Here is a 144,179-nt window from a genome sequence, read left to right as displayed (position 1 = left end):
TCTCTGACTCCTAGTCTCTCCCTGGGTCTCTGTTTTTTGTCTCTGTCTCTGTCTCTCTATGTCTCTGTCTCTGTCTCACCCTCTCGCTATCTTTCTTTTGTCTCTTACTTTTACACCACCTTAAGTTACAAAGCAAAAGCAGTTTCTGTAATGTCAAAATGCAAAGAGAATTTGTTAGCCAAGAGGTCACCAGGGAAGAGTGAATTCTACAGCGTTCCTTCCGTTTACATGAATCTAAAATACTTTTGTTCCATTTCAACAAGTCGATGGTTTGGGGGAAGATGCATGATGCTGTAGAGAACACAGTCATATAGTTAAGACACTCCAACTTTCTTGTTATTTTAGTGAACAATAGGCTGACCTTGACAGTATGTTATTGAGGGGGAAAAAACAGCTGCAATAGATTCTGAAAAAGAAAATAATGTAATAAAATCTCAGTTAGTTAGAAAATGTACATTTTTTTTCAGATAACACTACAAAATCCAAAAACCCACATTTTTAATCATTAAAAAATGCACTTAAGAATAGGCAAGTGTTTCTAAGCCATGATAGTCCCTAATTAAGGCACCAATTACAACAATTTTAAATCGTGGTGGCTTTCACTTTTTAACGCTTTCTATGAAAGCTGAAGGACTTATTTGAGCCTTTTATTTAATGCTATTGCTTTTTTATACTCCAAAGAAATTTAAAGTGCAATCAAGTTCCTTATTCAATTCAAGCTATTGTAGGGACCACAGAAGTTCAATTAAAACCTCAGCTTTCTATTAATAAGTTGTCTGGTAATTACCACACCTTGTCTATTGTATCCTGCTCACTCCCATAACTTTCTCTCAATAGACTCAAGCACTTGGAAGTGGCCGGTCTGACAGAGAGAGCCTGATGTGCTTTGCAGGAGGCAGTGTGCTGATGAAGTATGACTGTTGTAAGAGCAAAGCTTTGAAGGAAGGACTTGGCTAATTAATGATGAATTCTGGAAGAAATCCTGTTCCTGGTGAAGTTCCTGTGACATCCACATTAATACTAAATGAGCCCATCAGAGTTAATGTCCTTACAATAAGTACCAAAGGAGTCGAGGTGATGAGGTTATTACTGTAAAGTGTTATTCATACAGACAGAGAGACCGAGGCTTGAAAGACAACCGCCATGATTTGTTTCTGAGGTTGGACCTGGTGAAACCCCTACTTACTAATTATAAGGAAGATGTAGAAATATATAGAATATTTTATACATAACGCAATTCATTTACAAACATGGACATGAATGAAAATAGAAATGTCCAAATTCCATGGAGATATCTACACTAGCCTACCTCTGATAGCAACTCTTACCCCTTATTTATTTAGGTGTCTATCTGTGTGTTTATTTGCTTGTTTGACACGGGGTTTCCCGAGGCTGAAATTGAAATCAGAGAGATCCTCTTGCCTCTGCCTTCCATGTGCTGGGATCAAAGGTCTGCACCACAACCTCGTAGGTATGCCTTACTTATTACATAGGATATATGAGAAGACTGAGACACTTCAGGGAATCCTTAAAGCTATGCCTCCAGAACTTCCAATTTATGATTGAATATCAATTTAAAAAATAAATGTTCAATGACTCCCCAATTCATGACAATATCAATTTTAAAAAGAAGGTTCCAATGTCTCCCCAGTGCACTATTGCTATGCTTCTCAGTGTGCTCCACAAATGTAAGAGCTTATGGTGTTTCCCAAACTAGACAAAACAGGGGAAGTCAAAATAAGACAGAAAGCAACCAACGAGACAGAAACGGAGAACCAAAGTAATGACAAAAACAGTCCTTGTTGGAAGAGAGGACAGAGCACTGCCCAGAGGAACAGGTCCCTTCTCTCTTTCTTTGATTCCCGCTTGAAGCTCAGACCTTCCACTGAAAACCACTTGCTTAGGGTTCTCAATGAAGGTCACCTAGTTTTCTATCCAAAAGATTCGCTTTTCAGAGTTGTGAATGCATCCGTGTGTCTCTTTGAAGGTTATGTTCATCTGAGAACAATGCCGAAGGAGGCAGAGTGTCAGATCCCTTGGAGCTTGGGTTATTGGTAGATAGGTAGTTGGGAGCCAACTCACAATGGGTTCAAGGAACTAAATTAATTCCACCTCAGAGCTATGTCACCAGCCTTGGATGACTTTTTAAGGGAAAGAAAATGCCCTTGAAAATAAATATTTGAATAAATTTTAGTATCATGCTTTTAATCAAAGGTTCTGTAGCAAATTATTTCATTTTTATGCAAAAGCCATGAACTGTTAATAAGATAAACACACAAAAAGCTTCCGAACATTTTCAAGCTTGTAAGAGTCCTTGACTCTTTATTTCAGCACAAACCATTGCCTGTGTCCCTGTTTGTGGTCTTTTGTTTTTTTTTAATTAGATATTTTTTATTTACATTTAAGATGTTATTCCCTTTCCCGGTTTCCTGTCCATAACCCTGTTATCCCATCTCCCCTCCCCTTCCTCTATGAGGGTGTTCCCCCTCCACGACCACCATCCCTTCCCACTTCTCCGCCCTGATATTCCCCTACTTTGGCAGAACCAAGGGTTTCTCCTCCCTTTGGTGACCAACAAGGCCATCCTCTGCTATATATGCAGTTGGAGCTATGGGTCTGTCCTTGTGTACTCTTTGGATGGTGGTTTATTCCCTGGGAGCTCTGGTTCGTTGGTATTGTTCTTATGGTGTTGTAAGTCCCTTCAACTCCTTCAAACTTTTCTTTAACTCCTCCAGTAGGGACCACATTCTCAGTTCAATGGTTTGCTGCTAGCATTCACCTGTGTATTTGACATGCTCTGGCTGTGCCTCTCAGGAGACAGCTGTAGCAGACTCCTGTCAGCATGTACTTCTTGGCTTCATCAAATTGTCTACGTTTAGTGACTGTATATATATATGGGCTGGATCCCCATGTGGGACAGGCTCTGAATGGCCATTTTTTCAGTCTCTGCTCCAAACTTTATCTCTATATCTCCTCCTTTGAATATCTTTATTCCCCCTTTAAGAAGGACTGAAGCATCTGCACTTGGCCTTCCTTCTTCTTGAGCTTCATGTGGTCTGTGGATTCTATCTTGGGTAATTTGAGCTTTGGGGCTAATATCCACTTATCAGTGATTTCATACCATGTGTGGCTTTTTATTTTTTGTGATCAGGTTACCTCACTCAGGATGACATTTTCTACCTCCATCCATGTGCCTATGAATTTCATAAAGTCATTTTTTTTGATAGCTGAGTAGTACTCCACTGTGTAGATGTACCACATTTTCTGTATCCATTCCTCTGTTGAAGGGCATCTGGGTTCTTTCAGCTTCTGGCTATCATAAATAAAGCTGCTATGAACATAGTGGAGCATGTGTCCTTGTTATATGTTGAATCATCTTTTTGGAATATGCCTAGGAGTGGTATAGCTGGATCCTCAGGTAGTACTGTATCCAATTTTCTGAGGAATCTCCAAACTGATTTCCAGAGTGGTTATTTGTGTTCCAACAATTATTCTAGTGAACTTTTAAAAGTTGAGTCTGATGAGATCACCATGTGGCCTTTAATATTTTAATCTATAACATTCCATGGATATAAGACAAAACTCAAACACCTAAATGGAGCTTTGATAGTTTATCATGGCTCACACTTAAAGGTTCCATTTTATAAGATCAAATTCTTGAACTCACAGTTTTACATGCATGCCTTACATACTGGGCTCCAAATTGGCACCTGAGACTTGCTAGCCTTCAATTCTTAAGGTAGTACTTTGTATTAATGTTAATTCTTACGGTAGTACTTTGTGTTAATATTAATGTTTGGGGATTGTAAGTTCCTGGGAGAATCATATGTTGAACATTCCACCTCCAGCTGGTGGTGATGTTCAGGAGGCTGTAGTGGTTTTAATAAGAACAATCCAAATGTGTGTATGTGTGTGTGTGTGTGTGTGTGTGTGTGTGTGTGTGTGTGTGTGTGTGTGTGATGATTGAATGTATTGAATGTGTGGTTCTCAGTTTGTGGACTACTTAGAGAAGATTAGAAAATCTAACCCCGTTAGAGTAATTGTGTCCTTTATTGAAGTATGCCATAGACAATGGGATTTTAAGTTTCAAAAGTCCATGCTAGGCCCTGTCTCTTGCTCAGTTTTCCTTGGTCTCTGTCTCTGTATGTCTCTGCATCTCTCTGTCTCTCCCTATCTGCCTCCTCTTTGTTGATCAGAATGTAAATTCTCAGCTACTTGTCCAGCACCATATTGTTCTGCCACCCTGCTCCCTACCATGATGAACACACCTTCTTTCTAAAAATCTGCAAGCAAATCTCCAATTAAGTGCTTTTTTCTGTAGGTTGCTTTGGTCACGGTCTCTTTTCATATTGAGAGAACGCTAACTGAGACAGAGGTTGAGAAAACATTAGGCCAAGTTCCTTCCTAGAGGAAGCTACTCACTGGACAGGTTTTCAGGGTGGCAGACTGGCCATAGCATCGGCCTGAGCTTCTGTATATGATCTCTGCATTTCTGAGAGATTTACCTCATACTTCTGCCCTTACAGCTCTGCCTGTTCCATCCCGATAATTGTCCCATGTTTTCTAAACCCGTCAGCCATGTGACTTCCTCCTCTCTTCACTTGTTTCTACCACATATCCTTTTACAGTGGTGAGAAAAGTGACCATGACAATAAGTAAATAGCCTCGGTCAAGATTACAAGTGCCCCAGCAGCATAGGTCAAACCTTCACAGTAAGACTAGTGTTTGCAACATCACTCTGCTTATTATCTTTAAGTATCTAGAATACAATGAGTATTTGATTAGGAATATGTGTTAACTGAATTAACAGAAATAACCTCTAAAATTGGCCAGGGTGTATTGACCCCTGTCATATGTTGTTATTGTGAGGATAGAAAGTTTCATATGAAGAGCTCTGTTAATCCTAACTAACATATTCTATAGGAAATGCTAAGTATCCCACTACTGGACAATTATTGCCTCATTAAGAATTCACTACAACTTTGGGGCTGGGGATTTAGCTCAGTGGTAGAGCGCTTACCTAGGAAGCACAAGGCCCTGGGTTCGGTCCCCAGCTCCGAAAAAAAGAACCCAAAAAAAAAAAAAAAAGAATTCACTACAACTTCAAACTTAGAGATTATTTTATTCTGCTGGTTAGGCCGCCTTTGGTGATGGTTCAAATTTGTTTCAAATATAAGCCAATGACTTCATTTCTCTTTCTCATTAAAAATAGTTTATTCCTAACTGTAAAACCATTCTATATTAAACTTAATTTTATGAATTAAAGTGGGTTTGTATCTTTTATTTACATCTTATGAAACTTTACCAGTAGAATATCTTGTGCCTAATGAATGAGACTTTCTGTATTATTCAGAGACAAAGAGTTTCATAAAACTCTGTCTGACAAAACAGGACAAAGAAATGATTTGCTCTTAGACTGGGGAATATTTCACAGCAGTATTTTCTTCTCCTTGCTCATTTCCAATTTAAACCACATCTTGAACACATTATCAATTATTAACTATCATTTATCTAACTTCTAAACCTAGTACGCACATTCTTGTATTATCCTTAATGTGATGAGTTAATGAAAACCCTATTAAGATATTTTTACTATCACAGTAAATTCCCTTGACTAAAAGTAAACTAAATAATTTACTTGAAAAAAATAACTCTGACTCTATTATATTTTATTTCCTTTTGAAAATTTAAAAACTAAAATTTTGAGAATGTTAGAAATGATAGCTATATTTATAAAATCTCAACCTGGATTTCCTTCTGCCTTCTCCCATGCCCCACCCCCATTCCCAACCCCAGTCCCAGTCCCTTTCATTTCTTTAGTTCCATTTCCACTATCACAGGGGCACCACTCATTGTCTGAGTACTTTCTTGCACCCAGTCTTTCTCCATATAAACTTCTCATGCAGTAGACTGCCAATCTGAGTTTCTGAAATGTGGGCCCATTAATGCCCCTGGTGATTACAACTTGTTCTGACTTTCCAAGACCAACTTCACTATGAGATTTCCAAAACAGACCCATGTGATTATTCTAGGTTTTGTCTGCAAGAACCAGTGATAGCTTGTATGCATAAGTTGTCCATCCGTTGTTCTTGCCCTTTGAAGTCAGTACAATCCACCTTCCTTTCAGACACTTAGTGTAAGTTCCTTAAACTGCAGTTCTCCTAGTCTTCCCTTGCTTTGATGCTGTCTTTGTATCTACTTAAGTGAGCATACCAATAGATGAGGAATGTTGTGCTCTCTGCCAAATGTAGACATTTTATTGAGCACATTGCAAGACTTAGCTCTTTGAAAAAAATACCTTGTTTGAGGAAAACAAAAACAAAACAAAAACAAAAAAGCAAAAGAAAACAAACCAATGATACTTGAGTTTAATAGCTTACACCTCCCTAAAAAGTTCTATAATTATAATATGGAATTAAGAATCTCCTAGCAATATAAAAAGCAGCTGATTCAAAACAAAAACATGAAAAGCTTTAGCTCATAAGTTGATGATAGTAATAAAAGGAATTATATTATTACTATAGTTTTAAAAACCCTTTATTGTACCCTGTCCCCCAAAGAATGAAGAAGTACATAAACAAAAAAGAGAAAAAATTAGAAAGATGGTAATTTACCTTTCAAAATTAATGATGATAATGATGTAAATTTCCTAGACATTCCCCGACCCTACCTGGGTAACAGCACCCTGCATAGTCTCAGAAAGCCAGTACTGAGCACAGACATTGATATGATGCCCCTCGTGCTTTACTTATCAAGGGGAGTTTACAGAACATAGGTTAGACTCAGTGGGATTAAAGCACAGAGTGGGCAGCAGGAGAGACCTGTTCAGTGTATGGATTAAGAAGAGAGCTTCTCTCATACAATATTAGGTTTCTCTGTATCCCTCTATTTTTTGCATTCATTCATTCAGTCATTCATTCATTCATTCACTTTACATCCCAATCGCAGCCTCACACAGCCCCTTGCACATTAAGTGACTGCAGGATTAAAGGCATTCTCTCCCACTGAGGGCAGACAAGCAGCCCAGTTAGAAAAGACGATCTACAGACAGGTAACAGATATAGTAACAGCCCCCACTCCAGTTATTGAGGGACCTGCATGAAGACCAAGCTGCACATCTGCTATATATGTGCAGGTGAGAGATGTGTAGGTGCCGCCCTTTTATGCTCTTTTGTTGGTAATTCAGGCTCTGAGAGCCTCCAAGTATCCAGATTAGTGGACTCAGTTGGTCTTCCTATGAAGTTCCTATTCCCTCTGGTATGTTAATTCTCCCCCAACCCTCAACTCTTCCATAAGACTTCCTGCACTCCATCTAATGTTTGGCTGTGATTCTTTGACTCTGTTTCCGTTGGCTATTGGGTGGAGCCTCTCAGGGGACTGTTATGCTAGGCTCCTGTCTGCAAGCTTAACAGAGTATTATTAATTGTGTCATGGATTGGTTCTTATACACAGGATGGGTCTCGAGTTGGGCAAGTCATTGGTTGGCTATTCCCTCAGTCTCTACTCCAATTTTGTAGGCAGGACAAAATTTAGGTCAAAGTTTTTGTGGATGGGTTGGTGTCCTTATCCCTTCACTGGGTGTCCTGTCAGGCGGTAGGAGGTGGACATTTCAGACTTCATTATCCTCTACTGCTGGGAGTCCCCATCTGTGTAACTGCTCATGGTTCCCTTAATGGCATTCATGTCTTAAAGCCCATAATATGTATCCCTGTGTAAAAGAAAGAATTTGTTTGACTGGTTGAGAACTTTGGAGAATACATCTTATAAAATTTGTTCGTGCCTAATGTAATAGCAAGAGCCCATATGGGAGTAACAAGAAGACTCAGTTAACGCCAGGTGACAAGAACGAAAGAGATCAGAGAGATGAAGAATGTGGCCAGGAGCCCAGGAATGCAAATAATCTCTAGAGACTAAAAAATAGCAAATGGCCGGGTGACCCCTGGGGACCATGGGGAAGTAAATAACTCCGCTGATACTTTGGCTCACAGCCGGCAACTCTACCTTTGGTTTTGACTCCTTGAAGTACAAAATGAATGTTCACTATTTTTAGTCCCTAAGCCCATAGTGGATCTTTTACCACGGCAATAGAAAACAAATACACTCTCAAATGTTGATATTTCGCCAGCACAGATATTAAGGGTTCAGAGACAAACAAGATCCAGCACCTACTTGCCATAAAGACACAGTTTAACATTTCCTCTTCAGCTATAACATCCTGAAGAGTTGTATCAAAAATTTGTTTGAAAATGTAATCAAAAAGAATGTACTCAATATAAAATAGCATATAAAGAGATGGTTGGATTGACATAAGAGGGAAAACTACATAGAAATACATTGTCTGGATATTAGTTTCATTCTTCTGTTGTTTGAGACATAATAGGTTGTGTCAGTTGATCACAAATTAATTCAGGGAAGAGGGCTTTTTCTAAAGTCTACCATGTAATGGTGTTATTCCTGCTGTTTCCTATCACTACAACTAGGCACTCAGAATTCTGAAAGTGTGCCACCCTCTCTATTGTTACTCAGTGTGGCATTTGGAGAGCTAGTTACCTAGGCAACTGTATCTACTTTAATCATTGCTGTGACAAAATACTTGACAGAAATGACTAAGGAGAGGAAAGGTTCACTTTGTTTCAGAACAGGGAAGACAGGGTTGAGCTTCCCCATGAGAGTCTGTGGTGGTTTCAGTAAGAATGGCCCCCACAGGCTCATATATTTGAATACTTTGTGATCACGGTATAAAACTCTTTGAAAAAGATTAAAAGATCATAAGGATTAAGGGAGTGGCATTATTTGAAGGAAGTATGTCACTGGAGGTGGGTTTTGAGGTTTTAAAATCTGGTGCTAGGCCCATTTTCTCTCTCTCTCTCTCTCTCTCTCTCTCTCTCTCTCTGTCTTTCTCTGTCTCTCTGTCTCTTCCCACTGCCCCCATGGATCAGGATAAAAGTCTTAGCTATTGCACCAGTGACTGCCTTTATGCCCTCATAATCTCTGACATGATGATAATGAATTATATATCTGAAACTATAAGATAGCCCCAGGTTAAGTGCTTTGTTTGATAAGAGTTGCCTTGGTCATGGTGTCCCTTTACAGCAATGGAACATTTACTAAGACAGGAGTTTACAGAAAACAGTAAGCAGAGCATAAGTGTATGAGTGCAGACAGAGATAATGGAGTCTGGTCAAGGAAGAAGCTGTACCATGTCAGGATTAGATGATTTACACACCTGCAGCATATACCAGAGAAGATACATAGCAAATAAATGAGGTGCAATAAACTGTGGTTTACTGAGTTATGCTATGTATGCGTGAGAGACAGAGACAGAGAGAGAGAGACAAGGCAGAAAGACAAAGAGACAGCGAGACAGACGGGCAGACACAGACTTGCAGAGACAGAGATACAGAGACATAGAGAGACAGATACAGAGAGACAGAGAGACAGTGAGACAGAGAGACAAACAGCACACACATATAAGAAGAGGTAGGGAAAGGAAGAAGAAAGGAAGACAAAGGGAGAAACAGTCATGAATTGTGTAGACAGTATGGGCTTTTAATATGACTCTTTTTAACTTTCTATCACTTCTTTTTGGGGGTTCTTGTGACATTGTGATTCTTGTGAATTTCCCTGCTTGTTTGAATTTGGTTAGTACCCTTATGAGAGCTCAGTGGACCCAAGAGACCCTATTTCTGCAAAGCGATGTGGGCAGAGCTTCCTAAGAGGCTTTTGGTCTCCATCCGATTAGATTTTTTTTATGAGAAACAGGAGTCCATTAAAGATAGCCAAACAACATCTGCTTGTCTGTGCTGTGAGTGGGCATAGTGAGATTACCTTAATGCGTGGAGGTTTGGAGCTTTGGTACTCCTGTAGACCATAAGGGATCTTTTTGTTCTGTAGAAGTCCCCTTCAAAGAAATGTCTAAATTCCTAAAGAACTCCAGGAAACGCTACCATCTTTTATATACTTGTACTCTTTGCCTAGCAGCAGTTTGCTGGAGGTTCTTTTGTACATGTGTGATAGTAAAAGAAATAATTTATTTGTTCAGTTGCAAGCAAACTGTGACTCCAAATAACAGAAAACTACTCAAGACCAATTCGTGTAGTTTATCAAGTAAGAGGCAATTTCGAATTTGTAACTTCTTTGAGAAAATCCAAAGAGGAATTGATAATCATACTGTAAAGTATTTTCAATTCCAGTTTCAAAGACCTCTCCCTGTCTCTATGCTTCTTCTTGTTTCCTAGTCTACATTTGCTTGAATGTTCCTGATCTCTTTTCTCATTGTTTCCCAGTTGTCCTTTTCCAAGAGACACTCATAGATTTTGATTTCTTCTGCTTCTAATTTTCATTAACTTTGGTCACCGTAATCACCCTCAAGAGAAACATGGCTGAACAAACCTATAAGATGATGATGTTAGAGAAGATGAGGTTGAGGTGGGTGAAGAAGATACAGTGGTCATTTATACATTAATATTGTAGATGGTCTAAAATAGAATGTTATTGGATTTTCTTAATTAGGTTAAAATGTGATTGGTATAAAAGTATCAAGAGACGTCAGGATGTGAGGATTCCTGGAATGTCTAATGTCATTCCTGGAAATGACAGTTAGAGAAACAAGTAGAGAAGAGGAAATAAAGCCAAGACTCCAGCCAAGAGGGGGAAGTGATGAGCTGCTCTTTAATCAGTATAATATTCAATGGTGCATAGTGGAAATACTCTGGAGACCTGTAACAGGGGTTGTCCTTGGGGTCATAGTACCATATCGCACACTTAAAATTTGCTAAGATGAAGATCATTTGTGCATCTATTTTCTCATTTTACAATAAAAAATACTACAGCATAAAACATAGTGAGATCACCAAGTAGACCTGACCTTTACAGATATCATTTAAAATCAGTGAAAATTAAAATTAAAAGAGATGACCCTTTTAAAAGAAGATATTAATATGAAGAAAATAAGGAGAGTTAATTTCTCTGTCTACAATTGTAGACATGTAAATGTTGACATGTAGAGGAAGCAAACCCTGAGCCATTGCAGAGGATAAGACTTTGTTTCTTCATTGTTTGCTTTGTGTGGTGATCCACACTTCAGTAAGAGCGCATGTTCAGAGAGCCGTTGGTCTAAAGGACCGCATTTTGAATGTTCCACAACTGGTAAGTTCCAGAGTTGTTTACCCATTTAACTTTTATTACGTGTTATACTTCATGCTTTGCTAAATCTTAGCATCACCATGACCAATAGCGAATACCTGATATTTCAAGTGAGGTCCACAAACAATTTAACATATATGGTCAAGATATTATACCACCAACACTGTGTTGAGAGATATCTGAAGAAATTGTGTCTAACAGCCCACTCATACTTGAACAGTTCCAGCAACATCACAAATAGAGTTATGAACACATACTTATGCTGTTAAAACTATAAATTTTCCCAAATATTATTTTCAAATTATTATTCATTGTTTTTCTTTTAAAAACTGAATTGCAAGTGAACTAAATCCTTCTCAACATAAACATAACTAATAAAGAGTGAATGAAAAATCTCCAGAATAAAAATGAGAGTAAAAACGTTTCCTATTACACTGACATTTTCATGGGCCATTATAAAACACTGGAAAAAATTTAAAGCACTAAACTCATAAATAGACCAAGATTTTTTTTTTGCGTGTGTGAGCTTAACAAACCAACAGAAGTCCGAGTGAAGAGTCCTTCAGTGATTGGATAAAGCTAAGCTATTGTCAGATGTGAGGAAAAAGAAACCAGAACAGACTGAAAAACGCAATATCCAATATTGCATAAATGAAGAAATGTATTTGGAAATGACATCACCAACCTTACTCGTGGCATGATTCCACAGTAAGCTCCCGCAGTGTCCACACTTAGCAGTTGTGAAGATGTTTTGGCTTTTAGCCTGGGGAACATGGGAAATACAGGCACTCAGACCTCTGTGGCTTGCCCTTAAGGGAAGAATGTTGTGATTCACATGCTACTGATGAACGATCGGCAAGTAAGTCCACAGTCAGGAGTGCTCTGGTGGCATAGTCAGGTTGTATCAGTCAAATGTCAGCATCTCAGAGCATGGAGGCTAAACCATCCATCCATCACTGACATTTGTTTTGTGCCTATATAGAATGCTATTAAGCTCATCTATGTCTGCCTGTTAATAAGTGACTTATGATAAAAATTGGAATCAAAAACATAATTGAAAATAAAATTTTTATTTTAAGAATATAGATCAAAACATAAAGACTACATAAGTAAAGGGTAATGGGTCTGTTCTATACTTGTATTACAACCATCTAATTGGTAGTTACTGTATATATTAGCATTATAATCAATTTATATATTTTAAAAAACTAGAGTAATTATCAAATCTCATAGTTCTTTTCCAAAACAATTGTTGAATCTTCTAGTATTTAGCAACAACCATAGAGATAGTATAAAGCCATATTTTTCTCTGACACTTTTCTTTTGCAGGGGGAATTATCTGTTCATTTTTCTAGAGTATATTTTTGGAGGGAAATTGCAGACATCATTTTCCTGTCCAGGCTTGCAAACAACATGATGGGAGATGCACTTAGGCTCTTATAACTTTACTTTCTCCTAATAGAATAAAATTGTAACAGTCTCCCCCCTCCCCCCTTCCCCCTCTCTATTATATAGGCATGAACTTGAGAAGAAAGGTGACAATAGTGAACATGGAGTGCTGTCCCAGTGAGAAGTTGGTCACTATTAAGACGTTCATCATAGTACAGTGTCTTATTCCTTCATCTATTCTTCACTAAAAAAAGAAAAACTATCAGAGAAATTTCCTTAGTTAAATGGCCCATTTTAGAAAAGAAAAGATACAAAATATTCCCAGGAAAAGACAATGTGTATACGACCCAGTACAGGAAACATTGTGAAGCCTATGGGAATTCTGAAATGGGTTTGGGATGGTGCTATTTTCACATTGGTTTGCCATGTTATAAAAAGCTATAGGTTTGGCAATTTTACAGGAGTGCCTAAAATTCTTAATAGAAATTCTAAAAGAGTACAAACTTATCATCATCCTAGGTAGAGTCAGGATCAAGAAAAAAGTAAATTTTAGAACAAGATTTTTCATGTCTGAAATTGAGATCCCAAGTTAACTCTTGTTAGTGAAATGTTTAAATAGAACCGTAGGAGAAATTATTATTATAAATCCTTGTCTGATTGTCTATATTCTTTAATTATTTTCCTTACAGATGAACATTTTTCTATCTCTCTAAATATATAATCAATGTTTTAATATTTTGAAAACATAATTTTAATTCATGTTTCCATGCCCCCATCTCTCTCTCTCTCTCTCTCTCTCTCTCTCTCTCTCTCTCTCTCTCTCTCTCTCTCTCTCTCTCTCTGTCTCTGTCTGTGTGTGTGTGTGTGTTTCCTGAAGGTGATGACCTGTAACAGTCATGGCATCTTTGGTAACAAAGACTTGTTTAAATTGCAGATAGTCACTTCCTTTTAGAATCTAGACCTCCTTGACTGAGTCAAGGACAATTGGCTTAAACTCCCTCTACTAAACACCTCTAATTTTTAGTTTATTGTTCCCAAAAAATAAGGAAAAATGGTCCTGTATGATTCTTTGAATATGTCTCTAGGATTGAGCAGGAATGAAGTCAAAATTTATTTAGTTCAAGTTTGCCTGAACTCTTTCCTGATGGTGCATGCATTGTTATTGTGAAGGTAAATCATAGCTGTTAACAGGAATGGACTTGAAATCACCTAAGAGACTCAACCTGGGGTGGATCTGTGAGGTCGTTTCCAAAGAAGCAAGAGATGAGGGAAGAACCACCACCACCCACCCCCAACATCAGCAGTTGTGTCTCATCAATGAGGAAAGCAGACGGAATGAGGAGAAAGCCAGCCAGGCTTCAGGTACACAGCTGCAAGAGACTGGTCCACTACTCTGTCTGTGAAGCATCGTCCCAAACCACCTATATCGAGATGTTTCTTCTTTACTGTCTTTACGGCCCTACTACTCACTAGGCACTTACATTTTATATTTGGTGGGCCATTAATTAAAATTGATTACATGTGTTGTCCTAATCTCTCACAGGAAATGAGGTCATAGAAAAGACACCCTTTTCTTTTACATATTGAAGTTTCACAGAGACCTTTCAAAGGCAGATAAATAACCCCGCACAGCTCTCAAAAGAGTACAGGGAAGGATAACAACAGGAAGCGTGGGAACAGATAAGATTTAGCTCTGTCCTCAATCTCCTGGGATGAATCCTCACATGGATCTTTGAACTCGCTGCTGAGGACTGTCACCCAGCTAATGTTTGGATCTAATTTCTGGTAGTCAATGGTCAAATCTCCTCAAATAAAAGTTATTTCTTCCAGACAATTCCAATACCCTGTATGTGCCACATACTTGCCTAGTTTCCTTTCCTCTCCACAGATCTACTATTAAATCCCGAATGTTCTCAGGACAACTTGGCACAGTGTTCTCTTGAGAGTTTCAATCTGAAGAGAGAAACTCATTATAGTCACTCTCTGGAGAATGTAAAAACTGACAACTAAAACTCTAGAGCAAAGGAGAGTGTTCACAGAACGGCAGAGGATGATGGGAATCTAAAGAGAAGCCTTAGAAACATTTAAACCTGTTCCGTGCTAAGAGCCTCATGCAAGTAATACATTTTACTTTCTTGAAAAGTAAATTGTTCTGAGGGGTAGGCATTGTGATCCACACTTGCAATCATAGTCATTTGTAACTGAAGACAGCTGATAGAAGAAACACACAAACTAGTCAGTCTCTACTACTGTGAGCACAAACATATCAAAATGGATGGTCCCAGGGGAATGGCACCAAGGTTGTCATTTTGTAATAATAACTCTGCTGTGAAATATTTAAATCCTGTTAATAACAAAAATATTTACAAATTTTGTTTATATATCCCCCAATACTCTGGAAACCTATGTTTCATGTAAATTCTTTCATACCCAGATCATATTATACTATGCCTAGAGGTAAAGAGGGAGGTTCTACCTCACACCAGTCAGAATGGATAAGGTAAAAAGCTCAGGTGATAGCAGATGCTGGCAAGGATGTGGAGAAATAGGAACACTCTGCATTGTTAGTGGGATTGCAAGCTGGGACAACCACCTCCAGACCTCTGGAAATCAGTCTGGCAGTTCTTCAGAAAATTGGACCTGAGGACCCAGCTATACCACTCCTGGGCATATACCCAAATAATGCCCCAACATATAACAAGGGTACATGCTCCACTATGTTCATAGCAGCCTTATTTATAATAGCCAGAAGCTGGAAAGAACCCAGATGCCCTTCAACAGAGGAATGGATACAGAAAATGTGGTACATCTACACAATGGAGTACTACCCAGCTATCAAAAAAAAATGACTTCATGAAATTCACAGGCAAATGGATGGAACTAAAAAATGTTATCCTGAGTGAGGTAACCCAATCACACACACACACACACACACACACACACACACACACACACACACACACACAAAACCCACACATATGGTATGTACTCGTGGACAAGTGGATATTAGCCCAAAATGTCGAATTACCCAAGATACAGTCCACAGTCCACATGAACCTAAAGAAGAAGGATGACCAAAGTCCTTCTTAAAAAAGGGAACAAAAATATTCATAGGAGGGGATATGGAGACAAAGTTTGGAACAGAGACTGAAGGAAAGGTCATCCAGAGCCTGCACCACCTGGAGATCCAGCCCATGTACACACAGCCACTAAACCTAGACAATACTGCGGATGCCAAGAAATGCATGGAGCCTGATATAGTTGTCTCCTAGGAGACTCTGCCAGAGCATGATAAATACAGAGGCGAATGATTGCAGCCAATGAATGAGCTGAGAATGGGGTCCCATTGGAGGAGTTAGAGAAAGGATTGAAGGAGCTGAAGTGGTTTGCAACCCCATAAGAACAACAATACCAACAACCAGAGCTCCTAGGTACTAAACCGCCATCCAAAGAGTACACATGGACAGACCCATGGCTCCAGCTGCATATGTAACAGAGGATGGCCTTGTTGGGTACCAATAGGAGGAGAAGCCCTTGTTCCTGAAAAGGCTGGACCCCCCCCAGTGTAGGGGAATGTCAGGGCAGGGAGGCAGGGAGAGGTGAGTGGTTTGGTGGGAGAAAGGGGATAACATTTGAAATATAAATAAAAAATAATCAATAAAAAATTTCCACATAGTTAAGTGACTAGTAATATTAAAGATGGACCGCACATGGATTAATTCACAAACATTTTGAAAATATGTTTCCAATTTCCATCTACCTGTCTATTCCTAACTTTAAAATTAGCAAGTTCATGCATAGTTCATAAAAAAAATTGACAAAACCTCAAGTTCATCATTGATAGATGATGCGATTCTTTGGTTCTTTCTCTCGGTTCCCATGTACATAAACTTTTTGTATTTATTTGACTATTGGCATTCTTCATGATATATATATATCCCAAAATGTCATAAGCTTCAAGAGAAAATGAGGTAATTGTAGAGTTCTGTAGCTAATTTTCCATGTGAACAATTTTGCACTCTACCTATACTAAAGGCATTTAAAACATTCAACAATAGATTTCATTGTGGCTTTCATTAACCAAGTTGTACTTTATTGTTTCTCTGCTAGTGTTAAGGGTTGAACAATTTGAATGGGAATTTGAAGGTTCATGGTTTCCAAACCAGCAGGAGTTATGGCTTAATTGCTTAGAAATAGTTTTTCAAGGTTGATACCAGAAACAGAAAAAAAAGTGCCATGTCAAGAGCCACTCTCCTGACCAGTTAACTACAACATGTGCCACCCTACACTCAGGGACAATACAACTGTAGGCAGCTTGAAGCTATTATAAATGTGTGGCTGGGGGTGGGGCTTTCTGATAGATTTCTCACTGGTGTGCTTCTTGGCTGTAAGTAAATGAATAGAGAGATTTTGTACTTAACTGCTGTCAGCAAAGTACATTCACCCAATTTGACCTTCAAAACACATTATTTCCAATGCTCTCCATTAAGGTAACACTTTAAAGTTACTCAATTGCTAGTATGTGTTCTGTGTCAACTTGGAGGCCGCCCATTAGAACTCCTTACACCCTAGAGACAGAGGTTTGGTTCCAAGCTCCTGAGATCAGGTCAAGAATTGTAATAACAATTAGCAATTAGCAGTTAGTTCTCAATTTACCACATTAGAAAGTCACTTTTCTGAAACATTCAGTCTCATGAGAGAGGAAATGAATTCAGTAGATGGAGTTTGAAATCAAGAAAAGATGATGAAATCTAAGATGCTCTTTCAAATCATTAGATTATAAATCCCTCAAGGTCTCACTCTGCAAAATTAAGTATTTCATTCAGAGCTTTGCATTTAATTTTAGGCTTTGAATTAACACATATTGTGTGTAGAAAATAATACTCTTCTTCAGTAACAGAAAACTAGTATTATTTTTAAAATGGTGATCTCCATGAGCCCAGAAATAAATAAAATATGCATATTACAAGTACTTCCAACTCCCCTCTCTAACATATTATTAAGTACTATTTGGAAAATCTAAATAGTAAAATATTTGTTTGAATATACTCACAATATTAGGAGGAGCATGAATAGATTCTGAAAATATCTAAAAGTCTCAATTCATAAAAAACGGTATGTAGAAAATGTACTTCCCGTGCTTTTGAAAATATTTTCTAAATCCATTTTACACACGAATGGGAGTAAAATTAATCTTAGCTATACTTTAAATTTAAACTTAATCTTCAACTTTGCAATATGTACAAAATTCCTACGTGTACAAGAAGAAGATCAACTGGGTGGTACAATCATATGTCACTTGGGCACTCAACAGTGACAAGTTGACTAGAGACACTTCTTAGCCTGCACAGTGTGTGCTGTCTTATCTGGGAGACTTATTGGCTTCTCATCATTTTTATATACTAAGATTATTAAAATAAATTCTATTTTAATAGAATTTTTATTGCATTTCATGTCAGACCATATGCCATATGCCTTCTAACTCTTAAAAATTCAAAGAATGAAAAGGAAAAAATAAAGATAGAAGAATTGAGCATAAAATTATATGTCAAAATATTATCTAGCCATAATTACAAGGTTGATATATAGAAAATTTTAAAACCAAGCTCATACAGAATGTTTCAAAGACTGCTCTGTGAATAGAATCCTGTTTGAAATAATATGGATTAGTTTTAATACCATCTAAGAACTAGGAATTTATTAGTGTAAGTTTAGGTATTACTAATGATATAAAAGTGGTTTTAATGGTAAAGTCCTTTCAAATATGTCTAATTTTATGCAAAAAGCTAAGTATTAGCTAAAAGGATATGGATATCTTACAGTAATTACAATAAGTTTTGCTAAGCAGCTAGTATAAGAATCTTATTTAGGAGGCCTCAGTAAATGGAGTTTAATTGAAGAGTTGTAGAATTTCTGTATGATGAGGGATATGAAGGCTTGTCTTGATGTAAAGCTAACCTCATGATTCCCTATTTACCTTCCATGAGTTACATGTTGCTCTTACTTGTGTTTTGTGTTCCTTGGCTGTATTCGGAGCAAAGAAATAAGGTTGACAACAATAGAAGAAAGTTGGTAACAAAACATTTTAATTTTTTTGACATCAAAGTGGCATCAAAGTAATAGCAAGGTGATATTTAGGTGAAAATGGTACAAAATGTAAATAAAACCTAGAGCACAGATAATGAACAATAAAATAAGCCATTCAATCACAAAATGGGACACTCACACACTGTGTCTCTCCAAGGACATTACTAATAAAAAGTATAGAAGTACTTTTAAAAGATAGTTATAGCGTCCACATAAATATCTCAGTCCAGAAATATGCATTTGAAAAGTCTAGAGGCATGGCAGAAATTTTCCTACAGGCTCCACTCCAGACAGATCAATAGACTTGTAATCTAAGCTATTAAACCTCCAGTTCCCTTCCTCTGAAAGAGTTGTGTGGTAAAAGCTGTAATCTGAGAGCACGGGAATTTGCAGTGAGCTAGGCTTGCACTTCCCAAGGTTAGGTATAGGTTTGCTCAGACAGAGGCAGCACGGAACGAGTGATGGCATTGTGGTATAGCAATGTTTCAATGCAGTCAATCGCAACATAATACATGGACAACTATTACACCTATGTGAACTAGAAAGCCAGATTCTCAAGCAATTAAATAACATCTCCCCCAAGTTTAGAAATCACGAACCATCAGCTTTTTATTTTATTAAATCAACCTCTATTTGTGGTCCAGGAAGCTATGACTGGAGACTAGGAAAACTTGGTACAGAAAATATGTAGAAAGTAGACTAGAGTAGTGGCCACACTTCAGGCCTGACCAGAAGTTTTTATCAAGAAGCAATTTAGTATATTTCCTAAACTGGGGGTATAGTCAATTCCTTTGTAATGAATGAATCTCTGGGAAAAGGAAGCACAAACCATTTAAGAAATTAGTTGAATTGAACTACCTGAGGATCCAGCTATACCTCTCTTGGGCATATACCCACAAGGTGCCCCAACATATAAAAAAGACACGTGCTCCACTATGTTCATTGCAGCCTTATTTATAATAGCCAGAAGCTGGAAAGAACCCAGATGCCCTTCAACAGAGGAATGGATACAGAAAATGTGGTACATCTACACAATGGAATATTACTCAGCTATCAAAAACAATGCCTTTATGAAATTCATAGGCAAATGGTTGGAACTGGAAAATATCATCCTGAGTGAGGTAACCCAATCACAGAAAAACACACATGGTATGCACTCATTGATAAGTGGCTATTAGCCCAAATGCTTGAATTACCCTAGATGCATAGAACACATGAAACTCAAGACAGATGATCAAAATGTGAATGCTTCACTCCTTCTTTAAAAGGGGAACAAGAATACACTTGGCAGGGAATAGAGGGGCAAAGATTAAAACAGAGACAGAAGGAACACCCATTCAGAGCCTGCCCCACATGTGGCCCATACATATACAGCCACCCAATTAGACAAGATGGATGAAGCAAAGAAGTGCACGCTGACAGGAGCCGGATGTAGATCTCTCCTGAGAGACACAGCCAGAATACAGCAAATGCAGAGGCGCATGCCAGCAGCAAACCACTGAACTGAGACTAGGACCCCCGTTGAAGGAATCAGAGAAAGAACTCGAAGAGCTTGAAGGGGCTTGAGACCCCATATGTACAACAATGTCAAGCAACCAGAGCTTCCAGGGACTAAGCCACTACCTAAAGACTATACATGGACTGACCCTGGACTCTGACCTCATAGGTAGCAATGAATATCCTAGTAAGAGCACCAGTGGAAGGGGAAGCCCTGGGTCCTGCTAAGACTGAACCCCCAGTGAACGTGATTGTTGGGGGGAGGGCAGCAATGGGGGGAGGGTGGGGAAGGGAACACCCAGAAAGAAGGGGATGGGGAGGGGTTAGGGGGATGTTTGCCCGGAAACCGGGAAAGGGAATAACATTCGAAATGTAAATAAGAAATACTCAAGTTAATAAAAAAAATAAAAAAAAGAAATTAGTTGAATCAGATAACAATCTATCAATCTTAATATAGGTTTATCATTTATCAATTTATTTAAAATACAAACGAAAACAGGCAGAACATAAAACTAATAAAATTTAATTGTAGTAAACAAATTCTTGTATTGAAGAGTCTAGAAGTATAAAATTAATATATAATTTTGGATCAACATGTATATCAGTGTGCATATCGCAGAGGTATATATAATTTTTCATGTATGTTCAATTAACACCCTGAGATTTCAACTCCACCAACAATATTCCATCATACTCATTTGCAGTATTTCCAAGATTGTGATTTTATATGTTATATCTACCCTTAACCAATATTTAATAGATTATTGTAATAGAAATTTTAAAAAAAGTTAAAAAGCAAGTCATTCAGTTATCTTCCAATACAATCACACCAATCTTCATGGCATTTTCTATCACCTATACTTTCTATCGCTGGTGGTATCTCAAAAATAGTTGTCAGACAGTCCGTATCATGTAGCTTTCTCAGCAACACTGTCTTACTATTCTGAATATTCTGCTCATTGTACATTTAAACATTTTTCAGGGAGTAGTTAATGAAACACTGCTTTGTCAATTACATGTTTTAAATCATCTCTCAGATTTCACCCTAGACTTGTGGATTTTTTAGATGCCAGCTATTTTCCCACATGTTTAGAAGACAGAGTAGATATTTATCTTTTACTATATATATACAGTTCTCGTACTTAGAAATTATATGATTCAAACCATACAAGGGATATAAAAGGTAGAGAGCAAAGGAAAGAATGGCTTTGTTCTTTAAAGCAAAAGAGCACAGAACCAAATCTGATGCTGGGCCATTTCTGTTTTACACACACACACACACACACACACACACACACACACACACACACAAGAAAGGAAAGAAGGAAAGAAGGAAAAAAGGAAGGAAGGAAGAAAGAGAGAAAGAAAGAAAGAAAGAAAGAAAGAAAGAAAGAAAGAAAGAAAGAAAGAAAGGAGGAAGGAAGGAAAGAAGGAAAGAAAGAAAACCTAGATGCATCAACAAGTACATACCTCAAATGTCAGTAATGAATAGAAAGAAAAACAGCAAGAAATGTATGCCAAAGTGACTAGAAAGTGGGCCACTTATAAGATAAAACTTAAATGATTATACCCGGGTCAAAGGCAATGGAATAAATATTCATTCCCAGCAGCAAAAGACAGGCGATGGGCTGAGATGCCTTATATCTTCGGGTAGCAAGTGTACCCACAGGCACCCAAGTATGACGTCACAAGAAAGTGTGATGTCATAAGAAAGTGTGATGTCATAAGAGTCCTCAGTTATTAGGAATAAAATTTTACATAAAAGATTTACATAACAAAAGGTGGGAACATATCCACAACTGTTTTGGCAGTAGTCTCAAAGAAAGTCTGGTGAAATGGTGGAGACAGAGCAGCAAGTAGGAGATTTTGGTGCTCTGTCTTTGAGGGAGTGCTCTACTGTAGACAGGGCCCAATGCTTTCAATATTCATACATGCTCGTGCTAGGCTAATATGTGTTCAATAATGACTGTTTGCTATAAAGAAACGATAGCACACATGGTGAAAACAGTTCATTGGACAGAAGTGCATGCGTCAAAGTGAAGGAGGAAACCATATACAAGCGTTGTTGTCCAAAGCAATTTAGGTGACCATGAAGCACTGCAGGTCCTATTAAAAAGTGGTAACAGGCATTTCACATGGAAAAGATTTCCTTATGCCCTTGGCTTTTATAGAGTGTTTATTTGGAGTGCTTGTACAATATAAGAAAATCACCTCCTTTAAGAATGCAGAATAATTGAGCAATTAATGTTTGATGCTATTTACTGAAATGTCCTGACTTCTAATTAGTTAAGCCTTGTTCCAATGCATCTAGAATTCGGCCTTTGTCACAGAATTTCTTTGGAAAAAAGATTCATGCCAATCAAAGCTGATTATTGCTGTGAGTGAGCGCAAACACCGAGCATGTTACTATTTAGAACTAAAAGGAATGATGACTTAATTTTTCTCAAATTAGTTTGGGTCCTTCTAGGATTTCAGTCACGGAGATTTACCACCCAATGTGGTCAATATACAGTGAAACTATCACATAGACTGTAGGTATGACGTTAACTAATGCTATCAAGATTGCATAGTATTTTTCTAGTAATTAAACTATTGCTTTTGCTGTGGCTTTTCAACCATGATAGTTAGTGGTTCCTGGTAGCCTGGACCACATATCTGGCTAAGGTCTTTCATCCCGCATCCATGCCCAGTAGACACATTGGACATTATGTCTCTTGCTAGAGAATGTTAATGTCTTAGTTTAATCTATCTAATAAAACAGGTAACAACCATGTGCTTTAACCAAACAAAGATTTTTTATTAATGAATAACAACTAAGGATGGAACCTTGGTCATACTCAAGTATCAAAATGAAAAAAAAATGATGCAAGTCAAGAAAAAGATGACAAAAGATGACATCTGGAAAGGCACATCAGACCAAAGAACATTTCCCATATCTGCCGTCTGGTATATCTTTCTTCAGTCATAATTTAAAAAAAAACCAACAAAACCTCATTTTGACAGAATTATGTGTTCACAGCATGTAAAAAGACACCTCTTATAATAACCTTGAAAGCTAGGAGGTCTGTTTATTTTGGGTGGAAAATTCATTTGTAATGTTGATCCCGTGAATGTTACTATCAAGGAGATAAAGTTATGAATGCCGTTAATTTCTGTGATCTTGCAGAAAGGGATGGTTTTAACGTAATAAATATGACTGAACACTAATATGTAATTCCATTTTAGAAGTTTTGTGAGCAGCATGTATTAGAAGGATAATTAAATGTAAAACCGAGAGGCTATTAATGTGGTTTTGTGGTCTTACATGAGGTTAGTGCATAACTGTGCTTCTTCTGGGGCATAGGAAGAAACGTATTTTGGTGTAGATATTGGGACGCTCTTGTGCATTGACAAGTGCTATTATAGAGAATGCAGTCTCACTACAAGTTTAATAAATCACAGATGAAGCCTAGAGCCCTATTATTTCCACTACTAAGCCTTAAAGGTTTGCCTTTTGTATTAGCTCATTGCAGAATGACAGTCTTATCAATTCCCATGATAGAGTGGTTTATCCCTGTGTCAGTGCACATTCGGACTGGACAAAGCCTTAGAACTTTATCCTGCTCACAGATAGCTTGTGCCCATGCGATCTTATTATGACCCAGTAGGAGAAATCTCAGGTTTGTCTTCTATTCTTCAGTGTTTCCTCTGATTCCTTCAGAGCAAAGTCTTTCTTCTGCAGAGCAATCCGACTGATCGCCATACCGGTGGCAACTTTTAAACATGAGGGCAGGCTCTCTACTCCTTTTTCCTGTCTTGAGATACAACCCCCCCAGCTGGATCATGGGTGGCCCCTTTTCATAGATTTCTCTGGCCAGTCCTTTGCCATTCTCCTATTTATGTCTTCCCAAATTCACTTCATATTGGAATCTGAGGCAAATGGCAAAACCTCATGTCCTTCCAATTATGGTCTTGTGAGACATTTCCCTACGTGATTACACTGTTGTCAGTGTCTCAGTGTAACAACACTGTGTACTTGATCATTTACTATACTTTGGCTGTAAATGTTCTTTTTTATGCCCAGTAGGTAAGGGCTAGCATTACTCTTATTATTCCATAATGATGTAGTGTATCCAGTATTTAAGGAATATCTGTGGACTTGATTAACTCTAGTAGCTAAGTAAGTGCACATATGCACATTTCAGGCATTCAAGTGAAAGCAAAAGTTGTTACTGAGAAATACACAGTGCTAGGTTCATGTTTAAATAGAACCGAATTCAGCAATGGACCGGTAACTCCCAGATGAACAAGAATAGGAAAAAAAACACCAAGCCTTAAACCTTTTAGATTTATAAATCTCAATCCTGGGACACATTCTAAGGCATTTGATTCCTCTGAGGAGTGTGCTATTAGCAGACACGTAGCATGCTGCTTGAGTGAAGACGAAAACCTGTTAATGCATGGAGACGTTACCATGGATCTAATTGATTTTTGCCATGAGAAAATGTGAGTTGCTATGACCGAACAACAGGTTATTCAAGAGAAAATTAAAGCTCAGTTCCAAGTGAAAACTTATGTGAAAAATTAGCAGATCATACCAAACAATTTAAAATTTAATGAATTCGCAGAATCAATTGACAGTTTCTGCCTTCTGTTCTAAGACTTTTATAAAACAGTGACTTAAATGAGGGAAACAAGTAAAATTAATTGTGGTTCTTTAAGGGTGATGAGAAATGCTACAGATGCTTTTGAAATTCACATTTTGAATATCATGTGTATGAGGAGGGGTGCTGGAAGGATAACTCTGTACTTTTATGATGTTTCATGCTCTTCCAGTGAATACAAATTCTCTTCCCAGAACCCACATTGAGCATCTCACAGTTGCCTGGAACTCTATCTTTTGGAGATCCAATGGCTCTTCTGCCTTCCACCAACACCAGCAATAATACATACACGCCCATGCATGTGCGCGTGCGCGCACACACACACATACTCACACACACACACACACACTCACACTCACACACAAATAAACACACATATACATACACACACTCAAGCATACACTCGCATTCACAGAGAGAGAGAGATTCAGAAAGAGACAGAGACATAGAGACAGAGATAGGAGGAAGGAGAAAGATTTAAAATAAGATGAATAACTTTAATAAATATATTTGAAGATTATAGAGGACTTGAACTAATTTGGATATTGATTTTGACATATATTGTAAGCCACGATGAAAATGAACTTTCTTCCCATAAATTATTGGTTTTAGAGTTTAAAGTGTTAGCCAATTATAAGGGCTATTGGTAATCATCCACATCTCCACGTAGGAACTTGGTTTTCATTTGTCTGGATGGCTTTCATCACCCCCTTTGAAAAAGAAGATGTTCTGAGTTTATCTAAGGTCATTCACGCATCAGGAAGTGAAACAAAGTTCTTGTGGTTCAGAAAGTTTGTGCCTTAGCTATTGTCTTAGTCAGGATTTCTATTCCTGCACAAACAGCATGGCCAAGAAGCAAATTGGGGAGGAAAGGGTTTAACCAGCCTACACTTCCACATTGCTGTTCATCACCAAGGGAAGTCAGGACTGGAACTCACGCAGGACAGGAAGCAGGAGCTGATGCACAGGCCGTGGAGGATGTTCCTTACTGGCTTGCTTCCCCTGGCTTGCTCAGCTTGCTCTCTTATAGAACCCAAGACTCCAGCCCAGGGACGGCACCACCCACAATGGGATGGCTCCTCCCACCTTGACCACTAGTTGAGAAAATGCCTTACAGCTGGGTCTCATGAAGGCATTTCCACAACTGAGGCTCCTTTTCTGTGATAACTCCAGCTGTGTCAAGTTGACACACAGAACCAGCCATATAGCTAGCTACCCACTCCCTACAGCTCAATTATTTAGACTTGGATTCAGGAGTGGATAGGGATGAGGTTAGCTAACATCAGTGCTCATGAGAGTCCATCCTTTCTGTGCATGTGCTGATGGCATCCCAAGATTGGTGACTGTCACTAGACACTGGCCGCTCAACAAAACAGTTACAAGATCTACCCAAAAGTATGCGAGACCTGAGTTGATGTCTCTGAAATATCCCTCTGACAGATGCCAACGACAGATTGGATGACTTTGAACTGAGCCATTTATAAGACTGAAAAAAGCAAAATCTGTAGAAAGGCCAACCGGAAAGTCTGCACGCAGAGAAGAGAAAGACACCAACTTTGGTGATGCATATGGAATGCAGAGCATTGACTTGGCCGTCAGTCTAATGTGCAAAATTGGAAAACATGGGCCATTGATTAAAATGAAATTCTTCTCTTAGCATCTTCCAGAGTAGAACGGAAAGAATAATTAGAAGGGTGTATGGTAAGGGGTGGTATTTTTATGTCAATAGAACTAGATCAAATAAAATATAATATGCAGTTTGGTTGCAAGTAGTAAAAATTCTGGTTGTATTTATGCTACTTGAAGGAAAATCATAGTTATCAATTTTCAGTGTAATTTTATTTTCTCAGAAAAAAAACCCTCATTCATCTGGCATTTTTTTTTTTACTAATCTTTAAATTGAAGTTTCTTGAACTGCTAAACTTTGTCTTTTGTTCTTCTGACAAAACATTGACAAGCTGCGAAAAACACACACTAAGTGGTTTTGATCAGCAAATATGTATCATGCTGAGTCGCATCCGTAACCTATGAGCGAATCTGGGCCATTTTGATTCGAGCTGTCAGATAAATTTCTCTGGGGTATCTTGCCGATTGCTGTGCATCTGAGCAAAATAATATTTTATTGTTGGTCCTAATTAATAATTCATTGAAATATACCAAATGAATGCACTCAAAATATGAATATAAATCTGATTAGATAGATCTCCAGGTTTCACAGCCCAGCCACAGTGTGATGCTGGCATTATGGATTGCCAATGTAACGATATATTAGCGTGTTCACTATCAGAACAAGTTGAGAACTAAAATATAGAAACATTGACGAATTACTTTCTGCCTATAAATGAGAAAACAGATTTGTAAAATGTGAAATGAGCCATTCTGGCAAAGTAGAATTTGAGCTTCGAGTGTAAACACTTGAGTTAATGGCTGGGGAATCTCAATCTCGGAGGCCCTGGTGCAAAGGGAGGGTGAAGCAGAGGTTATGGCGCTCTTCAGCGGTTCACTTAGAGCATCCTTATTGGATTTAATTAGGCAGATTACCTGTTATGCATGGTGTAGTGTGCTGAACACTTTTAAACTGGTATGTCCTCGAGGCAAATGGAAGGCACAGTCAGGAGGAATTACAGTCTACACAAATAACTCAGCCTGTTTTATGAGTAGGCCTTGTGGACATGAAATCTTCCTAGCCAATGCACCATTTAATGCTTAACTCAATTGAATGCCTAAGAGTTTTTAACTGTCGAGTGGACGTAGAAGTTTATGGACTCAAGTGGATCACGCCATCAGTGCCTTTATCCCTAGTAATGGCAATTGGAACTTTGAAAGAAAAAATAAAAAGCATACAGTTTTAACACATTGTTCCTTGTTTTGATTAACCAGATAATGATGCCAGTATAATTATTTACAGGAGGAGCAAATCAGCTTCTGAGGAGGCAAAAACTGTTTTACAATTATAACTTCAAAAAGTCAAATTGTTCAGAGCACGTATATGGACCCTGTCATGTGCTAATCATCCCACAATGTACATGTTAACTGGGTACATGCATGTTAAATTCCTGAAAGCCCTGACTCACTTTATTCAACTGACCTCCTACAGGGAGGGGTCAGCATGTCAAGCAATCCTGAGTGGTGTTTTGTGTGAATTTGGAAGAAAGCTTTTAAAGACCAGAAGTGTAGAACATAAACCAGATGTGCTCCTGTGGAAAGTCTGCTTAGTTTGGGGGATAGAAAGGTCAGAGTCTCAGAGCTTCTCAAAACCTTTCTGCCTAACACATTTGGTAGACGCTAAGCATCTTACTGTTCTGAGAGCTGCTGCCCTGGGTTTTTAAATAAAAGGTTTTCTCTGATCACTGGTATCCATGTTATTTTCTGCTTTGGGAATCTAATATGATATTTTAAGATTTTTTAATCATTTAAAGTGCTTTAAAACAAGAGAGATTCTTTAAACTTTTAATCCATAGACATGATGGTAAAGTACTGACCTAAGTGCAAATTCTCAGCTGTTTGATAAGCATAAACCAAGATCACCAATAGGTTATTAGCAAACATAATGTTATAAAGATGCATTTATACAAAGACGATTATCTTTCCTCTAAAATTGGTTATATACACCGTGCATGAGACTCACTTCTACTGTAATCAATTTGATTTAAAATACATTTATTAAAATTCATGTTTCAATAATTCCATGGAGTATAAATGGGATTGAAATTTTGCTATTTTTTGTGTGTATGTTTTGAGACTATCTGTATGAAAATAAATATTTCTTAATGGAAATAGTACTTATTTCCATTGTGTTAGCTCTTTAAAGCAAGTCATTCCAGTGTTTATTCTGTTCCACGTCCCATCTACTCCTCTGTTTTGCCTCCATGTTGCTGGACCTTGAGATAATTCTTGTCTAATTTCTGGACTGTCTTCACTGGAAGCTTAAAACTATTGGGCCACAGCTTTCTCAAATATGAAAACAGGTTCCTTTACTTAGGTCAGTATAGATGAGAGAAGCCTGTACTATTCCCATATGAGTTAGTTTTAAGCATTTAACCCAATTCACAGTGTGTCGAGAACTCTAAAAAACACTTGTAACATTCAAAGAGTACTGGACTTAGCTTCTTTCAATTATAGGATGCTATAAATTTTGTCTAGTATCACAAGTTTTTAAATCCTTAAAGTAAAACAAGCTTTTAGGTGCCTACATATCAATATTTTGAGTACTGTTAAAATGCAACAATATATAAAAATTACCTACGTAGTATCAATTGAATGGTAAGCCCTCAGTCTATAAAGCTTTATCAATTTTACTTCAGTCTATTGGTTAGATGTTTCTTGAATTTAAACTGAGACTATCCTTGTTTCTGCCCACATCTTTTCCTTAGACATTGTGGTAGAGCTTACAAGCAACTTACATATTCCTTTTCCCCAATATAACTCCTAAGTTTTAGCCGGCTACCTGGACGTTTGGAGTAAGTGTTACAACTCCTATCCTTGATGTCATGTTTCCTTGTTGACAAAGCAATTTTCAGTCTCTGTTATAGAATCGTATCAATGCTGACTTACTGGATGTCGAGCTTGGTTTACCTTAGACCTTTTGATAATATGCTGAGAAGTAGCTTACCTACCTTGAATAGAAGCATATTCTATGTATAGGTCTTTTTTATTTTTAGAGAACACACTGTGGTCTCTTGGGTGTGTGTGCTACTCTATGGTATCCACACAACTATCTCTGTACAATGAGACAGTAATGTTTTTCATTGATACAACTCATGACCTATTTTATAAAATACTGCTTCCAATCCTGGAATTCCTTTTTATTAATTAATTAATTTATCCACATTACATTCCTATTTGTTGTTCCCCTCCCACACCCACCCTTACCCGGTCCCTCTCCTCATCCCCATCTTTTCCTCTGCGAGGGTGGTGGCATCCCCAGTACGCCCTGACCCTGGCACATCGAGTTTGTGGAAGGCTAGGTGCATCCTCTCCTACTGAGGCTGGACAAGGCAGCCCAGTTAGAGGAGTATGTTCCACAGAAAGGCAACAGCTTCAGGAATAGCTGGGCTCCAGTTGTTGGTGGATCCACATGAAGACCAAGATGCACATCTGTTATATGTGGGGCTGTGGGGCGAGGTCCAGACCATGTATGTTCTTTGGTTCGCAGTTCCATCTCTGAGAAGTCCCAAAGGTCCTAAATACATGACTGTGATCTTCCTGTGGAGTCCTGTGGAGTCCCTATCCCCTTCAAGACCTTCAATCCTCCCTACAACCTTCCTCTTCCACAAGTCCCCCCTCCTCCCTCTGCCCAGCTTCATTCAATGTTTGACTGTGGGTCTTTGTGTCTGTCTGAATCGCTGGCTGGGTGGAGACTCTCAGAGGCAGCCTTGTTGGGCGCTTGTCTACAAGCATAAAGAGAATCATTAATAGTGTCAGGGATTGGTGCTTATATGTGAGATGGGTCTCAAGTTGGGCTAGTTATCAGGTGGCCATTTCTTCAGTCTGTGTTCCCTCCCCCATCCCTGTATTTCTTGGCACAGGACAAATTTTGGGTTGAAAGTTTTGTGGATTAGTGGGTGTCTTTATCAATCCAGTGGGGTTCCTGCCTGGCTAAAAAGAGGTGGCCTTTTCAGTTCCCATATCCCCACTGCTCTGAGTCTCAATTAAAGTCACCCCTAATGATTCCTAAGAAACCTCTTCCATCTCATGTTTTTGGCACATCCTGGAGATGCCCTTCTTCCCTCCCACCCCCACCCCCGTCCGCCCAACACACGCATAGACTCACCAGCCAGCTATAGATTTCCATCCATTCTCCTGGGCCTTTGGCCCTTTCTCCTTCTCTTCCCAGACCTAATTCTGGCCACCCCCATTCCTCTCCCCATCCCCTCTCCCACCCAGTTCCCTCTCTCCATCTGCCTCCTATGACTATTTTATTTCTCCTTCTGACTGGATACAAACACTACTCCACCCACTCAAAGAAGATAAACAAGAAGGAAGGTCAATCCTGGAAATCTTGTTCCCTGCTTTAGGACTGTGATTCTCAAGTAATACATTCTTCCCCTAAGAAACACTGACGTATCTATTGGGCTAAAAGCTGGTAACACAATGTTTCTCATGACCCTAAGTCAGAAAGAGCAAACAGTGTGTGTAAGGAAGCATGATTAGTCTTCATAATTAAAGGAGAATTGGGTAAATAGTGAACATTGGAGACACTGAAAATACATGGACCCTCTGAGTACACCCTTGCAAGGTGTATTTGACTGAACTGCCATACTTTTGATAAAAATTTAATGGAGAAGCTACATAACTCCAACATTAAAGGACCTCTGAGAGTTCATACTTGTTAGACAAGAATTTTAAAATGCCCAGGTAAGGAAAGTAGCCTGTGGAGCCTTGGGTAAGAAGCAAATAAATATGAATCCTGAGGGAGCTAGAAGGACTCTTCAAACTCCAAAGATGCCCTCTCCACCAGTAATAAAGGAGATCGTCATCAGCTAACTTCACGTTCTTCTTAGTCTGATTGTGTCTGTGTTTACACCATAATAACTTTCCTCTTACCTAGTTCTCTATCCTGTTATGTAGCATTTGGTGTGGACTATACTGTACTTATTATCTTGCCTTGTAGGAATAGCATCAAGAAAAGGGTATGCTTACTTTACAGAAGAGGCAGTCAGCCAGGGGAGGAATGTGCCTGCGAGGTCATCTTCACGGGTAGAATGTTCTCATTTAGGAGTTCTGGTTCCGGACACGGGCACATGTAAGTGGGGTCTTTCCAGGGTAGATCTGAAGATGCAGTGGCCTACGTGACCTCCACCTAAAACCCTCTAAAGTGAAATCTTTTATTGCCGAGGCTAGAAAATGAAAACTGTATTTCCCAGTCTTCTCATATCTTGAGTTTTCTCATAATTCGGTTTTCTGTCAAATGCATTTTGTGAGTTTTAGATTCAGAACTGCGTTATGTGGCAAGAGACACAAAACATGATATGACCATTTTGATGATCAAGTTTATAGCAGAAGCTTCCAGGATCCTAATTAGATGACTCTGTGCAATGGTGCAGGGAGAATTCCCCACTGGGGAAAAGACAGCGAGACACTGAGTTCTGTAGTTTCCATATTAGGTGGTTTCAAACAGCACAGAGGCAGATTTCCTGTGGCTATCACAGAAGCTAGGGCCTGGGGAATGCCAAGGGCAGCAGATCTCTCCTCCTACCCTTTATGATAATTCTATTGGGTCAGTCTGCACTTTAACTAATCTCATTGTAACAACTTACCTGCATCCACCTCCTGAAAAGCTCTATAATAATGCAAACATAAAGATGATAGAAGCCCTTTGTTTGAGGAGTGTGGAGAGAGCACTATGATCTAAGTGAGACTTTAATGCATTGGAACTAAAACTTAAATGATATAAGGATATTTTATTCTTCTTAACATTAGGTGAGATTTCATAAACTAAGGGTCTAAAATAAACAATAAAATTTTAGGAACATATTTAGAGTGGTAAGGGCAGAATTTGTCTACATTTCAGGCTAAGGTATTAAAGCTCATTGCTTGAATAAAGGAATGTTCAGACATATTCATGCAGATGCTAATTTGCATACAATTTGGAAGTAGGAGTGTATAAGGGGACTTAGGGCCCTGTTTTTGAATATTATTTTTCCTTTCCAAATGTATATGGGAAGTTGGCCCCCAACGTAACTAAAATAAAAGGCGATGGCAGTCCTATGGGGTTATGATGCCATAACGAGAAAGCAGTTTAATTCTCCCAGCAAGTAGGTCAGTCACCAGGAGAATGTGTTATTAGAAAACAGGCTGCCCATGTCCCTTTCATGGTCACCACTTCTGTTTCCACTTTTCTGCCATGTTATGATGTAGTATCGGGGCTTTAGCAAATGACTCTAACAAGCTGTTGAATCCCATCCGCAAAACCATGAGCTAATAGTCTTCCCTTTACAAATTACCCAGACCTGGTTTTTCTGACATAGTGACATAAGGCTGGTAAAGCCGTGAGAAGTTATCTCTAACACTGTGGGCTGGGATCAGTTAGCGGTGAAAGGAAAATGAAGTGGAAACGTGTGTGTTGTGTTGAGTGGGTGGAATACTTATTTGATTTGTCAGGAAAATAATTGCAGGTTTCAATTGCAGGTAGGACATAGTAGTGATGGCATGTAGAATAAATTAGCTAAGAGAAAGAGAACAACGTTAATGACAGACATTAGGAAGGTGCCACAGGTATTCCCATGACAATACTTTGAGAGAAAAGCATAGAGGACAGAACTCATATATATATATATCTCAAACATCAGTAGAGTCTGGCATTATTAAAATGTGAAAGTTAATAGAAAATTCTGGAAGAGCAAGTAACTTCAACCTTTTAAAATGTAATGAATAGAAGTTGGTGAGGGCAAGAACTGTTCTAGGTAGCATGGAGATTGACAAGAAATGTATGAGGGTCTTAGCTACAGTACCAGATTTTGTATGTAAGCTCTAGCTGGAGAAGTCATATAGAACTTTCCCTCTAGAGGTCAAAATTGAAGCTAAGCTTGAAGATGGAGACTATAGACTGATATTTAGAAATTATAGAAAATATCTGCCAAGCTGTTTAGCAATGTGACTCACCTCTCCTTGTTGAAGTAGATCCCCATGTTGCAACAGTTTCTGTGACATTTAAGAACCAAACTCAAGTAGATTTAGAGTAGTAAAAAGGAACAGAGGAGGACAGGTTAAGAATATCAAACGGCATGTTCTATAGATGGTGGGGGGATTCCAGAGTGTATCAATACCATTTTATATTGGGAGGGAATTAGAATCCTTGGAGCCTTTCTACAAATCATCTATTGCCTGATACATGGGGAGAATAGAAACTCTTCCTTGGGCAGTAAGTAAATTTATTTGAAAACCAGAGGGATAGATTTATCTCTTCAGTGTATTTCCCATCCAAAGTAATCTAACTGCCTTAAGTAGACTTCTAGAACTCCATAGTATTTTCTATGGATGAGATATCCTTGCTGATATATTTTTAAGTTCTTCTGAGGCCTGTGCACTGACAAACATAGTTTGTTATAACCTGTCCTTTAGAGTAATTTTCACTCTTCTCTCTCTTCCTGTGATAAAATTCATGAGATTGGTTCATTGGATGCTTCTGAAACACTAAAAGAGAGAGTAAAAATAATCCAAATCTTGTATGTAATGATGTGAGATGTTATACTTACATTTCAGTCATCAAAAGATATTGAGCTGTCTTTTAAAAGTGATTTTTACTTATGTAGTTTTCTATGAGGATGACTTTCCAATGTAGATTTAATAGATTTTGTGTACATTTCAGTATAGAATGTTACACACGCACACACACACACACACACACACACAATTTCAATCAATGGACTATACAGTGAAAGGATAATAATTGCAAGCACTACTTCCAGAACAAACTGTTAGTATATAAATTATGTTTATGTATATATTCTTAGTTACTTTTAAATTGCAAGAGCTACAAGATAGCAAAGTATTTTGTTCTCAGGTTATAGTATCAGAGAACTGTCCATATAATATTTAGGAGCAAAACTTGGTAAAACTGGTACTCCTCTTTGAAGATCCCAAACTCACCTCCTTTATTCAACCACAATGAAATTTAAGATGACAAACACGATGGGATTGGCCATGGTTTTACAGCTAGTGTTGAGAGATGGGAGGGATAAAAGAGGGTAAAGTATTTCAGTGAAGTCTTATAATATCAACTGCAGGATTGTTAGCCTTTTGTAAAATTGAGAAAGGTAATTTGTAATATATTTCACCAATAAATAAATTTATAACAGCACCAAAATGTGATAACAGCACTGTGTGGTTTTTTTTCAGTAATTATTGAATGTGTATGTACAGAAATGTCACTTCCTAAGCAATTCCTGCCACTGTGGGAGAAGGAAGCTGTCACATACATGATGTGCCTTCAAGGCCAGAATATAAAATACAGCCCCATGGTCTCCAGTTGTGGTGGTGTGATGCCCTTGGGTAATACTAGAAACTCAAGAACTCCTGTGAGATACTTTAAGTCTGAAGCACTCCTCTACTCATTATCTGTAGGACAGGAGGCAAATCCTAGTGTGAGCTCATTCAAATTACAACATCGGAACTTGTTACACTGTCTACAGAGGTGTCTAATCTTTGAAAAGTATTTAAAGATCACTGTGCAAAAAAGTGGGATCACTTTCAACCTCTTATAAGTTTCTCTCCTGTGTCTTATCTATCAGAAGAGCCCATCTTAGGAGATTTTTCTGGATGATATAGGAAGAATAGTTGGAATAAAATGCTTAATTTTATGCCAGAAATCTAGAAAAATTTAAAAAATGCTATTAGTTCTCATTGTTAGATTTAACAGTGAACGATTTGTAAAGGAAAATGATAATGTACATTATTAACAAATTCTTTTACTCTACTTATTTTTATTTACTTTAACTTAATCCAAGCCGTGTAAAGGATATCAAATCATGACAACATTGCTAGCATTAAGAGAACATTACAATAAGAGTTAATATAATATTCTCTAATGTGCATAAAGTCTAAGCTAGAAATGGCTAAAGAATTCTCTCACTCATAGGTCCTGCTCCATGTCATCACTGGCAAATATCTCCATGATACATCTACCCCTTCTTAGAACATTCCAGACCAGGCAGCTATCTACAAATACAGTTGCTGTGACATCAGCTTTTTAAATGAACTTATATTGTGTTTTTCACTATTTAATGGTTTAAATAATCATAACATTCATTTTTCTAAAAGAATGAATTCTACTTTGCTAATTGTGTCATCTTCTGCAGAAAGTAATTCATAATAAAAGTTTCTAAAGATAACAGTAGAGTTCCTATACAATGTTGCTTTAATACGTTAAGGTTTTTGGAGATCAACCGATCTTTGAAAAAGAAAAGGGATGATTTCCTTTTCACAGATTTTTAATTTTAATCCCAAAGAAGTGGTTGCTCTTGAAACCTTGTAAGTGAAGTAAAATGGTAAATTTACAACCAGTTTTTAATCATTATTTCTTAATGTTAATTTATTACCTGGGAGGTTGTAAACTTTCATTCATTTCAAAATGTCTGACAAGTCTTGCAAATGATCAGTTCATCTTTCAGTAGATTTCAGTGTATGTTAAAACATTTAAACATTAGCCCATATTTATTTTGAGAGAATTTATTTTCTAATAATGATTATCACATTTTTAGTGTGAATCAAATATTATTTTATATCTTGTTTTTGAAGAGTTCTAGTAAAGATGAAACAGGGATCAGAGACACATGCCATAGCACAAAACAAGCAGAAAAATGTTATTTCCTTCTAGTTTAGCATCTGTTTGTCAATGTTTTCCTATTCATATGTCATAACTTTGTCATGATGAATTGGTTTGTATAATTTTCGAAGTTGGGACCCAGATCTTTCATGTGTCCCAAAGGAGTGAAGTCCCACTGAGTAAATTCTGTAGTTCTGGCTCAAAGGTACTGTTCCAGAAATTTCTATTTTATGAGATGATCTGTTTTTACTACTCATATTTTCCTGGCATCCGATGAGACATACCCCCAGCTAGAAATCTGCTTGATCAAAGTCTGTGTTCCTATTATCCAGAACCACCTTCAAGTACACAGATAAAACTACCTGTCATATCACATATTATAGATGACAGAGCTTAGGTCCAAAGAGCTTCCTAAATCATTTCAAAATGTGTTGTTATATAGACAATAAAGAGAAGTGTCAACAGTGGCACATCCACCGAGAATCCAGAGATGATGTCCTAAATTCTACACAACAGACCTACAGCAGAAAGTACAAAGAAATGCATGTAATGTGAAACCCCAAAAAGGAGAAGAAAGCCTTGCAGGAGACAGGATACATGAAGAATATGCATAGTTGGTGTTATATTTGATAACATCCAGGAAGGAGTGGGAAGAAATGAAAAGTGAATGCTAATTTAGAATGAACTAACATTTTTCTGTTAACATATATATCATTTCTACACCTTTTCAGTTAAAAAATGACTATCAAATATTTTTAGATAGTAAGCTGTCCAGTCCTTTACATGAATTAGCACAATGAAGACTTAATTGGACAGTTGCTGTGGCTGGATTTGTCCTGATGGTTCGATGCAATTCTAAGAGTTAGGATATATGTAATTTTAAAGATTATTGTAATCCCGTATTGGCTAGAGATGTGCTCTATCAGTGGAAGATGTTAAAAAATGTGAATTTGATATAGACCTTCTTGAAATGAATGGAATGGAACTGTCAGGAAATTCTGTAAATTTGCACAAGAGCAAATCTTCTGAGAGGAACTTGGCCAGAGTGTCTAAATGCAACCACTAGTGATAGAGAACCACCGGAAACCTGTAACATAAAGAAGAAATGGAAATCATAAGAAAGAAAGAGAGAGTCTCATGTAAATTGGATGTGTGGTCAAAGGGAACAAAGTGGAGTACATACAGGTAGGAACACAGTACATACATTAAGTGTGTAGAGGTTAACTAAATGAGAGGGGGGAGGGAGGAGACAAAGGCAGAGACACAGAGAGACACAGAAAGACACAGAGAGACAGAAAGACAGAGAGAGACTAGTCCTATATCTACAACAAAGTAGATATTGCTGTCTTAAGGTCTATGTACCAGGACATATCTGTGATCATGTTGCTCTGTCAGCTGCAAATGCTTAAGCATGACCCTCATATTTTGTCACAGTGCATTTTGGTTCATCAGTCTCATGTACAGCAGCAATGCAAGATTTTAAACCTTGTGTCCGTATAGCAGAGGTCTACTCAAGAAAAATTATTTTCTGAATGGTTTTAATTGGCACTCCTCAATCAATTACATACAGATATGTTATAAGAGAGCAGCTACATCATTTGATATGTGAACAACGAAAGTCCTAACTGAAAGTACCATGGAAAATGCCAGATTTGTGTGTGTGTGTGCCTGCATGTGTGTGTGCATGTACATTTATTCTGTGTACTTATGTGCATACATGTATGTATGTGACCAAGATGTTCATTCTAAGCAATACTGCATGCTTTGCAGATTCAGCAAACTTTAACTATTTCTTTATCAATTTAGTCCCAGAATGCATCTTTTCTTAGATATTTAAGTAGGATGTTGAAAAAAAAAGTTACTGTAACACCATTCAATTATAAATAATTAATTGCATAATAAAGAGTGCTACTTGACTATATAGCCATTGAATAAATAATAACAGGGAAAATTAGCAAGGACACAATTTGATTTTAATAACGTGAGAGCTAGTTTTATAGTTTGATCAATGGTTTTATGAAAATGCTTCCTGCAATTTTTTTTTTGTTGGCCACTTTATTTAATTGTTATGGTGAAGAAGATGATAAAAGTGGCAAAGCCATAGAAAATCATCCATGAACTAATGTGAGCTTAATTGAAAATCCAGTTTTATAAACTTCAGATAAGTTAGTCACACAGATAAGATAGGCCCACAGGTAATTATTTAGAGTATTTAGGGTCTAAGAAGATGGCTCAGTGGTAAAGAGCATTTACTGCCTTCCAGAGGATGTCAGATCAATTTCCCACACCCACAAGTAACTGTAGCTCCAGGGGACTCAATAATGTTGTTTGGCCTCTGTCAGTATCTGCACATATCACACACACACACACACACACACACACACACACACACACACACACAAAATATATAAATAAATAACATTTTTCAAGGTTCTTCAAGGTCAATGCCATTATATTTTTCTTACCTTTTCTGTGGTTATGCTTCCCCTGACAGGGTATGATTGATCAGCTTTTTCTTTTCTTTTTCTCTTTTCTTTTTTTTTAATGGGATATTTTTTATTTACATTTCAAATGTTTTCCCCTTTCCCCACCCAATCACCCACGCCTTCCTGCTTCCCTGCTCTGACATTCCCCTACGTTGGGGAGTCCAGCCTTGGCAGATCCAAGGGCTTCTCCTCCTTTTAGTGCCCAACAAGGCCTTCCTCTCCTACATCTGCAGCTAGAGTCATGGATCAGTCCATGTGTACTTGCTGGATGGTGTTTTAGACCCTGGGATCTGTGGGTGGTTGGTATTGTAGTTCTGATGGAGTCACAAACCACTTCATCTCCTTCAATCCTTTCACTAACTTCTCCAATGGGGATCCTATTCTCAGTTCGATGGTTGGCTGCAAACATTCGCCTCTGTATTTGTCATTCTCTGGCAAAACCTCCAAGGAGACAGCTATATCAGGCTCCTGTCAGCATGCACTTCTTGGCATCAGCAAATTATCTGGGTTTGGTGGCTGTATGTATATAGGTTGGATCCTTTAGTCTCTGCTCCAAACTTTGTCTTCCTACCTCCTCCTATAAATATTTCTGTTCCTGCTTCTAAGAAGGACTGAAGCATCTGCACTTTGGTCTTGCTTCTTCTTGAGCTTCATGTGGTCTGTGGATTGTATCTTGGGTAATCCAAGGTATTGAGTTAATATCCACTTATTAGTGATTGCTACCTCACTCAGGATGATATCTTCTAGTTCCATTCATTTGCCTATGAATTTCATAAAGTCATTGTTTTTTATAGCTGAGTAATATTCCATTGCGTAGATATAACAAATTTTCTGAATCCATTCCTCTTTTGAAGGACATCTGGGTTATTTCCAGATTCTATCATAAAAAAGGGTGCTACAGACAAATTGTAGCATGTGTCCTTGTTATATGTTGGAGCATCTTTTGGGTACATGCCCAGGAGTAGTGTAGCTGGGTCCTCAAATAGTACTATGTCTAATTTTCTGAGGAAACTTCAGACTGATTTCCAGAGTGGTTGTCCCAGTTTGCAATCCCACTGACAATAGAGGAGTGTTCCTCTTTCTCCACATCCTCATCCAGCATCTGCTGTCACCTGAGGTTTTGATCTTAGCCATTCTGATTGGTGTGAGGTGGAATCTCAAGGTTGTTTTGATTTCCATTTCCCTGATGACTAAGGATGTTGAGCATTTCTTTAGGTGTTTCTCAGACATTTAATATTCCTCAGCTGAGAATTCTTTGTTTAGCTCTGTACCCCATTTTTAATAGGGTTATTTAATTCTCTGGAGTCTAACTTCTTGAGTTTTTTATATATATTGGATATTGTCCTCTATCAGATGTAGGATTGGTAAAGATCTTTTCCCAATCTGTTGGTTGCCGTTTTGGCCTAATGACAGTGTTCTTTGCCTTATGTAAGCTATGCAGTTTTATGAGGTCCCATTTGTCAATTCTTGATCTTAGAGGATAAGCCAATGGTGCTCTGTTCAGGAAATTCTCCCCTGTGCCCATGTGTTCAAGGCTTTTCCCCACTTTTTCTTCTATTAGTTTGAGTGTATCTGGTTATATGTAGAGATCCTTGATCCACTTGGACTTGAGCTTTGTTCAAAGAGATAAGAATGGATTAATTTGCATTCTTCTACATGCTGACCTCCAGTTCAACCAAAACTATTTGTTGAAAATGCTATCTTTTTTCCACTGGATGGTTTTAGCTCCTTTGTCAAAGATCAAGTGATCTTTGGTGCATGGGTTCATTTCTGGGTCTTCATTTCTATTCCACTAATCTACTTGTCTGTCTCTGTACCAGTATCATACAGTTTTTATCACCATGGCTCTGTAATACTGCTTGAGGTCAGGGATTGTGATTTCCCCAGAAGTTCTTTTATTGTTGAGTATAGTTCTTGCTATCCTGGTGTTTTTGTTGTTGTTGTTGTTGTTGTTGTTTTATTTCAAATAAATTTGCAAATTGCTCTTTCTAACTCTATGAATAATTCAAATATTTATAATATAAAATTATGTGTTGGAGCTCCTGTAAATACATTCCTTCTTTATTTCTTTAATTTTATTTTTCTTGGATATTTTATGTATTTGCATTTCAAATGTTATCCCCTTTCTCCCCTCTCCTATACCCTTTTCTTCCTGCTTCTGTGAGGATGCTCCCACTCCCACCCACCAAATTCAATCTCAATGCCCTGAAATTCCCCTACATTGTGGAAACAAGCCTTGACAGAACCAGGGGCTTTTCATCCTATTGATGTTGGACAATGCCTTTCTCTGCTACATATGTGGTTGGAGTCATAGGTCCCTCCATATATACTTATTGGTTAGTGGTTTAGTACCTGGGAGCTCTGGTGGGGTTTGGTTGGTTAATATTATTGTTCTTCCTGTGGGGTTGCAAACCCCTTCAGCTCCTTCAGTCTTTTCTCTAACTGCTCCATCAGTGTCCCCTTGTTCAGTCCAATTGTAAGCTGCAAGCATCCTCATCTGTATCAGTAGGGCTCTGGTAGAGCCTCTGAAGAGACACCCATATCTGGCTCCTGTCAGCAAGCACTTCTTGGCATCAGCAATAGTGACTGGGATTGATGGCAGGTGGGGCAGTCTCTGGATAACCTTTTTTTCGGTCTCTGCTCCACAATTTTGTCCTTGTATTTAACTGTAATTTTATCTTCCTGAAATTGCATTATAATTTAGTTTAATAATTGAGCAGAGTTTGGGTCATCTGTATTCAGAGAATGATATCTAAAATACATAAACCCAAGTGAAATTGAGACGTTCTCTCAGGTAGAAAGTCCCAGAGGAGAATTCTTGATGCTCTGGCATTCCATTTTGGCTAAACTGGTGATCTACAAGTATCCCTCCACAGAGTGCTATAAATATTCAAAAACTGGTGCCTTTTATGTGTGCTTGTCTTAATGGCATCTACCTGTCTTTCCTTCCTGAGTATTAAAACAGATACTGAAAAAATATCTATACGTTTGTATATTGTGTACAGCAAATGTCCAGCAATGCTCACTTTCATCTGATTTTTGCTCATTATGTGGGAAGCGACACTTCTTTGCTCCTGTCACTCTTCTTACTATTTTTTTTACAAAGCGTTGTTTGTGGTGACAGCTGATTCCACATCTTCTGCCAGTTCTGTTAATTGTCCTATCATGAGCCATCAACAGCTGAAATGATGAAAACAATAAATAAAAGCCGCATTCACAACATGGAAACCAACAGAACCCAAATCCTGTTGAAAACATGTCTTAGCAGCCCGAAGACGGTCTTGGAGATTAAATGAATAAATGCAGGTTCAACAAGCAAAAACATGACTTCCCTTTGAAATATGTAAACTGAGAAACCATATTGCTGATCATTCCTAAGAAAGAGTTTAAATGTATATGGTAGAAAGGAACAAAAACCCTGAGTATCTTCAATACTGTATCGTCTGAAAACACTTTAGGAAGTTGGAACTGAACACTTATATAAAACAATGCAATGTGATAAATCAGCTCGCTGTTGCTGGAACTAATATCTCAATATGAAATCAACTTAAAATGAATGAGGGACTGATTACAGCTGACAGTTCTTCGGGTTAAGGGCTGTTGAATTCTTCGTGCTCAGGCCTGGAGTGAAGAGTCTACAGTGCGGAGATTGGGTGGCAGAATGTATTTGCCTGGTTTAGTGAGAAATAGTTGAATGAGGAAGAGAGTAGACTCTTCAGTAGTACACTTTGTAGTACACCACGACTGACCTTCTACTAGACTCCTGAAAGACAATGATTCTGCACCATCCGGGAGCAGAGAAGAGACTTCTAGGTTTACATCACAAAGATTTCTTTCACCAACCCATAGCAATAAACATCCTGCACAGACTCCAGAGACCCTTTTGATGCAACACTGAGTACAATCTGCAACTATGATGATCTAAAATGACACAGAATTTCTGCTGTGAGCTACAGTTTTCTTACCGATTGGAATCTAAATGCATGTTTTATTAAGTCCCGGGAAATTATAGGTCTGCCATGATAGACATGTAAGTTTCCAGTGAAATTTACTTTGTAATTCTCCCTGGAGAGTATGTGGACATTGTGTATCTTCATGTGGATCCCAATTACAGATGCTCTGTGCTAAAATATATCCCCATTTATAAGATGGTACAGCACTTGTGATTATTTGAAAGGTGATAAACAGTCTTTATTGTCCGTTTCTAAGTCTACAATAATTTTGTAGCCATGTCTTTAAAAGGGACTCACTCCATTGCCCAGATGCAATGGCTCATCCCCAGTCCCTCTCTGGAGGTCATGAAGAACAGTTGTTAATCAACCAAATCATTTCCACTCACCAGTTCCTCGTTCTTGAAAAGCTTTCCCTAATATCGTATCAGAGTCCACAAACTATGTGCAAGCCCAGAACGTTCTGACATTACACGGTGAGCTTATCATGCTTTAATACTCAGTCCTAGATGCTTTAATAACTTTATGGGACCATAGCATTAAATTACCACATGAATTCCTCCAGGCTTAGCTCTGTGAGTACGTTACAGAGACACTGTGCTCCACTCAGTATTCCCCTTCTTCCATGTCCAAATTCCAGATGTGAGCAAGCAACTTAAAAAAAAATACTTCAGAGGTTTCAGAAGATATTGAGCAGAAAGACAAACACATACTAAAATGCTGTGGAACAAGTGGGTAAGGAATAAAATTTGGTGTTGCACGATATCTGAATACACTGTGAACCTCAAGATTGTGAACTGGAAAGACCTCGTTGTGGTGCGGCTCAGCCCTAGCACACGTGTGTAATCCAAGAATGTTCTGTAAATAAGAGGTGAATAAACTCAACACTAGGGGGTAAACATAAGAAAACCAAGGAGAGAGAAAGGAGGGACTTTTGAGTTGAAGAGTTTTTAAGACAGAGAGGAAAGGAGAAAAATTTTTTTCATTCTGGAGTTTCGGAGGAGAGAAAAGATCAGCTGGGTGATTTCCCCGCCTCTCTGAGCTGGCAGGCTTTCAGCCCAGAATCTGGCCTTGAGTCTTCAATGGTAAAATTGAATGGCTGGAATTTTTGTCTTCAAAAGAACAATTTGGACATTGTTTTTCCTTTTATCAAAAAATACATTTATAGGACCATTGAGATAGTTCACCCTCTAAAGGTGCTTGTCACAAAAGCTGGGTGACCTGGAGTCAGTCCTCAGAACCCAAGGAAACATGAGAGGAGAGAACCAACTTCACAACATTTTCTTCTGATCTTCACACACTATTGTGAAATTCACACACACATGCGCGCGCACACACACACACACACACACACACACACAAACACATACACACACAAATTATAAAATGCTTAATTTTTTAAAAAGTTTTTAAAAGATTTATAGGTATATATCCTAATCAGGTAGATTTTTATCATACATTTAGCTGATTTATGTATTCTGAAATAAAATGCCTTGGCTAAACCTATTTAAAGTCCATCTATAATTGTAAAATAGATTCATGGGATTGGGGATTTAGCTCAATGGTAGAGCACTTGCCTAGCAAGCGCAAGGCCCTGGGTTCAGTCCTCAGCTCTGGGGAAAAAAAAAAGAAATGTATTTAAAAAAATAGATTCATAAGGCACAACCAAAACAATACACTCCAACCAAATTGCAGAACCAAATGTGTTTATATTTTCCTGCTTTATCTTAGACTGTTTTATATCTCAGGAATCAGAAATGAAGCTGGTCAATTGTTCTCTATATCTATTGTTCACCAACATATGTCAAGGCTACTTGAGTGGTAAGCATGAAGAAAGCTTGTTTTATGTTTACCTTTCTGGAAATTTCAGAAGCCTGAAAAATATAGACTAGTGTTTCTCACTACGGTAACTTTCTGATATTGAATGTGGAAAGTGAATGTTCCAGCACCGGAAACTTTCTGTGTCACAGAGCTGTGGTAACTTGTTAAACTTGCACAGTGAACATCTACAGGGAGTGTGGATGCTGCTAAATTCTTCATTAGCATTCATAAATACGTGCACAGTCACTAATAGCCTCAAAGGTGTTAATGACCCAAGCATCCTCCATAAACTACAACCTAAAACCCGGCCAGTAATTTTTCCAGCAAAATTACAACTGTGGAATAAGCCTCCACAAGGGCCAGCGCAGGGAGAGCTCATTGCCATTTCAGAGTTACGTGTGTGCAATTGAGCAGGAAGTGTCTGCTCACACAAAAAAGGCTTCCTACACATGCCCTGATTTGCAGTAAATTACATTCATTCAATCCATCTACATAGTATCACTGGGGATTCTGTTTTCGGATGTTAGGGTATGTGAACTGATGCCTATACATTGATTTATTTAGGCATTTTTACTATAATGCTAACACAGATGTGAAGTTATATTTATTTTTCTCACATGGTTTCCCTTTTACAATGTTGTCCTCCAATCTCTTCCATCAGCCTTCTGATTAAAACAATAGACTTCACTTACCAAAGCATAGTCAAGGGAAAGATAGATTAATATGTCAACTGAAATTGACAGCTGGATGTCTAATGCCAGTAGTATTGTGGTCTATGGAGCTTGGGAATTTTTAAACAAATTCCTTCAATGAGGAGAAAAAAAACTTCAGTAGAGAATTTTTTTGAGGTATCCTTTTGGTTTCAATTTATCATTTTTAATCAATTAAGTTATATATTTACTTTATATCTGATTATATCTTCCCTTCCTTCCTCTCTTTCCAATCCCCCCTTCTCTCCTCCTCCTCAAAACAGGGAAGGCCTCCTGTGGATATCAACCAGCCTGGGCAGATCAAGTTACAATAAATCTAGGCACATCTTCTACTATTGAGGCTAGATAAGGCAGCCCAGTTTGTGGAGAAAGATCCAAGGCAGGCAATGTAGTCAGAGATAACCCTTCTTCCTTCTGTAGGGGTCCCACATAAGATCCAACCTCACATATGTTACGTCTTCTTCAGCGTTGTTCCCATCTTCACCCCCTACACAAACACCCAGTTCCCTCCCTCTATCTACTCCCCAATATGTAATCTATTTTCCTTTTGCAATGAGATTCAAGCATTCTCCTTTGGGTTCTCCTTGGTACTTTGCCTCTTTGAACCTGTTGTTTGTAACATGGTTGTTCTGTGCTTTGTAACTAGTACATGCTTATAAGTGAGTACATAGGATAATTGTTTTGGGGGTCTGTGTTTCCTCACTCAGGATGATCTTTTTCAAGTTCTATCCATTTGTCTGCCAATTTCATGAATTCGTTGTTTTAAATGACTGGGTAATACTCTGCTGTAAAGCGTACCACATTTTCTTTTATGGCAGCCACCAAACTGCAAAGTATTTTCACCAACTCCAGATTGGACCAAAGGCTTTCATCTAAACTATATAAGGAACTCAAGAAACTAGGCATCAACAAACCAAATAACCCAACTAAAAACTGACATGCTCAGTTTCACAGTCAGGGAAAGAGCAATTCTCAATCTCATATGAAAAAACAAAAAACAAAAAACCAAGTATAGCTAAAAGAATTCTTAACAATAAAAGAATTTTGTATGGAATCGCCATCCCTGTCCTCAAGCTGTACTACACAGCAATGGGAATAAAAACTGCATGGTATCGGTACAGAGACAGACAGGTCAACCAGTGGAATACAATTGAAGACCTAGAACTAAATCCACACACTTGTGAACACTTGATCTTTTACCAAGAAGCCAAAAATATACAATGGAAAAAAAAGCATCTTTAATAAATGGTGCTGGTTTAATGCTGCTGCTCTGTATGTAGAAAAAAGAAAATAGATCCAAATTTGTGAGTTTGCACAAAGCTCAAGTCCAAGTGGATTAAGGGCCTCAACATAAAACCAGATACCCTGAGTCTAATAGAAGAGAAAGTAGGAAAGAAGCACAAGCTCATTGGCAAGAGGACATTTTTGCTAAAGAGAAGGCTAATGACTCAGGCTCTAAGGTCAAGAATTGATAAATGGGACATCATGAAACTGAAAAGCTTCTGTAAGGCAAAAGACACAGTAGATAGGACAAATTGGCAACCTATAGATTGGGAAAAATCTTCACTAACCCCACATGTGATAAAGGGCTAATATCCAAAATATATAAAGAACTCAAGAAGCTAACCTGAAGGCCAAACAACCCAGTCCAAACCTGGGGTATAGCGCTAAACAGAATTGATAACAGAGGAATCTCAAACGGCCTACACTTAAAGAAATGGGCAAAGTTCTTAGTTATCAGGGAAATACAAATCAAAACACCCCGAGATTCTACCTTATGCCACTCAGAATGGCTAAGATCAAAAACTCAGGTAATAGCACATGTTGGTGAGGATGTGAAGAAAGAGGAACACTCCTCCATTGCTGGTGGGATTGCAAACTGGTAAAACCGCTCTGGAAAAATCAATCTGGAGAATTGGATTGGGATCTACCAATCTGGGAAATCTCAGAGAATTGGAAATAGATTTACCTGAAGACCCAGCTATACCACTCTTAGACATGTATCCATAACATGCCCCACTATGCCACAGGGACACGTGCTCCACTATGTTCATAGCAGCCTTATTTATAATAACCAGAAGCTGCAAACAACCTCAATGTCCCACAAATGAGGAATGGATACAGAAAATGTGGTTCCTTTATACAATGGAGAACTACTCAACTATTAAGAAGAACATCCTGAGTTTTGAAGCCAAACAGACGGAACTAGAAAATACCATCCAAAGTGAGGTAACGCAGACCCCAAAGAACATTCATGAACTGTACTCACTAATAAGTGAATATTAGCTAAAAAAAAAAAGAAACAAGAACAAAAAAAAAATCCAAAACAGAATATCCGGGACACAATTCATAGGACTCAAGAAGGTTAACAAGCAAAAGGGCCGAAGTGAGGACACTTCAGTTCCACAAAGAAGAGAGAAGAAAACAATCATGGGATTCAGAGGTAGGGAGGGATCTAGTGGGGGAGGGGAGGTGTCGGGGGAAGGGGAACATGATCAAGTATGGGGCTGTGGAGACAGGATAGAAGCCCTGAGGGCTTTCAGAATGAATAGAAATATGGAATCTCCAGGGGTGGGAGGTGGGGTACCTTCTAGAAAGTACCAGGAACCAGGGATGTAAGAGATTCACAGGACTAGAAATGGGGATCTTAGATGAAATGCCCAACACTGGGGAAAGGAAACTCAAAGTGTCCACCTCCAGCAGAAAGACAGGGCATCAAGTGAACAGATGGAGTTGCCATGCCACAGTTTAAAACTCTGACCCAGAATTGTTCCTGTCCTAAAGAACTGCAGGGACAAAACTGGAGAAGATACTGAGGGGAAGGTAGTCCAGTGACTGGCCCAACTTGGGATCCACTTCAAGGGGAGGCTTCGAGCCTGACACTATTACTGATACTATGGTGTACTTACAGATAGGACCCCAGCATGGCTGCCCTCTGAGAGTTCCAATAGACAGAAGCAGATACTTACACCCAACCATTAGACTGAAGTCGAGGACCCCTGTGGTTAAATTAGGGAAACATTCGAAGAAGCTGAGGGGAAGGGCCACCCCTTAGGAAGACTAGAGGTCTCAACTAACCCTGACCCCTGAGATCTCTCTGACACTGAGCCACCAACCAGACATACAGCAGTTGGTCCGAGGCTCCCAACACATGTAGAGCAGAGGACTGCCTGGTCTGGCCTCAGTGGGAGAAGGCATGTCTAACCCTCAGGAAGCTTGAGGCCCCAGGGAATAAGGAGGTCTGGTGGGGAGAGGCATACATCTTGGAATCAGGGGGTAGGAGGAATGGGATGAGAAACTGTGGGAGGGGGACCAGGAGAAGGACAACAGCTGGTCTGTAAAAAATAAAAGTAATTTTTAAAAATGAGGTATAGGTCTAAACAGATAATTCTTGACAGAAGGATTTCAAATGGTTGAGAAGTACTTTAAGAAATGTTCAACATCCTTAGTCATCAAGGAATTGCAAGTCAAAACAACTCTGAGAGTCCTTGCACCTATCAGAATTGGTCAGATAAATCTCAACTGACAGCTCATGTTGGAGAGGATGTGGAGCAAGGGGAATTGTCCTCCATTGTTGATGGGAGTACAAACTGGTACAACAACTTTAGAAATCAACTTGGTGGTTTCTCAGAAAATTGGGAATAGTCCTACCACAAGATGCAACTATATCTCTCTTGGGCATATAGGGAAAGGAACCTCCACCGGTCTAATTGCAAAGCAACCAAAGTGATGAATCAGAGGTTTGACAGAATGAGTCAGAGACAGGGAAAGCCCAACTCTGAAGATAACAGATTCAAGAGATGTTATGTGAGAGCAGCCAGGGCAAAGCTCAGCAGTGGCCTTCAGTTCAATGCAGTTGAGTGTAGTAGAGTTCAGTCCAGAAGCAGAGCACTTCAGTTTGGGCTATAGCAGGAAATAATAAAAAAGGATGCACCATCCCACGCTACCTCTGGCCACTCTCTGGCCCCATCAGAGGTCTCGCAGTCTCCAGTGACACCATCATGTGTTTCTCTGTTTCAAGGTTCCCTCCCAACACCACCTTTTTCTCACTTAGAAAATAAAACTCTAACTCTCAGGCTGACAATCTTAAGTTTCTAGTAGATTTTTCCCTGACACATTGGATCACCACCTATAGTGGGAAATAATCAAAAAGGAATTTTCCATCCCATGCAAGAACTGGCTAATTTCTGGCCCCATTAGTCTCACTGCCTCCATAGCTTTGCCCATGTAGAGATCATCAAACTCACAGCTCTCTTGCTGTGGACTCTGCTCACATTCCCAGCCGGACTTGGCAGACTCTCTGGCCCAGAGCTCCCAAAATGTCTTTACCCAACTCTCTAAGTTCCCTTGGCTAAGTTCCCTTGGTGAATTGTTACCACACCAGCCCCATGCACACCAATTCCATGTGCCCTGTATCTTTCTCTTGAATTCAGTTGAGTCGCCACATGAAGGAAAACACCACATAAAGTTAGTTTAAAATCAACAGATGCCTCAATTGCTGGTCAAAACTACTAACATCTCAATTATTAAGCCGTACAAAATTGAATCTTCTGGTATCAGATCCTAGTGGATCTGCCATCTAATCAGGGGCCTCTAGTTCTTTACATCTTCCACCCAAGCTCTCTCCAAAAAACCTCAAGTCCCCTTTCTCCTCCTCTTTCCCCCTACAATCCTGGAGCTCTATCTATTCCTCACCCTGTGACTGGTCCCCTGAAATCTTTACTCATTAGAGGAAGTCCTTGCCAAAGGGAGCAGTTCAGTTTGTGAAGTTCAGAGACAGTCTTTCGAAGTAGAGAAATTCAGTCAAAATCCAAGAGAAGTCTATTTGAATCAGTCACCTTGGAGAGAAGTTTGAGCAAGAATAGCTGAGTTGAACTAGCCAGCCAGAGTTCAGAAAAAGCTAGAAAGGGTGAGTTTATTCTCCAGCAATTCTCAGAAGCTGAAACATTCTAGGCCTAGGTTAGCAGATGGAGGCTGGAAGCCGGGGCCTTGAGGTCCTGGATTGCAGAAGATTAGACTGAGTGGAGGCTAGAAGCTTTCAGACCTAAGACAGGCCTGAGGATAGTTAGAGAAAAAGATTCTGGACCCAACTCAAGCCATGTATTTATAAAGCTTGAGGATGGTTCTCATTTTGTTCCTTCATCTGAGGATATAAAAGTGATATTTATATTTATATAGTACATACATCACACTCATGGACATCAAGTGATAGTTATAATAGAATATGAAAATCTGTATGCTGGAAGTCTTATCAGCAAGTACAGAGCTGACTTTATCTAGCTTACAATAAACAGAGAAAGGAAAGGAGCACACACACACACACACACACACACACACACACACACACACACACATATATATATATATTTATATATATTTATATTTATATATATGTATATGATAAGGCTTAGTTAATAAAGCCATTGTCATATGACCTGAGTTCTCATCCTAGGACCCACTGAGAAACCTAGTTGTGTATGTATGTTTCTTAATGGGGAAGCAAGGGCAATATGATAGGAATTTGAAGGGGAAAACTGGAATCAGAATAGATTATATGGAGAAATTTGTTTTCATGTATTTCATCTCTGTCTCTCTATATAAACTTTTTCATCTATATATGTTCAATATGTATTCAATATATGTATATGTACATATATATGCTGAAAATAATTCTTGTTTTCATGTGTTTTCACCTCTTCCTTTCTATATCTAAAATATAAATATTACATTTAAAATATCTTATATATAAAAAGAAATTTCTTAATACAATGTATTCTCTTTCTCTCTCTCCCACTCTCTACTTTTCCCTCTCTCTCAAATCACACACACACACACACACACACACACATACACACACACACACACACGTACACATATGACAAACCAAAAGATTAATTAAAAAATAAAGAAGGAGCGAGATATAATGAATATCTATAACCTCAGGACTGGAGAGGCAGAGACTGAAGGCTTCTTATGGTGTGTTAGCCATGTAGTGTAGCCTGCAGGTTCAGTGAGAGATTCTACTGCAATAAAATAAGGTGGAGAACAATTAAAGAAGACGCCCAAACGTACCTTTTCTTTTGCACATATTATACAAGCTCACACCTGTGTCTGACCCAACCAACACATGCATGCATAACCACAGGTACAAGCAAAATAAGTAAATAAAAATGAAAGTAATTAATAACCTTACTGAATTTTAATTAATTAATTACTTAATCATGAGTGAAATTTCAAATGTAATCTTCCTAAGCGATGTGGATTACAGGTTTAATTACACTGCTACAGTTTACTTAGGAAAAATCTAAAATATATTTTAATAAAATATAAAATAAAAATATATTTTCCCCTCAAATTCACATGGGGAAAAAATATCAGGGAAACTATGATGCCTGGTTTCTATGGCCACTTAAGATAGACAAAGGTACATTTGGTTTCTGAGGGAAGAACATTGTATATATTTTAATTAAATAATTACCAGTCTACTTTATTACCAGTGTGTCAATAAGCACATTAGTAGAAGCTGCAGAGAGTGATGACAGCATCACTGCTACTGAGAACTATAAGGATTTTCAGGATAGTGGCTGTGATGCCAGCACAAGCACCAATCGAGGATCCTCACGGTCTCTGGCTGGCGTCTCCGAGAAGGTCTCAGCCTCCTATGGCCTCCATGTTCCTGGAGGAGAAGAGGCACACTTGGAGGAGTTGAAAATGTAGGTTGCCCAGCTTTTCTGCCTTCTCCTTTATCCTCTATGATAAATGCCATAACCACAAGGCACAATCCTAAGGATGACAAAGAAATTATTCCCCAAACTGAACCATGGCCAGACTTTCTTCCAAACATACTAGTTACTCCAAATATTAATTTTCCAATTGATTTTCTATTATTCACATGCTTTTCCTTATTTCAGAATTAAAACATGGTGTTTACGAAAACAAATTAAAAACTGATCCTTGATTTATCATTATTTTGTGTCCAGACATTTTCCCATAATTTTCATCTTTTCATTATTTTTTAAACACCCGCAGTCAGACTGGACTGGTGTCCATTTCTTGGTATAGAAGGTTAAATTTTTTTCTACAAAACAAAATTTTTGAGTCATGTCTGTCTTTACCTCAAGAAAGTGTATATTTTAATTAAGTCTACCTGATCTATGTATCCTTTGCATAAAATTATGTCTTCAATAAGTAACAACTTCAGTCCTTAATTTATATGTAACTCATTTCATCAATGAGGAGTGGAGCAATTAAGGCGGGCTTCATTATTCTACTGAGAACACAAGAACAACTCTGAATTCTTCCTACCTTCACCTCATAGTCCTACACAGGAGGGGGAAAAGGTATACATAAGACACAATATCACTGTATCACTCCACCACAGGACAGAATAAAACCTGCAACTGGTAGGAGGAGGATCTTAAATAGTCAACGGTTGCTGGGGCCGGCTTTGCTGGTAGTATGGTTTTCCAGGAGGACAGGCTTAATGAAGTATTCAGACACTAGGAATTGTTCTTTCTTCTCATAAAGAGTCCTGCTCTCTCTGCCTGAGGAGGAGCAAACAGTAGCATGAAAAGAAATGATAAGTAGCTGTCTGCTCACAGAAAGATCTGCTCAGAGACTGAAAGACACTCCAAAGGAAGCTGAATGCCTCAGAGCCCTGCGGATAGCAACAGCCTTCACTCTGACAGAAAAGCCTCCTGTTACGGAGTGTAAGGGAAAGTAACCACCACGGGTCATACAGAGGCGGGGAAGTCTGCCTTTGACTCCAGAGAAACAGAGAAGCGGGAACTGAAGTAAACAAAGAAATTAGGGAAAAGAATGGGACGGGCAGAAATGAGTGTAACTAGGAGCGAAGAGGATGGAAATAGGGAGAGCTGGAAGACGGATCAAGGAGCAGAGAACTCCATTTAGACAGTGGGCTCCCAAGTGCCTCATGGCGGCTTCTGCGGTTTTAACGTCAGAGACCTGGGAGGATTCTTGGTTGCTACGAAAAAAAAAATATCAGGTCTATGTTTCGTACAATACATTTGATAAGTCTCCTATTACCTTAGGATGCAGTCATTTCCCTCCACTAGTGACTAATTATTTGCATTGATAAAGGTGGACCTTTATTTATGGTGTTCCAAATGCAGACAATACCTGTTTAAGAGAAAACACACACACACACACACACACACACACACACACACACACACACACACACACACACACGGCATATATGTGATGTAGAAGAGTCCACTTTCCTTAAGGTGTGGCTTGTGGTGAGTCAACCGTGCTCCAGTGGCTGGGCCCACACTCACACTGTGAGCTGGTGAACAGCATAAAGTAGATAAATAGTAAAAAGCAAACCAGAGGACGTGACGTGGGTAGGTGGAAGGAAGGGATTGAGGGGGTATAGGAAGAAGGAGGGGAGAAATGGAGGTTCATAAGATCAAAGTGCATCATAGGTGTAGGGAGAGAGAATAACCAGTTCAACACTAGAATAAGCTACAAATAAAACCTTGAATAGAAAAAGCAAATAATAAAAAATGAAATGACAAAATAAAACGTATTAGTGAGAATATGAAGGAAAGAATGAATGCTTGCTGATATCGAAAGAACGCAAAATAGCAGAAACAGTATGACAGCCCCTTAAAGCAAAACAATTAAAAAACCCTAAAGATAGTATTAACATATAATCTAATTACTCTATTACTTGGTATGTATTCAAAGTAAGTGACATCATTGTCTCCAATCACTGGTCACAGTAGCCAAAGTATGTAACCACTGGGTTGTCTGGTAAGAGTTGAGCATATGGAGGTAATGGCCTTCATACAACATGAATGTTATTTTGTCACACAAAGAACAAAATCCTGTCATTTCTGAAAACATGAACAGAACTTGAGAATGCATTAGTAAATGAAATAAGGTGGCTACCGAATGTTCTTAGTCATTTTGTGTAAGTTTTAAGAGATGATATCACAAAATCAGGGAGAATAATGGTGACCAGTAAACAGGATATGTGTGTGTGTGCGTGTGTGTGTTTTCTAGTGATTCACAACAGAGGATAACAAACTCTAAAATAACTATAAAAATATTTAGTGTTTTAAAGGAATGAAAGGCAAGCAAAAAGAAATTACAACCATGATAACCATCCTGATTTTAGCATTTCAGGTTCTCTGTATCTATCAAATTATCACAGGGTATACTACAGTACACAAAGTATCATGCATGAAACAGATGTGTTTACGTCTCTGCAAACATGTACATTCAGTGTTTAAAATATGTATCATTGATTAGTGGAACTCAGGTAATTGAATATGATTCCTTTTTCTCTACATGTATTTCGCAAATTATTATACTATGTATCTGTAGTGTTTAGCTCCGTCCCACAAAAACATACTTCTTAAATTAAAGGCTGTTTACTGCTGAGGATCCAGAATGATCTGAACAGGCCGGACCCATACCTTCAAAGTTGTGTAGATTTTACAGCTTCTCTTTCTTTGCTGTAGTTCCACAATCAGTACGGAAAGGGTAAGGCCAGTATGGGAGCACGCATCCCAGGAGCCTACTTGGAAATTAACTGAGATGATCGGGATAGAGTATTAAAGGGCCGAAGAGTCTGAGAATGCTTGAAAAATGGATTCCAGGTTTAGATCTACTTTACCATGAAGAGAAGTTTAGCAAACATATTTCGGGCTGATTAACTACAACTAGAAAAAGCCCTGGGGTGTGAAAAGTCATGACGTAGGCAGAGAACGGCGAACAATGCGACTATTAATAGCTGCCTCGAAGCCCGGTGAAAGCCAAGACAGGAAAACCGCATGAGAGTCCGACTGCAAATGCGGGAACAGTCCCAGGTGCCCTGTGACAGATCGTGAAGGCTTTCAAACCACGCAGGCTCAAACCACATTTCTGTTTTTGAAGGTTATGCTATTGGCAAGCATGAGGAAGAAGCGCACAAGAGAACTTTCCTAGATGTTAAAGCGCTTTCCTTGCGAGAAGAGGAGGCCTTTTTGGAGGAGATGCTCAGTAAAGGGTTGATGCAATATGTCCCATGCTTTGAGGGAAATATTGTTAAACATATGTTTCTTCATTAATATCAAAGAGCATATGCACACTCCCTATATGCAGCGTGGTCCTGGCTCCTCACCAAAAATTATTTATTAAGCACCCACATGCATGTGAAATTTTAGCAGAGCTAAATCCCCTCCAAATGTCAAAAGTATATTTTAATTTGAATGTTGCAAGATAAGCTTAAGGCCTGGTACCTTCTTTTCAACCCCCGCCAATGCTGTCTTAAATTTCATGAAAATAACTTGCATCCGACCCCACTGTGCATTCAAAGGAAGACTTTAGTTTTTAGCATTTGCTATGGAGTTTGATTCAGTCAGAGTAGATGCCGTGGAGGCAAGGGTGAGAAGGTGTGCGGAAAACAGACAATGCGTTTCATCATGCTGAAAAGGAAGAGGTTGTGAGGGGGAATCTTACGCAATTTAAATGGCAGCCTCTCAAGGCTACACATCAGCTCGAATGTGATCATGAAGACCACACAGTAAAACACAAAGTATTCTGGCCCCAAGAAAGATCACAGTGAGCTGGTTAGTGTGAGATCAAGGCGAGTTTCAGGGATTTCACTGTTAAAATGTAACTAAAAGTGCCAACAATTGAAAAGAAAAAACAGAAAATGAAGAACATTCTTTCAATTCCTATTCGGATTTGCGCAGCAATGTGACCTTGAAGAGTTAATAAGCTTTAGCATTGGTTACTTGTGTAATTCAGTAACAACAAAAGAAATTTTAGAATTTTTTGAAGCTTAGCTTAAATGCAATATTATTGGGCTTAAAAGGCAGCAGAACTCGAAGTGAACTCCAGTTGCATTTCTATTCCTCACGATGCCTTAACATTTCATAAACCTTCTTTTCTGACCATCATGGCAAAGCAAGAGCTAGGCTGGTGGTGGACACAACAGGAAACAGTGGGCGCCAACCTTCTCTCAAACTGAACCACAGGACAACTTGTCATCAGGACTCGGCTTTCCCCAACTTTACCGGGTACTTCTCACTTTGTTGACCTAGTATTTATGATTAATGTATAGTTTCATGCATATGTTTAAGAAGTACACTATTATGGTCCCAAAATACACCTGTGCCTACAAGGTTCCTGCAGGTTAATGTCTTCTGCAAGGGAAAATGGCCTCATTTGCATTGACTTTCAATGAGTTCCTGCAGGCAAACACCTGCAGCGTATCATCTGCAGATACCTGCCTGCAGGCAGGGGCGTGCTCTCCCGGAGCCTGCAGACTCCACTACAGCCTAGACTCTTATATGCTGCGCAGAACACAGAAAGGGTTCCACTGAGCCAAGAGAGCGTGTTTCTAAGTCCTTATGAACCTTATGAACCTTATGGACAGGGTGGAATTGCTTGATGGTTGGCAACACAAACCAGAGTGGACACAGAGGGGAAGCCTTGTCTCTAAGGAAAGTAACAACGGAATATGAAGATGTTCTAATACAGACTAGGTGAGATGCACACAAAATGAAATACAGTTGAGCTAGAAATAGTAGAACACTTAAAAAAGTACAGCATTATATGTCAGATATTATTGTTTTGTAATATTTAAGATTTTACCTAAATGCATTTTAAAAATTGTCCTCATTAAGTTACAAAACTGTTTTCAAGTAGAAATGTATGTCTATTCCAACACAGCTATCAGTGTTTTCTGTGTGGTACACCTGCAGAGGGCGTTTCTGACAGAGAGTGAAATGGAAACCTATGAGGTAAATATGCAGCATAGAAAATAATAGAACAATTGGCTTGCCACTGTAAGAGATGAATTATTATATTTTTGGCAGATATAATTAAAATTACTTCCATGTCAACTTCTTCTCTTGCATATTTCTATATGGTAGGACTCAAGGGTTCAGCCCCTGAACCATCCTTCTTCTCTTTCCCAGTGAGAATTCAAGGATTTGATCAAACCCTTACCTTCTCAGTAACAATTATCTACTGTTTATCAAATTGTAAATGTGTTTATCTAGCTATCAAATCACTTTCTCACCAGAATGCCTAGTAAGGCAATCTTTCATAGATAAATTGAGAGAGAGAGAGAGAGAGAGAGAGAGAGAGAGAGAGAGAGAGAGAGAGAGAGAGAACTGCTCCCTCCTGAGGTGTGTGTACAGTGGATGACTCACTTAAGTTTTCCCTTGCAGATCTCCTTCCCCTCTCCCTCCCTCTCCCCTCCCTCCCAGCCTCCCTCTCCCTCTACTATGCTACAAGGAGTGCAAAGGCTCTGGCATTCCGATTAACTTTGACTTTGATGAGGTCCATACTATTCATCTCCCTCAGTTCAGTCTCTCATTCTATCATATTTCTATTTCGATTCCTTCCAGATGGTTCCCCAGTTCCAGGGCCTCACAATAAGTAATCTTCCCCTTTTAAGAGTTGCATTGGCTTCTAGTCATGCACATTTTACCTCATACCAGAGCTTCCCAGGTCCCTAGTCCAGCTGTCTCCGCCTCACTGCTTATGCCTTAGGCCATCTCTCCTAGTTTCTGCCTCACTTTGTCTTTCTGTGTTAACTTGTGTTAGTCTTGCATCATTCTCTTCTCACAAAGCTTCATGACTTTCCCATGTGTTTCATTCAAGAATATTTTTTAAGCATTGTTTCTACAGAGATAACCCCCTTGCCTGTGTTTTGAAACAATTCACATCCTTCCTTTGCATGGCTTGCCTCATGTAACAAGTCTTTTATGCTTACTTCACACTCCTCTGATCTCTTACAAATACACTAAACTTCACCAGGAAAGAACCTTTGCTTTGTTTCTATTATTTTATCATTATCATTGCCATTACAATTATTGTTTTCATGTTTTTCCCTTGAGTCTAGAAAGGTACAGGGTACATACAAACACGAGACACATATTTTTAGGAACTTGCAAATGAAAGTGGAGTTGTAACTTGGCTGTGATCATGAAGGGTGAATAAAGAATCAGATATCAGATGGCTGACATTTGAGAGATGGACTGTAGGTAAGGGATGGAGGGGAAAATCAGCGTGGCAGATACAGATAGATAGTTTGATTACTCTCTGTGGACATAGCATTCAGGGAGTCAACACATAGCTCACGTGTGCTATGCAACTCCCAATCACACGCAGACATTGTACCAAATAAAATGAAACAAATGATTATAATTAAACCTGACAGTGACTTTTCTGGTGGTCCCACTTTATTTCTCCAACCCGCTCAATGTTGGTAATTTAAGGGATGGGGAAAATCATTCTAGCACATTCTAACAGGTTTCTCAATACCATCAACATCATGATACATATAAGATGGGGCTGAAAATCCTTATTCCTTGTGTCAAGACATAGAAACCCATCTGATAACCATATTTGAGACTCGTCACATCTGGTGGCTCAGCCTCTGCATCTTCCAGGCTGCAAGGAACATTGCTACAAACAGAGCCCCCCAATGTCATCTAGTTCCATGACAGCTGAGTTTGCCTGCTGCTCTCATTTGTGAGACTAATTTCTCTATATCACTTGGGACAGCAGCTCCCCCTCCACAATGAGTGTACATTCTGCCATCAACCAACACTCAGTGATGTCATAAATACTATGCAGAAGACAGAGTTGCCACTTGGCCACAACGTAGAAGCCATTTTATTTCAGTCTCATGTACAGCTTCTTCATGAATCTGAAGTAGCAGCTTAGAAGTGGAGAATGATGTGCTCTATAAAAATTAGGACATCATGATATCCATGATGTTCTGTTTTGTGTTATATTTAAAGGAATTAGTAGACTAATATGTCCAGAGGCCCAACCTCAAGACGAGTATCAAAGAGTATCAATATGTAAACTGAATTCTAAGTAACAAGTAACAGTGCTTTAGAGAATGTTAAACAGTAACAACAGGAATGTATTCTCTTATGCCTTGTCTTATACCTAGCTCCTAGGCAGTCTAAATGAAGGTGTTAAATACTTAGTTAATTGACAAGTTCATATTGACTGCATTTTTCGGTGATCAATCTACAGAGGATAGTGTCTTGGTCTAAAAACCAGTTCAGACCACTCGGCACTGTTTCACAGAAACTGTGTTTTTGTAGCTTCTATGTCAGTTCACACCAGTGTCATCAGGTCTGTGTGGCAACTGAAAATAGGAACAAAGTAACAGAGAACCTTAAGACCTAATTTAAAAGGTTATATTTGTGGGACTGAGGAGATGGGCAGTTGATAAAGTGCCTATCCTATGACCATGAGGATCTGAGCTTGGCAGGCAGCAGTAGGTACAGAAGTTGGGCTTGGTCATACCTATGATTCCCATAGGTATGAACTCTACTGCATGCTCACACACATGTAAACACACACACACACACACACACACACACACACACACGCACGCACACACAAACACACATTGGTATTTTATTATTTACATATCCACATATGGATAGGAAGGCCTAAATTGAAGGATGCAGATATCAAATTTGGAGGGAGGCAATCTATAATCTTTTATCTGCACTGTGAGGTACATATGTTTTAATTGGTAAGCCATTTCATTCACTTGAAACACATGAACCATACAAAGCACCTTCATGACTCTCTAATTTGCTCTCCCTATTTATGAGCAAGATGTCTAGAAAAACTATTAATTTTCCCAAAGGTTTTCCTTGAATTTCCTGTTAACAGTGTTATTCCTTGGTGTCCACAAGAACCTACTGAAAAGAAATCATAAATTTTTAAGGTAGTACAAAATAAAGTCATTAATAAAACCATTAAACTGTCGGGACTCCTAAGTTATCAAGCACCGAACAAAGCAACATATGCCTAATATCTTCCATTTTTTATTGTATATGTGAAGAGGTGGCAAAGAAAATTGTCTATAATTTTCCTTCATGACAAAAAAGGGAATTCTCACAGACCCATGAATAGCAATGTGTTCCCATTTTCTTCCATTAATTCATTCATCGGAAGAAAAGAATGAAACAAAGGTTGTTTTTAAATATGCTCAACTTCTCTCTATTCTGTGGCCAAAGACAGAGTGTTTATTAAGTTGCTGAAGACTTTCTCACAGCGCCCACTGCAGCTGTACAAGTGGCCCTTACCCCCTTCCCATTGACAAGTTCATTTTAAACAAAAGTTATGAACTCTCTCCCCTGAGCTCTCTCTGCACTTTGCTATAAAAATCCCCACTTACCTCCCATTTTCACCCTGGGTCACAAAGAGTTTTTATTAGATAACAAAGTACAACAAAAAAGTGCCCATGAACCTTGTGGAATGCCATTTTACACAGAATATCCATCAAAGAAGCCAGCTCTCCCTGGGGAGCTTCCTGTGGTTCTGCAGCTGCCTGACACAAGACTTTTCACATGCATGGGTGCAGAAAAGAAGGAGCTGTGGAAACAGAAGATGGGGAGCACTCATAATGCCTTCATTATCTGCACCTCTCAGTCAGTATGTATTAGAACCGTGCGTGGATTTTTGATCACTACTCTAAATGTGAGATGTCTCCATTATCCTTTTAATATTGTATTTTTTAAAAAAAGCAGGACAGATTTTCTTCAACTAAAGTATTTTAACTTTTTAATTCCACATTTTTTTCAGTAGCAGAGATCACCGTGGATATCTAAGCCATGATATCTGAGACCATTGAACAAAGCATCCTTCCACATTTCATTCCGGTTTTTTTTTTTTTTTGTGCTAGCTGACATATATGATTCCTACAAATAACTCATTGTGTGTATGCGACACCAGGCTCTCTCACTGGCTCAATGAAATATTCTTGAGGTCGGGACCATCTCTAATTTACTATTGGTTTACTCTTGCTTAGGAAGAAGGACATATAAGAGTTAATAAGTTCTCAGTTGACTTAAGGAAGAGTTCAAAGTTAACCCATCACATGCTTCTGTCCTTTCCTTTCTAGTTTGCTTTTCTTTGTTTTTTTCCTACTTCTGATAGCATGTCATTATTTTCCAGCCATCTAGGCTAGCAATCTCTAAGCCATCTCTGATAAGATAGCTTCCTTCAACCATTTTGCCAAATAGATGTCAATTTCTGTGCACTTGGAACAGAAGTGAGTCATTTCGGTCTTTATCCTCACATCGTAAACTCACTGCCAACATCCTAATGTAGACCTTCATCAATGACTGAGTTTGATGGAAGAAGATAACTGTCTTAAATGCTGGACTACTAAAGCAGGGTACCTGAAAGGGCTGTTTCACTTGGTTCTGTCATCTAGGAATAACAACCTACCCAGTTTTGATGTCCAAGGCAAGTGTATTAGGGACTTACCCTATAAGGTTGCATGAACTCATAAGAGTAGAGTCTCATTAGGCTTTGAGGAATGTGCCTACGACTTCATCCATGTTCTCCTATACATAACACATAAATATCTCATTAACACATGGTTAGGTGGCCTTGCCTAAAAGCCAGGAAGATTTGCCTCAAAAGAAGCCAAGCATGGCTAGTTCCCTGGCCTTGGATTTCAAGTATGAAGCAAAAGCAAGGAGAGCTCATCTATGTTGACTATGGTAGCTTGGTTGTTAAGACCAGTACATTTGCCTGAAATTACTCATGTAGGAAAAAATTGGACCTCTTTATTTCAACCTGTTAAGAATATACAGTTACTTTTAACTATATGTTGTCAAGATATTCAACCCTAGCAGAATCATGCAATTAGCATGCTAAATGACAAAATTGTTTCAAGGTTTTTCAAACAAAAGTTATTAGAAGAATACAATCTAAGTGCTCCTAGATGTTATAAATATAGTAAAACATCACTGAAGAGAACACATATAACACACACTCCAGGTCCCTAATATGTCCCTTAAGTTGCATCTATATAAAATGAGGAGTTACAGAAATGAACTGTAAGCCAGAAACTTTTCTTTATGACTCATTTCTCTGAAAAATTACTTCACATTACCAGCAATCTTCTAGAACCAAGACTTTATGTTCCATGGTGTTCTATACCACAATTATTGTTAAATGGGACAAGGAAAATGACATTGATGAAAGTGTCAAAATAAAGATATGATTTCTTCCAGGAACGCTTAAGACCAATTCTCCAGTGAATTCCTTTGGTGGTTAATTAAAACTAGTACTATTAAAACCACACAAGACAGAAATAAGCACCTTGCCATTTAGATCAGTTCCACGTTCCAGGACTATCCAAGCATTTGATATTGTGACATGATCTTGACATGTTCAAATATGTTAGATTCATTCATAGTCATTGCCCACAGATCATAAGTTGGATATTCTGCTGTGTGTTTAGAGAACTGACTGGGCTTTATACAGTGAGTTGCAGTGTGGTTGTTTGGAAAACCATAAACAGTGTTGACTTTAGAATACTGTATCCTTAATATCAGGATATTCTTCATGGCATGACTTTAAGGAAACATTTCTGATAGATAAAAATGTCTCTGTTCCCACTAACGCATACATTAAGTATAGCTATTTGGAGGGATACAGATATTTCAAATATTCAAATTTTCTAAAAGTTTTAGGTAGAACACAACTTCAACAGATTTTGAAAATCACAAATAAGGAATCTTTAATTTTATGTTTGAAAGAACAGTATAGGCTACCCAAGCCCTTGTCCCTTAGAGCAGAAAATCCCTTCTATTGTCTTCCATTGTGCCTAGAACTACATGAATCTTATGATCAATTCAATAAGCCTGAAATTGAGCCCAGAACTTTATAAATATTTTAAATAAGGATTTTAATATTAATAAATAAAACTGATGATGTAATTAAGAAAAAAGAGAGATTAAGTGCCACCATTTAGTTGGCCATTACCATTATTGTAAGTACATTGCAATGCCTAAGAAGTCCAGTATAAAATAACAATAGTATTGTAATAAAGGATGGTTTTTGTCACATCCAGATACTCTTTTCACCATCACTGGGGCAGGAAAAGAAGACAGAGGGAAGGCTCACGTGCTGCGCGCTGTAGTCAAATCACGTGACTCTTCATAGTCTCTCCCTTGTTCTTGTTATCTTTGCAACAGCCGAAATAAAACCCAGATATTCAAGTCCAGGTCTTGACGATTACATTAGATCTGTATTGTCCACGTTGTCGTCTGCCACTCCTGCATCATTAAGGCAACGGGCATCATTCAGGACTCTATAAGCAAAGTCTGGGGCAGCTCCTAAAAGATCAGCAATTTTCATATAATATTCAAATTCCGGTGGAACAAGATTCATCATCTTAAATTGACACCAATGTTTCCTTGTTTAGATATTTCTCAGAGTAACAAGTGTTACAAGAGCAACAAAATTGCCGCTTCTTATTGAATGCTTAACACTTGTCAAGAAGCGACAGATATTAGAAATCATTTCAGGTATTATCACATTTAGTTCACAAGTTAATTGTGTTACTACTAAATTTCTCTTGCTGTATATCGCCAGAAATTCACTGACTTAAAATGATAATTGTTTACTTTACTAGCAATCTGGAGGGGAAATGTCTAACCTGGCTCCATGCGGCTTTTTAAATTAGGGTCCTGGGAGGCTAAAAATCAAGTGTCTGATGAGGTAACATCCTATCTGCAGTTTTGTGGACTCACATATATAAGTCCGTCATCGTTTGATCAACTTCAAGTCTTCTTAGTGTGGTGCTGAGCTTTCCCTTTTACTTCTGGCTGTTGACAGAAGTCATTCTTACCCCCCCCATGTTGCTTATTGTGACCTCCCACTTGTTTGTTGTGACCTCCTCTAGCCCTAATGCCAGCAATGGCAGAACAGATCTCTCTCTTACTCAGATTCTCTTGCCTCTAATAGTGGGAGAAAACTTTCTCCACATAGGTTTCATAAATGGATTCCTTACATCTTCCATTTGGGAAACATGTCTAAAATACTTGGACTGCTGTCTCCTTGTCTCCCTGGACTTCACCCACTTGCAAAAATAGAGATGCAAAGGTTGCCAAGGACATGCGAAGATGAGAGTCACAGAGCTCATCTTCAAACATCATCAACATAGGAGAAGTCTGTTGTCATTTTTCCTCCAACGAGGCAAAAAACACAATTAGAATATAAATATTTTCTGCACTATTTGCTGTTCTTTCATTTACATTGTGAGTAAATTTCTCCTTCAACCTTGCTTATATGCACATGAGGTTATATTTCTGTACATACACAGCCATTTAGAAAGTTTCTGGAATGTATGTAAAAGTGTTTCCTGGGTTAAATATATTCTTTTCCTCTATAATATATTTTATACCAAAGGGTGGTATAATGTTTTCTTAGGAAAAGACATTTATGGATCCCTTCTTTTCCACTCCAGAGTCTCCTAACTATGTTGGAAATGTATAGGTCTTATTTCTTTCTGTCTCTGACTCCCTATAGCTGCTTTGCACTGGATTTATTTGGTGTAAAATGAAGAGTTCCTTTCCATCTATGTTTTGGGTTATCTTGTGAGAAACTTTTATTTCCTGCATATTTAAACATAGGAAAAAGAAAAATTCAAAGTAAACTTGGAATTAGTGGAAGTAACTAAATATTTCAGATAATGCCATTTTAGGTACCAAGAATTCAGTTTTGTCAATAACTCTTCAAATTTTTTAAATGTTCCACTTATTTAAAAAATTCGAGTTCAATAAAATTTTATTTGTGGTAGAATGCAAAGTAGAAAAATGGCTGTCACCATAACAATAAGAGACATATATCACCAAGTGATCATACTTGTGCTTATTTTTGAAATAGGATTGAGGCACAATAATTTTAAATCTTTAAATATTTAGGTTTAAGATTTAGCCAGTAGGACAATTCAAAAGTCCAAACACCATTCTATTATTGGACTGAAAGCAAGGAAGCTAGGCTATGGTAAACATGTCTTTGAAAGAAAAAGTTGGACCCAGGTAATTCGCTTTTTCTCTTTCAATTTTTCTGATATCATCAGGTTTTACCATAGTGTCCCACTCTGAAGTTCTGGCTTGCCACAGTCCTACAGTGAAATGACGAAGCCATCATAGATGAAAACCTTGGAAACTGTAAGATCCAATCAATCGATCCTCTCCCACCATTGATATATCACGGGTTTTGTTACACTGATGGAGAGTCTGTGCAATACATTCACAGTAATGGTCACAGTTATGTGCTTTGAGTTGATAAATATGATAAATTACAGGCAGAGAGCTGAAATAAAAAGAGCTGAGCACTTGCATGTTGACTCTGCAGGAGCCTGCATTTCAATTAAATCATTAGACAACGTAAACAAGGCGAAATAAACGACATTCCTTCAAGAGAATACAGAGTAAGAAATTCCCAGTTGTTCATTTTCTTTTCCTGTCAAATATGGGAAAAGTGACCTCCATATAAATAAAACATTAAAATTATGTGATAATCTGGCCCAAACTTGTCTGCTAGGTTGATTTTACTTGAGCGCCTATATCTGATTTGATTTCTTTCAGTTCAATTTCTTTGAGGTTGGCCATGAGTTTTCTAAGCCTTCCCTTCCTCATCTGCACTTCTTATTTACAAAATGAATTTAGCCCTACCATCCTGGGATGCGTGAGAAAACTGATGGAATTTCAGGAACAGATTAGGAAGTCTACATTTCTTGATGATAGGAAAACTGAATTACTCTTTAAAGAAAGTCATAGATTGTTTACTCTATAGCATCTCACGTAAGAATGGACTCTAAACTTAATGATTTCCAGGAGAAATTATTAAATTAGCGCAATAAAGCCATCAGCTTAAGAGTTCTATAGTAGACAGCATAGTCTGCCTTTATATAAACTCCAAAACTGTTGTGTGCACCATTTTAAAAAACCTGTTTCACCGAAGCAATAAACCAGGCACTGATTATGGGGGATGCTAACACAGAGTCGCACAGCTCCCTATCAATTTGAGAAGGCTTTTCTGAAACAGAAGCATCCAGTTAACTGCAACAGTGGTATTAAGAACCAACATGATCTTTGATGTTATAAAATGAGATATGAATTTATATTCCATTTATTCGGTTTCACGAAATGTTCTTCAAAGTGCTTCTACTGTATCACTGCTTTGCTTTGAAGTGGTTTGTGACCCACATGAAGTAATTATTACCATGGCAGGTTTCCAGATCACTAGATATTGGAAACTAAAACCCCACATATGAGGCGAGCAGTCCCTGAACACCTTTATTATTCACGTTGGAATCAATGATATATTATTTAGTTACCATAGCTTATAAAACCATCTGGTTTGTTCTGGTTTGAACAAAGAAACTCATTTTTTCCCTCTTCCTCGGCTCTCCCTGGCTATAAGAGAGTTTTTGTTAAGATCATGTCAACACATCTTTTATAAATTCAATATAGAAACAGATAGAGCGTCAGCTAAAGACTCAGAGGGGGGTACTTTGAATGGACAGGGATTTACAGGTGGTTAGGAGGGAAGAAGGGCAGATCCATAAAGTGTCAGCAAAGATCACAGATGATTCCTTTGGCTATGAGGGAATGGGACCCATTGGGGTCTTTGCTCAGATCCTGGGAGTTTTATTTACAGTGCTAGAGAGTTTTATTTGAAACTCCAAAGATGAATTACACAGAAAAGTAGCACAAAGTGGTTTGAGTTGACATTATTTCTTTAGATTCATTACAACTCTGAGTTTACAAACCTATATATAATAAGAAAAATTTCTATAAGCAATATGTTGGAAACACATTTCAGACCACAGTGCAGAGAAAGTAAATATATGAATTGACTTGGCATGTTCTTGATCAAATATATTGTTTTGAAAACAATATAAAAGAAAAGAAAAAAGTAGTAACAGTATTTTTACTTCTGGACAATATACACAGTGCTGAGCAGAGTCTTGATTCTCCTGACACAACATTTACCAATGTGAATGTGGTAAAAGTCACATCAGGAAAACTAAACCTATGGCTGTATGGATCTGCTTCTCTCATATACAGTGAAAAATTGTCCTCAAGTGATGTTTATGACAATGGCCAGGTTTAAAAGAACTTTAAATATTTTAATAGTATGTAGAAAAAAATGACATATTATTTTCTACAAAGTATGCTTAAAACGTATAATTCCCACAGATGTATTTTTATCTTAAATTAATAACTTTTATATATAATACTATATTTTGATAACATTTTTACCCTTCAGAATTTTAACAAATGTATTTTTTAATGATTTTACTTTTAATTGATGTATTTCTACAGTCAACACTAATTCCCACCTAATCTTTATCTTATACAATTTTTAAGCCATTTTAGCCTGCTTAATAACGGGTGTTGATTGTAAGACGTTATACTTAAAAAAAACCTACAGTTTGAAGATAGACAACACAATCTTTATGGAATGCTTATAATAAAATATAGTTGTAAATTTAAATGTTTAAAATGCAAATATATGTAAAACAGGAATGGAAGTTAATTTAGATTTCTACCCCAAACCTTCATCACTAAAAGTAGACCTATGCTTTATTGATTCTTTACATAGATTATAAACTCAAAGTATATGATTGAATTTGCTTTCCTTAAATTACAATTTATGGAATGCAATGTGGTAACTCAATACATATAGGTGGCAGATACTAAACCATATTAGCAGCTTACATTTTGAGGCTCTGTCTTGGGCTCTCTCTTATTTATTTTTTGTCATGTTTACTTGTAAGGATATCAGCTACAGAAGAGCACTTATGACAAAGAACTTATATCTTTTTCCTACAAGCAGTGAGGACATGCACCTGGCAGCTTACAGATGAGGAAACTCAGTGCTAGCTTAACATAGAGAGGAATGTTCTTCTGGACAGCAGTTCACAAATACCCACTTAGATTAATGGAGATCTTCTCTCCTCTAATACATACCGACCAGTGTGTCTCTCCTTCCACTCCTACAGCTCCCCCCAATGACTTCCCTTTTCCACCAAACCAACTTCCCTTCATTTCCTCTTCAGAAAAGAGAAGATCCAGAGAAGATAGCAAAACAGGACAAAACTTGAAACAAGAAGACAAGAAGTCTATGGAGGCTGGATAAGGCAACCAAAGAAGAGAGATAGAGTCTAAAGTTCGGGCAAAAGAGTCAGTGATGCAGCTGTTCCCACTGTTAGGAATCAATTACCTTTTACAAAATTGTGACACTCAGAGTGTTGGACCATTGGCAGGGTACAGAGCCGATCACCTGGAAAATGTGCTGCAGGGATTGAAAGGAATCAAGACTTTTCTTCCCTTTATCTGAGTAGATTTCAGGATCTCTATGTCTCGGTATCTGCACTGTGCCTGGCTTGAGAAGATGAATGTCTGTAGAGGTTCACTTATACTTACTTCATCAACGAACTTTAAATACATGTGGAGAGATGAGGACAGATATGAGGCCATAAGTTTCATCGTCTTCAGCTCAAGCAAACAAACTGTATTTTAATAGCTGGGGTTAGGAGCCTCATCTCCAAAACCTGCTTGAAGTAGTGAAATGTTGGATCTGCACTCTGTGTAAGGTGAGGTTAGGCTGTAGGAAGCTTTGCGAATGAATCAACTATGCATGTGCACGGGTCATGAATCTATACGAAAGAGTAATAGTATTGACTCAATATAGTAAAACCAGGTCCCAAATCTTACACTCTTACATTAGACTCGTTGACCAGTTCCTACAGAAAAAAACATGGCGTAAGAAACTATGAATTTTGACATTGTTTACAAAAGAGTTCAACTCTTGCCTTAGTGTTCTTCCCCCTTCTTTGTTAGACCTACCCTGAAACAGGCCTACTCTGTTGCAAAAAGCCCTATGAAGAAGAAAATTTATATGAAACTCTGTTCAATACTCATTGGCAATATGAAGACTGTGCATGTATGCATTTACAGTGGACAATCCTCGAGTGATCTCTTAAAACACAATTCTACATGATATCTTGGCTACAAACTTACTAACGGCCATGAGACACAAGGACTTAAACTATCCATTAAGTCTTCCCTGGACCAAAGAAGTTTTTAATTCATTATAAGAAAAAGAAACTCAAAAACACATGAAAAGAAGACCATCCTATACAAAGCTAATGACTGCTGCCAGATTCCTGGGCTCCTTATTGCATAGGGTGTCCATAAAAAAGGATGTTGTGGCTCTTTTCATAGGCACCAGGAGAATGAAAAGACTGTAAGAAGTGACATAGAGCCGAAAGAGGATGGTTTATTTAAAGCTCTAAAGGCCATGGGTAGGAATTTGACACTTCATAGTGTTTGGTGGATGTCATTGATAAATAAGGAGCAGAAGAGGAATTTGTCTGAAATGTCTAGTTTTTTTTTTCTGTTTTAGAGGATGGAAGGAAACACATAGAAAAGGACAGTTGATATAGTGACCCTTTGAAGGAATGTGTTGTATTAGTCTTATGGAGACTGATGAAATGGTATTGGCAGAGATACAGAAAGACTCAAACTTTATTTTATGGTCATGCCAAAGGGATTCACTGACAGAATGGATGGACAGAATGATCACAAAAATCGTTGACTATAGCTGTTACATAGAAAGCTCATTTTATGTTTATTTTTGAGAATATTTTAATTAAGCACTTATCCCTCTCCAATTCTAACTCCAAACCTTCCCAGACACTCATTCCTTCTTTAAACTCATGGTCTCTTTCTATCAGTTGTTATTACATGCATATATGTATTTGTATATACATATTTATTTCCCAATAAACATTGATCCCATATAATGTTAATTCATTTAACTTAAATTACACAGACATAGACCTAACTACATCAAAGATTTTATATTATATTTTTAAGTTTACCCAATTCTTAACTTATAAAGTTTGCTTTCATATATGATAATACTTGTTTATATATTAAATGTCATTTATTCTGATACCTGAGGGTTTTGGCCATACCTTTCCTGAACTTATAGAAAATTTCTCCTGAAAAAGGAAAGCAGTAATTAAAAATAAAAAATATTAATAAACACTTTCTGTAACTTAAAGAATCCAAACGTAATTAGGAATATATAAAGAAAATAAGATAGCTAAAGAAAATGTTTTTTGTTGACACACTGGCCTCCTCGATGAGAATTTGGTTATCACCATTTCTTTACATACTACAAGTTTTCTCAACATTGTCGACTGGCTCTATGCTATTAGAATTCAGTCTTCAGAAACTAAAGCCAGGTGTTAGCAATAACCTTTGATAAAAATAAAATTAATAAGCACCCTTAAAACTATTGACTCTGACTTAATAATCTCCATACAGAGTAATTTCTTCTACCTTTTTCACATTGAATGCTTTCAGCCAGACATAGACTATGTAGTTTATATTCTTTAGAAAATTTCACTTGAATCCATATGTGACATTTGTCCACATTCCTAATTAGCATGAGGGTTTCAACATGGATGATGGGAGAGCCAAACATCTGCTACTGGGCTGTCTGAGCACTTAATCATGAGCTTTCAAAGACTCCAACTCAATTTACATATGCCACTGCTTGGCAGTGGGACCTGAGTACTTTCAGATGTCCCCACCTCATTTGGTGTCAAATCCCCCAAGTCTGTATCACTCAGATGCTCACCATCAGGACTTAAAGTGCAATCAAGAGAGATGATTCAGCTGATTCCTGCCCTTGCAACTTCAATTTTTGACAAAACTAGGAACAAAATTCCTGTGTTTTGTTTCTTCTTTGAAAAAGTCCTCCAGGATTCTAACCTTGTGTGAAGAGTATTCTTCACAACTGCCATGCTTTCCGGTGGATGAGCAATGACCAATGGCCGATGGTTTAGAAAACAAATTAGGATATCAGCCAAAGAAGATTTCCTTCTGTTTTTTTATTGAATCCTACAGGCTAACTAGTTTCTCAGTGGTGCAATGTGTTTCTTTACAGGAGCTCCATGTTTGTTTCAAAATGTCATTCAGCTTCTTTTCATTCACTAAATCCATTCATCCTACCAAGAGTTGTGGAACCAAATATTTGGGATTGGTTTTTCATACACAAAATACTTACAAACGTTGAAGCACTATGCAAAAGAGAAATATTAGCTATAAAATTTAATTAAAGGTAATTAAATTACTTCTGTATAGTGTTGCTTGAAGGTAAAGCTGATATTTTTACAATGATACCTTTTAATAGTGAGTCTTCTTTAAGTGTATCATTCACAAAAGAAGAAAGGAGATTCCGATGAGTTTTTGAAACTTCTGAAAAAACATTTCAACTATTAAATCTAGGTTGTTCTAACTAATTAGTTTCTATATTTTGCAAATATTTTTGTATTTCTATGAAAGTCACTGAATGTTTGCAATAGAATAAATAACATGAATATGGATAAATTGTAAACAATATGAATTGCAAGTGATAAAAGCATATAAACCATGGATCTTGAAAATGTTAAATTGCCAATAATTGAACTGCATGAGAAAATTAAGTATAAAATTTAATTAAAGGTAATTAAATTGCTTCTGTATTGTGATGCTTGAAGGTAAAGCTGATATATTTACAATGATACTTTTTTAATAGTGAATCTTCATTAAGTGTATTATTCACAAAAGAGATTATATATTAACTATTTTCTTTAGTGTATGGTAATTTCTTCATTAGTAATATACAAGTAGGTTACCAATAATAAATTATGTATATAATTATCAATGAAATACAATGCACTTGGTGTATTTAATTATTCTAAAAGACCTATCTAAATATATAATGCCAAACTTATTTTGCATATATATTAGAATATGTTGGTTTCTTAACTGAATCCCAGTAAGTTGTTATATTTGTGTGATGCAGAAAAGTACTTATATTGTCTCAGGCTAGAAAACATAAAATAAAAAGAATCTATTATTACTTTTATTCTTTGTCATAATATTTACACTCTGGTCCACTGAAAATTTTCACTACTGTATAGATTCCTTTAAATTGCATCAAATTTGTATTTTCTAAATGAGATTGGCAAAAATCCTCACATATAGACTCTTTAATATAAAAATTCTACAAGTCTCATTTTTATATATGTATATATGCATGTATATACAGATATATTGATATACATATGCTTTAGTATCTAAGTTTCTCCCTTTATATATAAACATATACACACATGCTTTGTTTAAAATATCAGAATAAAGTACCAATACACTACTAATTGCCATCTAAATATATTTCATGGAAGTAAAGTTCGTACTACTGTTTTTATCATCTAAACCCTCGAGCATTTCTAACCTTACTCCTTTTCAGTACTGGTGATGGCTATGTCAATGGCCACTTACCATAATTCAAGAGGGATGAAATCTACGAGGGGCTCCACACTGGTTCTTCTGTCTACAAAGTCAACTCTGCCTTACCCCTTGTTCTCACAGCTTATTTTCAGGTATTTCACCCATGAGTGCTTTGCCACCAACATCTCTGTCTTTATAAAAGTAAAAACTTCAAACCAAAAGCTTTGACTTTCTTCTAATGTGTGTGTGTGTGTATGTGTGTGTATATATATATACATATATATATATGAAAATTCTCTCTCACCCTAAATATACAAAACCACCTCCTTTTTTAAAAAACTTACCTTTAGGGCTGGAGAGATGACTCAGAGTTAAAGAGCACTGGTTGCCCTTCCAGAGGTCCTGAGTTCAATTCCCAGCAACCACATGGTGGCTCACAACCATCTATAGTGGGTTCTGATGCCCTCTTCTGGTGTGTCTGAAGACAGCTACAGTGTACTCATATACATAAAATAAATAAGCAATTCTTAAAAAAAATTTACTTTTACATAAAGCTTTATTTTTTATTATTCTTTAAGCTTTTAAAAATGGTACTACAGTTACTGGATTCCTAGTGTTCAATTTGTTGAATTTTATGAGCGGGCAAGAAACACACTAGAGGTTATCTGTGATACATAACGTGTCAGTTTCATGCAATTATCCCACACTGCATTCACAGTGTGGGTTTTTCTAAATAAAATGTTTGAAACTGTCAATCTTCATTTGTTAATCTATTATAACAACTTGATTTACATTGTATACACCAAATAAACTATAGAATGTGAAGTTTTCCTTCAACTGAATGACCTTTCTATACTCATAATCCATTAAAATCATGAGAATTTACTCAAATCCTTTTAGATCAAATAATGTGATCAAATAATGAAGAGAAAAGTGTCTGCATTTTTGTCTTGAATTATATTCATAATAAGAATTGAATCATTGACTAAAATATTTATGTATTAGAACCATGGTTCACTGTTCGGAAACACTTAATCTTTGCAGCAACATTAACTTCTTAACTGTGCTTTCTTTGGAAGAATTCCTAAGGAGTCTGAAAAGTGAGGTCCGTGGGCTCAGTGCCAGGCACATGCTTCAATCTGCACAGTTCTCCTGGAAGACCGATAGTCTTTGGAAAGTTAACCATTGAAGAACCTGGAGTAAATAAATGGACTTTGCTTTGTTATTTTCGTTCCCAGGACTAATGAGAAATGCTGCACTGTTAGGATAATGGACACAGAGGTTTGCAACACTTCATTCAATGCTTACCTGCTACCCAAATTAAAGGCAGATAACTTTGAGAACAAGGACTTTAGATTGCACGATGTGTTTGACGGATTACATGTAGTCGCAGATACTTTATAATGGCCTGTGATGGGAAGGTCGGTGCTACATCATGAATGCATTTGAAGAGCAAACCTCTAAAGTGGTTAGGGAAACCACATTAGAGATTTAAGTTAGGATAGTAATCCTTTCAAGGCTGGCAAGTTCTCAGTCATTTGTTCCCAAGTTTTATGAGTAGCCTATGCCACAAATCTTTCCACTTGGCTGTGAGAAGAATGACAATTTTTTTCAAGAGGCCATGTGTCTTCGTCTAATTCTGAAAGGACTATTTTCCAGGATACACAAAATTAAAAGTTTTACAGAATTCAGGAGCCAAAGATTCGGTAACAGAACTGGGTGCAGCGGGAAGTTGAGAAGCATCTTACATAGGAAGAGTACCTACTAGCGCTAAATGCTATAGTTTGTTCCTCAAGAACCCTGCGTCAGATTGTCGTTACTGGGCTTTGATAAGGGAGGGATGAACACTTCCATTTGCGCTGATATTGATAAAATGTCACAGCATGTTTGCTCCTTGCCCTCTGAAACATGGCCTTTATTTGTAGCACATGTTTCAGATTAATAATCTTATTTTGAGGTGCTATTATATGTATTACGTGAATTAGCACCAGTTAGCCTGTAGAGTTATGAAGTTGGAAAGGGAAGTAACATGGTTATCTTAAGCAAATTGTATCCATGTGTCAGGAAACTCTTACGTCTACATCCACACCACTCGCATCTGTGTGTCATAGAGAACCAGCCACTGTGGCAAAAGCCCCTCTACTTTTCTTGCCAAAAAGATCAATTTGAGCTCTCTATTCCTCTATAATATATAGGTTAGGGAGTCCTCTGAGGTATCTCTTCACACCTACTACCTTTTCTAACTGGGTCTCCAACCATTTATCTGTTAGTAATATAATTTCCTTCTAAAAATGAGTTGATCTACACTAATTTTATCATTACCAGTGACATTTTTAAGTTTTTCAAAATGCTATCGTGTCCATTGTAAGTCAATGTCATCATTTTAGAACTGCACTTCTACGTCATAACAGAGTGCTAACACTCAGAGCAGATCAATTATTCCTTCCCCACTTCATATACTACACTGTATATTGTTAATTTACTGTGCATTTTATGCTTAACATCAGATAACAAAAGTTTTCTTTCTGGTATAACCTGAATCCTGAACTGGAAAGTGAACATCCTATTTGGCCTGCACATCATCAGAGAAGAACTAGTAATGAATTAACATATCCACCTAAGCGTGGTCACAGGTTTCAGTAAAGCTCACCACATTTTAATTGAGTGACAATAATGGGTCATTTACGTTCTGTCAATCCCAGTCCTCTCATTTGTAAAAGGAAGCTATGGCTTGACAGTTATATGTGGCATCTGGCACGAAGGAAGATTTAAAGGGCAGTGTGAACCCTTGGTGCTTAGTAAACTCAGAAAATATTGCGTGACATGGTGTTCAGGAGAATTAATGGCCATCTTTCTGTAAGTAATAAAATTTAAAGTAATCACATTAAAAAGGACCTAAAGTTTTACTTTAGCTTGTTTCAGACCTGGGTCATAATTACAGCAGGACCATGTACATTTTCGATGGGGTCTGCTTAAATTACACGAGGTTCTATGTTTCCTTCAAAGAAACAGAAACAGTAGGAAGAGTCAAGATGTCAGTCTAAGACTTGAAACTGATTTCCTTAGCACATATATTGTTTTGAATGTTAAAAGGTAAATTTAAAATATTTAGATGATATTTTCTAGTTCTATCCATTTGCCTGCAAAACTCATGCTGTCCTTGTTCTTAATAGTTGCGTAGCATTTCATTGTCTAAATGGACCACATTTTCTGCATCCATTCTTCCATTGTAGGGCATCTGGGCTGTTTCCAGCTTCTGGATATCACAAATAAGGCTGCTGTGAAAGTCGTGGAACATGCACTCGTGTGGCGTGATGGGGCGTCTCTTGGGTATATGCCCAAGGTATCTTCCTGAGTGAGGTAACTCAGATCCAAAAGGACGTGCATGGTATGTACTCACTAAAAGGTGGATATTAGACAAAAAGTACAGAATATCCAGGACACACTCCACAGGACTCAAGAAGGGTAACAAACCGAAGGAAGGAAGTAAGGATGCTTCAGTCTCACTTGGGAGCAAGAAGAAAGCAATCATGGGAAGTAGAGGGAAGGAGGGACCTGGGTAGGGAGGGGCAGGGAGAAACATGATCAGGTAGTTGAGGAGGGCAGGACTGAAGCCCTGAGGACTAGCAGAAAGAATGGAAGCAGGCAGCCTAGAGAGTTAGGAGATAGGAGGACCCTCTGGAACGAACCGGAGACCAGGGAGGTGAGAGACTCTCAGAACTCAAAGTAAGGGACCTTGGATGTATTGCTCTATAGCGGGTGGAACTTCTAGAGTCTGCTTTAATAGAGGGACAGGACATCAAGTGGAGGGATGGAGTTGCCATCCCTCAGTCAAAATCTCTGACCCAGAATTATTCTTGTCTGAAGGAACTGTAGGGAGGAAATTAGAGAAGAGCACGGGAGAACGGAAATCCCGTGACAGGACCAAATTGGGATCCAGCTCCAGGGGAGGCCTGGGGCCCTGACACTGTTACTGATGCTGCGGTAAGCTTCCAGACAGGAGCCTAGTATGGCTGCTCTCAGCAAGGCACAAGCAACCGAAGGAGTCAGATGCAGATAGTAACACCCAACTAATAGACAGAAGCCGGGGACCCCAGTGGATAAATTGGAGAAAATCTGGAAGAAGTTGAGGAGTGGAGTGGCGGAAGTCCAGCAGTCTCAACTGACCTGGACCCACGAGATCCCTCAGACGCTGAGTTACCAACCAGGAAGCATACGACAGCTGATAGGAGGCCTGACACATATACAGGAGAGGACTGCCTGGTCTGGTCTCAAAGAGAGAAAATGCGCCTAACCCTTGAGAAACTTGAGGCCCCATGGAGTAAGAAGGCCTAATGAGGTGAGGGTCATGGGGTGGGGACATCCTCTTGGAAACTGGGGGTGGGAGGTATGAGTTGGGGAGCGGTCAGGGGTCAGACAGGGAGGGGGATAAAGTCTGGACTTCAATTTTTTTAAAAAATTAAAAAGTTATTATTAAAATAAATAAAATATTTAGATGAAAAGAATGGAGAAGCAAGGAGATGTCAGTGAACTCCAAAGGCTCACCATCCAAAGTTCCTTCCTGTCACTTCTGGTGTGTGCTTCAGACATTCATGGCTAACTTGGGAACTATGTCTTTCCCATGGAAATTCCTTTTACACTACAAATATGATGCCATGCATCTCTTTCTCCATTGTGCTAAAACTGAAGGGAGGGAGACATGTGGATGAGTGCACTGGGTTTCAGGATTTTAGAAACATAATTTTTGTCATTAAATCAACAAATCTATTTCAAAATACCATTTAAGCCTAACCAGTTGACTATCTAGTGGGACGAAAGTCACCAGTATGCATTGATACATGACTGGAAGTCTTCACAGGTTTGTAAATTCTCCTACTTTTAGTAATTCAGTCTTCCAAATATAACCCTTGTTCTCTTAAGCAGTATTTGCTCATTTCAACAAATCGTAAAATCAAGAACATTTGAGCAGTTCTATGAAATTTACCAAAATCCTAGCAAATTCTCAGTTACCCATAGAAAGTTAGTACAACAATTCCTAAGGATACAGTTTGGTATAACTAAAATTAAAGAAGCACATTCTTTTGCAAACTTGGGTGCCGATCTGTTTGGTGCATGGTTGTTAAGAATTGAAATGTCCTTTTGGTGAATTTTTACTTTGGTGAGCATGTTCTATCCTTCTTTATGTTTTTGATTTATTTTACTTTGAAGTCTTATTTGTGAAATAGCAAAATGACTACACAAGCTTTTTTCTTAGGTCCATTTGCTTGGAGAATATTTTCCCACTCTTTACCATGGGGTAATATTTATCCTTGAGGTTGAGGTCTGTTTCTTGGATGCAGTGGAAAGGAAGACTATAGTTTGATTGGGGAATTGAGACCATTAATAATGAAAGATGTCAATGACCAATGATTATTGATTCCTGTTATTTTGTTATTGCTGATAGTAATAGTAGTAGTAGTAGTAGTAGTAGTAGTAGTAGTAGTAGTAGTAGTAGTAAAAGGAGGAGGAGGAAGAGAAGGAAGAGGAAGAGAAAGAGGAGGAGGAGAAACAATAGTATGTAGGTGTTTATGTGTATTGTATGTGTGTGTGTGTCTGTCTCTATGTGTGTCTCTATTTATGTGAGTTTCCTATTTTGATTTTGTTATTGTAATATTTTTAGTCCCTGTGTCTTCATGTATATAGTTAACTCCTTAGGTAGAGATTCTTTTTCTAGAACCCAAAATGGCTATATTTGTAGATAGACATTGTTCAAATTTGACTTTATTATGGAATATTTAATTTTCTCTGTCTATACTATACAGAAATAGTCTTCTGCACTAGAAACTGTGATTTCTGAGAGCCTGTAACACATCTAGGCGGGCCCCTTCTACCTTTTAGAGTTTCCATTGAGAAGTCAGGTATATTTCTAAATGGTCTGTGTTTACATGTTACTTGGTATTTTTCCTAGGAAACTTTTTATAGTCTTTCTTTGTTCGGTATGTTTAGTGTTTGAATTATTATGTGGCAAAGGGACTTTCTTTTCTGGTCCAATCTATTTAGTTTTCAATATAATTTTTGAACCTTTATTGGCTTGTCCTTCTTTAGGTTAGAAAAAAATTACTTATAAAATTTTGAGAAGATAATTTCTGAACCTTTGAGCTGAGTACTTTTCTCTTTTCTCTTTGCCTGTTATTTTACTGTTTATTCTTTTCATATTGCTTCAGATTTCCTGGATATTTTATGCAAGGAGTGTTAATTTGTAAAAAAAAATACTACTATAGCTTAAATCACATACTGACTTTCCTATACTGAGTGAGAGACTTTAGTGCCACACCCTCACCAACGGACAGGTTATCCAGACAAAAACTTAACAGAAAAATTACTGGAGGTAACAGATAATCTAAAACAAAGGGACCTAAGAAGTTATCTCCAAAAGATTTCACCCAAATGAACAAAAGAGTATACCTTCTACTCTGTATCTTATAAAACCTTCTACTCTGTATCTTATAAAACCTTCTACTCTGTACCTTATAAAACCTTCTACTCTGTACCTTACAAAACTCTCTCCACACACCTGGATACAAAGCAAAGCTCAACAGATACAAAAAAAAAAATTAGAAGAAATCACTTCCAGCATCCTATCAGACCATCACAGATTAAACCTGAATATCTAAAACAACAGAAGCAGAAAGCTAACACACTCATGGAAACTGAACATCTCTTTACTGAATGATTGCTGGGTAAAGGCAGATATGCAGATATAAAATAGAGACTTCCTAGAATTCAGTGAAAGATTATCTGACACAATGAAAGTGGTGTGAAAAGTTCACAGCATTGAGTGCTACTTAAAAAGTTAGGGGCCTGGGGATTTAGCTCAGTGGTAGAGCACTTACCTAGGAAGCGCAAGGCCCTGGGTTTGGTCCCCAGCTCCAAAAAAAAAAAAAAAAAAAAAAAAAAAAAAAGAACAAAAAAAAAAGTTAGAGATCTCTCGTCCTAGCAGCTCAATAGCACACCTAGCACACATGAAAGCCCAAAGCAAAGAGAAATAATCTCACCTGAAAGGAGTAGATGGTGAGAAGTAATCAAACTGAATCAATTTAATTGAACAATGTAGGATAGCGTCATTATGCGGTAAAGCGGGTCCAGGATAAGATGAAGCTTATCATTGGATGAGAAGGAATGGTAGGCGGGGAAAAGTTCTAGGAGAGAGAGAGAGGAGAAGAAAGAAGAGAATCACGATGCAGATGGAGAAATATGACCCACATCTGGGTGGTCTTGAATTGCAAAGGAAGTTGGGAGGATTTCTGTAGGCAAATTTATGTTATCTAGGTGGGTGGTTACGTCCTTATCTATTGGTTGTGAGTTTATCGTGTGGCTGTATTGTGGATGGAGAGTTTAACATACAAATCTGATTGTTGGATTGTATTTTGTTGAGTCTTGATTTTAACAGATTGTTGGGAGTTTATACCACAACTATGAGGAGGTGGGTGCTGGAAATGTGAGCAGAGTCGACAGTAGGAGAGCCACGAGATAGGTGGCCTCTGTATGAAATTGGAGTGGCAGCGACTTGCTTGGTCTGAAAGTAGATGTGGGCAGAGTGGAGCCTCTGAGAAAAATTAACGCTAGTTCCAATGGCCCGCAGGAGCCAGAACTAGGGAGAGAGCACACCCGCCAGGGTATGCGCGGGAATCAGTTCCCCTGCTTTGTTTCTGCAGAAGAACAACAACACAAAGAATCACTGAAACAAAATTTTCTTTGAGAAAATTAACAAGATAGACAGACCCTTAACCAAGTGAACTAAAAGTTGGAGAGAGCATATTCAAGTTAACAAAATCAGAAAGGAAATGAAAACATAACAGAAGACACCAAGAAAATCCAAATAATTATAAAGACATACTTTTCAAAAGTTGTATACAACCAAACTGGAAAATCTAAAGGAAATGGATAATTTTCTTAATAGATATCACTTACCAAAATTGAATCAAGATCAGACAGACAATTTAAATGCACTCTTATCCCCTAGGGAATAAAAGTCCAAGGCCAAGTGATTTTATTATAGAATTCTGAATTCAAATAAATTCAAAATTTGAATGAAGAGTTACTCCCAATACTTTTCAAACTATTCCAAAAAATTGAATCAAAAGGAACATTGCACAATTTATTTTATGAGGCCACAGTTACTCTGATACCCAAACTATATAAAGACTCAGCAAAGGATGAGAATTACAGACAAATTTTCCTTATAAACATGGATACAAAAATACCCAATGTGATACTCACAAAATGAATCTATGAACACATCGAAAAAAACAAGTACGCTTCATCCAAAAGTTTCAGGGATGGTTCAATATACAAAAATTAGTAAACATAATCCAACATATAAATAAACCAGAAGAAAAACAAAACACAACTATATCATTAAATGCATAAAAGGCCTTTGTAAACCCCACATCCCTTCATGATAAAAGTCCTGGAGGGATTAGGAATATAAGGGCATATCTGGATATAATAAAGACAATTTACAATTTACAGCAATCCCATAGCTAACATCAAATAGAGAGAAAATCAAAGCAATTACACTGAAATCAGGAATAAGACAAGTGTCTTCACTCCCTCCAAATCTACTCAATATAGTACTTGAAGTTTTAGCTACAGCATAATTGAAAGCATCAGTTGCAGATGCTATGAGAATATTAAAATTCTACCAAGAAACTCGTACAGCTAATTAAACACTTTCTAAAAATTGCCTGAAAAAAAAAAAACCCAACCAATCAATGAACCAAACAAACAAACATTAAAATAAAAAAAGGAAAAAAAAAAAGCAGTAGCTCTCCTGTATACAAATGACAAATGGACTAAAACCAAAATCAGGAAATAACAGCTCTCACAATAGTTGTAAATAATATAAAATATGGTGAGTGACCTCTATCCAAGCAAGTAAAAGACTTGCACAAAAAACCTTCAAATCTTTGAAGAAAGAAATTAAAGAAGCTATTAGAAGATGGAACGATCTCCCAAGAGTGTGGATCAGAAGGATTAATAGTGTAAAAATGTCTGTCTTACAAAAAACAATCTATAGATTCAATGCAATCTACATCCCAATTCCAACACATGTTTCACAGACCTTGAAATGACACCTCTTAACTTTATATAGACAAACAAAAACCTCGGACACCTTAAACAATTCTAACCTATGAAGGAATTGCTGAAGTTCCCACGATTTCCGACTTCGTGTTGTACTACAGAGCGATAGCCATAAAAAGTGCATGGTATTGGAGAAACAACAGGTACACTGATCGACGGAATCAGATTAAAGATCCAGACATAAATCCACACACAGGTGGCCACCTGAGTTTTGATAAAGAAGCCAGAAATATGTACTGGGGATATCATGTTCAACAAACGGAGCTGCTTGAACGGGGGGTCTGCATGTAGAACAATGCAAATAGATCCATATTTGTCACCCCGCAAAAGTCCAGGTGTATTGAAGACCTCAACATAAAACCAGACACAGTGAACCTGATAGAAAAGAATGTGGAGAAGAGCCTTTGATACAAGGGCGCAGGAGAATACTTTCTGAACAGAACACCAGTAATTCAATCCCTGAGATCAACAATTAATAAACAAGACCTCATGAAACAGAAAACCTCATGGGAAAGCAAAGGACACTGTCAGTAGGACAACCTGGGAGCCTACAGAATACAAAAAGATTTTTACCGACTCTACTTCCAATAGAGGACTAATATCCGAACTGTATAAATAAACCAAAAAAGTTAAATATTTAAAAGCATATAATACAATTGAAAGTAAACAGACCTACATGGAGAATTCTCAATAGAGGGGTCTCAAGTCACTGAGAAATACTTAAAGAAACGCTCAACACCCTTATCCATCAAGGGAATGCAGATAAAACTGCTTTGAGATTCCATCTCACACCTGACAGAATGTTTGTAATCAATAATACAAGTGACAGCTCATGCTGGAAAAGATGCGGGAAAATGGAATACTTCTCTATCACTAGTTGGAATGCAAACTTGTACATTCACCATGGAAATCAATATGGCAGTTCCTCAAAAAATGTGGAATTCATCTACGGCAGGAATAAGGTATAGTACTCTTAGGCATACTCTGAAATGATGCTCCATTCGTCTACAAGGATACTCGTTCAAATATCTTCATTCTGCTTTTATTCATAATAGCCAGAAGCTGGAAACAACCTGCATGTCTTTCAACAGAATGATGGATAAAGAAAACTGTGGTGCATTATACGACATTGTATTACTCAGCTGTTTTAGAAAGAAGACTTCCTCTTCTTTGAATGAAGGAAGCTGCTTATGCTCAGTGTTCTGAACCGTGAACATCTGAATTAGTAGCCTAATATTTCCTGAAAAAAATGTAAGCCTTAAAATAACTACCAGTCTGGTACAGGAGGACTGGACAGGAAACTAACGTGAGATGACTCCGCCAGTCTTGTACTCCACAGGCCTCAGGACATAAAAGTATGCGTGGCATGACTATGACTGGTGCTATAATGCCTGAGACCCGTCCTGAAATCACCTCAGATACTTTGAGACCCTGTTGACACTATGAGGAGCAAGAGTGCAGACTAGTAGACCAAGGCCTTCTGATTCCACTTAGCAAGGTGCTATATGAGCCCATGAAGACTGAAGCAGATAGCGCGGAGCCTACAGGGGTTGGCAACCAGTCGTGTGCACACATGCTCTAGCTGGTATCTCAGTATTCTTGTGGGAGTCCTGACGGTGCAAATAAGTGGAGCTTCGACTCTTGTGCCTCCTCTTGGGAATTTTTTTCCTATTGGGCTACAGTGCCCAACTTCAATATGATAGTTTTTCCTTCAAATTATTGTATTTTGCTTAGTCATGTTTGATTGGTATCTCTTAGAAGCCTATTCTTTTTACCAAGAGTCAGAAAGGGTGTGGATCAGGAGAGTAGGGGATGTGGAGAGGATCTAGGAGACGTATAGGAAGGGGAAACTACAATCAGGATATATCGTATGGTAAAAGAATCAATACAGGGGCTTTTGCCTAGTCTTACTGAATCTTGTTTTGGCTGTGGTCTGTTGGAGGCCTGCTGCTTCCTGAAAAGCAAAGAGCAGAGGGGGGGTTGGGCGAAGTGGATCCTGGGGGAGGCTGGAGATAGGAGGAGCTAGGAAGAGTCAGGATGTATTATATAAAAGAAGATTCTGTTTTCAATTTTAAAAAATCCATCTTCAATGAAAATGAAATTTATGCAAAAATAAAGGAAATATTTTCAGACGTAGAAGTCAGAAAACACAATACATGTATGGCTAGTTTGATAAAAGCCGTATACATTTGGCAAAATTACTGTACATGGAATTGGGATTATATTCTATGTGCTAAAAATATCCTTTGCCAAAGGAGAAAAAATTAATATTCACAACACAGGTTAATTATTTGAAGGTCAATGGTAGATGTGATTTCATAATTGAAATGGAAAGGAAGTGTTCAACATAATGGCAAATTATTAAAAAATTGATTTAAGTAGTTAAAAATCCATTTATTTAAGAAGATAACAGACCACCAACACACACACACACACACACACACACACACACACACACAGTGAAAGCCACGTCATGGCATGCCATAATCTCACTTGTCAAAGAAACACACAAAAAGAAAATATAATAATGCAAGTGTGGGGAACATACAATCAGCAAAGTAGAGGTAAGGAGAGACAATTTATCATTCAAATAATGAAATAGAAAAGAACCAAGTAGAATTTTTAAATATCAAAAGAATATATTATATTTTACATTATGAAAATATCTATTAAAATGAAGTAGAAACAAATTTTGAAGTTTAGTTTTCTGCTTATGTATCTGTGCATGTATATGTGTATGTACACATGATGGGCCCACTGAGGCCAGAAGAGGGCGTGAGGACCCTCAGAACTGGAGTCACAAGCATTTGGAGCCACTGGATAACTGCACTGGAATCTGAATTCTGGTTCTATGACATAGCAGTAAGCACTCATAACCAATAAGGGTTTTTGAGAGTACGTTATGTTTTAAGTTTAAATTGCTATGCTTGAGAGATCCATAAAATAAAAAATGCCTCAAACCTGTAAGTGCCATTTGCCCAGGGACAGAGAAGGTCCTGGAATGCTAGAGTCTACTCTTACATAAAATAATAAATTATGTGTTTTGCTGTCTTATAGACACAGTTGGCTGTCCCAACAGCACAGAATGTACATCATCATATGTAGGCTGAAGATAGTAGGCTTGAATTCCCTCAGGATGTATGCTTGCTTCCAACTGGATGGAAGCAGGAAGGACGCATGCTTGTGGGTTTAGCCTTTATAAGCCCCTGTCTAATGTAATTTGGTTCTATCATCTGGTAATCCTGGGAACAAAGCTGGCTTATGTCCTTCATTCTGGCCAGTATTTAACCAATTCCACTTAAAATTTGCTCAAAAACTGTGGTACTGGTCTTATCTGTGCCCAGTAATGTCCAGCCAGTGATATCCAGCTCTGCAAAATAGTGTGTATGTGTGTGTGTGTGTGTGTGTGTGTGTGTGTGTACACACACATGTGTCTGTGAGTCTGTGTATATCTGTGTGTATGCATGCGTGTGTGTGAACAACAAAATCTAAATGGATCCTTGAGTAGAAGACACCATGCAAACAAAGAAGAACAGATAGGAGGGATTGTATAAATATTATATCCACGTAAGGAATAGAACTCATGTGAAAGAAAATTGGAAAATGAAACTATTTTGAGTAGATTAAATACAGAGCTGCGAATAACTATGTGCTAGTTCTTAAAAAGCTGAAGCTAAAGGTGGAGAAGCAGATTTAAAGCTTACTCTTGGGAAAATTAAGTTTAAACAACCCTCTTGTAAAAGTACTGAGAAGACAGTTTGGTCTGACTGTAGAAAACTACAGATCCTAGTAGATTTATTACCTAATTTCTACAAAATAAAATCCAAAAATTATATAAATTATTTAAATTTTTTTCCAGAAAATGGAATGTGAATAATTCATTATCACAAAGTTATGGTGTCCGAGAATAAAAGAACCACTTACCATTCAAATATTGTGATACCATTACATAGATAAATATTGAGAAAAAAATTGACAAGTTTTTTGACGTGTAAGTTTCTGGTTGTGTCATGTGACGCAGACTCATCTGGCATTTTGCTGTGGCTAGACCTGCGGGAGGACATGTGATGTGTGCGGAGAGTGTAAGTAGGACTCGATGGACAGCCACTGGGTACTTGCATAGCTAGCTGTGCAGTTCCTCATTGGTCTCGAGTCTTTGCTGATCTTCACTTCGTTGAGAGAGCCATGGCAGAGAACCCTGGCATTCTGGCTGGTTATGGTCACTCCTGCTGACTCATGCCAAATTGGTGGAGTCCTGGCAGTTTCTGCTGGATGGTGCAGTCTTTGCTGATGTGCTTTGGGTGCCACTTTTGAATTGGACTGCTGGTATCCTAACAGATGGAGATTGGAGTGGCCCCAAAGAACTACTTCTAAGGAGATATACATCCCCTTGTCCCACTTATCATCTTTTCTCCTCTGCTTTTATACTGTGGGCTAGAAGGGGAGGTGAAGCATATGCGAGCCCTTATTAAAGCAGGTTTTGAAAAGTCTGAGCCTACACATTTTAATATAGATTAAAGTGGATATGGTATGCCTGCCTGTAATCTCAGCATTCCAGAAAGAGGGACATGGAGATAACAACTTCAAGACTAGCCTGAAATGGTGAAAAATATCTGTTATCAAAAAGCAAATGAACAAAAATCTAATACATATTATTGGAATTTTTCCACTCGCAGTATGCAAAGATAGTAACATTCAAAGTCTTTGAAAATCCTACAATCACATCATGTGTTTAGTAAAAGACTAGTGTTTCTTTTCCAACTTAGATTAAGACGACTATTTCTAGTATAAAAAATACAGTTCATCACCATTTGCCCCTTACATGTATGTAAGAAAACAGGACAAACATTCATATATAGATGATAAAACAAATGAGAAAGGCTTTATATAAAAAATGTAGACTAGTCTACACAAAAGAATTTTTAATATACCCTTTACCAGTGGAAACACATCCAGCCAATAAGCTTAGCAAAGCCATAGGACTCACGATTATTAGAAAAAGTTATATTGTATATAAAATATTTTAATGCCATTTTCATTTGTATCAAACTTGCAAAGTCCTTAGGCACAATGCTCACAATCTAAATACAAGACATGGAGACTAAATCCTTCAGTGCACCACTGAGGTGAATTATAAAAACTTAAGCAAACAGAAAGCATAATGTTTAGTTGAGTCAAAGATAAGATTATTAAAATGCCAATATTCTCAAATTGTCAGAAGTGTGTCATCAATAAAAATCACGACAGATTTGGGGCTTGCTTCATTTTCTCTGCTGAATCGGATATTGTGCTTCAAGAAGATTTTACTGAAATTCAGATGGGGTCGGACAGCTCAAACTACAGTGTAAAGAGGGATATGTTGGGGAGACAACTGTCATCTGATTTTAAGAGTAAATGTAAGGCAAAACTGAGCACAGTTGTGACTTAGAAGTAAATCACGGCTGTGTATGGATTTTCCAGAAGCAGACCTGCAGGTAAATAAGAAACTGACTTTGGACACAAACCCAAAGGCAATTCACTGGAGAAAAGATGGCTGCCTCTTTTAACATATTCCAGTAAGAGCAAACTTTACATGCTTCATAGAAGGAAGAGAAGAAATGCTACATGTATCTCAAAATGGTCAATGACATAAGTGATACTTTTTTTCTTTTTAAAATCAGGATCACCATTCGTAGTCATTACTGGCACAAAATTTGGTTTGTAGGTCAGGATGACCTTGAACTCACAGACACTTGCTTATCAAATGCTGGGATTAAAGGCATGTGCCACCACACCCAGTACCAAAAGTCCTTAGCTGTTTTCAAAAGTACATTTCAGAAAAGTACATAGCATTAGATTGATAAAACGTGTAGAAGCATCACCACTTCTGCCTTTGCTGTAAGAGAAAGAAAAAACACCTTGCAGACTTATGAAAAAATGAGGAAGTTACACAATCAGTTAAACTCAGTTTCAGAATAGATAAATAGGAAATTCTCAGTGTCCAACAAATAAACTATAAAAGTAGAAGAAGTTTTAAAGTCCCCTTTTACTGAGGATGAGAAAGCTTATGAGAAGGTGCTCATTATTACTAACCATCAGCAAATGCAAAAAACACCAGAATGAGAAGACTCAGTGGACTCAACATAATAGCTAATGTCAAGTCTGACCACACCAAAGGTTGGCAAGGATATAAATCAACTGTAATTCTCACAGACAAAAATATAACAGGGCACCTGCTTGGAAAGTGGTTTGGTAATTACCTAACATGATACGCTTCCACAAATCAAGTGATCTAGACATTATACATATATGTGGTTATCCACAAAAAGACATACACAGAAAAGTTAATGTTTAAAGTCTTTAATGATATTTAAAAAGTGAAAACAATATAACTTATCCTAAAAGTGATATGTTGGTACAATATACCATTTATATTAAAGAATACAGAGTAACAAAAGCAAATGATCAAATGCGATTTGGTCTGACCTAAATGAGTCTCAAAATAATGGTACTGAGTAAAAAAAATGCTGTGAAAATGCTTATTATTCTGTTCATAAATTTACCGAAAATGAATATAAATCCATTAGCTTTAAACAGATTCTTGGATGTCTTGGATAAAATGGAACTGGGAATGGATGAGAACAGAGAAGCTCAAACGACTGAGGCGTTTAGATCTTGAGTGTGTTCATGAACACATGGATTTATGTAAAAGTTTCCAATTTTGTGTATTTGATTTTATTCAAAATCAAGCCTATGTCAACAAGCTATTCCAATGAAAGTGTGATTATAAAGCCATCCTTGATATGTACACAGTTTCTGTTCTTTAAACAAATTCCATTTCTTCTATTTATCCCATAAACGAAAGATCCAGCCAAAGTTTTAGTTCAAATAAATGTTTCTATGTTTTTCTTAGAAATGATTCATTTTCTTTTTGTTCTTGTTCACATTTACTAGAGATCAAATACAGGGCTTTGTGTGTGTGTGTGTGTGTGTGTGTGTGTGTGTGTGTGTGTATCTGTGTATGTTTTGTGTGTGTGTGTGTGTGTGTATCTGTGTATGTTTTGTGTGTGTGTGTGTGTGTATGTGTGTGTGTGCTTGCGTATGTGCAAGATAAGAGATCTACCATGGACTTCTGTCTCATACTTTTCATGGAACCAAACCACTGCACATTAATTTTTATGTTCTTAAACACATGTTTGGCTTATTATTTTTAACTATCAATATTACGCATGATCCTGTTTGAAAAGATCACCACTGCCCAATGTCAATGCACACGCTTAGGTTTACTTTCTGTATTGATTTTCCTTTACCTTCCTTAGGGTATTAACCAGCGTTCTTACTCCCCCTCACAGCTGTGTGGCAGAACTCCTTGAAAGGAGAATCCAGATCCACTTTCAACAAGTCTTCCCAGAATACCTCCATGAGAGACTGTAGGTGTACTTATTATGTATCCTTATCATGAACCCAGTGCTACCAAGTAATCTGTCCCTATTTCTTAAATCAGTGTATAAGTTTTACATTGAGGAAATTGTACCAGCTATTCTCAGATATACAAAATTATTTTATGATACAAAGTAATATGTTGTAGCAATGCTGTCTTAAAACATAGTACCCTATGTTACTGAAACCTTGCAAATCCAGGCTGACTGAAGCAGCATCAGTATAATCCTCATGTCTCCAAAAACGCACAATTAGAAAGCCATAGAAAAATTAAATATTTCAAGACACACCGAACCATGATAGATTATGCATACCACTTCGTGATGTCATTTAGTCCCTTTTATTTCTGTAGCGTTTTTCTGCTATAAGAAGTGATAATTTTAAAAATAAAATCCTTCCCATAAATCTTCAAATGATCATTATAAAAATCTTCATTCATTTCTTTGTAAAATCAGATTCTAATAATATAGATAGATAAATGAGAGAGAGAGAGAGAGAGAGAGAGAGAGAGAGAGAGAGAGAGGAGAGAATTTAACATTGTAGTACTCATTTCTGACTATTGTCTAAGCAGTATGAAAAAATAAGAGATATGCCAATCTGATAGTTTTTATGTAATGGCCACGGCAGCCTCCCTCCATCTTGGGGTCCTCAGGTCTTCTTTGGGTTCCTGTCTTAGTGTGTACTCTCAGAAGCAATGGGATGAAAATGACAGTTGGGGTGGTCAATGACTAGGATCATTATGGCTTTGGGTTTTCTTACCCTCTGGTGAGAGCTAACAAACACTCATGTCTTGCAGGCACCAGAGTGTATTTCATGAGGATGTCCTAACCCTGCTTGTCTTGCATCAGACTGTCTTTTTAGGGATGACCTGGCACCACTGGGTCTTCTCATAGGAATGTGTTTCACAGGGATGCTCTTGTGCTGCTGGCTCTTGGCTATAGGAATGTCATTTGACTCAGGCTTACAATGGAGAACTTAATCATAAAAGAAATGATGGAAATTGATATGGCTTCATTACCTTGTAGAATGTTCTATTCATTTTATACATAAATATTCCACTTGAAAGTTCAGATCTAGAATTTCAATGCAAAGATCAACACAATAGTCAGAAAGATAAAAGTATGTGAACAGCGTTGAACAGACAATGTCAAAAAAGTAGAAATGTTTGAAAAGGTGGCTTGGCTGTTATCAGAAAACCCAGTGTTAACACCTCATTGTGAAAGCAGATTAGTGAAGTAATGAAATGAAATGTTGACTTTATCTTCCCAGACAGAATGATCTGAAATATTTAAACATACCAAATTAAGATTTAAATAGAAGGGTAAAGCAATTCAGAGAGCACAGTACAACTCAACATTTGGACAAAAACAGAGTATGGTGCATAGAATGATGAGGATGAAGGGGGTGCTACACATCAGAAAATATCAAGAAAAGCTGAAAGGTCAGGAACATAGCACAGAAGTATGGAGACTGTGTCAGCAGCAGCTGGGAGACTAGTTCTCATGAGAGTGTCCTTTTCATGTCCCCTAAACCACTGTCAGAGAGAGAGGAAAGAGTAAGGTATGAACAGTATGAACAGGCATTTTAGCCCATGAGAAAAGGCACTCAACAAAGAGTTGAGCTATTCTAAATTAGAATATCTGATTTAAACACAAACAGTGAATTTAGAACACTGCATGATAAGTAAGAGAAACGTGCCATACTAATTCTCTTCTTCAAAATTAAATTGGTGTTGCTGAATCAATGAAGTAAAACAGAACGAAGCATAACCTCTTTGTTATCAGCTTCCTTCTAACATGTAGATTTCCTCGTTACATCCCTGGCCTCTAAATTCCGCACTAATGTTTTATGAAGTATTGGCTGCAACACCTATTTTCTATGCACATTTTTGATTATGTATAAAATTGGATGTTAATTCAGAACTATCGACTGTGAGCTGGGTTCCCCCCATGCCTCTGATTGTCCCCACCCTTCATGTCACTGACCTATTCACCCACTCTTCAGCCTCACTCTTGCTTGTATAACAGCTTGTCTAACTGTATAATCCATACTCACCATCCCGGTAGCAATAAATGCGATTCTTTTAAATTAATGAGATATGCTAATTACTATATGATTACTCCCTTCTTCCTTTACACTGACAAAGGTAACAAAATATTTCCTAATTTTTTCAAAGACACAGAAATAGTAGGGCAAGCTACATTGTAGACCACACTTTGGGTTTCCCTTGACATTCTTATGTTGATAAGATTTCTTATTTATCATTTTTGATAAAGTAAATGATGTCTTCTGACTATCTTTAAATAGCTACAGGTTTGTTTGTGCCTTTGGAAATTTTAATTTTGAATGCAATGACTCATTTGAACATGTTTCCAAATCATTTCCAAACTTAAAAGTGTATTATTGTGGTAGTAATCAACTGACAGTTATATATCCTCCATAATATTGGAGACATCTTTTCCTCCCTAGTGACTTTTTTTATCCAGAAACAAAATGTGAAAAATTAAACAAGTTAAGAATTGACAAATATATTGTCCCTATTGATCCTACTCTAGAAGGGAACTGCATCCCAATAAAAGAATCTTTTTAGGCCTCAATATAACTTTTTCATGATTTTCATTTTTCCTGAGAGCTAAAAGTGTGGACAGATTGATGAATCTCAGAGTGTCTATAAGTTCAAGTCTGACACATCATACTTGATCAACAAAATACTCAGCAAGGATATTTTTAGTTCTCTCAGATTGTTGGCAGGTACCTGGCATTTTCAAAACCAATTTTTAATCTCAGGATGTGTCAGAGCCCCTGAAGCATCAATCACCACCTGTCCATCCCCTTATGGTTGTGTTCATATAAATTTGAACAATGTTTCCATCCTTCTCTTTATCCCATTCAACTCCCTGTCAGTTCTTTGAGTTTCTGAGTTAGGACTATTTTCTGGGTAAAGTCAGAAGCATGATCGCATTCTGCATGATCTAGACTGTTGGAGGGAGGAATGCCTTTTGCATCTAGTCCTCTGTAAAATGAACAATGGAGCTATGACTGTGATAATTTAATTCAGAGTGTAACACAATGTATTTTTTTACATAAGCATTTTGGAAATAACGTAAATGAAGACATAATAGAATGTCATGGCGTGATGGATGTCTTATAATGTAATTAAATTTGATTTTGAAAATTTGACAAAGTGAATACTTGCTCATAATTTAGGCAGAAGTATTAAACATTAAGTCAGACAATCTCAGATACATTTTTGGAGAAATATTTTTCTGCTCTTCACAGACCACTTATTAAGACAAATGATTCTGTCATATTATATTTATAACAATATATGATATTTCTGATGTAAAAGAAAATAAATCCAGCAGAAATTTTGCATTATCAGAAACAATGTTGCCACTTAGTTTTAGTATGAAAACATGAGTTAAAATATGTTTAACGCTATCTCATATTTTGATAAAGATTTTTCTATCGCAATCTCTTACACAGTTTGTTGTTCTTATAATCACAGTACCTTAGGATTTGTGGTCCATTTACCACTTTTGATGAATAAGCTATGATTATTTAGTATCCTAATATCAGAGAAGTGGGATATTTCAGAATTATCTCCAGAAGATAAAGTCATGGAAGCATTGCGGTGAACATATTTTTAAAAGTTTAACCCACAGCATTTATTAGAAGAGCAGAAACTAGACATGGTGATTCATTCTTTTAAAGCAAACACTGAGGGAGGTAGAAACAGATGAGTTTCTAGAGTTCAAGGCCAGTGTTGGTAAGTTCTATGCCTGCCGGAGCTACTTTAGTGACATGAATACTCCACAGTGTTTCCCAACCCCCTCCAAAGGAAGGTTCGTTTCCGTTAAGAACTCAAGTTAATTAAAAAAAAAAAAAGAACATTTTCTTGCATCTGCTATTCTTTCCCTTCTCTAAATTTGGTAGCATGTGAAGTAAGTCCACCATGGTTGCAGTAAGAAAGTTGGCATGCAATAGTTAGTCATTTTATTTTGAGAACAGGTTAAATAATCTTGTATTATTACATAATCTAGCAGACTCTAAGTAACATTTTTTCCAAAAGGATTTAAATGTATCTGCCGTACTCATGCATCTGCGTCTTGACTGTGTGTCTTCAAGGATAGAGCATACCCACAAAGGATGATCATAATAACCCACTGGCTTTTGATAGGATGAAATGTGCCTGAAGTGCTAAAATCCTGTGGTTGTTGTTGCCTATTTGTCTTGAAATATATTTCATATATGCATGCTAATTTGTCTGTAAATGCAATGAATGAGTCATACGTGCTGGAATACAAACAATGAAAAATTAATAGCTTTTCTAACAAAGTGCTTCATTGTGATACTCACAGAAGTAAGTACACTTAATTCTAAGCATTAATGTAGGAAAAAATTCTTCTGAAGATGGTAATCGAAGATCAAAGCCAACTTAGTACATTGGTTGAAAGAGACGCCAGACGCAAGCACAGTGCTCAGAAAGGAAGCACTTCATATTTCTCATCAGCAAATGCGCACATGACCTGAGACTTCTGACTTGCTTAGACATCATGGCTGTATACCGTGCATCCGTATACAGTGAATATTCTCTGTCACAGATGTCTGTCCACTTCTACAGTCATTTTTGTCATGGTTGGTTTGAAGCTAAGCCGTGGGGGCTGGATGGCTTGGACTGTTTTAGTTTACACATTTTCAGTAGGTTTGTGGCTGTCATTGTGCCTTCTGGTGAATTAGCATTTGTTGAGGGTTTTTTTAAGTTAGATTTCTAACACCATCTCTTAGAGACAAAGGCAACTCCTTACTAATAGTTCGTTTTATTCTGTCATACGATAATTTAATTAAGAGAATGTATCTCCAAACGTAATTACAAATCAAGATGACTCACTGTGATTCTTTCTAATGCATGAGAAGATGACTCCTAAAGTCACACTCGTGATTTCAAATAGCATCAGGAGTTTAATGGAAACGGGGTTGCTTAGCAGTGAGTGTCTTGAAAATGTTTAGGAAGATTTCTCTTGAGCCCTTAATTGCTCAGATTTAAGCAGCCTTCAGCGTTGAGTGTGGCACTTAGACTGGGAAGTAGACCTTGAGAAACGGCTTCGCCCCAGGCTCAACAGTACCTGCAAAGTGGTACAGCAGCATGATGTGGGCTGAATACATATATTCTTGTCTTTATATATCCTCATATATTCTCATCTCTATATATTCTCATCTCTATATAGTCTCATATATTCTCGTCTCTATATATCCTCATATATTCTCGCCTATATAGATTCTCATATATTCTCATCTCTATATAGTCTCATATATTCTCATCTCTATATATTCTCATAAATTCTTGTCTGTATATGTTCTCATAAATTCTTGTCTGTATATATTCTCATATATTTTCATCCCTATATATTCTCACATATTCTCATCTCTATAGATTTTCATATATTCCAATCTCTATATATTCTCACATATTCTCATCTCTATAGATTCTCATATATTCTCATCTCTATAGATTCTCATATATTCTCATCCTTGTATATTCTCATATATTCTTGTCTCTATAGATTCTCGTCTCTATAGATTCTCATATATTCTCATCTCTATATATTCTCATATATCCTCATCTCTATATATTCTCATATATTCTCGTCTCTATAGATTCTCATATATTCTCATCCTTATATATTCTCATATATTCTCATCTCTATAGATTCTCATATATTCTCATCTCTATAGATTCTCATATATTCTCATCTCTATAGATTCTCATGTATTCTCGTCTCTATAGATCTCATATATTCTCATCTCTATAGATTCTCATATATTCTCGTCTCTATAGATTCTCGTCTCTATAGATTCTCATGTATTCTCGTCTCTATAGATTCTCATATATTCTCGTCTCTATAGATTTTCATATATTCTCGTCTCTATAGATTCTCATGTATTCTCGTCTCTATAGATTCTCATATATTCTCGTCTCTATAGATTATCATGTACTCTCATCTCTATAGATTCTCATATATTCTCATCTATATATTCTCATATATTCTCGTCTCTATAGATTCTCGTCTCTATAGATTCTCATGTATTCTCGTCTCTATAGATTCTCATATATTCTCGTCTCTATAGATTTTCATATATTCTCGTCTCTATAGATTCTCATATATTCTCGTCTCTATAGATTCTCATATATTCTCGTCTCTATAGATTTTCATATATTCTCGTCTCTATAGATTCTCATATATTCTCGTCTCTATAGATTCTCATATATTCTCGTCTCTATAGATTCTCATCTCTATGTATTCTCATATTCTCATCTCTAGGATACTGTTCCTTCTGTGTGGAGACGCCTCTCTTGATGCTGCTTAGTCACAGAAGAAGAAAACCAAAGATTTCCTCACACCACAGCCTTGGCATTAAATCTTAAATCTGTCTATAGACAAAACAGCAAACACAAATCTGCGTTTGGCATCTTTTATCATTCACCACTCTTGGCTCCGACCATCACCATCCTGGTGTACTAAGAAGTCCACTGCAAATAAGTAACGCCATTGCATGTCTTCCCAGGTCTCCTAATGTTTCAGTATATCTCTTTCTTTGATTAAAAAAAGGATTTTCAAAATTTCAGGTAGTATGCTCATAGAATATAAATTAAAAAAATATCAGTTTAGGGGAACAGGAGCCTCATGGGTTGAGGGTTCCAGTCAAGTGTACTCAAGACAATGCCTTGGATATATTTTCAAAAAGTGAAATTATCAAAGATTAGAAGCCAGAGTGGCTTAGAGAGTCAACAAGACTTCCAAGAAATGTTGCCCCTGAATTTATTTATTTAGAAAGATAAGCAGTTTCCAAGAAACAGAGTGTGGAACTTTTCAGGCAAGGGTGCTGTGACATGAGCAGTTGTGGAGCAATTCCCTTAGCAGAGTTGTTGAGTGCTTTCGGTCTTTGTAAACAGAAACAGGAGATGGTCTGAATCAATTCAGTCTCTGCCCCGACTCTCTGCCACTCAGGGATCCTGGCAAACCTTCGCATTGGTTATTTTCCTTCACGGCAGACCGCCCATCCTCAAGGTGAGCAGTAGTAAGAATGGACGCCCCTCAAAGCATCAGGGGATGATGAAGGAGAAGTACACAGCATGGTCTCTTCACCCTCCATCTCTATTTTTGTGTTATCTTCATCTCTTCTATTCGGATTAACCATCGTTATGAACGTCATACACTCGGGAAGAGGAAACCTTAATTGAATCCTTTTCTCCATCAGCTTGGCCTGTGGGCGGCCATGTCTGTGGTGCATTTCCTTGACTGATGGATGTAGGAGGGGCCCACCACACTGTGGATGGTTCTATTCCTAGTTAGGTGGACCTGGGCTATACAAGAAAGGTAGTTAAATATGAGTCTGGGATGCAAGCGGTGGACAGATTCCCTCACGAGTCTTGCCTCCGATCCTGTTTAAGTTTCTCTACTGATATCTTTCAGTGATAGACTATAATGTGTAAGTTGAAGTAAAACCTTTATGCACAGTTTTAGTCTAGTATATAGCATTGGTCACAATAGAAAGAAAACTAGATGTCTTCCAGTAAGACATTTTCAAATTCTGTAAAACAAATTGTTAGCTTTGAAGTCTATTAGACTGATACCTTATACTTTCAGGGCCTTGAGCATGGCGTTATAGGATGGAATCAGGAAACCCCTAACATAAGCCTGCTTGAACTGCTCTATGCACCATACAAGAAACCAAGTGTTTTAAACAGGACAGCTTAATTCTCACAGTACCAGAAGCTAAAATTCGGATAAGCAGATTCCTGTGAGGGTCTCTTCCTGACTGGAAGAGCCATCTCCTTATGTATTCACATGGAGTTTTCCTTAGTATAAATTTGTAGAGAGAAAAGAAAAAGAAAACCTCTCCTTTTTATTCTTACAAAGCTACTGGTCATAAAAGGACCCCTGTCTTGTAAACCCACTTAAGTTTAATTACCTTAGGAAAATCCCCCAGCAACAACCTGCAAATGTGAGAAGGAAGACACGATCAAGTTCATATCCTTTACAGTGGTCGATGAGTGAAGAAAGGAGGCGAATGGAGCCCTGTCTCTTTCCCTTCATACAGGCCGATGGCTTATGACTAGGCAGTAGAGCCCTGTCAGCATTCTGGCTCTGGATTTGTACGCCTTGGAGCTGTCTCACACTACAATGGACGTCATCTATTTTTGATTTTGTCTGTTTTGGTGTATTGTTTTATATTTGTTATATTTTGTATTTTTTTTGAAATGGGGACTTTAGTTTATTATGCTGGTCTAGAACTCTCAGTTGCTGTGTATCTGATCTTCCGGCCTCTACCTCTTGAGGAATGGGATAACAGTCAGGCACCACTATGCGCAAAACCAAAGATAATTTTCAAACTACTTTTTTTTATCTCATTCTTTCTCTCTTTGTGCATACCCGAGTGTACATTCCTGTGAATGAACATTGCATGAATGCATGTACGTGGTCAGAAGGAAATATTGTAGACACTCGTTCTCTTCCTCATTATTTAAGACAAGTTGTCTTTGTGCTATTCCCACTATATGTGCTATCCTAGTTGGCCCATCTTGTTCCAGAAATTCTGTCACTTCCTCCTATCTCACCAGAGGAGCACTGGAGTTAAGGACTATGTCTGCCTTTTCATGGACTTCACATTTCGTGGGAATCACTTTTGCCCTCTGTGTCATTTCCTCAAGCTGGAATGGTTTTTAATGAGTACTTAAATTCAGTAGCTAAATATCATGTTGGACAAGAGGTAGATTCTACCTACAAATGCTATGGCTACTATTAAATTTCCTCTTTCATAAAAACAAAATGTATGTGTATAAAGGGTAGTGTCTGAAACTTTTCTGCTAAGGTCAGGCATATCTCATGTTAAACTGTATTCTTACAAAGACAAATGCGTATCTCCTCCAGTGGAAAGACTGCACACACTCCTCTGTCTTGCCAGAGATGTAGTTCTTCACCAAGGCCAAGGACTACTCTGTGCTGCTGGCACCATGGCACCTGACCAGTATGGCGTCAGGTGAGCTGTCTAAGAGGCAGACTATGACCCTACGCCTCTACTGCACTTTGCCAACGATACCTGGGCTTATTGAGCAAGTATTGGGTCGAGAAATAAGAAAAACGTTGACCACCATCCATGAGACCATTCAAGAAGTCACAGATTTAAGAACATTGCCTGCTACAGACATTGGTTGAGGATGTTTCTTTGAGAATATCTTCATATTCTACTCATGGTCCATTCCTACAAACATTCTTTACATGTCCTCAAAGTGTATGTGATCCTTCTGTCTGTCCAAAATGTCCTAATTTGTATACTTGGAGGGAATAAAAATAAAACCCCAAATGATTAACTAAGAAAAATAAGTATCTTATAGTCTGCAACCCCTTTGTTTATTAGGATTTTAACCCTAATAATTGATGGGAGACTCCTTAGGACTTATTACCTCTTAGTTTCCTCGTGTTCTGACTTCACCGAATCAACAAGCCCTCCATTTTGAATGGAACATCGTTGAATCAAAAGTCTGAATCTACAACCAAAATAAGATTGATGACTAGCTTCCCAACGGTTGAGTTCGGGACAAACATAAGCAATGGCTCCTCCAACACTGCTTATACCATGAGGCAGCCACTTCAGTTTTGATTGGGCAATCCATTCTCATGCTCATGTTCCTGGGCCCTGGCATTTGGGGCCACCTTACCTGAAGCTGGTAATAGAAACACTTTTACGATAGTTTTCTGTGCAATTATATTCTTTAGGAATACATGAAACAGCATGGAATGCTTTATTATGTACCCATTTCTGGGAAAATATGAACAAATTATCCTTCATTTCAGTGAGACTTGTAAGCCAGACAGCACTGTGTATCTTATTGTTAAAGGTTTTAGACTCTATCAGGCCATAGCAGAAGCCTAAAGTTTCTATTCTTTATAGAAAAACATCAATATAATAGAATCTGGAGTACTCCCTAAGATTCTCACAACATCATTGTTGACTGCAGCAAATCTTCCACATTTTCACAAGGCAAGGCATGTTTCAAGATGATTTTCCTGGCTAAACAGACAGGTAATGAGGTGGAATGGGAATCATTTGTCCTATTTATGGATCTCATTAGCTGGTTGAATTGATATGTGCAATTTACTTAGGACTACAGTGTTTTGTGGTTTTGTTTTACTTTGCTTGTTTTTTTGTTTGTTTTTTCATTTGTCTGTTTGTGTTTTGTATGCTACAGTGTGGTGGTTTGAAAATGGCGCCCATAGGGTCATAGGCTATGGCACTATTGGGAGGTATGGTCTTGCTAAAGTAGGGGTAGTCTTGTTGGAGGAAGTGTGTCATGGGATGAGCTTTGAGGTTTCAAATGCTCAAGCCAGGCCCATAGACACTCTCTCTTCCTGCTTTCTGCTGATCCAGATATAAAACTTTCAGTTACCTCTCTAGCAACATGTCTGTCACCCTCTCCCTGCCCCCAGAATGAAATGGACTAACCCTCTGTACTGGTAAGACAGACCCAACCAAATACTTTTATTTATAAGAATTTTTGTGGTTATGGTACCTCTTCACAATTGAAAGCCTAACTAAGACAAATGAAGAGGTGTGACAATCTAGTAGTCTCTTGTAGGCAATGTTTATCTCAATAGTTCACGACCTTCACTCAAGGAAAGACTATGACTATTATTCTTTATTAACCGTATCTATTTTCATTGTTCATTATGCAATTGAAAGAATAAGCATGAGTTTGGTATGAAGTGAGATTATCTATCCTAATCTCTACAAATCCAAATGTATAGGGTGCTTTACTCTTCAGGACACTGAGATAATTTTATAGATATAATTCATAAAATCTAGTAATCTTAGTTTATTCTATCCCATAGAACATAGCCTTATAAATTACTTCAAATTTCTCTGAAATAAATGTATGGCATGGCTCACTTGGGGCTATACTGAATAATATTTTTTCAAAGGTCTTTGCTTTTTCCATGATCACACATGTAAAAGGCCTCCTATCTAGAACTAATGAGCAATTCATTATATATTTCATCTGGGGATAATACTCTTTTGGGAACACTATCTGAAGTGTGTTATGGTAACTGCCTGTTCTCAATATAGCAGGGAAGTGGCACTTCTATTCTGTTGTGTCTGGATTCTGTTTCTGTAGGAACTGGGGAAACCAAGTCCAGATAGACTCTTACTATCAGCTTCACCTTATGAAAATACAGCAACCAACTAATGTCTGAGATGTAGAGAAATGTTGAAGCTCCAGGTTTTCCTAGAACTGAAGTTGGAGATTAGTGACGTACAGTACATTATATGTAACATCTCCTCCGCCATCAGGCATCCTCCCTTTTGAGTGTTTCCTGCAGACTCCAGCAACTAACTTCACCCACTCTATGTTTGCCTTTAATCCACTCGTCACACATGTTATTAGTGCTCACTTGCAATTTCAGTCAACAGAAATCCGGGAGACTACATTTATTTCAATATATCTAATGCATTCTCATCTGCTGCATGATGCTTCTTGGGTTAACATCATTAGCACCTCTCTTATTTATGACCTCCGACTATTCTTTGTATAGATTGGCAAGATCCTACAACTTCTTAAACAGAAAAACTATGTTCTCCCTTGTTGGTATCTGCCTCTTTCAATTTTGTAGGTTGCTGATATCCTAATCTTCAAATAGAACTACAGAACACTCAGATCGGTGAGGATGAGTCCATGCTAACTGAACTTTACCAAGAGACAGCCAGCAAAGCTTATACAGAAAGAAGACACATTCATTGCCAGTTTTAGTTGTTTTTTGGAGCACAAATTTATCAATTTAAACTGTTTCTTCTCTAGTACATTTATCCTCTGCCCAGTCCTCTATTCTTTCCCAACAAGGTCATGTTAGTCTAAATTTCTGTTAGAATCATAACTGTTAAATATTTTGAGGTTTGACTACTGCTACAGTCAAGCCTTGGGCTACATCCTATGTCTTCAAGGAACAAGAGTCTTGTATAAAATCTCCATCTGAACGTTGCAAATGGGATCAAGAAAATGGACATTTCAATTTTTCCATCTACCCTCTCAGATCTATGGAGGAACTCTATCATGTTGCAAACAATTTAATGCCTACTATTATCATAGCTGCTAAATGCCATAGACAGTTGACTCCAAGCTACACCATCAATACTTCCTTCCCTAGGCTCACTGCTGGCCATTTATTGGATCTGAGATGCCAATACTTGCTCATTATCACCTCTCACTATACAAATCAGATTATACATGTGCTTCTAAAATATACAAATAGGAAAAAAACCCCACAATCTTGATTTTACGTTTCTTTCTTGAGGCTACATCTGGTGCCAATTATGCTTTTACTCAGAAAACAGATGGCACAGTCTAATGGAAGCAGTGTTAAAAAGCTTCATGTGGACAGTGTTTTGGCTTAAGCAAACCAACAAGGGACTGTGAAGCACCCAAGGGCTCTGAGGACATGGTAATTGAATATCATGCTTAAGTCTGAAGTGACAAGAAAAGTGAGCAATTACTAGATACTTTTCAGAGATCCATACCTGAAAAATTTATTCACTAGTAAATCTACTGAAGTCTCGAAGAACTAAACAAGGGTGACAAATGGTCTGGTCTCATGTGTCCATGGCTCTGTGGTTACCTCCCTCTATTGGAAAGTGAAAAGATAGTGGGAACATAGCCCAGACGTTCCTACTACCTTTTGATATTTTACAGTTCTCCCACTCCTCACTCAAATTCTTCTATTTCCACTTTTGGTTAATAATCTTTGACCTCCATGAGAAAACAAAGCTTTTGGTAAATAGTATAATTGCTCCTGCACACGTTATCCCTCTTGACATCTTCCTCCAATCCATGGTGCCCTTCACTTTCTCTGTTCCGCGGTTTGCCTAGGTTAGAACTTACATCTTACAAATTTTGAGCTGGTGATACATATGCATAGTGGAGTTCCATTCAGTGGTTTAAAGAAAGTGAAATTGTGAAATTTTCAGGTAAATGACTGGAGCTAGAATCTACAGTGTTATAACCCAGCCCAGAAAAGCAGATGTCTCACGTTCTCCCTTTCTAAACTTGCATGTATTCTCAGTCTTCTCTTCTGGTTGACTTTTCCCAAGATCAATACACTTCCCTTCACTTGTCTCTATCTTTATTCATTGTCTCATTTATATAATTTTGTTCAATGAATTTAAATAATATACATATATAAATGGTTCCTAATGAGATACTGCCAGTGCACACATTTGTTTTCTAAATTTCTATGTTGGCCCACTCTATTCATGACACATGCTGTTTAATATTTTATGAATTCAAAGTCTTTTCATCAAATCTGTCCACTTACAGACATTTACATAAAAGTTAGTGACAACTTTCTTGCTATTTGGGTAAAAAAAATACCTTTGACTTAATTCAGGTAGAATCAGTAAGGAATTGGTAATGTTTAACTTCATTTTCTTCTATGCTGTTTATACAAATCCTTTAATTTTCAAGTAGATAATTCATCTACTAAATGTACAAAATATTGAACTGTAACCTGAAAATAAAATACAATAAAAAGTATTATATAAAAATATAAATGCAGTCATCACAGTTATAACATACTTGATTTAGTCATCAATATTGGAAATAAAGCCTCTGTACATGCTACTATTGGTTCTATTTTTTAACCTAGATTTGCTCAAAGTTCAATTAAGTTAAGTAAAATGTCAAAAGAAATGAGATGAGGCTTGAAAAAATGAAATGATATTTGGCTTTGACTTAAAAACATCTAGAAGTCTAGATAAATTTAAAGTTTAAAAAGGACTTTAGTAAGAAGGCATATTTATCTAAAAGACAAATACATTATTTGTGTGAATTAACAATACAGGTAGGGTGAATCTGAAATATATACTAATTACAATAGAACGTGAAGTAAAAGTTTTTGGTTGTGTCATGTGATGCAAACTCACATAGTATCTTGCTGAGGTAGACTCACATGGTGCTTTGCTGAGGCAAGACCTGTGGGCAGACGTGTAATGTTTGGAGAGGGTATAAATAGGACTCAACAGACAGTGATGGGGCTCTTGAGCTTGCATAGCTAGCCTTACCTACTTGGTCTTGAGTCTTCCTGTCTTCACTGATCATCATTTTGTTGAGGGAGATGTGACAGAGAACTTCTGGCACCCTGGCTAGTGTGGTCACTCCTATTGACGCATATCGATTAGGCAGAGGCCTTGCTGTTTCTGCTGGATAGTGCCAGGGTCAAAATGTTAAAAAAAAAAACTTACTAAAAGTGGATTTTAAAAACGTAAGCCTACAAGTACGAAATAAAATTACTCCTAAATTAAAATCTAGAAAGCAACAACAAAGGAATTTGTAAAAAATAATAAGCAATTTCCTTCAATGCTTCCTAAATCAATCCATAGATAAGAGTGTATTTCTGATGAAATACCAACCTCTGTGTGAATATATATGTTTATATGTAAAAACAAGGCCGACTATAAATTCCACGAGGGAGTGAGAGTTGGTAAAAAATGGTCAGAGAAAACAGACCATTAAAGACAGGCATTTGCTGATATATTTGCTCCAAGCATCAACATCGTTTATAAAATGTAAGGAGTTGACAGTGGCGTTTTGATCCATCACAGACGAGGATGGCCATGGGACTAAGTAGTTCTCAAGACAAATCCTCACGATTTAAGATGAAGGTGACATCATGATTCCCTCAAATAGACGTGCTGAGCCCTTTCTTTTGTGCTGTCCACTCCCTTGTTTTGTCTCAATGAGACAAAATAAATGTCGATCATAAGAGAGAAACTAAATGAATTAGGAGTTCTTAAACTTGTTTGGCTTATTAAAATCACATTTAAATACAAAGAAAGAAGTTCATAGACTGAAGAACGTTCACTATGTAGAGTTGAAAATTTTCCTCATTTCTAGAATAGGTGAATCACGAAATTCTTTAATAACTAGTGAGTAAGGCACAGTTTGTACAGGATTGATAGTCTAATTGTTTAAATAGACATTTCACACAAGAAGATATTTGAGTTAAGAGTTAAAATTATAGATATTTCTCTACATGATGTATCAGGATAATGTAAATTAAAATGAGAACAAGTCCATGAAAATACACCAGAATTGTTCATGTGAACATAATAGAAAATGTATTATGAAGCACATCCATTTCTTAAAATTTTATCAAGTACATACAAATGGACACACAGACTCCTAAACTTTAATCTCAAGTGTGCATTAGAAAGGCTACTAATACAAAAGTATACTCTATATCAGCAATTTCCTCCCAGGCATGCAATAAAAACAATGTGTATTTGTTTACCTAAGATATGACCAGATATTCATTCCACTGCTCACCACCATCACAGTGGTAGTCCCTACATGGCTGTAATATGACGAAGTATGCTGCGTACCTCACAAAAGAATGCCTGCAGGAAAAACGTGAACATAGACGGTTGCCAATAGTCCATGAAGTAGTGAATGCACCTAACAAAAATTCAAAGAGCAAAGAACAAGTATAAGGAGCCTTAATACATGTAAAGTACAAAAGCTATTCAAAATCAAAGTAGGACACAGTACTCTCAGATGTTGGTCTACTTGGAATTTTAAGAGTGTGCCTGTAGCATCCAGTGTTTGTTTTATTTTCAACGTTATCTCAGAACTGCTTGAACTGGAATCTTAGTTATGAATATATATCAATCTTTGTTCCCATTGTGTAATATGCTTCCAAGGTAGGTACTAGTTAAAATTCAGTTAAAAAATGTTTTATCACTTTTGTAAGAGGTGGAACGGCATTGAACTTGTTACAGCGCCCATACTTTTCATTGAATACTGTATCTAACATTCGTGCTTGTACCTATTTTTGTCTTTGAATAATGAAGTTTGATTTCATTAATAAACAAAATTCCAATCCAAGCTGTGGCCCATTATACTCTATGTATTATATAACATAATTGAAGCAGGACAGCTATTTAATTTCTGATATTTCCATTTTTGGAATAAAAGCCAGAAGGTTCACATTTAAATATTTCTTTATTAGAACCACCCATGGTAAGAAAGCCAGCTCAACATGTGTGCCCCAAATTAATCCCGTCGCCAGTTTCCCTGGCACAATCAGAACACAAAACCTTTATTTCATGCAAAAATTGTCTAATTTTTAAATGCTTATGAAATCATAGATATTTAAAGCAAAGACTCATTTCAGAGAATATCATGCATATTTGCCTATGGGAATTTTATGCAAAATTTCTCATAACAGCTACTAAGTCTCTAAAAACATGGAGAAGAAATTCCTGTAGTCTTCAACACTCAGAAGCCATCTAAATATGTCAGCATATGCTGCATTAAGAATGCTTACATTAGGAATTCAAAGTGGGTTGCCATTAAAGATTTCAATAACCCTCATTCCCCCAAATTACCAATATCCACAATTGGCAACACAGGTCTTGAACCATGTCATATTTGTATGGAAAGTCTTGTCCTATTATACCAGGAACATTACTAATGTAGATGGGAAGAAAATACTAGGTTGTCTCCATTTAGTAATAAATGCACCTTGTTATTTTTAATTTTATAAGCCTAGCAAGCATTTTATATCTTTCACAGAACTTGCTTAAATACATACCATCGATCACACACCACTGCCTGTGTTAACACAAAACATATATAATGTAATCCCTCTCCTTGTCATACTGTCTTTCTACATGTACACCTCTAACTCTGATAGAGCTTAAATTATGAAACTCATTAAATTGTAAGTACTGTCTTTTGTGTGTGTGTGTGTGTGTGTGTGTGTGTGTGTGTGTGTGTGTGTAGAAATCTAGGGAAAACCTACTTCCACCTCAAAACTCACATAAAAATTTGTGTAATTAAACCAGTTAAGTAAATATACAGCATAGTTTAATGATCCAAAGTTTGAAATACAGCTACCCTCTGTGACTACATGTATTTCTCTACAGGAGATGCTAAAATCAATTTGGCCAATTGGAAGTCTTCAGAAGCTAAAGCCTGACTCTGGTAGATCATGGAGGAATATAAAAATGGGGTATATCCATTGTGGAAGAATCCATGTCTAATTGAAAGGGCGACTAGAAGGCACTCCTGTTTTATATGAACTGGTTTTATGTCAACTTGACACAAGGCAGAGTCATCAGAGAGGAAGAAATCTCAAATGAGAAAATGTCTTTGTAAGGTCAAGCTGTATGGTATTCTTTAAATTAGTCATTAATGGGAGAGGACCCAGCCCATTGTGGGTGGTGCCATTCCTGTGTTAGTAGTGCTGGGTTCAATAAGAAATCAGGCTGAGCAAGCCATGAGAAACAAGCCAGTAAAAAGCACCCTCCATGACCTCTGCATCACCTCCTGCCTCCAGGTTCCTGCCCTGCTTGAGTTCCTGCCCTGACCTCTTTTGCTAATGAACAGCAATGTAGAAGTATAAGCTGAATAAACCCTTTCCTACCTAACTTGCTTTTGTTGTGGTGTTTCTTCTTAGCGGTAGGAATCATAACGAAGTTATGTTCACATAGAGAACGACCATAGCACATGAGTTCACTGATTCAAATTTGCAGGGAACAAATGTCACTATGGAAGAGGCACAAGTCACCATCCTTTGTGTCCCCAGTAGACCAAAAGCAAAAGGCTGCTAGAAGCAGGATAACAAACAGAAACAAAAATCATTATATCTAAAAGAGGAGGACAATATTAAAGATGTTATATTTCATAAAAAGTACAGAAAAACACAATTTCTAAGCGAAGATCCAGGAAGTTCCCCTGTATATGAAAGTGGTTTGGGCATCCATCCTTGAAACCAGAGTCAAAGTGCCTCTGTGGTCCTAGGAAATACCAGCGAATGCAAATATAATTCCAGAGAAGGATGAAGAGACAAAAGACCTTCTCTAAAGGACAGGAGCAAAGAAAGGTTCAGCTTTTGATGTTGCAACAGGAAATTGTAATCAGTAAAGTCCCTACTCATGAGGTGTGCAAAAAATTATAAAATCAACCACACATTGTGTCTCAGTGTTTAAATACCCTGAGATTTTATGACGTTGCAGTCCCAGCTCCCATCAGCAACACGTAGCTGGCAGACTGAGTTTAGATTAGGCCCAAAAGCTAAAGGTGAGAAAAATATCCACTTATCAGTGAGTACATAACATGCACATCCTTTCGGGATTGTGTTACCTCACACAGGATATTTCCTAGTTATATCCATTTGCCTGCAAAATTCATGCTGCCTTTTCCTAATATCTGAATAATACTCCAGTGAGAACAGGAACCACGTTTTCTGTATCCACTCTTCATTTGAGGGGCATCTGGGTTGTTTCCATTCTCTGGCTATTACAAATGAAAGTGCTATCCTCGTAGTGAAGTGTGTGTCCTTGTGGTACGGTGAAGCATCTTTTGAGTTTATGCCCAAGACTGGTATAATTGCGTCTTCAGGTATAACTATAACCATTTTCAGATAAAATGCAGATTAATTTCCAAAGCAGTTGTGATAGTTTGCAATCCCACCAGCAGTGGAGGATGTTCTTCTTTCTCCACATCCTCACTACCATGTGCTGTCACCTGGGTTTTTGATCTTAGCCATTCTGGCTGGTGTAAGGTAGAATCTCGGGGTTTTGATTTGCATTTTCCTGTGACTATGAATGTTGAACTTTCTTTAAGTACTTCCTGGCCATTCTATATTCTCATTTCCTTCTACAAAGCTCAAATTCAAGTGGATCAAGGACCTCCACATAAAAACAGATACATTGCAATTAATAGAAGAGAATGTGGGGAAGAGCCTCGAACACATGGACACAGGGGAAAATTTCTTGAACAGAATACCAATGGCTTATGCTATAAGACAAAAAAATCAACAAATGAGACCTCATAAAAGTGTAAATTTCTGTAATGCAAAGGATGCTTCCCATAGAACAAAATGACAACCAACAGATTAGAAAAAGTTCTTTACCAATCTTACATTGAGAGAGGGCTAATATCTAATATATACAAAGAGCTCAAGAAGTTAGACTCCAGGGAAACAAATAACCCTATTAAAAATAGGGCACAAAGCTAAGCAAAGAATTCCCAACTGCAGAATACCGAATGGTTGAGAAGCATTTAAAGAAATTTTCATTATCCTTAGTTATCAGGGAAATGCAAATCCAAAGAACCCTGAGATTCCACCTCACACCATTCAGAATGGCTAAGATCAAAAACTCAGGTGACAGCAAATGTTGGTGACAATGTGGAGAAAGAAGAACACTCCTCCACTGTTGGGATTGCAAACTGGTACAACCACTTTGGAAACCAGTCTGGTGGTTCCTCAGATATTGTGGATATAGTGCCTCCTGAGGACTCACCTATATCACACCCGGGTATATACCCAAAAGATTCTCCAACATATAACAAAGACACATGTTCTACTATGTTCATAGGAGCCTTATTTATAATAGTCAGAAGCTGGAAAGAACCCAGGTGTCCTTCAACAGAGGAATGGATACAGAAAAAATATGGTACATTTACACAGTAGAATACTACTTAGTTATTAAAAAAATAACTTCATGAAATTCTTAAGCAAATGAATGGAATTAGAAAATATCATCCTGAGTGAAGTAACCCAGTCATAAAAGAACACACATGGTATGCACTCACTGATAAGTGGATATTAGCCTAAAAGCATGGAATACCCAAGAAATAATTCACAGACCATATGAAGCTCAAGAAGGAAGACCAAAATGTGGATAATTCAGTCCTTCTTCAAAGGGGGAACAAATAATCATGGGAGAAAATACGGGGGCAAAGAGCGGAGCAGAGACTGAAGTAAAGGCCATCCAGAGGCTGCCCCACCTGGGAATCAGTCCCACATGCAGCCCCCACACACAGTCACTATTGCCGATGCCAAAAAGTGCTTGCTGACAGGAGCCTGATATGGATTCTTCTGAGAGTCTCTGCCAGAGCCTTACTGATGCAGATGTGGATACTTGCAGCTAAGCATTGTACTGAACACAGGGATCACAATGGTGGAGTTAGAGAAAGGACTGAAGGAGCTTAAGGGTTTGGCAACCCCATAGGAAGAACAACAATATCAATCAACCAGAACCCCCTCCCCCACCAGAGCTCCCAGGGACTAAACCACCAATCAAAGAATACGCATAGGGTGACCCATGACTCCATCCATATATGTAGCAGAAGATGGTCTTATATGGCATCAATAGGAGGAGAAGCCTTAATGTTATGAAGGCTCATTTCCCTAGTGTAGTGAAAAGCCAGGGTGTTGATGTGGGTGGGTGAGGGGCACTGTCATAGAAACAGGGAGAGGGGAGATTGGAGAGGGGAGAACTGGGAAAGGGGATAACATTTGAAATGTAATTACATAAACTATAAATGAAAAAGAACAGAAGAATTGAAAAAAATAAGGAAAACTTCGAATACTATATGGGTATATTTCCCTAAACATTTTAGTTCAGTTTATCTATTTCTAGAAACCTAGAAACATAGGTACATTTATTCTTGCACATGTGAATTTTTTCCTATTGCAAATATTTGTAATGGGACTTCTGATAAATGATTCCTAGTATACTTTTGAGGACAGATTTGTTGATTGTTATATTCTAAGACAAGTAGACAGAAATAAATAAAAAGGCAAAAAGAAAAAAGTGAGAAAAATATGAGCAAATATCCCCCATCTCCTCCCATACATTCCCCAATCTAAACATGAGGGAAAATGGAAGATACCATAGAACCCACAAACCAGGTCAGTTCCCATCATCCTTATTCAGCCTTCAATTCAAGACTCATTTGATTAAAGAAAAGCAACATGCCTTTCATTTCTTTTCTTTCTATTAGAAATTAAAATCTGAAATTTTCATGTAGCATATTTGTAATTTGTATTACAAACTTTCCTATTCCCTAACTCCTCTCAGATCTTTAACTCTTCCTCCCCAACCAGTTTTATGTTCTTTTTTTCTCTTAAATCTTAAAGAAAAGAAAAGGCCACTAAAAAACAGTGTCAAGTTTGGGTATGTCTTCTACTCTTGAGCTTGAGACCTACACAGAGTGTGTTTAATACACCCTGTGTCGCTCCACCAAATAAATCTGATTTGCCCTCTCCCAGAGGCTATGACTTGTAAATAACTTGTTGGCTCGGGATGAAATTTTGTGCGTACTTTCTTCCCTCCTCCGTGCCGGGGATGTTGTTTAGCAGAGTTTGTGTAGGTCCTGTGTGTGCTGTCATAAGCTCTGTCCATACGTATGTGTTTCAGCCCTGTTAAACATGCCGTTTCCTTAAAATCATCTACTACTGCTGGTTCTTGCTATTATTCTGCCCATTTTCCCCCATAGGTCCATGATCTTTGAGTGAAAGCGTACAACAAAAGCATCCCAAAGGATGAGTCCAAAGTCTTCCTTTGCACACATTGTTCTCCATGCTAATTCCCATCTACTGCACGAAGCTTCTTTGGTGAGGGCTGGGTAGTGCATTGATCTATGGGTATTCCAATATGGCTTTAGCAGTCATTTCATGACTATGTTCTTTAGCAGAATAAAACTCATCAATTTTCCTGCAGGGCCCATGATCAATCTAGTGTCAGGCTCTTTGTCTCATTGCCTGTGGTCCTAGAGTTCAGTAAAAATGTGGTTGAATGTTCCCCCAACATTTATTCTACTGCATCAGTGGGCATATCTTGCAGTCATTATTATAGCCTGCCTGATTTGTGGCTAGGTGAAACTGATGAAAAGAAAAATCTTGTTTTTTTCTGGAATCACCTCTTCTTTGTTGTTTTTGAGACAAAGTCTCTAGCCTATGCTAGCCTTGAACTCACTATGCGGCTAACGGTGGAATTGAACTCATGAGTTTCCTTCTGACAACCCAAGTGCTAGAATTGCAGTATCGACCTGCACACAGTTTGCACAGTGCTGGTAATGGACTTTGAGCCTCCTGGACAAGCCGCCTAAGAACCGACCTTCCTTTCTGGACGTTGGTGGAGGAGGTTTATATGCACGGTGGCTAAGCTGCGGTGGATCTGGGTACAGTGATGAAAGCAACAGCAAACCTTAGAGGCCCCGGGTGGACGTTTCTATTAGAGGACGGCTGCTCGCATCAGTAATAAAACAAGATCAGGATTGAAATTACGTAGAAATATGAATAATGCTAACAACATAAAATGGAAGAACGTCGACAGGGCAAGAGGGAGGAAGGTTACCCATAGGAACAGCATGTGGAGGAAGGAATAGAGATGGCCATTCAGAGAGCAGACAGTGCCATCTCCAGAATCCATGTAGAGTTGACCACTAGGGAATGTGTTTAAGCTGAAGAGGGTTCACTCACAGAGCCTGGTGATTAACCATGACACACGCACTTGCACTGGCACGTAGCACCTAACACATAGCACATAACACAGAGCGCAGAACACATAGCACATAACACAGAGCGCAGAACACATAGCACATAGCACATAACACAGAGTGCAGAACACAAAGTGCAGAACACATAGCGCAGAACACATAGCACACAACACAGAACAAGACACATTTATAAACTGAGCCTGGAGTCACAAAGGTAAAAACTACAGTGGAATTGGAACAATTCCAAGATTTCATTGTAAAATGATAAGCCAATAGACAAAACCCATTAAGCGTTAAGGATGCCCCCAAAAGATAATTTTTCCATATTAGGATTTATAGGGGGATTCTACCAAACCCCACTGCACACACATTCACTCATTTATACAAATATATAGTATGCAAAACTATACTTACAACAATGCCAACCAACCAGAGCTTCCAGGGACTAAGGCACTACCTAAAGACTATACATGGACTGACCCTGGACTCTGACCTCATAGGTAGCAATGAATGTCCTAGTAAGAGCACCAGTGGAAGGGGAAGCCCTGGGTCCTGCTAAGACTGAACCCCCAGTGAACGTGATTGTTGGGGGGAGGGCGGCAATGGGGGGAGGGTTGGGAGGGGAACACCCATAAGGAAGGGGAGGGGGAGGGGGATGTTTGCCCGGAAACCAAAGAATTATTATTAAGTATTAAATAAATTTAAAAAAAAAAGACTATACATGGACTGACCCTGGACTCTGACCTCATAGGTAGCAATGAATATCCTAGTAAGAGCACCAGTGGAAGGGGAAGCCCTGGGTCCTGCTAAGACTGAACCCCCAGTGAACTAGACTGTTGGGGGGAGGGCAGTAATGGGGGGAGGGTGGGGAGGGGAACACCCATGTAGAAGGGGAGGGGGAGGGGCTAGGGGATGTTGGCATGGAAACCGGGAAAGGGAATAACATTCGAAATGTAAATAAGAAATACCCAAGTTAATAAGGATGAAAAAAAAAAAAAAAACAGATGGAGCGCATGAGAGAACGTTGAAGTCATGTAAAAAACTTTAAGTTTGGATGAATTTAACCAGAGCATATTTATACAGTATAATAAAATTAAACCTCTTTTCACTGAAAGAAATGTATTTCCTAAACAGTCACCTTCTCAGAAATTAGCAAACACTTTTGAAAAAAATGCATGGTTGATTCAGAATAGGTTAGACCAGATAGCTTTTATTGAGATACTTTTAATAAAAATACTTGGACTTTGACTGCCACTAATACAATTAAGGAAGGAATGTACTAGTTTGCATGACACTAAAGGTGGGGTGCAAACAAATTTTCTAAAAAAAAAAAAAGAAAAACCTAGAAAGACGAAATGTCCAAAATGTTAACCCTCAAAAATATAAAGAGGTACATAATTAAATTCTGAGAATCACAAAAGTAGAAATGTAAAAATATTAGGAGTTAAAAATTGTTTATTGCAAAATTAAAAACGGTTGAACACTTTTTCTAGACAGATACTCAAAAAGGATGAAAAAAAAAAGGAGAGAAACAAAAGTTCCAACTTCAAGAAGTGTGAAGACAATATAATAAATAATATTAGTGAAGATAACATAAGGCGATCAAGCCAAGGAGTCTAGAATTGAAAAGAAGAGTAGCATTTTATAAAATTGGCCATTTGAAACGACACAATCAAGTTCCTTGAAAGAAACAAACCACTTTGACTTAAAAAAAATAATCAGAATCTATTAAAAAAACTTTTACTTGTAATTAAATGTTCTGAAAAAGAAAAAGAAAAATTCAAGTCCAGGCATTTTTATAAGCTGAGTTCTACAAAATATTTTATGACAAAAACATTATATATTTTACACAAATTATTCCAGAACATAAAGGACTGATACTTCACAATTCATTTTGTGGGTTGAGCTATGTATGTGCAGGAATGACAATGATATTGGGAGAATATCCCAAAGTAAAATATACTAAAAAGGAGTAAAAATCTCATTTCTATTGTGATCATGGGTGTTAGGAAGACTCAACACAACACTAGCAAACAAAATCAGTGGAAAACAAATTATCGAAACACCCTGACTACAAATGGCTCACTGCGGGAATGGTACCTTTTTATGTAACAAAAGTCAGTATAATCCACTACATTAATAAACAAGAGGAAATACTGTAAATCATTTTAATATGAGCAATAGACCGAAATCGCTCGACATCAAATTGGCTCGTCATGGATTTTGAGTAAATGAGAAAAAGAAGCAGACAACAAAGGTGATCCAAGAAGAAAACCTTAATTGTACTGTGAGCTAAGAGCAGAAACACATGTTACACTGATAATAAACCACTGTACATTTATTCATTGTGACAGAGATTATACTGTGCTTGCGAAGGAAATAGAGTTTGCATATATGTAGGAAAGAATACTGTGTATGGAATATATATATATATATATACGAAAGGATACTATGTATGCAAAATTTTCCAAGGAATCCATATAAATTACACAAACAAAAATGAAGTTTTAGCATACAAAGGGCAATATACAAAAGCCACATTTGGTATAAAACGAAAAGTCAATTATTCCTTTAAATTAATAATGCCATCTAAAAGGTCCATTAGATGTAGAATTTAGTTCTTCTTTATCCATCACCTACTTATATACTCAATATATTTCCGTTTGTCAAAATGTGTCAGGCTAGTCTGAACAAAGCTATAAAATACTAAAGAAAATCCAAAGATAAAAATAACGTGGTTTTATTTTGTTCATGATTGCCTGACTCGGTATCTGTAAGAATTTTAATGATGATTTGACGTAATGTCAATCTGACTTTGAACAGGGTTGTGTGTGCGTGCGTGTGTGGGTGCGTGTGTGGTTCCGTGTGTGTGTGTGTGTGTGTGTGTGTGTGTGTGTGTGTGTGTGTGTCCCCTTGCATCCTAAATAATTAAATTTATAATACTAAACAGAAGAATCAGGAAATGGTCAGGTGATTCCCTAGGTTGAGAGTAAAAGTGGAAGACAGACTGTGGAGTTATGGAGGGAGTTTTGGCTTGGTGGCAATGCTGCACTGTTCTTGTTAGTGGTCAGACAATCGTAGTCCTTTGCCAAAACTTGGATAATTTTATGTTAAAGATTGTTTTCCTGTGTTTAATTTATATTTTACCTTTTGAAAAAATGGGGGAAAAATCTTTCTGCTCATCAGGCATCCCCTTACACCCTACCCCCCCCTCATTTAGTCTCTTTTCAAAATTAGCTTACTTTAATTAAGTTTAACAATCAGGAGGTATTAAATCAAATTTAGAATATTCTTTATTCATCTGCTAAGAGTTAAGCAATTAAATTCTAAGTAAAAGGCTTGTTATTTTTTCCAATAAAATATGTTAGATGAAGTCAGAATGGATAAAAATAAGGGAGTGCCTACTGCAGAGTAGCAATTTCAAGAATGTATCATGTAGCTGAACTAGCTCACATTTCCAAACTTGCTTCCTTACCTCAGATTTGCATTCTTGTAGCTGTTTACCAGGAGCAACAGTAAGCCATTATTCTTAACTCACTAAATATAGCTTCCTATTCAGTGACAAGGTGACAGGTAAAAATGCATTAAAACTCCAAGACTGCAACCTTCGGAAGCATTGCAATAAGCACACTGAAACTTTGCATAGAAGTGTGTGCATTTATCTGACTGAAATTAGGGTTGCAGGTACCATCCTAGATGATAAACATAGGGCTCAAAAGAATCTGGCAGTTTTTGGCCTGAGAATAACCAGCACAAATAAGCACTATTTAATTACAGAAAATGTCATAGGTGGTGATCATAGCTACTAAAACCTCGAGGGGGGTACGTAACAATAAGATACAACAGAGAAAAATCTTAAACCCCTCAAAGAGGGGAAGAAAAGGTAGAAACCTTTAAATGTAAGCTTTCATTGTTACAAACTTCTGAGAGCCATAGGAAGGGGACACACACATCTTCTTTAGTAGTCCTTCGGGAGCGAACATGCATACGTTAACATTACATGCATCTGCTTTTGGGTTTCTCGGCCTGATTCATCGCTCTACAGCCTGCTCTACTCAAGTTCGCTCTTTCCAGCAGTTCACGTTAGCTCTTTGAAAACACTTTGGCTGCCACAAATCCAACAGATAATTGGTCTTTGGGCCTTAATTGATTTGAAATACACATCATTTAAAAATTAAAGGACAATGGCCTTAATTTTGTAATGAGAAGAAAGCAGGGTTTTTAAAGGTTGGGTTGATGGGATTTAGAGTAGACAAATGAGCTATTAGCCTCCTTTATGCAATCCATTAGTTGCTAATGGTTTTGGGGACATCTGTTGATGATGCTGAACTTGATCAATTTTAGGTGCAACTTTCCTGTTGGGAAATCCGACCACCCACTCATTCAGAAATTTAAGTGAGAATGATGCCTGCCTGTCGACCGTCACACACAGCTTCTCGTTTTGCTTTTCACCCTCTCACCCAGAACACAGTGGGTAGACAAGGAGGGTGTCTGTGGTGTTGGTTTACAGTGAAACGCAGAACATTTGAAGTTTTTAACAAAACTGAAGTAATTCTGTAATATGTCTCTGCAAAAGAAAAGTACACAGCCACATCTCGACAGGGGAGTTAGTAAAAGGGAAGATAAGAAATACTCTAGTTAATAAAGATTAATAAATGGGGTTGGGGATTTAGCTCAGTGGTAGAGCGCTTGCCTAGCAAGTGCAAGGCCCTGGGTTCAGTCCTCAGCTCAAAAAAAAAAAAAAAAGTTCGTTCCCCTGAACAGAGACACATGATTTAAAAATAGTGCATCACATCTTTTTGATTAAATAATACTCATTTTGTCTCTAAACTTCCACTCCATGATGGTGGAGAATATTTATATCTCATGAGTTTATGACGTCTATCCTGGGAAGGTGAAGTATTTGGATGAGGTCCAAGAATCTATAGATCTCATATTGTCTGAAGCTTGTGGATATTATAATCCCAGTGAATGCACACTTGAGGCCTGGTAGCCCACTGAGTTACATGGTGCTGTGCAGGTGCCTCTGAAGCCTGTGAGCTCACTGACAAGGGGTGATGCAATTCTCTAGTCGGGTAGACCAGGTTTTGACCTTTCGTTCTGCCTTATAGTGATGAGACTTTGATTAATCTGAGACTCATTTTCATATGTAGATTGAAAATTAAATAATTACTAACCTGAATAGTGTGGGCATAGAATAAAATAAAATCTGCAAATTCAGGGCTCGGTTTTATTCACTGTAGTCAACTGGTAGACAGAGAGCCTAGGCTTCCGCGACAACTTTATGTGTGGCCGGATTGTTCAGCTTTGCAGGAGTTCTTCTCAGACATTTTAGAGAGAATCTCCACTCTTCATATCAAATTCATCGAGCATCCCTCAAGCACAGGATCTGCCCAGGTCTTCAGCAAACCCGTTCTCTTTTACTCAGTGGAGTTCTCTGTCCTCTACCGCCAGCATGACTCAGACATCATCTCAGGAACAGAGCCTAGTTCTGTACCAAGATATGTTTTTCTCTATTTGAATAATTCCTGAAGAAAATATTATTATTATTACCTTTTATTTGCAATCCATTTCTCATCTGTTTAAGATTATCATGTTTTTTTTCCTGCAATATAACAACATAGGCTATGGAAATCAAAATTGGTTTGAAATCACAAAGCATTTTGATATATGTATATAGATAGATAGATGATAGATAGATAGATAGATAGATAGATAGATAGATAGATAGATAGATAGATAGATAGTATGGCTTATATAGTAAGTGCTTATTATACAATGAAACAAGAGTTCATTACAAAATGTCAAGGCAAATATGCTAAAATAGTAATAGAGAGGGTGGGGTAGGATGTTCTATGTGAGAGCTAACAGGATTCCATATCATTCCTAATAGTATCAGGGATGCAGATGAGAGGTCAGGCATAGAAGTAGTAATGGAACTGAGTTGCAGTACATTGATAAACAGATTTCTTACTAATTTTGTAGCTGTGAGTTACAAAATGGAAGCAAAATAAGTGTCACAAAAACATAAAATGGTTACCGACATGCTGACAAGCCTCAGAGGTGTAGAGAGCCCAATAAATTAAATAATAGTCGCACAATGTAATCAGTTACTAAACATACTACATAGTCATGTGTGATGACATATTTTTGGATTTAAGGGTACCATTTAATGATCTTTCCTGCTCGCTATCATCAACTTTACAATGAGAAAGAAATGGGGAGTTTCACAGACAACTGAATGCATCTGTTCCTACATCAGGCTAAAAACAACACAGCACTAGTGACAAGAGGTTAGTAAGGGCTCATCTGCTCTTGCCTTATGGGATGGGTGGGATGGAAATAGACATTTCGAGGTGTATTCACTCTCAGAAGTTCAAATCCCTTCACTTAGATCCAGGGAGCATGCTCCCACAGAGTGTTCCCATTAGAAAGAGCAGTAGGTACCACAGGCACGTAAGGGGAGGTTTTAGATGGGGTAGAGCTTTCAATGAATCAATACTCACATAAAACAAGCTTCTACCACAAGTACATAATTCAGTCTTGCTTGAGGTCATGTCAAGGCACCTGCTCATTTCCTGAAAGGGGCCCTAAATACAGAGAGCAACACAGTGCTTTTAAGGTTTTTTCCCAACTTGGTAGATTAAAGGACTGCTCACCAGGGTCCTTGGAGAAGCTATTATGGAAATTAAAATGCCCTTTTAAAAGTCTGGTGAGTCCCTCCAGGAAGCATGTTCCATCCCCTGTGCTACGCCGCTCTAGGTGAAAAGGAACGTTGCTTGTGGATAATGGTCATTGCATGGGGAATATCCCAAGCAATGAATTGCTTTTAGAGTTGATTAAATGCTGAAATGAAGCTTTTTGATAACCATGAGAGCTGACTATTGCAAGTGTACTCCAGTGTCGTGAATATTACTGCTAATACATGATAAGATTTTTAAAAGGACATAATAGGGTGTAATAAAGAGTAGCTCACTTCCCTTCCCTTTTGAGATTTAGAAGGGGCCATTTGGTCTTTACATGATGGCAAAAGGGAAGTCCTTTTAAAGTGAATGACTTGGCCAGGGAGGCTGTAAAGTGAGATTAATAGCTTGAAGGGATGGACTCTTCAACAAGCTGTGATGAAGTTAAAGATACTTTAATATCAGAAACAGGGATTTAAAGAGAGCACAATTTAATATTTGTGGTCTGACAGTGACAGAAACTGTTGATGATTAAGAAGAATGGCAATTACTTCCCTGTGCACATTGCTTGGGTGAAAAGACTGTGACACAAGTGCTTTAGAACACTAATGGCATTAAATACATACACCAGCTAGAAGCACTGCCAGCGAAGGGAACTATCGTACTCTGGGTCAATTTTTCAAGTTGTACTGTAAGTAATTTGTTCTGTAGAATGCCAAATAGGTGTATTAACTAATATCCAAAATGTAATAAAGTAAATGACAATATAAGTCACACTATCATTGAAAAAATTTATATCTATCTCTGTACATATACATCTATATATTTCTCTCTCTCTACATATATATACATATATATGTATAGTGTGTGTGCCTATGTGTGTCTATGTGTGTGTGTCTATGTGTGTGTGTATTTGTGTGTGAATTTTTGTAAATAAAGAAGGAGACATGACTCAATGGTTAAGAATGTGTACAGTACTGTTCTCCCAAACTGCCCTAACTCAATTCTCAGTGCCCACATTGGGCAGCACACAATTGCCTGTAACTACAGCTCCAGCTGGCCAGATAACCATCTTCTGGCCTCAGTGAGCACTATACTCACATGAGAAAGCTGACGTAAAGGCACATTCATGTAATCATAATTAAAATAATAATTGTTTTTATCTAAAGGGGTGTTTAGGATATCCATAATAAACTGTGTACATTAACCTTTGGTTGTTTAGATTACTTAAATATTTGGTGCAATATTTGCTAGACTAATACTGATGACTATTGTCTAAGTTTCCTTAACAGCCCAAGCATTGTGCAAATACTTCAATGGTATTAGTATTGCACCGAGTCACTGACAAAATACAAAATGTTTAATGCCCTTGCTAGAACTAATCCATAAGCTCTTCATTCTCTGACTTAAAAGTCCAAGAAATGTGCATGTGTTCATGCGTATATAGTTGTGTATGTGATGCGATATGGTTAAGGCAGTTGATTTAATGTTAATAAAACACTTTCCCGAAAGACTATAATGATATTTATGACTTTTATCACTCAACATCTATCTGCTTTCTTTATTGTGACCTTCATAGTAGCAATAACCTTTTCTTTGCTCTCTGCTCATATTGCTGAAATTGACCAGAACAAAGTCCAAATATTCTACTTTATCCCAGTAACTTGTTCTTATGTTACCCCTCTCAGAAGTTTGAAGTTCACCTAGATATAAAGAAGACAGGTATGTGTCCCTTCAGGTAGTCACAGAACTCAGTGGTAGCAACAATAGTCGGGGTCTGGAGGGAGGGTCATAATTGCCTTCGAGTTAAGCCTGAGACTCTTGGTGACACTGAGACTTCTCCCCACACATGGTTCCTTCCAGGTGGCTGCTGACTCTGAATATTCTCAGGCATCTAATGATAATTTTCGTTGATACTCAAAACTATATCAAATCAAGGTGCATATAAACACAGGATTGTATCAAAAGTGTGTTGCATTTTCCTTATTTACAAACAAGTGGGCAGCAACCGTTGTTTTAGCTAACAGCAATATTAAGAATTCTGAGCAACATATAGAAGGCTCATTTCGGTATCACTGTCTTAAAAAATGAAGAGAATGTATTAGATTTATATTTCAAAGATATAACTAGTGCTAAGTATTGCAGCTTTCATGCAATGGGAAGACTTAACATTCAAGGGGTAAGCAAATATTGTGATAGAATAGACTAGGTACAAGGAAGAAGTGGATTCTCCGAGGTATACAGAGAGCAGTTGAACAGGTAGTGGGGGATAAGCAGGTATTGTTTGCTTTGTAATCCTTCTGATGTAGACATTGTAGTCTCTTCTATAAAAGGTCACAATAAGTCATTACTCATTCTAGAAATATTAGAAACCAAAATGGCACCCAAGGGCTGAACAAGTAAACACAACTCCTATCCAGAGAGAAAAATCAACAAGCCTCTAAACCTCTGATTTCATCCCCATTCGTTATTGATCCCGTATTTTTATTACCTTCTGGGCATAACATCAGTGGGGGAAAGATCCTGTTTCTTAAGATGATCCATAAAGTCTTCTCTCTCCCCAGCTCTCCCAAGATAAACATGACAGTCTTCATGGTTAAAGAAAATGATTTGCTAATTTTCTCATTTTCTACATGAGTATGAAAGCAAGTTCTGATGACTTTCAAGCTTGAGCCGTATTCACGGCACTCCTGGAACCTCATGCTCCTGCCTCGTGAACACTGGGACCCCAGGTCCACTTATTACACAATCTCTCTTTTCCTGAGCTGCTCAGTTCTAGAACTGAATGAATCTGCTTCTGATTTTACATTTTCTGGTTTGTTCCTACACAGTGGTAAGACAGAGTTTGCTGAGATCAAGGGTGCCAGGCCCAGCAAGCTCTGTTCAAAAGCACTGAACACCTTATCCCACCCAGAGTAAAAAAAGGCACTCTTCCCAGTCGAGGGAGACATTACTGACCCAGTCTCCATGTACCTTACACTGTTACGATCTCATTTATTTTCCACTGTGTGCTGCTGCAGTAGGTGTCCCCCAGCACCTGGACACATTCAGCTAGCCTTTTCTGAGGGAACTTCTGGCCTTGAACGATGAGCGCAAGTCTCGAGGCGTGCCTCATGCACCTTCTAGCAGAACGGCTTTTCACCAGACACCTATCCACAATGCGTGATGTTCGCCAGACATCCCTCAGTAGCTCACGCCTCCTACCGGTATTCAGCTAGTATGAAGCAATAGTCAGTTACTGCAATTTGTATAACTTTTAAGGTATTAAATATTTCCTATCTTTAAAAATGTCTTTGGGGGCTTGGGAGACAGTTCTGATAGTAAAACATTTGGAGCATAATAAGCACTAAGGCCTAAAACACTTGTAAAGCAGAAACACACACATCTAACATCAGGACTCTTCGAATGAGGTGGAAATCTGAGACCGGAGAGTCCCAGGAGACCCTGACATGGACAGCTTACTCAGTATACACAAGGCGGAGCAACAGAGATCCATCTTAAAGCAGAAGGTGGAGAACCAGCATCTGATGTGTCCTCTAACATCCACACATGTGGGACACACTGGACTCACACACTGAAACACACACACACAGAGAGAGAGAGAGAGAGAGAGAGAGAGAGAGAGAGAGAGAGAGAGAGAGAGAGAGAGAGGGAGGGAGGGGGAGGGAGGTGGGGGAGAGGAGAGAGGAGAGGAGAGGAGAGGGAGAGGGAGAGGGAGGGAGAGAGAGAGGGAGAGGGGGGGCGGAGAGGAGAGAGAGAGAGAGAGGAGAGAGAGAGAGAGAGAGAGAGAGAGAGAGAGAGAGAGAGAGAGAGAGAGAGGAGAGAGAGGAGAGAGGAGAGAGAGAGAGGGGAGAGAGGAGAGAGAGAGAGGGGAGAGAGGAGAGAGAGGAGAGAGAGGAGAGAGGAGAGAGGAGAGAGGAGAGAGGAGAGAGGAGAGAGGAGAGAGGAGAGAGGAGAGAGGAGAGAGGAGAGAGGAGAGAGGAGAGAGGAGAGAGGAGAGAGGAGAGAGGAAAGAGGAGAGGGAGAGGGAGAGAGAGAGAGAGGCACAAAGTACCCACACACCTGGAGAAATGGCTCAGTGGCTAAGAGAACTGACTGTTCTTCCAAAAGTCCTGAGTTCAATTTCCAGCAACCACATGGCGGCTCACAACCATCTGTAATGGGATCTGAGGCCCTCTTCCGGTGTGTCTGAAGATAGTGACAGTGTACATGAATACAAAGTACCCACACATAGCACACACAAATGGAAAAAATTGTTACAATTTTTTAGCATTTGCTTATATTTTTTTTTCATTTTTTTCGGAACTGGGGACCGAACCCAGGGCCTTGCGCTCGCTAGGCAAGCGCTCTACTGCGGAGCTAAATCCCCAACCCCTTGCTTATATATTTTAATTTGGTTTTTGTTTCTGTTTCCTGTTTATTTGTGACACACATATATATATACATATGTATGTATATATACACATCTATTTATACACAAATAATAATTACAGGCTGTGTACTTCTTTGGAAAATTGAAATGTGTCATTTTCAAATCATCGTTTAACTGTAAGTAGATTTTCTGTTTGCAAATATGTAACCCTTTATCGTTAAGTTGGACAATCATTAGCAATATTTACAAAGCAAGATCACTGTCACAGAACTGACACTGGTAAACTGAAACAAATAAATATAGTCACAACTATTGCTTGTCTCAGGATGACTGGGAGAATGGAAGCAAATTGATTCATAATGCATTTTACTGGGCCCCATTCATCGGACTTCCCCAGAGTATTTGGGATGTACACCTTGAGTTTATTTTATCTGTTTGCATTCGGTGATTTTTAAGTACACTGAACTCTGACGACTGGTATCTTAATTTATTTAGCTCTTTAGTACAAAAATTAAATTCCATGTGCTGCCTTCAATAGTCAGGACACGCTATGAAAATCATTAAATGGACTGAAATATATTTAGAAAGTAACAATATGACAATATTTGATTATTAAGCAATATAAGCAATATTTGATTATTAATTAACAATATTTGATTTGATTATTATTTAAGGAATTATATTTCTTCCAGAAATGACAGACATAAAAAGACTAGTGGTGACTTCCATAGCTTGCTTATGCTGCAGTATTCAAGATCATTCTCATCTGCTTTTGACATGTAGGTGACATCATATTCTGATAGCCCCTTTGGAAACTTGGGGACAATACTGACATAGATTCATTTAGTTTGCATTCTTTTTGTAGTTGTTCCAGTGATCCCCGTAGATGTTTACAGATAGATTTCTCCAGGCATATGATTATGTCTTTGTTCTTAGTGTTGAGACCAGAGGATCACACTTAACACAGAGTAAATGTAAAATTTTATATAGTGAATAAATCTGCTTTCTAGAAAGAAAATGTTTTTTTCTCACACCTTGTCATGGATTCTAATATGACAGAGAGAATATATAAGTTTCATGTCTCTCTTGATCTATAATCTTTTTAATATTTACCTTCAAATTGATATGCCCAAGCAGGTGGAATAATTACTTCTGCTGAAATCACACTGAAGTTTAAAATGGCAGTGAGGAAACTCAAGGTGATCTGCCTATCAAGCTCATACTGGATAGTGCTTGCAGTAAGCTGTGTCGTAGAGCATCTCTGGGCTCTCCTCTCTGGCCAGAGCATAGTTTCTTCTCATGCAGTTGAGCTAAGCATCTAAGTATAAGTCTTAGATGCACGTACCAAGTCGTCTCTCCTTATGCTCCAGTGTGTAAGGCTAAAAAAATATTCCAGAAATAAATGTGGAAATTTCGTCCAGATATTAAGATAAGCAAACAATAGAGAGACCTGAACCACATCTTATATCCAAGTGTTGGTTCAAGCCTCATTTATTTCAGCCCAACCACTGACAGACCACACATTGGAGCCTATAAGGACACTTCCTTGTCAGAAAATTGGGGTTTCAGGGTAACTTTCCATGAAGCATGCTGTGACAGTAGGTATTTGATACACTTTTTGAATAAGATTAGGAGAAGCCAGATGTTTAAGCCGGTATAAACTCCATGTTTATACTCCCACCACTTGTTAGCTGAAGCAGGAGGATTGCTAGGAGTTCAAAGTCACTCTGAACTGGACTGAATATACAGTCAGGGTAGGATGCAATGGGAGATCTTGTCTTAAAACTCCTCCTCCCTCAAAGAAGTTAAAGTCAACAATCCCATCGAAAATTTTTATAATTTATATCTGTATTCACAACAAAAGAAAATAATCTAGACTTCTACTGGGCTTTGTCATCCTATATCTGTGTCTTACTCTTGACACAGATATAGGATGCTCAGATTTGCAAAGAGATGTGCAGTGGTCAAATACACAGAGCATGGCCTTTCCTTCTTTATTTATCCATACTCTAATCTTTGGTGAATTTCTTTGTTCTGCTTTAATTTTTTTTCTTCACAAAGGCTTTCCAGACATTTTCTTTCTTTAAAAATCACTCTGAGAAGTAAATGCCATCCTAAGTTTGGACCTTTTTATTTTTTTAATCTCAGTTGTTTTGTCTATGTGTCCCATGGGTAAATGGTACTTCTCAAACAAGAGTATCATGTTTTAACATCCTGTTTAATTCATCCGACCCCTTCCACTGCACTAACGCAGCTCTAAACGTAAGACAGGCATTTCACAGACACAAATCCTCTCTTATGATTCTTCGTAACAGCACTTAAAACCTTTCACTTATTTGCTGTGTACGAAAGCTTACACAGCGTAGTAAATATCTATGAGTGACAAATGTTCTCCTTAGATAAAATTTCTGTGGAGTGTCTGCAACTGCAGTGCAAGTCTGTCGACAGAAGCCTAGAAACACGGGAGAAAACGAATCTCCTAAAATCTGCGGAGCAGTGGCCTCTGAAACTGTTCGGACCTTAAAAAGACCGTGCCTGTCTGATACCCATGTCCACTCCTTCTTATGTGTTATGCTGCTGTTCTAAATCTTTGTTTGTATTTCAGAAATTCATAGCGTTTTCCCATTCTGTTTATAGTTTTGTTTTTTTATATAATTCAATGCATCAGCCTAAAGTAAAGAGAGCTCAGCACAGTCTACAAAATAAAATGGTGTAGTTGGGCATTTGTCAATGTCTTGGCAGTGAAACAAGTCAGTGGAAAGCGCTGCGAGTCAGGATGCATTAAAGCTCTAAGGATCCGAAAGCCTGAACTTATGACTTTATGTCCCAGGGACTGTATACCTATGGCGTCCTTCACGGAACACAGCACGCTTCAGCGTTGGAGTCATGAATACCAGAGTTTATAAAAGTCACCTTAACTGTGGACTATCTACCTACATCAACTGGAAGGTCTCTTGTGGTATCAGGTTTATTTGTGTATTTATTTAGTTTTAAGAGAAAGATAAGTTCGGCTAGACTATGTGGAGCTGTCATTTAAAATTTCACCCACAGCGCCCGGAACAACTGAGGTGAAGACCTTTGTATGTAACTTGCCTTTTTCCTTATCTCTAGGATTTATTTTTTTGTCACTTTTAAGTTGACTGTAGGAGAATTTAGCACTTTGTTTTGATGCTTCTTACTTCATCCGGGGTTTCTGAGACCTTATTTATGAATATATAACTCTGTGTTCATAATTACCCTTTTTTCCCCCATCTTTATTAACTTGAGTATTTCTTATTTACATTTCGATTGTTATTCCCCTTCTGGGTTTCCCGGCCAACATCCCCCTAACCCTTCCCCCTCCCCTCCCCATCCTCCCCCATTACCGCCCTCCCCCCAACAATCACGTTCACTGGGGGTTCAGTCTTAGCAGGACCCAGGGCTTCCCCTTCCACTGGTGCTCTTACTAGGCTATTCATTGCTACCTATGGGGTCAGAGTCCAGGGTCAGTCCATGTATAGTCTTTGGGTAGTGCCTTAGTCCCTGGAAGCTCTGGTTGCTTGGCATTGTTGTTCATATGGGGTCTCGAGCCCCTTCAAGCTCTTCCAGTCCTTTCTCTGATTCCTTCAACGGGGGTCCTTGTTACTTTATGAGAAAAAAGTTCACTATCCTGATCTATCTGGGGGCTGCCGAGGCCTGGATGAATCAGTGGGAAATGAGGTGGAAGAAGGTCTCAGTGCCAGGCTAGCTCTTGACCAAGGTGCGTATGCTGCCATTTACCAGGTAGCGCCCCTGAAGGGCCAGACGACCTGCAGCAGACCGGGAGAGGTGAAAGGAGGGGCGCTTGCGGCTACAAAGCCTAGTGTACGTATCTATGAATCTAGAGACGTCACAGATGCACTAACACATGCAGGGGAGGAGGAAAAAGATATGAGAATGACGTACCAGAGGCTGCTCCTTTTCAGTCTGTTTTGATGTATCAAATCAAAAACACCTTGTGAAGGACAAAGTGAATTGAACGAAGAAAGTGAACTGGATCTTTAAGATCTTGGAGGAAGACAGATGTATCTTCCTTTCTTTCTCCTGGGTCCCTCAGGAAATGGTGTAATTTGCTGTTACGGTGTCCAAACAGTTGCCCCTTCTTTCTGTGACATTTAGAGGGCTTTTATTTAAAACCAGAGAGGGATATTTCTACCCAGAAGGAAGAAGCAGGAAGGAACCAATGAATTGTATCAGTCTACATAAAGTTTTTTGTCTTTGTAAAAATTTGCTAGAGTTTAAATCACTGTAATCTAAATACATCTACCCTGGGTTGACAAAAATATCCAGCTAATTTAATACCTGACTTAATCTTTCTCTGCCTTTGGGCTGTTCACACTGGAGTCATAGCAAGAGTGAGACTTCATGGAAACCCACCATTAATTGGACTTTGCTGAGAAAAAAAATGTGTGATTTAGAAATTGTTGTTATAAAAACCACCGTGTGCCAGAAGTAGAAAATAGAAGCCTAATGTTTTCTATTTTTATTTTTAATAGACACGGGGGGGTCATATTTCATCACAACATATCTAAAGGAAAATGAACAAGTCAATTTTCGAATTCCAAGTCCAGTGTTCTCTCAGGTCAAATGGAATCTGCGTAGGTGATTTTAGTCTGAGACAAAGCGCAGGCTCGTAAGCAGATCTAAGACTCCCGAGCGGCATTGCTTAGCCTGATACAGTCATTAAATACTTGCATTTCTTCATAAATCTTAGGGACATCAACTGTCAAGCTGTCTGGGCCAGGAGCAGGGTGTTCAGTTTCTGGTCTCTGTAATAGCGCAGAAAGAAAGATATGAACTATAAGAATTGTTAAAGCAACGAAAACGCCTCTGTGTGTTTTCTTTTGAGAGGAAAGGTAATTTGTTAAGAAACCTCCTTGACAGGATGATGGAGCGTACTTCTCTCTCTTTCTTTCCCCCCACCACGAAGAGCCCTGAGAATCAAAGGCAGCTAGTCTTGCCATAGTGCATTGACTGACAATTAGATTTTTAAAACCCCAGGAAATAGGATCTCATAATGCAACCTAATGGGATTCTGAAATAAAGTCGACTGCTCTCAGGTAGCGTCAGGTAGCAAAATTAAAAGAAAAAGCACAGAAACTCAATTATTACTGGAACTGGCTCGTTAAGTCGGCGGCTGTCACGACTAGAAGCCGCTTCAACTCTGTAGCAATATTGCATATTTTCAGTGTCTTGTACCATTGGAGATCATTATGCCTCATAAAGTTAATAAATGTAAATCAAATGTTGGCGTTCTTTACACGCGAAAATCTTTGGAGGCTTATTTTCTGTAGACCCTTCTCCAAAAGCAGCATAATTTCATTAAGATGTCATGACAACAGGATTTGAGTGTGATGACTTAATAATTATCTGCCATTATTAGAACCTCATATTTTTAAGCATTCCATGGTGTTCTACGTACTCGGGTATTGATGAAGCAGTTCACAAAGTAATCATTCTAAGAGGAGCTTAGACATTCGATAGCAATAATGGAAATGCAATAATGAAAACCGTGGCTTATTTCACCATGAAATTTAATGCCCTGGCAACAAAGGATATTAATGTCTAACATTTGTTATTTGACTGAAAAGTTTTCCACGGCGTTGCCTTTCTTTCCACATTTCCCCTGTACTCCATTATTAACAAGGATCCAAAATTAATGGAAGGGATCCAAATGTGCCGTTTGTAATATTCATCAACCACTAGAAATAAACCAGCAGTAGAGGGGGGCCATATTTGGAAACATTTTCAAAGGCTCTGTGAGTTAGTGATGTCATAAGTTACAATATCCTAAGCCTTTGTAGATGTCAGTTTTCTTTGGGAAGTGACAATATAGGGTGCTCAAAAGAAAACTAATTCCTTTGACAAGGCAAGGCTGACACTAGAGGAATGAGAATGTGAACACTGTGGAAGCCTCCGTTCAAGGTAGGGGGTAGGAGTCCTGGATCTGTCTGCCTTGGCTTGTTTCTCACTGAAGCTAGATTTTTCCTAGTTTCAGGGAGATATATTTTTGAGCAAACTCTGATGGCAGGTGTGCCTTGTTCTTTTCCAGGGAAGCAGAAGATGTAAATAGATAAGAGCAGGGACTCTGTGGATTTAGCAGAGTCTGTTTGCACCCCTGACACATGCCCTAACTTTAAAATATAGATCATTGGAGCCTATCTAATTTCAACTTATTATTAATTCTTTATTCAAGAGACCAAAATCTTAATGAGCTTTTGCTGAATTCTGGGAAGGAGAGAGTTCAAAAAAATTGTTTTTCCAAGCATGAGAATAAAAAAAATTAAATGAATTGAGAACATTTATTCTAGCTCTATAAAGTCAGAGATGCTAAGCAAAGAAAAGTATTATGGAAATATACCATAAAATTTAGAATACTTAAATAGAAAAAAGAAAAATTTTGTCTTTTTCAAAATATTAGGTGGCTATAACAAAAAATGAAATATGAAACTGTTAAGCATTTTCTTTTGGCAAGAATAACAAGTACAAGTGAAGCAGAACAAAACAATGGGATTAGTATTAAAATTGCTCTGATGCTTTAGATCTAATCATTTTGATACCAGAAGCAGGACTACTCTATGAGAGTTACTTGAAGAGAAACTAGAAGTCAGGATAAATGAAGATCTTGAAAATGCTGAATCTGAATAGCTTTAGGTCTTCAGTTCAGGATAGAGCATGAAAAGAGAGAGGCCAACAGCAGGGATGGTTTTGTTAGGGTCTCTGGGACCAGTAGACCTGAGTATGGAGCCTCTAAATCTCATTATCTCCAGCAATTCAGGGAAGTTAGTAATAGTACTTGCCTTGGGTAGTTGTCCTCAGGTTAAATGGCATATTTACAGAGTGCAGCACAGTGTCAAATACAATGTATATGAGAAAATAAGTCACAGTTTCCTAATTAGGTCACAGATATACAATAATTAAAGAATTAATAGCTGCATCCTACTATTGTAAGAATTCTGTGACCTTTGAAGATATTCTACTGAGAGATTGGACAAAAGCTTAGGTCATTCCAGGACTGTGGAGGAGGGGGTGGAGGAATCTTGGGGCTTAACTGGATGGCAACTATCAGCAAACCATGGAGTCCTAGATGCGGAGAAAGACTATTTTCATAGAATAATGTTTAAAGTGCTAGAGGCACACATTTAATATTAATTTGTGGCCATCCACAAACACACACCTGAAGAAACCTCAAACATGCACACACACACACACACACACACACACACACACACACACACACACACACGTGTCAGTGTGAGACCTTTCCAGGGGTAATGGACTGCCATTCATGGGATGAAGAACTTACTTGTACAGTCCACACTAGTCAAACTTTGGTTATATTAAAAGATAATTACTATTCTTGCCAAGCTAAAGTTAATGTTCACATATCCTTGTAGGGAGCAGAAAAATCAAATAATTGGTCCTGAAAGAAACTGAATAAACACCAACTCTAAGCCAGCTTCACCTTATCTTCTCACATACTTCCTTTGACCCGTCCTTCCCTCCACACAAACACAGAAGACAGTCCATGCAAACCTTGGCACTGATACAGTGTATCGATTTGCCACTGTTTATTGTACTCTGAAGGACTGCAACACAACATTTGCACAGCTAGAGAAACTGCTTTTTAAAAAGCCAGTACCAAGATTGTGTTTGTCAAATGAAGAGCAGAACAAAACAATTTCTCAGTTCATCTTCATTGTGAAAATATAACCAAGATAAATAAGATAAATGAGGTAATCAAAGCCTTAGAATTTAATTAAAATTAAACGACTTGTATATATATAGAAAATGAAAAGTGAAGAAACATCAGATTAGGTAATGCATCAAGGAAGAAAATGGTGATGCTATAACCCAACATTATTTTTTGTCAGACATTAGCTAGAAAAATTGACAGCACACGCAAATAACAAAGACAATGAAGGAAGAACGAAAACATCACTCTCTTTTCCTTCTTTAACTGGTACAGGAATACATCAAAATCCTCTGCAAATATGTATTTTCTCTTCTAGAATTCATCATCACTGAGAATGCTGAATTTATTGAACACGTCTTAAAGTTACTCAGCACCAGTGTTTAGAAGGAATCACAATATGTAATACAGAGCCTTAAAGTGAGCTGTGAGTTACAGACATGTGGTTGAGAACATGCCTATCTTGTACCAATTACTGAAAGGGAAGAACTGCCCATGAGAAGGAGTTAACCTGGCAGAAGCAGCCTATGAATGTAGACTCTGAAGTAGACAGAAATAAAACAAAATGGCAGTGTTTGTAACTACTACAACTCAAGGCAGAAATGGGTAGAATGTATCTTAAAATGAAGTAGGTAACAAGGTTTTATATTTTCTGGGAAAGTGAACTTTGTTTATCTCAGTTTGTACCATATATGCTTATTTGATTTGTTAACTTGAGATCTTAAAACTTACAATTAGATTAAGAATGATAGTGATTCCCAAAAGTTTAAAAATAGTAGAAGATGGGATACTTATAAAAATCAATTTTTTAAATCAATAAACATACCGACAAAATGAAAATGCAGAATTCTAAAGGAAACAAACTCTACCACTAAAAATAAGGATAAAAGATGTTGGGTGTGGTGGTTATGACTTATACTCTGAGCATGTAGAAGCCTAACACAAGGTCACCTAAGGATATGAGGACTTCCTGATGTACTCAGTGAATGTCAGGCTAACTGGGAATACAAAGTACGACTCTAGTCTGACAGGTTTAAGCAAGGAAGATAAGTTTTAAGAAGTAGCACATGTGTAGAGGAGTAGTACTAGTAATTGTAGTTGTAGTAGTAGTAATAGCAATAGGAGTAGGAGTAGGAGTAGTAATAGTAGTTGTAGTAGTAGTTGTAGTAGTAGTAGTAGTAGTAGTAGTAGTAGTAGTAGTAGTAGTAGTAGTAGTAGTAGTGGTAGTAGACAAGAAGCTGTGGTCATAAGAGAAAGAAACAACAACCCTCCCTGATTTAGCATACCAAACTCGGCCTAGTATGAGTTAGGGGGGCTAGGTTGGCTGGCAGTGTCCTATAAATCTCCCCAAATGGCCATCTTCACCTCTTCCTGAGTATCAGTGCATTCATCTTCATCTCTTCCTGAGTATCAATGCCTTCATCTTCATCTCTTCCTGAGTATCAATGCCTTCATCTTCACCTCTTCCTGAGTATCAAGGCCTTCATCTTCACCTCTTCCTGAGTATCAATGCCTTCCTCTTCATCTCTTCCTGAGTATCAATGCCTTCATCTTCATCTCTTCCTGAGTATCAAGGCCTTCCTCTTCATCTCTTCCTGAGTATCAATGCCTTCATCTTCATCTCTTCCTGAGTATCAATGCCTTCATCTTCATCTCTTCCTGAGTATCAATGCCTTCATCTTCATGTCTTCATGAGTATCAATGCCTTCATCTTCATCTCTTCCTGAGTATCAATGCCTTCATCTTCATGTCTTCATGAGTATCAATGCCTTCATCTTCATGTCTTCATGAGTATCAATGCCTTCATCTTCATCTCTTCATGAGTATCAATGCCTTCAGGCCACTCTGTTGCTAGGTAAGCAGATGAACCATTTGCAGCATTCCTATTTATCTCAATAACATCGATTCCTATTCATTCAACTCGATTGATTTGGGGCTAATATTTCTGGAAATTACTTATTAGCGTCCACGTCTCTGGGTTTTTTTTTTCTTGATTGGTGCATAATACTCAGCACAAGCTCTAGATTTCGTGCTGTTGTCATGCCTTGCTGTCTCCTGCCCTTCTTGCTTGCTTTAGTCTCAGTTTTCAGATTAATTTAGCAGTTTTAAGGAGGGAAATTTTTTGACAGACTTTTTAACTGCTCCTAACGGTTTTTCTTTTGGAAAACTCTTAGCTCCCCGAGACTTTTTTCTCTGCTGTCTTCATTTTATTTTGCGACAATGAATCCATATGTTTCATGTACAAAGTTTCCATGTTGATTCAGTACTGTGATGGTTAAGGATTCATCCCTTACTCTGCCCCCAGTTTCTTTACTTTAAAAATACACAGGGCCAGACACAATGATGACTGTTACTCTCAAATTTGTTTTCTTTTTTTTTTCTTCTAATTTATTTTTTAGTATTAATTCCTCATGGATGACATAGATTTTTATTAGCTATTAGCCATGTTATGATATCAAACGCATCTTGCCTCTGTGATTTGTTCTACTTTGCAATTGTATCAAGCAATTATAGCCCTTTTTAATGATACTGAATTTTATCTTATAAAATGCACACTGAAAGAAACAACAAAAAAGAAAGGGTACCACAAAAAATTGAATTACTAGATCACTGTAACCTATAATGTGACATGTTATTCTAAACAAAACATGTGACTAAGAATTTATGACTACCCTAGACCGGAGGTGGGAGCCACTACAATGAAAAAGTACGGTGTTGGGGATGCACCCTACACACCCAACCCTCAGCCTGCTTCCTGCCAGGATCCCCCTTGCTCTGGGCGACCACGAAGGCCCAGACGAGGAATGGTTCACTTTCAGGTTTGAATCTCCTTGAAGGATCACTGTGGTCTGGGATGCTACCAGAGGCCACGTTTGTGTCTGTAGTCCATGCTGCTGCCCCGGGCCTTGACTAAGCCTGAAATCCATGAGAACCTTGCAGTCTGTGCTGATGCCTGATGCCCACTGCCTTGGTGATGTCCTCGGGCTTTGCTACACTTGCAAGGTAGGGTATAAATTTGCCATCCTGATATGAATGGCATCCGTAGCCACCTCAAGCTATATTGAGGTCCGTGGTCCATGCAGCAGAGCCATGAGTGGGTTGGTGGTCCTAACGCAACTAAGAGCAATGTTGATATCTGCCACTCTGTTGTCACTGAAGCCCATGAGGACATCCATAGTATCAGCTCCAGCCTGAATCCATGTTAATGTCCATGGTCACAGAAGAATTGACCTAGCTCCTTTTGGGTCACCAAAAGGGCTCTCCTCAGTTGATGGCTTTGGGCACAGATATAGGTGGAGAAAGATTCATTCGCCCACATGTGAGTGGGCACTAGGAATTGGACCATGCTCCATTGAGTATATAGATGACTCAAAATGGCTTTTTTTCTTTTTTCTTTATCTCCTTTCTTTTTGGGAGAGGGGGGCATACAAGGGAAAACTGAGAGGTGAGTATGATTAAGGTGCAGGACGTGGGTTCACCAAATAATCAATAATAAAACATCATGGTGGTACAAAGAGAAGTAAATATTGTTATAATGGACATAAGAAGACATGTGTAGTACTGTGACATTCATTTTAATTAACTATATGAACCCACGCGTTTTTTTTTAAAAAAAAGAATACAATTTATAAAACCAACATTTGTCTATAGTAAATAAATCCTGTTAGCTCAGCAACATGACTGTAGGTTAAAATAAAGAGAAATTTTACAATTGTTTTCATCACATAAAAGCCAATATGGTACACATTTTCCATTTGTTTAATAGAATTCCACACACAGTTACTACTCTTGTGATTGAGGCTTGGATCTGGAATAAGAAGTCTCCCCCTTCTTTTTCTGTGTTACCAACATGATGCACAAAGTCTGAACACAACACTTCCAGTAACGACAAATGCTGGCCAGCAAGTCAAATGACACTGTAGACATTCCAGGCCACCTTTTCTGTTCACATGAGGTGATCATCGCCATGTAGGCTTATCATTTTAGTTAATGACATACCTTCGCAGACACCCTGCTCTTATCAAGTGTTCTACCACTATATGATAATAGAAAAAGTTCAGTGAGCGGTTAGAGGCTAAGCGGAAGTTGTGTTTCCAATATGATAAGCCTCCTAGAATGACAATACAATATTCCCTGCCAATGCTTCAACATCATAAATCCTAAGGGCACCGAGTTGCATGTGAGATGTTTCCTCTTTCTCTTTTGTAGGAGCCATTCACAGGGTGTGGGGGCATTCTCTACTACATAGTACTTACCATCTCCTGCTTCTTTAAATTCATACTGTATTCCTAACAGATCTGTGATGATTGGTCGTATCTCAGTATGATTTGATTTATAAGTACATGAGAGATAGAGAAAACTACTGTGACTGTGGATGCATTTAGATTAAATGGAAGGATAAAACCCAGCCCTGAATGTGGGTGGAGCCATCCCATGAGCTGAAGCATATAAATGGAAAAGAAAATAAGTGGCCTGGACACCAGCATTCAACGCTTTGCTTCTTACATCCAGGCACCTCTTATCCCTGCTTCCTGTTTTCCCACCATTAAGGGACTGTATCCCCTCTAAACATGAAATCCTCCCAGTCGTTCTGCCAACCGCAATGAGAAAAGTAATAAGAAGAGATCTTTTTAAGCTCTTCTACAAGCATCGGCTCATGCTTTTCTGGTTTTGCTTTCTCGTTGTCATCTAAATGCAATGGTGGCTTTGTATTGTTGTAAAACTATAAAAATAATATATGTATGGTGTCTTTTTCCTTGCTAGGTCCAGCACTGCGGTGTCCCAAGATATCTGCTAGATATCTTGGCGGAAACACATCCCACCCCAGCCGCACACTTTCCTACACTCAAACCCTCACATAAAAGAGCACTCAACACAATAATCTTTGACTCAATTGATTAGATATAATTGCCCACTAAACATACAAATCCCGGTACCATCCATCCCTTAGGAACATTGATAACAACCTGTAAATACACAGAGCAGAATCTTAACATCACCTGCCAAGGCTTCTCTCCCTCTCCTCTCTCCTGTGTCTCCTTTCTGTTCTAGTCTCCTCCTCTTCCTTCAAACTTCTCTCCCGCCCATCCTTCCTTCTCCTCCAATGACAGGCCTCCTTCTATCCTGTACCTGCCCCTCACCTGTACTTCACTAATTCAGTCGGGAGGTGGTTCTGGTGAAGTCACCTGAGTTCTGAGTATGTGACTAGGCAGCTGTCCTTGGGGCAGTGGAATTAGCATCAAAATACAGATAACTTCAGGGCAAACCACAACATGTATCCCCCAAAGTATTTCCTCACATATGGAAAGTTCTTGGTGGCAAGTTCACTTTGTCCGGATGTGTTTTTCTTCGCAATGAGGCATTGACTGCTTTCTGACTGTGCTCCTATAGGACAGCATTGTGGCCACCTGATAGATCTCTGCACTCTCAAGTCACCAGCTTAACTCTACACATTCTTCATGATTCTATGAACTGTTCTTGCAGTTTCTCAAAAAAGTGGAGAAACATTATTTTTTTTTACCATACAAAGGAAAATGAGGTAGATAGGCAACCATTTCTTATTGATGTGAGGGGATATGATGTGAAAGAAAGCTTAAGGCCTTCGATCACCCTCAGCTGAAATCCCCATTCATTAGTCCATGACAAGGAATGGAAAGTTGACAGGATTTTGGTTTAAGAAATCATTAAAGGTTAAACATGCATAACTTCTAAACAGCAGATGCTTTATTTTATAACTCACTATCCCACTTTAAATCATTTATGGGATTTTCAAGACACTAGTATTTAGTACCAATATTGAGATGATTTAAAAGTTGATATTCATTAAACAAATTCCACATTCATCTTCAGGTTCAAGTAACATCTAATGCCTGCAGCTGGCACTCGGGATGAAACAGGTATCTTCGCTATTATAACAAAAGTTCCTGAAATACATGTTGTTGAGCTGTGGTATAACATATTAATTGTGGGGGCTTATATTTGACAAAAAAAGTTTTCGATTGTTTATGCTGCTGCTTTATTACCTGAAAATACTATATTTGTCAAAATTTGAAACTGGGTAATCTATTAAACTAAGAAACTGGCTAGCCCTGGGCTTGCTATAATATTAATAAGATCTAGAATTATTACTCCAAGACACAAGAAAAATTGCTTTAATTTCTGGGGATAAATTAAATGCTGCAATGTTCTGAATACATTCAGGTGTGGTGGTGGTAAAGTATCACACGAGGCCAGAATAGTCTCTGTTAACACCTCTTTCCTTTTATTGCATGTATATGCATGTATGTGTACTAGTATGGGTATGTGTATGCATGTATGTGTACTAGTATGGGTATGTGTATGCATGTATGTATTACATACATGCAAGAGGTCTACCATACTTGCAAGAGGTCAGCAATGAACTCTTGCACATTCCCCAGTCCTTTTCACTTTGGTTTGAGAAAGTTTCCTATCCAATGTTTTGGCTAAACTGGCTTGTTAGCCTGCCCTTATTCCTCTTACTTTGGGTGACAGGCGAGAGCTACCATGCCTGGCTTTTGTTCTGTCGATGATGGTCCAAACCCAGGTCTTCATGTTTGCATAGCAAGCAATTTCACACACTGAGCCATTTTGTCTGCTACAGTTGCTTGCTTGTTTCAAATAAGAACATGAGCAATGGAAATGGAGCTACAGACTAACCCTAAACACCGAGACGGGATGATTGGCAACTTTCTATGGCATGCTTTTAGTTATACTTGTAATCCACCTGCAGTTCTATTATTGTTTGCTGCCGCCATATTGACAGGCAGCTCCCATCAGCAGGATCCCTTCCCCTCCTTATTCCACCCATGTCATCTTCATTAAGGCAGGAGTGTTCTTTCCAAACTCTGATCTTCGCCCAGGAAATTCCCATAGCCAGTTCCTGCCTAACACCACCAGATAGAGTTCTTCAGTCTTACAGGCTGCCTCTATTTCTGTTATGCACTAGAACAACCTCTAACTCAAAGAGTCAATTAACTGGACACAAAACACATTTACTTGAAGCTCTTTAGTGTTTGGAGACATCTATGTTCATGTGCTTTTGTGCAAGCTGTTATCTCCATCCAAAATGCCTTACTCGCCTGGATTTATTTATTTTTTATCAGTGCGAGCAGGTACCTGAGGAAAAGTGACTTAGGAGAGGCAGTATTTATTTTGTCTCACAATTGGAAGATAGGCACCGTAATGGCAGAACAAGGCTGGTCATCATCCTGCATCTGCAATGGAGGATCACGGTGTTGAATATCAGCATTCTGCTCACATCCTTCTCTTCCCTTTTTTATTCAATCTAGACAACAGCTAATGGAATATTGCCACGTGCATTCAGGCTGAGTTTTCTAACTTCAGCCAAACCTCTCTGGGATTACCATCACACCTGCCCAAGAACTTATCTTCTGAACAAGTAAATTCAGTCAGGTTAACAATGGAGACTAACCATTCCCACCATCCAGTGATGTCAGATTGAGTTCATTCATCAAAGTACCAGGAATGCCCTAAAAATGGAGGCGCCCCTTGACTTTCCTTCAATACGAAAACAGAATAATTCACTCCTGTTTCGGTGTAAATCTGCATGAAATTACACATCTGTTATTTGTCAATTAGGCAAAGTATAATCGTTCAATAAGAAGAGTAATAAGAATTATAAGTAAGTCATTTAGGCCACATAGTCTCACAAATTGAGTCTTCTTTCCCGTGTACAGTTGCATCCAATTTTCTAGGCCTTTTTATGTAGCCGTTCTAGGACACCTAAGAGTTGCGGATGTAGAACATGAAAGTCAAGATGAGACTCCAATAGCTTGTCCAGTGAGGGCTGTTCTCTCCTTCCAAGATGGAGCCTTGAGGATCCAGCCTCCAAAAGGAGACATGTTTTCCACACATGGCAGAGGGAAGGCTAAAGTGGATAAGGTCCGTCTGCTCAGTCCTTTCACAATAATACTTCATTCCTTTTCATGGGGACTAGCTCACATGGTGGCATCACCCCAAGCCTCACCTTTCCGCTTAACTCCATTGTCAGTGCGAAGATCTGAAAAGGACACAATTCAGAAATAGCGCTAAAATCCTCTCCAGGTGCCTGTTCAGAAACACTCCCGTAAGAACACGGAGGAGTGATATATTATGAGCCACTTAAGTATTGTTTAATGCAGTCGATACATCACATTCATTTAATAATCACAATTTTATTTAAACACAAAGTCTTATTACTGGGGGTGTCTCTCTGCCCTCTCCCTGGAGGTCAAGATTGAATTCCTATCTGTCATTTAATGCAGAGTATCTTCGCTTGGGACCAGGAGCCGAGGTGTTTGGTACCTATTCGCAATGCCTGACAGTTTCTGTTGTGGAGTGCGATGGTCGTGGTTAGGACAGAGGGATTCTTCCAGACTGCAGAGGTAAATATTTCTCTCCATTTGAAGAAGGGTGAGTAAAAGTGGGCAGGTATTGATGCCTGCCTATCACTGGCATTTCTCAGCTCTGTCTCTGTCATGATTCCTGAATGGAGGCCCATAAAGAAGAGCTGTGAAGGACAACAAGCTTTTGTTGTATCTGAGGCTTCCAGGGACTCTGGATCAATCTTTATTCAGCCTCTGGAAATTTGTTGACATTTTAGCTGCTTTTCTAAATCCTGTCTGTCACTTTTTCCTCCCACATTGTGCTGAAGGTTAAGGAGAGGAAAGGCCAATGTTTTCTTGATCCCCTGAGGCACTTAGAAATTTGTGTTGCTTTCTTGTCTTATAAAGACGAAATTCTGATATTCTAAGTGAAAGGTAAGATTTCGTGGATTGTTTTGTTTCTATGTGATCAGGGTGAGTGTTACTGAAGACTTGTTATAACCCAAGGAGAAGCAGAAGCCTATAACCCACACAGATTACTTCCGTTCATTATTTTTTTCTTTCTAAAATATACTGGGTAATCTTTGTAGATACTTTACCTAGGTCTGCTACATCTTTTAAGTGACTACCTAGCTGTCCATAAATCATGCAAGTGACTTCAGATTTATATATAACCATATTTGCTTAATAAAATTTGATTAGAAAGAATATAACGTATTGTTAAAAGGGTGCATTAAAGTTAATATTAAAATAATAAGAATGATAAAAAGGTATGATTTGGATTTTGAATGTAAACTCAGTTATGGAAGGGAAAATAAGAGTTATGTTAAAATTACAGGATTAAAGTAAGCCAAGATATAAATACTTTATTAGAGACAAGTTAGCAGGAGACGCAGACAACAGCAACGCTCATATTTCTGTCACTGCTACAGTAGAACTCATAAACACAGATATAAATGAGGCACAGTGGAAACTAATACCAAATTTAATTACTACTTATTTTAACTAGATCCTTTCTGGAAGAATCAGGAGTGTGTATCAGGAGTAAAAGCCATTACTTCTGTACCTACAGTTTGTGAAGAAAAACTACACATCGGGATCTGGACTCAGCAAAGGCTTAATTCACTAGGCATCATTGAGTTTCATTTTTCAAGAGTGAACAGATATGTCTCATGCAGAGAAGGAGAAAGTACAGGCTGGAAGACCTCTTTATGCACATATCAAACATGAAAAAAATCGTAAATTAAAGTACTTGACACAGGTGCGCACACACAAACACACACATATCTAATAATTTGTTTCTTTCTCTTTTTTGCTATTAATATAAAACCTAGTAACCCAGAATTTCCAGTGTTAGTGGACAGACAGTAAGGTAAAGAATCACAGAGGCAAAACCCTTAACGTTTAAAATGGCATTTATAGGATAATGATACATCGAAAGAGTCATTACATCGCATTTTCAGTCTTCAGTGCTCAGCACATATCTCTCTCTCTCTCTCTTTATGTTATGGGAAGAGACTACTGTGTACTTCACGTCACAATAAGGGGGTTGAGCCTGGTTAAGCTATGTTGAGGTCATAAATTAAACCAACCAGGTCAGCTGTTACAAGTGTGGCTGTAGCAGATTTGGTCTAACCTTGTATCCATTATTCGAATGGTGGCCAAAGAATCTACCATCTTGGGGCCCTGAATTTCAATCCAGAAGCCAAAGTTGCTTGCACACTTACCAAGGAACTCCTACATGTGATGGCTGTGCACATCAGGGACACCATAGTTCCCTTTGGTCACAGCGACATGCACTGCACGTGACCTTTACACATGGAGGATGGGAGACTGTTTCCTCCTCCTCCTCCACTCCAAAGGAACTGTCCCACAAATGCGGTGAACTTCTACTCTATATCCGGTAGTTAAGTAAGCCTTTCAAAAATTAATTAAATAAGATTTCCCTCTTCTCTTCTAACCTTTCCTAAGCTTTTTAATGAAAGTTACCTTATACAAAATGTGTGGTTCAATTTTACCTGGTTCACCATCATAGCATATACCACCCTTTATAAATTGTATAAGTGAATAAAAAAATGTGTAAATTTCAGGTCCTCCTCTTAGGACAGCACACCCATGCCATCATTACTTAACTCTTTCTGCCATCGATACATGTCTCTGGTGTTTGACTTTTTGACAATGATTATATCCTTAGAATTACGTATTTGAATTTCAAATACTATCCTTCAGACCAGTTTAAAAAGTATAATTATCGCTTTCAAAGTATTTGGACATTTTAAAGACAATCAAAACTGATGTCAATACTACATTCCAACAATTTTAAGTTTCAAATCTCACTAGTACCCTGAATAAACAAGTACCTTTTAAACCTTTCATTAATTCACACTTATTACATTGATTTCAAAACTCAAACAGGACCATTTAGTATCGGATAACTAATTGTTGTGTTCTTCCATGGGTGCACTGTTTCTCCCACTCTCAACATTCTGAAGCTGCCTTAGTTCTTTGTGTAGGGTTGAGGCCTCACCCACTTTGCATATCTATTGTGTCAACCTTTTTCAGGTCATTTTAGGCAGTCTTGTTGGTTAGACTTCATGGGTATAGCTTCTAATAATACTAGGAAACATAGCACCACAGAAAAGCTCCTAATGTGCTATCTCTCACAGAACAATCAGCCCTGAAATATATATATAATGTGTGTGTATATATATATATATATATGTATTACTTGTATATATGTATCACATATATATATGCATACAACTAATATTATACTAAACAGGTTATTTATTTAGGCTATTTAGGAACACAGACACACAGATATGTATAAGTATATATATATATATATGTATATACATACATATATATAATGAATCTAACAATTAATGAAGATGTCATACATTTGAAAGAAAACAGGGGGTATATAAGAGGGCTTGGGAGAGAAAAGCAATAGGAGAAATGTTGTAAATCTATTAAAATCTCAAAAAAAGGGAGATTAAAGGACTCAAATCTCTCAGCCCACATCACAGAACACATGAAAACCTAGCAAGAGGAAAATGAAAATATGGACCCTTTTCCTTGTAATGAACATGAGTTGAATTTTCCTAAAAAGGGTGTTTTTTCTCTGATCTGTTGCTTGTCACCAGACTTCCTTGGCGATTGGATTTGAGTCATTTTACATAATATAAGGCAACTCGTAAAAATTCTGAGATTTATAGTTCAGACAGAAGTTACATGTCAGTATTTCTTTCTCCCTTCCCTTCTCTCTGTATATACACATAAATTACTGGACTCAAGAACGGAGAATAACAATTTTGACTCCTCCATTAAGGACTCACCATTATGATTCTTCTGGTTTGCCTCACTTGGTTGTAGAAAACATTTGAGTGTCAAAGCTCCCTCCATAAACATTATACTGAAAAGATCAGTGGCTACGATCTCTCTCAATATAGACATCTTAACTATCTGCCTGCGTTTTGCAGTAATCACAATGTTTGCTTGTTTTCCTGGTAGGCGTTTACCTTCTACCCTGATGATGAGTTGATGACTGCAATAGTCAACGATTAATGATAGATGTGCATCTGTTTTCTGAGCAGAGAGCCAGAGTGAGTTTAGGCATATACTAAATGAATTCAGCTGTGACACTCAGAATCCTTTCTGAGCTCTGAGGGAAACATCTAGGAAGATGGCATTTCCTAGACGACTGTCTGAGGTTTTCAAAATACAAGTCTTCCTAACAGAAATCCACTCGCACACAAATCATTTCACATGCTTTGACTGTCTTTTGCTCCCAACCCCGCCCCACATTATTTGTTCTGAGGTCATCATGACTTGGTTCTTCTGTTTTCCATCAGTAATGTGCAGATGAAATGGCTTCAGGGTCCACAGAGAAATAATCAATTTGCTTCTATCACCATCTAGAGCCGTGACTCAGTAGGCAGCTGTTTGAGAAGGTGCCATGGCAGTGCAGCATCTGCAGCTTGGAAGTGATATCTTTGTCCAGCATGTGCTTCTAAACTGGAGCACACCCAGCTACGCTGCCAGATGTTTAGAGGACAGTGTGGAAGATCGTCCAATGTGGGCTCTTGGAGAATGTTCACGAACGGGCTGGAGTCCATCGAAACGAAAGCTAGTACATCATTCTGAGAGAGAATGGTGATATGTGGGGAAAAATCCTCTTAGGGTGCCAAAGAGATGTTTGTTCCTGAGGCTTGAAAATGCATGTGTGATGTGTGTGTGTGCGTGTGTGTGTGTGTGTGTGTGTGTGTGTGTGTGTGTGTCTTAGAGACAGGCAGGTAGGCAGACAGATAGACAGACAGAGAGACAGACAGACAGACAGACAGACAGACAGACAGACAGGCACGACCCAGTAGCAGATTTGTTGTATGGCAGTCTTTGATCATCCATCGTTCTCACACTTACACTGTGCTCAATTATTTTAGGCAATTGGGACAAACATGGAAAATATTTTATTGTTATTTACATGTATATTTTCGAGCTGTACCCAGGGTGCATTCTTGAGAAGCAGTCCAGCATCCCACAGATCTGTAGTTTGTAACTTGCTCCGTACGGTAAGAGACCTTCGTAAGCACAGACCCTTGTGTATAATAAACCTGATTTTTTTTCTAAGAGGCTGGATTTTCTTTTTATGAAGTGTTAAGTAAGGATGGCTTCACCAATGTAAAACATTGACTAAATTGGCACCCAGCAAATAGTTCTATAATTGAGTGTTTCATTTTGCAAAGTGTGTCTCACATGCAGATGGGCTGTATGTGGGATGAAAGGAAACAGGACTTGTGCAGAACACATGAAATCTCTAATTAAATTTATGAGCCTAAAAGCACTTTTAAAAACTTCACTTATTCAAAGAAAAAATGATGCAAAAACACTTTACATTATGGTGGTGAATCTATTGGAATTTTGCTTATTTTGGGTTTCTGACTGGTTTCAGAATTTCCATTAGCCAATTATTTTGTAACCTAAAGTTGAATTTTAAAGATAATCTGTCTTACTCAATTGAAATCTATTTTTCAGTTATCTCAAATTCTGACTAATAAACACTGAAACAGGCATCCTGTGACATTTTTAGAATCTGGGAGTACCACCTGAGTGCTTATTAAAGCACATATGTGTTCGCACAAGACAAGAGCTCCATGGGGATACTCAGTTTTTCAAATTCCCAGAACCTTTGTCAAAGTTCGGTGAGGTTTTAAAAATTCCTCATTTGGGTGGCAGTTTGGGAAAGAATTCAATAATATGCAAAATAAAGAGGAAAATGTGCTTGGGGTTATCAACAAAAGAGCTCATCACTTTTGAAGCTCTCATTCTGTGCTGTAAAATAGGAATCCACCTATGTCTAACCTTTGCTGGATCATTTTATGATCAAGGAAGGCTTTTGCAAGCTGGCAGACGGTGGTAGAATAAAAGAAACTTGACAATTTTATTCACCGTTCTTCATGAGTTTCCCAAATAATAAATGGTGGATTTATATAAATTGCTATGAAAAAAAGGGACAATCCACAGGGGATTTTTAACTTAACCCAAAGAGGAGACACGAGTGTCATAGAGGGGGGAAAAGGCTTGACTCTGAAAAAAGAATAAAAGAAAAACCTTGAGCTTTTGATGCCATTTCTGTATGTCTTAGAGGATGATTTAATGTCTGCTTATAAGACAAGGGACTCAGCTAGGTGAATATGCGGTTACAAGTCACTAGGAGAGGTGTACTTTGTAAGTATTGTATACCTATATTAGTATTATAATAGTTATATAGTATTATATATCTAGAAAGAGGGCACAGTCTTTCCTTCACAGTCACATCTGCATGACAAAGCAGCAGGCACCTGACAGGAACTTTTACTTAGATTCATTTGAGAGACTGTTCTACCATAGCAGGCAGGTTGTGTGTAGATGAGACTCTGGTTGTAATGGAGAGTATGTAGCTGGTCATTGTGTCTGCAGGCAGGAAGCATATAACTTTTTCTTAACTTCGTATTTCTTTTAGAACTCAAGTCCAACAGATGGTTCTGACCACATTCAGGGTGAGACAAGAGTCCTAACCAATATTTTCTGAAAACGTCACTCCAGAA

The 144,179-nt window shown here is 38.1% G+C and overlaps 1 pseudogene; it reads left to right on the top strand.

Annotated features, from left to right (window-relative positions):
* Window positions 1-82,372: 82,372 nt before the first annotated feature.
* LOC120101360 (small nucleolar RNA SNORA17) lies at window positions 82,373-82,459 on the top strand (annotated as a pseudogene).
* The last annotated feature ends 61,720 nt before the right edge of the window (window positions 82,460-144,179 follow it).

The sequence above is a fragment of the Rattus norvegicus genome, chromosome 2, assembly GCF_036323735.1.
Source record: "Rattus norvegicus strain BN/NHsdMcwi chromosome 2, GRCr8, whole genome shotgun sequence".
In the NCBI taxonomy this organism is placed as follows: domain Eukaryota; kingdom Metazoa; phylum Chordata; class Mammalia; order Rodentia; family Muridae; genus Rattus; species Rattus norvegicus.
This window is presented reverse-complemented; position numbering and strand designations above follow the sequence as displayed.